General features: G+C 48.7%; 1 protein-coding gene across 1 annotated transcript; it reads left to right on the top strand.

Moving 5' to 3' along the window:
* Nucleotides 1-40,229: 40,229 nt before the first annotated feature.
* Nucleotides 40,230-102,614, top strand: P3H2 (prolyl 3-hydroxylase 2). Its single transcript, XM_066556815.1, has 15 exons — nt 40,230-40,685; nt 87,984-88,130; nt 89,039-89,228; nt 92,340-92,471; nt 93,583-93,725; nt 95,178-95,267; nt 95,619-95,659; nt 96,098-96,192; nt 98,868-98,995; nt 99,512-99,607; nt 99,700-99,850; nt 100,347-100,464; nt 100,625-100,700; nt 101,648-101,788; nt 102,397-102,614. Exons 1-15 carry the CDS (start codon nt 40,230-40,232, stop codon nt 102,487-102,489), a joined length of 2,097 nt encoding a protein of 698 aa, XP_066412912.1. The 3' UTR covers nt 102,490-102,614.
* The last annotated feature ends 9,328 nt before the right edge of the window (nt 102,615-111,942 follow it).

The raw sequence follows: 111,942 nt of genomic DNA on the forward strand, positions 1-111,942 counted from the left end.
GTCAATTAGTCAAGGATTTCCATTGAGATTAATTTTTTCCCATGTTTTCATGTTCTCTCCCTCTCCAAGGACTCTTGCAACTTCTACTCTGAGGTTTCCTGGGCAGAAGAAAACAGGAAAGCAAATCCACCTCTAAAATGGTCACTAGGACTTCTCAGCAGCACTGCAGGAGATGCAGCTCTGTGTGTGAGGCTGGCACAGAGGCAGGAGCCAGAGGCTACCTTGTTTGTTTGTTTGCTATATTTTAACTGGACAAAATTCAAAGTCAAACTTTCATTTCCTCTCTCTTTTTGCCATGATCATGCAATTCTACTTGGCCATGTTTCCTACAACCCTTTGGCCATCTCTGCTGTAGTTTGCATAGGAAAGGAGTTGCATGGGTTGAAAGTTGGGGGAGTTTCTCACTGGATTTCAGTCTTTGCACATGACTGACATTCCTGCTGCTAAAGCCATCTTGCAATGAAATGATGGCATTTGTGTCTGCAGACAATGGGAACTTTGACTGCTTTTTGGCCCTTCTTCCATATCATATTTATTATTCACATAGTGCCAGAATTCTGTACACTATGCAGAGAACTTCACTGTCAGTAGGAATTACATGCTCATTTATATTGCTTAGATATTTTGAAGGAGTAAGAGACCTCAAGATGTTTTTGGAATAGCATCAGCCTGTTGGATTTCTTGGCTTCTCCAACTGAATAATTTTAAGAAATCATCCATGCCCAATGCCTTTTTCAGATTCAGTTTCTGATTTGCACATGAGCTTCTTGTAATAAATTTGGCTTTGTTTTCTGTATTGCTCTGAACACATAGCTGAAGAGTATTAAAGCACTGAAAACTGACAATTAAGATCACAGAAATAGCAATGTGACCTAGTGACAGCTGTTGACAGCTGTTTGTGAAACACTTATACAAGCTCAGAATCTTTTTAATGTAAGGCATAAGCAGAAATTATGGCATTACTGAGGGAAAGAAGTTAATGAAGGACTTCTTCTCGAAAGAAAAGCCCAGAAATGTCACTAACCTTCTGAAGCTGCTCAAAAGCAGATTTACAATCTAGATGAGTAACCAGACTGACAGAGCCTGAGCCTTTGTCCTGAGCATGGAGACATTTGGAGTAACTTTGGGGCAGCCAGTGAAGTGACAGTGATGTGAAATTGTCTCAGTCTTTTCACAAAGGACAGCTAAAAGCTGCCAATGGTAGCAGCATCTTCCAGGGTCTTACACCTAAGTCTACTTGCAAAGTTACTTTGAGCTCAGCTCTTTGCACAGTGTCAGTGCTGCAGTCAAATCCCAGAACAGGGAATGGAAGGGACCTTTCCTTGTCACCTTGTTCATGCCCCTGCAATGGGTGGGGACATTTCAATAAATCCTGCAATGTCACACCTCACAAGTGGCCAAAGCCTGGCAGCTAGTGTGTATCCCATCAGGATTACTCACCCACAATGTTGTTTGCCCATCACCTTAGCAGCCACCAGCTGGCAAAGGAGATGGCTGGTGTCACACAGAGCAGAGGAGCCACAGGCTCACATCAGCCACGTGTTTCAGCCAGGGCTTTGCATCCAGCTGAGCTGAGCTTTCCAAACTGGCCTTTGGATTGCAACACAAACAGTATTGCAAGGGTGTCCTCCCTGTCCCCCTTCATTATGCTCTTCATTCCTCCACTCCCACTGCTTCTTCAATTTGCCTTGTAGCTGTTTCCCTACTTCTAGAAGTCCAGCCTGTGACAAGGAGCTTGTTCTTCTATAGCATATTGCTTTTGACCCTTTCTGCAGCTCCTGAAGTCCTGTGCTCAGGCATCTGCATCACTGAGCAGAAAGGGAAAAACACTCCTTTGTTGAGCCTCATGTGCTTGATTGGAAAACATCCCAACTCCTACAGCTTTTCCAGAAAAGCCCTGCCTGGATTCCTAGCATACTGCATCAGGGACTTGGTGTTCCTAGGGTCTACATTTCCTGTAGGGACCTGCTGTGGATACCAGGAGCCCCTTGAGTTATGGAGCCTGTGGGTGCTCCTGCTGTGCTGCCACAGGGGCCAAAAGGAGCCTTCAACTGGTGGGTCCTGCCTGGGCTGGGGGCCAAGCCCTGGGCAACCCACCTGGATAACACATCTGCTGGGTTTGCCTTCAGGCACAGAAACTGCCCTCAACTCTAATCTGGTTCATCACCCAGTCCCAGGAGCAGGTTTCATGTCAGAAACATGAATTTTGATGTCAAGTTTCCCATATTTTTGCCTTGCTCTAGAATGGCTCCGCTTCCATTGTGTCCTGATTCACTGTAGTTGTACAGGTTTTCCCTCCTGCTAGGAGAAGGACTGTTTGGAAAAGTGTTTTCATCACCAGGCAGGTCCATCTGACCATCCCAGGCTGTTCCTGGCGGGTACAGCCAGGCTGGGTGGCACATTCTGGGACATTGCACAAGCTTGCATTCTTACCATCGTGTTTTTGTACTTCACCTACCCCATCATAAAATTCCACACCTGCCTTTTGTCCAGGAAGGTAAAGGACGTGACTGACATAAAAAACTTCATTTTCACATCAGGGCAGAGGATCTTCAAGACTGAGGGGTACAAAGACAGCTTTTGCCAATGTCCTATAGCTTGCAGGTGGGTTTTAATGGAAAAGTAAAAGAAAGTGAGGGAAGAACAACATGAACTAGCTAGTGCCAAGCTTTCTTACTTCCTAAGCTCCTAGAAAAGTCCCAGCTATGTGAAAGCTGCTCAGTGCTGCACCAGTTTTCTCCCCTGCCAGGGATTCACCTCCCACTGCAGCCAAGGGCTTTGACTTTCAGTTTCAAACCACCCAGCAAGGTTCAGCAGGTGGGAGGCACGGGATGCTGCTGTTCCCAGCCCAGCACTCCTGGCTGCCCTCGGAGCCAGCTGCCCCAGCAGGACAGCAGCCGGGGAGACTGAAAACAAGCTCAGCCAAGGGAAAAAAAAAAGGCAAGAAATAGCATTCTTATTACAAGGTAAACAATATTAACTCCGTCTTGGGGGAGTAGGAACATCACGGCGGTGATCGGCTTTTCTGCCCACAGCCGGGGAAGGGCGGTGGAACGCGCTCCACCCTCCCCTTGTGCAACGCTCCTCAGCAGCAGCTGTAAATAATCATTTACCTGTGTCTGCTCCTCTTTCGCGGCTTTTGTCGTTCAGTGCAGCTCCCTGTGGAGGGGTGGCTGCCCTGAGGTGTGCATGGCACAGCCTGAGCCCGGGGCTGGCAGAGCTGTGTCCCACCAGCCCGAGCTGGGAGCCCCGGGCCAGCGCTGCGAGCAAGGCTGCCAGCTGCACTAAGGGGGATGGGAGAGTGTGGGCTGCATTTGTTGTTTTTTCAGGGAAAAGAGCTCAACGGTTCCTTTTAATTATTGTTTTCCCAGACCCACAATAACATTTCTCCACACTGTGTTCTCTAGAAAAGGTCTGGTAAAAACACATTGGCCAAAACACATCTGTCAGAGAGCCAGGTCTGCTTGTTTACCTGACTCCAGGATTTCAACAGAGGTGCTCTGAATTCTTCTCTGAACCTTTCCTGACTTCAGGTTCTCAGAAATTCGGGGCAGAAAGGGGAAGCCAATCCCTTCCCATGTGCTTTTCCCCCCACAATGAGTAAAAATGAAAAATGCCTCAGAACTGACCCAGACCTGCGGGTAGTCACTTTTGTTGAGATTTACTGGTCACTGTCATATTGTAGCATGACAAGAGCATCCTTTGGCAAGTATGCGTGGGATGGATGCTCTGGGAGCATGAGCAGCCATGTGACCATGCCCAGGCAGCCCTGTGCACAGAGCAGGGGACATGAGGAGTAATGAAACCCTTGGCTGCTGCCTTCCTTCAGGGAGGGATGTGGCCTTGGCCCAGCGAGCAGAGTCTGCACAAGAGGGAGTCTAATTTACAGTGCCCTGTAATTTGCTGATGCTGTAATATGTTTAGCTTGGGGAGAAGGCTGTGTTGATGTTACCGTGTTCACTCACACTGGAGCTGTGGTGTGTTCCATCCACATGGAAAACAATTCCACACAAGGCTGGGGCTGGGCCATCCCCGTGAAAATAACAGGCAGTAGCTCAGCTGGGGCGGAGCTGTTGGGGCTTTCCTGGGTGGGAGCAGCCCCCTGAACCCTCCTGTCACCCAGGATGTGACAGCCCAGCACCTGCTGCAGTGACACTCACTCTTCCTTAAGAACTACTGCCAAGGTTAATTACACTTCAGGTGTCAGCACAGGACCAGGCAGGATCTCCCTAATGCTTTTGAACTGGCCCCAAATCACTGGCTGCAGAGTCAGAAAACATAGCTCCATCCCCCTATCTATGACTTTTCCTCTAGCTGGTGCTTTTTTTGAGTCCAGGAAATGAAGGTGAGAATATTGTTGCCAGTACCAACAGTGATAGCAGAAACAATAAAAATTATCTCAACACACAGACTGGGATGCCAGGGTGATACTAGACAGACAGATAGCAAATAATTACTGCTCTGATCAGGTCCTGCTTTGGGATACAACATTGTCATGGCTCAAACACGCCTCTCTCTTTGCCTGGTAGATTTGTTAGCAGTAATTGCTTATACCTGTGCAGTGCTTGAGCTCATGGGACTGCTCCAGGCTGTCTGCTGCATCTTTCAGGGTAACACTGCAAGACTGAGCCCTGCAGATATAGGAAACACTTGTTTGAAATTCAAGCTAACTCCAGAGCAAGTATTTCTCTCCACAAGGCTTACATGGCTCTTTACACCTAAATTCTTCATCATCCTCAGAGCACCCAAGTGACTTAGGGCAGTGTCTTCACTCTGCTTACAGATGGGCAGCAGGCAAACCATAGCCCTGAACCCTTAAATGCTTGGAACCAAGTGAAGTGCCTACAGATCCTTTGGACTTGGGTTGAACTTGGACTACTCAGTCCTCAAGCTGCCCTGGAAAGGGAGAAGTCTCTCTTGCTCCATCCTTGCCAGCCATGTGTTCTTGAGTCTTTCTTTTTGCCATCTCTGGACTCTCTTCACTCACACTGAGCTGAGTGCAGAGCTCTCTGCTGGGTTTGCCAGTGGGTGCTCTGGCCAGCAGAAGGCAGGGACTGGGCTGAGACCCTGCAGCTCAGAGGCAAGGGAGAAAAGCAGAGTGTTGGGGTAGGACCACACTTCTGGCACCAGTGACTCCTTGGGCAAGACAGGTCAGAAAACCTCCCAGGCTTTCCATGGAATTCCTCAGAAACTGGAACATTAAGTAAGAGTCTGCCTGGAGTCCTGTGTTGCAGAGGAATGATGAAATTTTCCTTGCACACACCTATTTCTACTGAAAGCAAGAATTAGTCCTGATTCAGAGCAGCTCTTATCACTGCAAGACAATGTTTTAATAGGAATTTCCTTACAATTTGTTCCCAGAGCCAGGCTCAGGCCAGCTTTGAAAGATGATGATGTCAAGACCAAAGTTCAGAGCAGATGAAAATTGCTCTTACAGAATTGCACTCAGCATGAACCTTTTCCCAAAGAAGACATATCAGGTGTTTTGAAATAAGGTAAAAACATTAATTACAGCCATAGCAGTAGTTCAAAATGTGACAGGCCTTTTAGAACTTGTTGCCATAGATCACAATGTCAATATTGCAAAAGAGTAGTTTGTTTCCATCATAATCAAGTTGTCTAGCACTGAATAATGGACTACTGGAGGCTGCCTCTTTATCTTGGCATACACAGAGCTCAGCAGTGTGTGTCAACACCAAGAACACTTGAAGGATTGCATTGCTTTATCTGCTTGGATCCAAAAATACAAGAGCTTTGGAGGAGATTCAAAGTTTTGTAAAGTACCTATTCTAAGCCAGCTTACCCTCTTCTAATATGGACAAACTTGCTTATCTATGTCCTGGTGTTCAGAACTTAGCCCTCCCTTTCCTCCTATTATTCACCTGGGTAATGAAATCTGTGCTGTGCAAAAGGGGCTCACGAACTTGCAGAGGTTTCCATTGGTGCACTTCTACCCAAATTATTTCAGTGTTACATAAATGGTGTCAGCCCTCAGCCCCTCTGAGCAGTGGTGTCAGCTAAGCTGTGCCAGGTGCCATACAAACAGCTCAGAGCTTGGAAAAATACATAACATATTAAGGGTGGGACAGAACCAAATATATACACTTAAATCAACTTGTTCATGCATGACTGGAGTGCAGTAACAGCTCCAGTGAAGGAGCCAGGGTTGAGCTCAGTGTCCCTGAGCCTGCAGCACCTGGACTCCCTTCTGAGCCATAACTTGGCTGTTTCTACTAATTTTAGAGAAGGCACACCTATGGAAATGATAAGACAAGTACAGCACAGAGGGTCCCAGAACTCACCATAGTCTTGTCCCTGTTTAGTTCACTTAAGTATTTCTTACAGAACAGATGGCACATTAAATTCAGGGCAAGCTCTGCTCCCTTCCTGCTACAGCAGAGATGTGCAAGTAAAGCAGTGGATCTGCTAATCTCTTCCATGATGAGATTTAGATAAAGGCTTGTTTGGGACTCCCCTGTGACATGGGTAATTTTGATTCACATCTATTGGACAAATGGGAGCTAAAAGAGTGATTACAACATCCATGACTTCCCACAAGAGATTCTTTCAGGACATTTGAGGTTTTATCTTTTTGCAGAACTAATAGAAGTTCAGGAAAAAAAAATGCTGATAAAACCTAAACACTCACTCTTCCTTCTTTCCATGGAATTCAACTGCAAAACAACTTACCGTGCAGCTAATAAAAAATGGAAAATTTCCTCAGAGTCATAGCTTTCCTCTCAGGAGCAATTGAGGCGATTTCCTATGAAAGCCTGTTTCTGCCCAGTGCCAGTAGCAGTGTTTTTCTTCCCAGGAGATGTGGCTGCACATATTTCTGGAGACCACCAGTGCACTTGCTGCTGGATGTGCCATAACACCCAGCCTAGGATGGCAGAAGATGTCCCTCCCCACAAGCATGGGTCTGCTCCTAACACCAGTAACTCTGCATCCCCGTGATCCTTGGGGCTCCCGTTGGCAGTGAAATCTCTTCCATGTCAGAGATTTATTTTTTCCTGATGGATGTTTCTCATGTGGCTTTAATTCTGTTTGTGGAGGCAGCTGCATGCACAGATCAGAGGAACGGGCTGGGCGCAGAGTCAGCTTCCCACAACTTATCTCTGGTTGACTGGGGCAGGTGGGGAAGGGAGGATGTGGGCTCCATCCGTCCCAAAACCTGTGGGATGGCTCAGGATTGTTACTGTAGTGATGATATCTTCTTGCAGAGAAGACCAGAAGAATGTGGTGGGTGCAACCTGGGACACATTCCCACACCCGCCTCTGTATATTTACCCTCATTCAGCTCCAACATCCCATTAGGCTTGATGGAAGCAATTAAAAAAAGCAGCAGTAGCTGTTCTTGTTCATTTGTGAAAACCAACTAGTGAGATTCTGTTACAGATGAGCAGTCAAATTTTAAGCTGACTGGTGAAGTTAGGCTCCCAGGGTAATTCTGTCTTTTGGAAAAGTTGTGTGTGTGTGTGTGTGTCAGTGTAACATAGCCCAGCCCAGCACAGGGAGCCTTCCAGCAGGGCCAAGTTTAACTGCTCAGTAGAGTGGAGAATGGGGATCTGTTCTGACTAGGACCAGCAGGAGAAAAAGTGTGTTTATGCAAGCATGCATGTGTGTAGGTGGCACACACACACACACACACACACTGGACTGTTTGCAAAGGCCAGTGCCAGAACCTTAGACATGATTCCAGCATCTGCTTGGAAAAGACTTCTAGTGGTATCATAAAAGTAATGAAAGCTTGGAACTGCTGCCATTTGTGGGGCAATTTCTGTTATTTTTGTGTGGGGATCCCACTGGGAAAACGTTAAGTCCATTTGTTTGTTTTAACAACACAGGAAGGGAAGAGGTTTTCCTTTTATCCTGCTAGAACAGCTACCTTTGGCATCATATCCCTTTTCTCATCTGGTTGAGATCCATATTCAAACCAACAGAGCTTGTCCATAGCTACCATTCAGTAAACAGTAACGAGCTACAGCCAGCTTTTATCTAGATTGAATTAAGCAGGCAGCAGATTGAAGATGTAACATGTTCACCTTTCCTTTTGCTGGAGCAGGAAGGGATGGATTGGATCCCACTGGGAAAGGGCCTCCCTTGATTCTGATCACAGAAGCTTGTGACTGCAGCTGATTGAATAGGAAAACCTTGAGTTACAATAAAACATCCTAAAGCCTCTGACAAAACCAGTGGTGAACCCCTGCTTCAACTGGGTGCTCACATCAGTTCTAATCCAGAAATGATCACAATCTCTGCAGACTTGTACTGTTTGAAAATGCCATCAGATTTTCCGATCTGGAAGTGCCCTGAGGCAATCCTCGGCTATTGACTCTGGACTTCCAGCAGCCACCGAAACTTAAACTGAGTCCTTTCTTCTTTTGGATAAACAATCCACCCTTTGCCTCCCTGTTCCCATCCAACAGAACACTCACTCTTGTAAATGAAAGCAAGCTAATTTACTGATCTCAACCGCTCTTTTCCCAACATGATATCCAATGCTGTGAGTCACCAAAAAAGGCTCTCCCCTTTTCCATTAAAGTCAGCAGAAGCTTTAGCAGGGAGTAGGTGCCTGGTCATAGCTCCAGGCTGAGCTGGGAGCACCAGCAGCAGTGTCCAGGTGGAGAAGGATTTCCTGCATCTGCCTCTGCCACAGATACAGCACCATAATGTCAGAGGAGGTCAGATAAGCAAGATAAGTTGCATTGCCCGAGACTTCTTTTTTAACAACTCTTTTCGGATGCAAATAATTCTGTTTAATACAGGTAGGTGCTGCCCCAGGTCTAAACATAATTTGGGTGACAAATGAGGAATGGCTTAGGGGCAGGGAGCAGTCACCTAACTTTAGAAACAGTTTAATCTCTCTCTTAGAGCTGCAACAATGAGGACTTTTCTTTGTGTTTCTGTCCCCAAACAAACTTGCTTTGTTCTGGTGCAGTTTCTCCTCCCTTGGAATTTGCTGTCCCAACTGCCTCACTCCAGTCATGCTCAGGCTTGCTCCAATGCCAGCAGTGTCTCAGAATGAAACCTGAATGATCCCTTCTCCCCCTCTCTGCCTGTGTCCAGCCATACAAATGGAAGCCAGGAAGCCATTCCCTGCAGCAGTGTTGGCCCAACAGCAGTGCATGAAGAGCAGGAATGGAGGGGTGGCACCCGCTGGAGCCCAGCCTTTGGGTTCAGATACTGAGTCACTCAGATGTCCAGAGTGGTGGTTGACTCACCAGGAGCATGTGAGGTTGTCCTGAATCCCTGATGAGTGTTTTCACACCCAGACACTCCTCAGCTGGAGTGGAGGACAGGAGCCACTCAGAGAAGCCACCACCTCAAGGTTAGGGCACTGCCTTGGGGGGACAGGTGCAGCCTCCAAACTGACCAGAGCAGGAACATGAATTAAATCTTCCCTCTTTTACATGGATGTGCAAAAGGTCAGCACCAGCAAGGCTGCCTTTGTTCAAGGTGCCCCTGGTTTTGGCTTTGAGCCTGTCTAGGGCAGAGGATGGGGAAATGCACCTCAGCTCTTCAGGGAGTCCAGCCTGAGCTGCTCCCTTTAAGGAGCTCAGCTCTTGGACACCTTGGCACAGCTTGGTGAGAGCTTGGGATCCTGATGGGTACAAGGACACTCCTGAGTGAGGAACTACAGGCAAGGAGCCCATCCCATTCCCAGCTGAGACCAGTGGATCAGCAGTCTTGGTGCCTGACTCAGCCCAGCTCTCCCATTCGACCTTACTGAGGAGCAGCTTCTAAATCATGGTGTAACTTCAGAGTCAGGTGAATCAGACACTTGATCAAGAGTCACTCTAGGATTTATGGATTTGAGTGCAAGCTTAACTGTGGCCATATGCCGAGGTCATTTTCTAAAGGGCAATGTCAAAATGCAGTCAGTGACATGCCTGCTGCAAGAACCCCCCTCCATTTCCTTGCTGCTCATGGAGCTGTGCAGCCATTTCTTCACACAGAATCAGAGCAGTCTGACATCTCCTGTGTCATTCTTAACCATTATCAGGTTCCTCTACACATAATTGCAACAGGTAGGATCAAGGCTAGAGTGAAAAAGCAGCCCATGTTCAGTGAGGGATTCTCACTGGTAGTGTCGAAGCCAGTGTGAAGTTGGGACCTGGAATCATTGGAGAGAGCAAAGTTTCACCTGGAGAGGCTGTTTCCACCTGCATCTGCCTGTGTGATACCCACCCTGAAGCTGTAAGTGGGGGAGCAGGAAGGGACCCATCTGTCCCTAATGGAGTCTGTATTTACACCCTCACCTTAGCTTCTTGCTGCATCCTGGTTTGCGTTTTGTCCTGTGCCTTGTGGGAGCAAAACTCAGGTTTCAGGAAGCGCCTCATTAGATTTTCCCTATTTTGAAATGGAGTGAGTCACTCTCACAAAACCAGCCACTGTTTTGTCCTTGCTTTGGGCACTGAGACAAGCACAGGACTCACCCCTGCCCCATGACTGGCCCCAGGATTCTGGGGAGTCGGGGGTCCAGGCAGCAGCAAACACTCACCACCTTCCCTCTCAAAAAATGTCCCTCTGTGGCTTTTAGACACAAACATGAACATACATGAAAGGGCAGTGGGTGGGGGCTTGTGCTGAATAATAAGCAGCAGCCAAACAAGTCGAGCAGGTCTGTGGAAGCAATTCAGGCAAGCCAAAAAGATCGGTAAGGTGAGATGTAATTATAATCCCTCTGAGCTGGGACACAGGAGGAGCTGAAGCACCTGGGACACAAACATCAGCCATGCAGCCCTGCTGCACCAGGGTGAACTGGGCCTGAGTAACAGCTTGTTTACAACTTCTTATTGTCCTGGCTCAGCCAGCCCCACACTGATGTAACTCTGAGCACCTTATACCGTGGCCCGGCCAAAATTATTTGGGGTGTAAGAGCAGATAGGGAAGAGGCACACAGGTACTTAGGTCAAATGTTCTTTTTTCCTTTCATGTGTCCTATCCTAAAAATATTTAATTGAAGAACAATTTATTCAGGATTTTCCCCATGTTTTCTATTGTGTGCCATGTGTTTTGCTGGTGTGTCAATGATGGAGGAACTGCCGAGCAATAGCTCACATCCAACAACAGTAAAATGAAAGTTCATAGCCCAAGCAAATGCTCTCCAAACCTCTGTTACCCTGTTAGATAATAAAGAAACCAAGAGGTACCTTGGTTATCACCAGAAAATAGCCTGTGGGAACATCCTGCTCATTCAGCTATCCCTAACTTGTTTTCTTTCTTTAGCTGTATGAGGTTTCTAGTCTCAGTTGTCCAATGGCACAACATGAAAGGGTGAAAGGGTGGCCCTTGGGAGCCACGTGCCCAACCAGAAGCTGAAAGAAACCAGTTACAGCCAAAGACAAAGCTTAACCTAATGAGCATCATCAACAGAGAAAAATATGAAAGCAGGAGAGTTTCAAATTGTCCTGTCACTTCAGATAAGATCTGACTTTCTACACGTAAAAATGGAAGTAAAATTAAAGGGAGTGGGGGCGAGAAAGAAGCTGGGGAAGTGCTGAAAGCTTTCAGTCTTTGTTCTTTCATCACAAAAAAGAAAAAGAGGGGCACGTTTTCCCCTTTGTAAGTTGTATTTAAGAGCTAGACCCTTCTTCATTTCGAGCCAAGGGAATTTTTGCTTTTGAGTTTGAAAAAAGCAGAATCAGGGTCATGATTTTTAAAAAGCTGAAATCCCAGGCGTGTTTTAGAAACAGATTCAAAAGCACATGCTCACTGCAATTATCTACGCCTGCAGTGTTTTCAGACATGTGGACTTCAGGAAAACAATAGCCAGCCCTGTTATCAGCACAAAGGAGGATCAGTTTGGAATTACCATACCTGTAACGTAGGCAGCCCTCAGATCTGAGGGCTTCTATTCCCACTGTTGTTCAGCTGTGATTATACTTACAACATTCCTGGAAAAAAAAAAGGGTAAAAAACATAGAAGAAAGAAAGAAGGGCATTCCTGACTGAAGTGTGGAGCAATTGAGAGCTGGCACCCTCTAAGAAATAGCTCTCAGCACAGGTCTTGCCTAAAAGCAGGGGGATATTCTGCCACTGGAAACTGATGGTTTTTGAGGCAGGAAAAAAAATCAGAGAGACGGGATGTCTGAACACAGGGATGCTCCTCTCCAGTGCAGGCACTGCACAAGGGTAAAGAGGTGAAGGATGGAACACTCCCCCTTGCCATGACTCCTTCCATCCATTTAAAACAAAGGACCATGATGAACCATTGCAGCTCCAGAAAATGGTTTAATAGAAAGGTTTGGTGCTGATGGCGAATACCCAGATGCTACCCGGTGTGATCACCCAGAGGCACACACACCTTGGGCAGCTGGGCTGGGCTGGTGAAAGGCTGTCTCTTGGAAACCCTAAGCTTGTTATTTAGGTTGTGACATGTGACTTTTTAATGTATTTGAGTTTCAAACTCCCAGGGATAATATTGTTGAATCTCAGAAGGCTGGTTGGGAATCGGGCATGGGCGGTCAAGCCTTAAGGACTTGAGCTAGGGGGAAAAAAACGTGATGGTGAGTTTTAGCAGGTCCTGGCTCCTCTGAGCAGCCCCAGAGGAAGTGGTCCCTGTGTGGTTGTTTGCATTGCAAACTATGCTGAGCAGGCAGTGACGCTGCCTAACCAAAGTACCAGAAACATCTTAAAAACATCTCAGAAATCCTGGTCTCTGTGTCAGGGGCTACAAATCCTCAGTGGCCTGGGTCTCAGTGCAGCCGAGGGACAGGGGGACAGGACCCACACCCCGGTATCTGTAGCAGCCATCTCGGCTCCTTCCATAATCGATGGGGAGAAACTGGGAGGAAGGCGTGATTCACCGCACCTGCCGGCGCTCCGCCCGCTCGCAGCCCTCCTGCCCGGGGTGTGCTGTGTCCCGCTGCGCTGGCACTGCCCTCCCTGCCACCTGTGCCCTGCTGCTGTCCCCGCTGCGCTGGCACTGCCCTCCCTGCCACCTCACCGCCACCTGAACCCTGCTGCTGCCCGGGCACAGCGCTGCCACCGCCCGCCCTGCCGGCAGCTTGTGCCCAGAGCCGCGGTGCCGAGCAGTGCTGTAAATCAAAGGCGACTCCGACGAGGGGAGGAGGGAGAATGATGGGTCTGACTCCATCGTCAGAAGGCTAATTAATTACTTTATTATACTACACTGTGTACATTGTATCTAAACGGAATCTGCCCTGCACTCACTCTTGCTCCCAACTGCTCACACTGCACCCATCTCTGATTCTCCCGTGACTGTCCCGTGACAGTCCAACACACACACACACACAGACACACAGACACACACACAGACACACACACACAGACACACACACACTCTTCTTGGCCCTTATAGGCCAAGGGAACAAAACATCCTCACTTGGGGTAAAGAGTCTCCATATTGCGTTCTACTTTAGCACAACACAGCAAGTGAGATAAGAATTGTGTTTTCTTTCTTCTCTGCTTGTCTCACAGCTTCTCTCTGTTCAGAGGACATGTGAATACCACAGAGCAGCACCCCCAAAAGCAGCACCCTGCCTCCTGCACGGGTGATCCCTTGCTGGCACTTGGGAACAGGAGCAAGTTTGTGTCGCCCTTATCTGCGAGATCTCAGCTGTGCATTTCATTTCTCTGTGTGCTGAAACCTGCTCCAGATGTGATTCATGTGCCATTACCATGGGTAAGCCCCGTGGTGGCGATTAACAATCACTTATATAAACTGCGTTTCCAGGGTACCGAGCACCTGTGAACGATGTTAAATCGTAGGCAGAGGCTCGGGAAGCTTCTGGACCTTTCTGGGCTTTGGCAGGGGCACCCGTGGGCTCTCCCCTGCCCCGGCTAGCCAAAATTGTGATGCTGCGTGGCAGGGAGCCAAGGCAACAGCCCTGCCAGAGGGCTTTCCCCAGCGTGGGGAACAGATACCCAAAGCTCCCTGACAGGCTTAGATGGAGGGAGAAAAAGCCAGCAAGAGACAGGCTGGGCTGGGGAGGAGGTAGAGCGGGGTGATCCTGGAAGGGAGGGCTGGTTTGGAGAGGGGGAAGTGCTTGGAGGCTTGGCTGGGAAGGAGAGGCTGGTGGAGGTGTGGGGTGAAGGAGGTGAGAGTGGAATGTGGGGACTCTGAGAGCAGCCTTGCTGGAGTGATGGGATGGAGCTGGGACAAAACCAGTGGAGGAAGGGCAATGAGGCAGATTGGTTTCCAGCTTTCTGTTGCAAATGAACAGAGGTGGGGGAGGCTCTGAGGATAGATAGGGAGATTCAGCTAATCTCTATCAAATCAACCATTCTTTCAAGACTTGCTGAGCAGGCAGTGCATCCGTGGGGGATACTGGTGCCAGTCCTGATCCTTATCCCCCTGTGCCCATGGAAATGCACTGCTCACCACTAATGCAGCATGTGCAGTGCCTGAGTGGGCTCTGACAGGGCCACACTGAGCCTTTGATGAAGCTGGATAAAGGATCTGAGAGAACTGGTCCTGCAGGGAGCCCGGCAAAGCCCCCCTGACATCTTGTGCCCAGCTCTGCCATGCACTGGTTAAAGTCAGCTCCATTCTCAGCCAGAAAACCCCTCTGATCAGTAGTAAGCCAGCCAGCTGCATATTTACCTTCCAAGGCTGGCCAGCACTGACATGCTTTGCAGAGCCAGGCCCAGCTCCAGTGAGAGGGGGAGTGCCCGGGAATGCTGTGTGGGGAAGTGGGAGGATTTACAGTGTTTGCCATGGGGGTCGGGGGGGTCACCTGAGCCGAGGGGGCCTCCCAGGTCCTTCTCCCTTGCCAAGAAAGACTTTCCTTGCTTGGCCTCCCAGAGAGTTGGATCGAGCAGCCCCTTCCCGGAGTCACTTGGGAGCAGCTGAGCCTGGGAAATGGAGCCGTGGGTAGGGCTGCATCCCACCAGGAGCAGCATCCTGCTGCTGGCACCAGGAGATGGCTCTGAGGACCCTGGGGAGCTCGGCAGAGACATGAACTGGGCTGCAGACATTGTTCTGTGTTGCTGAGCATTTTTCTCCCCCTTTTGCTGGCTGACCATGTCTTTGTACACCTCCACCCTCCGGGCTGCCCTGACACCAAATTACAGCAAAAAATAGATATTTCCCGGGTAAAATGGGGTCAGTGCCTGACCAAGGAGGGGTGCATAGGGATGGACTTTCTTTTCAAAGTGCAATGGCTTAGAGAGACTGCTTTACCAGCCAGCAGAGCGTTCCACAGGGGCTGTAGCACCCCAATGCTCCCCCCTCAGCATGGACTAACACAAACAAACTACAGCTGAACTCCCCCACTGCTCACTTGCTGCGTTGTTGGGGTTTTTTTTTCCTCTGTTACCAAGAATGCAGGAACCTGCTGCTCCTGGATGGCTCCGAGCTGAGTTTCCCTTCCAGCACTGCCGCTTCCCAAGCAGGGCAGAGAGTGCAGCCAGCCGAGCTGCCGGAGAACTGCAGCGGCCAGGGAGGCACCTGGCCCTGAGAGCCCTGCAGGGCCCCGAGCAGCTGCCCTGCACAGGGAACGGCCCTGGGGCACCAAAGGGAGATGGGCAGGGAGCCCCGTGTCCCCCCTGGGCAAGATACAGCCGGGGAACAATGTTCTGGTCACTGCTCCAGGGCAGGCTGTGTGCGAGGAGGGCTCATAGGAACAGTTTTCCACAAAACGGGATGAAGTCACAGAGTGGTTTGAGTGACAATAGGTGACATGGAGGCTTTTCCTCTGAGAGGAGTTCTTGCAGGAAAAGGCAGAAATCTGAGTAAGGTCTAGCAGGATTTCCTATAGGCAGGCCCTGGGGACAGGGTCAGTCTTGCTGGGTCAGTGAATATTGAATATTTATGCTAATTGAAAAGCCTGGCAAGGTGAAGGCTGGCTCTGCAGATTCATGGTATGGTAGCCCCACTCCTTGTCTTAAACTCTGCTGAACACCATTTTCAACTTATTCTCCCAGCAAATGCCCTGACAAGGTTTAGGTGCTTCTGCTGTTGGCAGGGCACTTTTGTCCAATCCCCATCTCTGAGATTTCTCACCCTAGTTAGGAAATCAGTTGCAGAGCACCAGAGATTCCTCTCAACACGACTATTTCTCAGCCTGGTGAGCCTCCACCTTCCTGAGACAACATCTGTGGCCAGGTGAGAGTCTCTGTGTCCCTCTCCAGCCCTGCCTGGCTGCCTGCCTCACCCACCACGCAGGGCTTTGCAGGCAGGGGATGCTGCTGCTGCTGCTGCTGCTGCTCGGGACCTGCTCTTGCAGCTCCATCTGCAGGTGCTCACCCAGGCTGTGCCTGCACTGAGCCGCTCCCCAGAGCCTGGATTTCCAACCAGACTGCTTTGCTCACGCTGGCCTTGCACAGTCTGTTGCTGTCTGTCCCTTTCCGTCGGGTTCCTGCCCTTGGTTGCGACACCGGGGTGCCGCTCCTGCTGGCCGCCCCACTGTCTGCCTCTCCACGTGCTGTGTTCTCATGCCTTGCCTCCAAACTCTTTGAACCAGTCTGTAAGATCCTTCTTATCCTCCTCCAGATCTTCCCTGAGATGATTTCTCCAGGACAATGATGGGAAATTCATTGTCTAGCTATGAGGAGAGGAAGGGTGTGGGGAGGAATCTTTATCTCCCATCACTGCTGGGACATTGGCTCCCCATGTGATGGGACCCATTTGCTGAAAACCACATTTTCAAACTGTCCAGCAGTTGTTCTGCTCGCTGCTGGGTGAGAGCAGTCTCTGGAGAACAGGATCACAAAGCCACAGGCAGCAAGTCCTGGGAAGATGGTCCAGGCAGTGTGCAAGGCTCCTGTTCCCATCTGCCCACGTCCCCTGTGTCACAGGCAGCTGTCCCTGGGCAAGGCAGGAAGGGGTGCTTGGCCTCAGTGCAAAGTCCAGCAGCAGTTAAAGCAGAGCCTGTGACACCATTTCATCATCCCAGTGTCCCTCTTCACTCAGGGCTCCCCAGGGCACACAGGGGACAGGGGCAGCCTGTCCCAGCTTTGGGCAGCCTCTTGCTGCTCCTTTGGCTGCAGCAGTTGTGATGGGGGCTCTGGCACAGCTTTGAAACCACAGTCACAGGGTTCTGCATCAATCCAGGTGGTGGACAGTCAGGTTAGGATCTACAAGGAGAAGATATGAGGGCTGAGAAAGCCTTAAACACAAAAATCATCTCTGGATCAAACTGATACCTCAGGAGCAGTCCTGACTGAGGAGGGGCCTTTGGTCTCACATTACTAATAACATAAATCCTACAAAAACTAGTGTGGGGTTTACACAGGAAATTCATGTCCTGTTGGCTGTGCTTTGTGAAAGACCTGCTCTGAGATATCTGTGGGCAGAGTTTGGCAAACCCTGCATAAGTGGGAATGTTGAGATATTGGAGCAGACTCTGGGTTTACTTTCCAGGAAGAAAAAGGATCCTCTGCCCAGGCTGACTCACTGTCAAGGATTTCAGGAGGCTGTTGTACAAGATTATAAAATAAAGAGGAACACCAGCCTACAAGGCTTTTAACTTGACAATTTTCCTTGATACATGAAAACAAAATCAGCTGGAGGTGGTCAGTCCCTCAGATTTACAACTCTGTTTGAGGCAAAGTGTTCAGCCTGGGCTGCTCACGGGATGTGTGTTGTTCCTTTCATCTCAGAAATCATGAACACAGTCCCTTCTGTCAGCCAGATGAGTAGTTTGCACCCTGTCTCTTGTGCCTACATGCATATTCCTTGCTCATCCACCTGTCTGGAGAAGATGGCAGCAAGGGCAGTTAGGCTGACCACCAGCCTAGAGTCTGGCAACTGCTGGCTCTGAATTTTGGGCTTGGAGAAATTCTGCTACTTGTGATAAATAAAATGGGGGGTAATGATGCCTCAGCAAAAGTTGCTTAGAGTGGCTGTGGGGGTTAACTAGTTAATCCTGCAAAATGCTGTAGGTATCTGAAGTGTGATGGTTATATTAGTGCCTTTCACACAGGCAAACAGTGTTCACTTCACCTGAGAACTTAAAGCAGACTGCTCTCATTAAGACTCCCAGAAGAGTTTTTGCAACCTCTGGTGTATGTGACCTTGTCAGGACTGACATGCCCAGTCTGTGTGAAATAAGCTGTTGTGATCCCATTCATTTTTCTAGCAGGCAAGAGCAGTTCTTTCATCAGCTCACTTGTCTGACGCAGAGATCAATGCCTGGGATTGCAGGTCCCTGGACCTGGTGCCCTTTTTTGGCACAGTTGGGCTGGTGTTGGACTGGCTTCACCTGCAGGTCTGCAAGCTCTCCATCCTGAGTAAGCTGGCAGGAAGCACATAAAGAGCATCACTCACACATTCCCACGTGGTAAATCCTGGCAGCCCTGTCTGGAGCAGAGCCTGCCTCGAGCATTTCAGAGCTAGGAGGGATGCCTTGTGAAGCTGCCTAGAACAGAGGCTAGGCAGAGTTAAAGGAATAAAATAGGTATTTATGAAAAGGCCTTCAAAGAATACACCTTGGGCAGTACCAGAGCCTGGCTATGGCTCCACCCAAAATGAACTCCAAGTCATGAGTTTTTGCTCTTTTATAAGTTTTGGTCCATTTACATATTGGGGTTAATTGCCCAACCACAGCTTCAGGTTATGAAGTCCCATCCTCCCAGTTTGCTCTCCTCAGCTTGCTATTGTTTGTACTTTTTGAGCCTGAAGCTGCAATGGTGTCCTTGGTTCTCAGGCTGGAAAAGGATTGTTTTGTGTAACTAAACTGTGAGGAGATACGTATATGTACATACATGTGTTTTTACATATACACATATACATATATGTATATTTATACATATATTTATACATATATGTCACTACAGGACATGAAACAACATGAGCGCACACACCGCTGCTCTCAAGGTGAAGAAAAAGGAAGTTTATTTTTTGACTCCAACATTTATAGTTTTCCAAAAGTGACAGTGGATTGGAAGGTGAAAGTGCCACCTCTCCAATGACACTGGACAAACCAACAGTCCATCAAATTTCTCCTCCTCCATAAAAGAATGCAAAACAATAATTTATTTACAGAAAGTGTGTGAGAAAGTTTGCTACAATAATGTAAGCATCTGAAGGCTTAGAAAATCTTAAAAAATCAGGGTGACACATATATGCTTTATATGTATAAAAACATTTATGTGTCTCCCTGATTTTTTAGCATATAAAGTGCTAACACTTTATATGAAGTTCAAAGTCATATAGTAATGCAGTATAGAACACATAAACACATATTTACTGCATATAGAATGCAGTATAGAACGCCTGTACCTTTATTCTTCTGCCCTTTCTTTTCTGTGACCCTATAGGTGCCCAACTGTAAGTGCTGCTGTCTGCAGTACAACTCCTTGGTCTTCTGAAGCATCTCTGAATTTGAGGCACCGACCTATATTCCTTCTGTAGGCTTCCTTGACCTGCTGTGGCTGTTCTGCCACTTGAGCTGCTGTATTTGAATCTGATGATCATAAGTAGCATTTGGAAGAGCATCTCTGAGTTTTGAGACTCCTTCCTGAGGAACATAGGCTCCATGTAATACCCCTTTCATGGAAAGGTTTCATGAGATACTGATCTGGCAGTAGCTCACACATTGCTCAGCCGGCTGAATGACTGGCTGCCAGCAGAAGAAAGAAATTTCTCTTCCCACTCCTGTCAGAGCCGTCCTACCCAGTGGGCTGTGCAAGTCCCAAAAGAAAAGCAGCAGAAATTCACCCGAGAGATTGTGGTAAATTTTGAGGGTAGATGGATACATAAAATTCAAGCACTTTGTTTAAAAATAATAGATAAAAGCAAGTGTCAGTTAACAAGCAAATTTGTTGATGTACAAGGGTATCAGTAGTATACAGAATCCAATAATAATGTAATACAGGATCTGGAAAACATGAAAGCTAAAACCTAAGGCCTCAGGAGAGGGCAGTGAGGAAGCGGCTGTGGCAGAGAGCCGGGAAAGGCGGCGAAGCGAGGGGGATCCGATCCCTGCGGATCTGCCCCGCACCTCCGGGGTCCCGCGGAGCCGGGCGGCAGTGGCGGGGAGCGGCCGGCAGGCGGCGCTGCGGGCCCGGCGCGCTGCGGGCGGCGGGAGCGGAGCGGGTGCCGGGATCCCATCACGAGATCCCGGGATTTCCCCCCAAATCCTGCCCTCCAGGGCACCGTGCCTGCGGCTACAGGGAGCCCAGCACCCCGAAACCGCACCGCATCGCACCCAGCCCCCCCTGTGCTGCTCATTTATGCGGCTGGATAGCGGCCTTTGTCAGCCGGGCTCGGCCGAGGGACCGCGCGGAGGATGGAGGAGGGAGCTCGCCGAGGATGGAGGCAGGAATTCGCCCAGGATGGAGGCAGGAATTCGCCAAGGATGGAGGCAGGAACTCACCAAGGATGGAGGCAGGAACTCACCAAGGATGGAGGCAGGAATTCGCCAAGGGTGGAGGCAGGAGTTCTCCCAGGATGGAGGCAGGAGTGCACTCAGGATGGAGGCAGGAGTTCGCCCAGGATGGAGGCAGGAATTTGCTCAGGATGGAGGCAGGAATTCGCCCAGGATGGAGGCAGGAATTTGCTCAGAATGGAGGCAGGAATTCGCCCAGGAGCCGCCTGGTTCTCACCTTCCTTCCATTGCCCCTTTCTTCCCCGCTGGAATGCAGGGGTGGCTGCTCGCCCGCCTCGCAGGGAAGGAAGGGCTGAGGGGTGGATCAGAAGGAAGGCGTTGTGCCCTTGTGCCCACACTTGTCACTAAAATGTGTGACTTGGTTCCCAAAGCATGCATTTTGCCTTCCCAGTACAGCCAGGTGACTTTGTCCCTGAAACGCTGAGTGTCCCTTTCAAGAGGCTGCCAGCTATAACTTCAGACATCCAAATGGGATGGCAGAACTGCTCTGTGCCTCACCTGTGCTGTCACTTCTCTTTTCTTTGCCTTGCACATCTTCACTCTCTTAGCAATCCTTATACTTCTGCCAAATGAAATTTCCTATTTACCTTTCCCTGAGTCCCTTTTCAGGTGGCAAGGACTCACTCCTCCAAGAGGGGATGAACTGAGGCCTGAGGCACTGCTGTGTTTTGGTGGGAGTGGTTGGGACACCATGGAGCAGCATCTCACCTGGACAGGTTATCAGCCCTCTGGAGGGACAGGGCAGTGCATGGGAAGGGAAACAGAGGGACCTTCCACCATGGGCTGATATTTTCCCATCTTACATTTTAGAGCATAAATTCTCCCAGAATGGGAGCCTGGGCAAGCATCTCCACACTGAGGAGCAGGGAGGACTCCCTCGTGGTCATCTCCTGCAGGTTCTCTGTCTCCTCAGGCTTGTCTGCACCCAGCATGGCCCTCAGACCTTCCTCTTGGCCATCTTTGTCCCTCCTCTGCTCTTGCTTCAGTTTTCAGCCATCCTCCCTGCATTCACAAAGGAAGAGCTGGGAGAGGGCAGCAGAACAAGACAAGGAGCTGGGAGAGAAGTTAAAGACCAGGGTGGCCATAACTTCTTTCCAGTGGTTCATTCTCCTCACATGCTCCTCACAATCTCACTGCATCTCACTGCATCCCAAACATCTTCTGCAATACAAACCCCTTGCTTGTTTGCTACCCCCAGCTCCCAAAACACAGCCTGTACAGTCCTGTACTTTAGCACTCCCATACTCTCCTTTTTGCCCTGCCTCCCATTCCAAGGAGAAAGGGAAGCCACTCTCACTGTTTACAGGGCACTGCATCCTCACTCTCCCCCCTGCACTCATCCTGGCCAAGCAGATGAGGACAAGGGGCTGTGGACAAACACCCAAACTCCTGGGGCAGCCATAGAAACCATAACATTGGATAAAACCCTGCCATGAAGCCCAAGCCAAGGGCTGCTCCTTGCACATGCAGCATGCTGGAGCTGGCCTTGATTTCCAGCACACTTGTGAGGCCAAATCCTGATTTATTTATGGCAGTTTTCCAATCAATTGGAGTAGACCTTAGACTGAGACACACATTCTCACTAATGTTTCAGAGAGCTGTACTTTTTCTTCCAACACGATGGTCTTGTTAGTAGCTGGAAGGCTTCAGAAATGTGCAGAACAGATGCAGGTAATTTGGGATTTCCAGTCTTAGGAATACTTTGTGCACACTGAAGTCAGTGGGAAAGCTACCACCACTTGCAGTGGGTGCTGGAATGCCTCTGAGCTATTTGGCAGAATAAATTCGATTGCCTTAATGAGTAAAGGAGGGCTTAGGTTTTCCACAGGATAAAACATTCAGCAGCAGTGAGCTCTGGAAATGGCTGTGTTATCACTCAGGTCTCTCATAAAAACAGATCAAACCCAACAACAGCAGCAAAATCCTGGATGAGGGAAAAAGGAAACAATTTTTTTCTTGAAAGCTCTGGGAATTTGGAGCACTGGGAACCATCTCAGTGAAGGGATCAGTTTGAAAATGAAGATGTTTCCTAACCCCAGCTCGTTGTGGGAATATGCAGCCTGGTATTTCTGTTCTGAGCAAAGATCTTATCTGGCAAATGAGCCAAATTACCCAAAAGGCCTGTGTGTATCCCATTTCCATGGCACAACAAGGCCCAAGGCCCACTCCCCAGACTCACACAGCTGTGTGTGCAGCAGAGCTCATTTCAGGAGTCCCTTTGAGATGGAGATTCCCAGGAGTTCCACAGTGTCCATGGGCTGCTTTTTTCCCACATCATGGGTGTTCCATGCACTCAGCTCACAAAGGCTGTGTCCCCTCAACCACCCAGGGAAGGCTGCAAGGTTGGAGTGAAAGGCTGAGATTCAAACCTTTGGTGCACCTCTCCTGGTCTATTATGCCCTGATTTCCCTTCCTCCAGCAAGGAGGTTACTCTTTTCTCTCTGAAAAGAGGTCCAGCAGAGGCAAAAGGGGCTCTCCATGCAAGAGCCAAATCTCCTGCATGGTGCAATGACAATTCACAGCCTCTGTTACACTGATAGGTAACAAGAGTATCACCTGTGTAGTGGGGAGAATATTCCCAGGAGAGCTGAGGAATCTTGGACAAGACACAAAAGAATCTCACTGTGGAAATTTTACATCATGAGGCGTCAGAGGCTGTTTAAAGAAATCATGAAAGCCACAGCCCTCTGAGCTTGTTGCTCAGGGAACTGCACATTTTCCTAATGTGGGAACAGGTGATGGAAAAGCCCCCTTCCATTGTCAAATGCTCATGACTGACCCCAGCCAGGAGAGTGTTTTCCCTATGGTGTATTTTCCCTTCACATTGTGTTATTTCATCAGTTTAATATCCCCTGCTTGTATTTCTTCAGTTCCCAGCTACAGAAAGCAGCTTCAGCTGTGGCTGTGCTGCAGCCAAAGTGATGTGCTGCACGTAGGAGACCCTGAGGTGACCCTGCAATGACTTCACTGGGTGCCTCACAGTAACCTATAGATCCTGGTGCTGTAAAAATGCTTTTGTGAGAGGCATAAATACAAACACTGTGAGATCACATATTCCAGGCTGTAACTGAACGCAGACTCTTGGAAGGAAAACAACTCAAAGCCCTCCTGGAAAAAGCTGTCGAGTACAAGCACACTCCATAAATTTTTCCACAGCCCCAAATGTACCACGCAACAAACAGGCTACTCTTGGAAAGTGGGGCTGTGAACCCCACAGTGGCTGGGCATTGCTTGTATTGTTTGTAATCTAGGAGGAAGGGTTATCTCAAGCCCTTGTTGTGGTGATGTCCTTAGGATCTCCATGGGAACCAAGAGCATCAGGAAGGAGTTGTGCTTGCTCTGCAAAGAGAGCCTGGTGCCTTTGGTCTGGGGCCACACAGCAGCTGCCCCTGCCCAGGGAGTGCCCAGCCTGGCTGCTTCAGGCAGTCCCAGCAGAAAAACCAACCAGGGACTCAGGAGATCAGCACTGACAGCCCAGCCGTGACACTGGGCAAGGAGGGGACAGACTGTGCAGGAAACTGATGAACTCAAGTGCCTTGCTGCACTCAAGTGCCACCAAAGGACCTGAGAGTCAAACACAGGCCTGCCCAATACTTTAATTTTTGCTGTCTTTTCTCCCTATTTCTAGGCAGAGCAGGACAGTCCAAGCAGGATTCCCATCAGCTTGCTCTGGGGGCATCACCCTTCAGATTTCCTTGGAGAAGGTTAACCATCCTGGCAGATGCACCTGCTTGCAGCCAGAGTAGCAAACATCTGCTGTGCAGGTGATTTAGTGACAGCTTACCTGGCTGTGCAAGGTGCCCCAACAATGACAATTACAGCATGGCCATAGGGAGCACAGAGCTCCCCACATTCCATCTCACACTTGTCTATTGGTGTCTGGTGATGTTGCACAAATGCCAGGAGCAGGCAATCAAAAAGAATTATGAGCTTAATTAAAACCCACCATGACCATTTAACTAGGCATAATGAAGCTCTCCATGCTGGAATTTGCCCAGCACTCAAACACTTGCTATTTCAAATGAGTGAGAGTGGCCAGAAGTGGTTTTGCAGTTCGGGGGAAAACAGCTTGTCCAGTCCTACAGTCCCTCTACGTCCGTGCCAAGGCCTCGGAGCAGCGCAGTTGTTTGTGCATCTCCCATCGAGTCCTGTCTGGGCACAGAGCCACCCTCACACAGCCCCTGCCAGGAGCTTGGCCCAGCTCAGTGTGCTGCACAGCACCTTCTGCCACTCTGCATGGTTTTCTCCCTGTTTCCAGCAGTTACTCTCTAATTACTCACTGGAGCAGGGGCTGGATGCTGGCACAACAAAGCTTGTGCCACAACCCTGCAGAGTCCCTCCCAGAGCAGTAAACAGTTGTTGATATTTAAAATAATCTATCTGGGCTTCTGTTCAGCCTCAGAGGAGGAGAATGCAGAGGCTGCACCCAGCCTCCACTGCCATCTCCTGCTCATGCTGCTTTTAATGAGCCTTAGCCCTGCTCCTCAAGGCTCTGTCCCAGCAGCACAGGCACATCTGGCTTGGGAGATGTGCCAGGGCTTGACCATGATGCAGGGCCCTGTCCATCAGCAGGGTCAGCCCTGGTGGCTGCTGCAGAGCTGTCCCTGCAGGCACTGAGCATGGGCTGGGGGCCCACCTGCACTTCTGGCTCCCAGACCTTCTCCTGTGTCTCTGTGAGCACCCTGAGCTAAAGGTGTCCCTGTGCTCACAGAGCACCCTGAGCTAAAGGTGTCCCTGTGATCCTGGTGAGCACCCTGAGCTAAAGGTGTCCCTGTGTCTCTGTGAGCACCCTGAGCTAAAGGTGTCCCTGTGACTGTGTGAGCACCCTGAGCTAAAGGTGTCCCTGTGCTCACAGAGCACCCTGAGCTAAAGGTGTCCCTGTGTCTCTGTGAGCACCCTGAGCTAAAGGTGTCCCTGTGATCCTGGTGAGCACCCTGAGCTAAAGGTGTCCCTGTGTCTCTGTGAGCACCCTGAGCTAAAGGTGTCCCTGTGACTGTGTGAGCACCCTGAGCTAAAGGTGTCCCTGTGCTCACAGAGCACCCTGAGCTAAAGGTGTCCCTGTGACTGTGTGAGCACCCTGAGCTAAAGGTGTCCCTGTGATCCTGGTGAGCACCCTGAGCTAAAGCTGTCCCTGTGCTCACAGAGCACCCTGAGCTAAAGGTGTCCCTGTGACTGTGTGAGCACCCTGAGCTAAAGGTGTCCCTGTGCTCACAGAGCACCCTGAGCTAAAGGTGTCCCTGTGCTCACAGAGCACCCTGAGCTAAAGGTGTCCCTGTGTCTCTGTGAGCACCCTGAGCTAAAGGTGTCCCTGTGTCTCTGTGAGCACCCTGAGCTAAAGGTGTCCCTGTGCTCTGTCCACCCCAGGCATTTCCCTGGGTTTGGAATGTCCCAGCTGTAATAGTTCTGTTCTCTGTGGCCAAGATTTGGGGCAGATATGCAGCTCTGTTTAGAGACAGCACAAAACACTCAGAGAAAAGCTGAAAGTGATGTCCTCAGAGCAGTATTTAAACACTTGCACTGAAGCGACAAGCTGAAGAGGAGAAAACAAAGGATGAAATTGTTTCATATGACATGAACATCTACTCTGTGGTGTGAGCAAACCCCAATGCTGAGGAGGAAGGAAGAAGGAAGAGGGAATAATGGACAATATGCCCTGGAGATCTGAAGAGAACTCAGCTCACAGGAAGAGCAGGAAATAAAATAAACCACCCTTAGCTCTGACACCCTCTGATTTCAGAGAGCTTCACCTTATCCTTCATTTTCCTTGGCCAGTTTAGGAACTGAGAACTTCCTTGCATGACCTGATAAAGCCATTTATTTGTGGTTTGCCTTCAGTGCCCCTGGCTCCTCAGCCTCTCCTGGGCTTGCATCACTCCTGTGCATCTCTGGGGTCCTCTGCCTCTTTCAGAAACCTGGCCAGGCTCAATGTGGGTGTCTTTTCATCTTCCTGGACTACTGGATGAATGTCAAACCCACCTAATCCTGTAACTCACAGTGGGGATGCATTTCTTCTGCTTTCTGCAAGGTGCCAGGCTGGGCCTGAGGGCAGGGAAGGCAGCAGGACCAGAACTGAGGGCTGGATGGGATGAGGGAAGGGGGAGCTTCCCTAGGGTAGTCATGAACTTAGGCCTCATCAATTTCTATTTATTAATTTTTCTTGGTGTCTACCTGCTTTCTGGCTTTATATCGCGAGATCCTGAGAGAGGGCGACTGAAGTTTTATTATTCCGGATTTTTACAGCCCTGTGCCCAAATCCTGAGTGCTGTCATAACAGATAAATGATGTAAAAATTCCTGTCTATATAATAGGTTATGTTGTTTCCTGGCCTCATGATGAGGTCCCTAATTAACCTTGCATCTTGTGCTTGGACCAGCTCCATAACTGGTGCAAACCAACACAGTTCCCTGTTTCTTGCCCTGTGGTAGCAGAGCTTAACCTGACAGCCACTGAACTACTCCATGTGTGGAGGGACTTCTGTGTGATTTTCTCACATGCACATGTCACTGGGAGGATCATTTTGGTGCAGGGCACTGTTAGTTACCTCAGCCCTTCAGAGGGAAATAGTTGCCCCAGGGGGCTGATCCTGGACCTGTGTTTTGCTGACCTTACAGGCTGTGCTGGAAATCAGCAGAACCTTTTTGAAATAAATGGGTAGCACTGATACATGACAAAAATACAGCTCAGGATATGTTTAAGGGAGGGATAGCTTGGTCTTTTCTGTCCAAGCTGTTTGGATAAAGGAGTGAAAATATAGCTAAGACAAAAATAATACAACCAGGATGGTTGGAGGCCTGGGGGAGAAGAGGCTGGGCTGCATTCATGGGTGCCTGCCTGGCACTTTCCCCCTGACATGCTGAGAGGAGCTCACAAATGCAAGAGTTTATTGCCTGGGTGTCCCATTGCTGAATGTCACTGAAATGTCTCAGACTTCAGGTTTTCTGTGCTAGGTGCAGAAGAAATCTCCATGGCCAAGCCACTGCAGAGATGAAGCACTGCTGGCATCAGCTGGCAGCTGCTTTCTCTTGTATTTGGGGCTAACTCTGGCCACTTCTGTGTTGACCCTGCTCATTGTTCAGGGCAGAAGAAACCCAGCCTTGACATAGCTTTTGGGCTGGACACAGGAAAACCTCAAGTATTGCTTTTTTGAGCACAGAAGCTCATTCTATTCACACAGGAATGTTTGTGTGCTTGCAAAGCTGGGGGTGCAGCATGGGAAAGAATGAGTTCCTGTGATGTTTTGTGATGAAAAAGTGGACACACAGTTAAAGAAAAAAGGTCCCATTTTATCCCAGCCAAGCCTCATTGGGGAAACTCCAACAAAATCAGTGATGTTTGGCCCAGAGATTGAGCATGTTGGCATAAGCATAAAATGAAGCATCCAAATGGTCACAGATGATTTATGAGAATTCCTCCTGCCTTTACTGCCATTTCCTCCAGCTGTCTGAGCTCCTTCCACACCATTCTCCCATTGGAGAGCAGGAATTAACCTCCTTTTTCCTAAATGCTACATTTGGGGAAGACATCTGACTGAGCAGGCCCTCTGTGCACATGGGAATGGCTTCAGATATTCAGGGGTTTCCCTTAACATAAACATGCTGGCTCCAGCTCCCTGGAAAACCAAACACCTCCCTGGAAAACCAAACACCTCCCTTGGGCTCCAGATCCCTGGAAAACCCAAACACCTCCCCTGGGCTCCCTGGAAAACCAAACACCTCCCTTGGCTCCTTTCAGGCATTGTTTCCCCTGTGGAGAGTCGGTGTGGGATGGATACAGCATCAATTAGGGAACACTCAGCACCAGCTGAGGGGCAGTTTGGTACCTCCCCAGTTGTTTTACTTTGGTTGTCTACTTGCTTGTTATTTCTTCCTGTCACGTTTGTCCCAGAGCTGGAGAATGCTTTTACATGTGTCCTTCTCCAGTCTTCACCTACATCTTCAGGTGTTAGGGCAGGGTCCTCTGGGGCCTCTGGGTTGTTTAATGTCCTGCAGAGACCTGCCATGGCTGCTGAGGGAGGGGGAAGGCCACAGGCTTTTGGTGTTCCTGTCAACCTGACCACCATGAGCTTGAAAAATCTCACTTCCACTGGAGCACAGTGCTCCTAACAGGTCTTGCTGTTCCCTCATGCCTGGGGAGCAATGCTCAAAGCTGCTCCTTTGCTCCCAGGTGACCTCTGGCTGAGCTGTGCCATGCTGAGGATAGGAGCCAAAAGGAATGACAGTGTTAAAGCAGCTGGGGCTTGAGGCTGGGGCACCAAAACCACAGCCCTGGGAGGTGCCCTGGGTCGCTGCTCCCTGGTGCTGACCCTGATGTCAATATTAACCCATAGCACTGCCATCACAGCTGGATTTTGCTGTCTCCTCTCCTCAGGGTCTGTCTCTGGCTGTGTTGCCATGAGCCATCCCCTGGCCTAGGGCTGTCCCCTCCATCTCCACCAGGATGCTGCTCTTTGGGGAGGGAGGAGTTGAAGGAAAAAGCTGTGGGCAGAGCCACTCCAGGTGCCACTGAGATACCACAGGATCCTGATGGCAAGCTGCTTTCATGGAGCTGGGGAAAATCCCCTGAAGTCCTAGCAGGTAGGGAAGCTCTGGCCAGTGCAGACAGTGAATTATTCTGCTCGGTGCAGAGGGAGAAAGGTTTCCCAGGGATGACTCACAAATTCCTGAGTGTGCTGAGGTTTTTCTGAGATGAGGTCAGCTCTCACAGAAGCAGGACTGCTGCAGAAGGGGGTGAGCTGATGGCTTGGTCTCCATCCTGTGTGTGTTCAAAGAGACACCACAACAGCCCTGGTGCAGAGTCCAGTTCTGGCACATCCCTCTCCAGCTGCTGAGCCAATACAAGGATCTCTGCCAGCCTCCCCTTTGCCACCTCTCCCTGCTGAATTAATATCTCCAAACTCATCTGGAAGCAGAATATCAGCAGTTCCTTGGGATTTGCTCAGTGCTTATAACCAGCAGTGTAGCAGGCTTAGAGGCAGACACAGAAGCAGAAAGAAACACAAGGAAACAGTGCTGACATCAGACATGCTTTTATTTCAGTTTTCAAGGTGGTTTTCCAGATCTAATTGTGTTCAGTAGTTAAAAAGCACATTCATTTCTTTGTTACCTGCAGCATATTGGGTGTCCCTGTTCTTATGTTGTTTAGATTTCCAGGTATTTGAGGGTTTAATAAGGTCTTGTGTTTGTTTAAGGAATTATTGCCCACCCAATTGAAAGATAATGGCATGCTGTGGCCTTGCCAAGTGTTTTTATGCTTCAATAAAACAACAAGCAATTTACACAAGGCAATAAAACAGTACCCTGCCTCCTCAATGAAGAAACACAAAGCCAGGTTTGAAACCATGTCTAGCTCAGAAAATAAATCCACCCTTACTCAATGCACTCCATAAAATTAACTGGGTACAGAATCCCCCACCCACTCTCCTTTTCCCAGAAGTTTGGAAAATCAGCACAAGATGTGTTTGAAAATCCTGTAATGTAGCAGCAGAATTTGTCCAGGTTGCTGTCTGTGAAACAACAGACTGATTACTCATTGAGGCTTCCAAAGGGCCATAGGTGTGATCACATACCCCACCAATCCCTTATTTCTTTCCTCCCTGGGCTCTGTCACTCTTTGAGCCCAGCCTGGTTGTGTAGAATGCTGAAGAACCCCCTCTGATGTAAGGAATTGTCCCTTTACACACTCTGCTGCAGGGCTCAGGCATTTGAGGGCATTTTCCACACTGGCATTCAGAGAATTCTGAAGGCTGTGCTGACCTTTTGCCCTCTGAACAGCTCTGGCATCTCTGTTCAAGGGCTGAGAGCATCCTTGAGCCCTCAGGGTGGGCTCTTGTTGCTTGCCTGCTTCTTCTGTGGTGGCAAAGGAGAATTTAGGAGTCCCATGGAGACTGAAGCAGGGAAGAGCCCTGTTCCCTCAGAAGTGTCTTGCCATGTGTCTTACCTCAGTTTGAGTCTTGAGCTTCAAAGACCTCCTGGCCACAAGGATGCTCTGGCCTCCCTGTTCAGGGACTGCCACAGAGGAGAGATTTCAACCACTATTGTGACTAAAGTGGCAAGAAGAGGTCTGAGCCCAAAGTGGAGTAGAACCCCCCTCTTGTTCTCACACAGCACTTTTCTCTTCAGCAGAAAAGGATTTCTGCTGGCTCTTCCAGTGGGAAATGCCACAGCAAAACTGAGCTTTGGGTTTTGCTCTATGCAGCCCTTTGTGCTGTGAGTGTTGCTGTTGGTAGTGCAGCAGGGGCACCACCTATAAATAAAGGCTCAATTTTGCCTTTGGAGATGCCAACTAAACTGAGGCCCTGAAGCACAGGATGGCAAAAAGGATGGTGGACACTCACTCTGGGGCCGGAATACTGCTCCAGATTGTAGCTGGAGCCAGCAAGGAACACCCTCCCCACACTCCCCAGTGCATCCCCTGCTCTACACCCATCGGCCCAGCAAATCCAAGCATGTGCTGGTTAAAAGCTGGGAGTCAATCACAACAGCATTATCCCTGCTGTCTCCCCCAGAGTGCCCCTCAGCTGTGGCCAGGGACCTTCTGAGATGATTTTTAGGCCTGCATCTCCACCCAGCCGGGTGCTAATCCTCTGCAAGGTGACCTTTGCTTTGGGGTGCCCGCCAGCCCCTGCCGCAGCTGCTGCTCCGAGTGACCTTCCTGGCTTACAACAATGGAGGCTGCTTGAAGGAATAAATACTCAATCTGGCCCACTGCAAAGCCAGGTTCACAGCAATCTCTCCTGACAAGAAAAGGTCAGAATCTCCTTAAATAGAAACACACCCTGGTACTAAGATGAAAGCTTTCCCATATCTCTTCTGCCATTAAAATCCCACTTCTCATGAGAAACATCTTTTCTCCTTCCCTAAAGGATGCAGCTCATTTGAGCCATCAGCTTGTCAAAGTATGATGGATTAATGCAGCAAAGGTTGCTGAGGCTTTTAGCTATCCTCCTCTGGACATATACTTCAAAAACCACTCTTGACCTGGCATGCAGAGCAAATTTCACTCCTAGTCCTGAAGGCTTGGCCAGGGGATGCTTGTGAGACCAGATCACTGCTTTCTGCAGAAATGACAGGGGTCAAAGAAATAACCACAGTCTAATTTCTAACAGCTGAGACCTTCGATGCAAGGAGCTGATACAAAAGCAGCACTGTCTGTGCCTTACTTCTTTTCCATTAAAAGCTGGAACAGAAACCAGAAAATTAAGGAAAACTGAGTCCTTGCTACTGTGTTTAGAGATCATCTCCTCTTGGCTACCCTCCAGAATCTTTTTTTGGACAAGTCCCAGAGGTAATGCAATGTAGGAGAGAGGGAGCAAATGCACACTAGGGTCTATTTTTAGTGATTACAGTAAGGCTGAAATCCGTTCCCTCCGCCCAGTCCATCCTCAGCCAAAAAAAAAAGGCCCCAGAGAAACTGCTGAGGCTGTACTGAACAGGCTGTGCTCTTTGCTGGGGTGCTCACCTTCCATGCCTGAGCCAGCAATGGGTGTCCCCTGCAACGAGCAGGAGAGCTGGTTCCTCTGTCCTGGGTGATTTGAGGCTGCTTGCTCCCTGCCTGGGTGCCCAGCATGTGGTGTGCTGGGAATCTGCTCCCTCCACAGCCTTCTGCTGCTCCCCTCAGAGAAGCAGCCTCTAACCAGAGAAACATCAGCTTTCACACAGTGCTACACCAAAGGGAGCACAGAGGCCATTTCCCTTCCCGTTCTCCAAGAGTGCTTCTACTCTGCAACTCCTATAATTACAGGGAACACTCCAGTGAGACAGGGTGTTTGCTCCTCTCCATTATCACCATCTGGATCTGCTGCTCCTGCCATGTGTCCCACGGCTGCTGTTGCAGTCACCCTCTGTGCCTCCACTGCTGCCTGCTGGGCAGTTGTTTGCCCTGGAGCCTGGCATCCCTTGGAAGGGCAGGAGAGGGTGGCACAGGGGAGCCTGAGGCAGATCTGATCTCACAGTGTTGCTCTGGAGCAAACTGGAGTCACTCCATATCCTTACACTGCTGCTCCACCACATCCCATGGTTTCCATACCCAGTCTTTCTGCCCTGTGAAACCAGAGTAAGTTTGCTGCTGCAGGGGAGTTTGTCCAGCTTTAATGAAGCCTAAATGTTATCCATGGGGGAAGAGAAGGAAAGAGAGAGAATGAGGGAACTGTCATCGCTTGGATTGGCGGAATCTTTTCCAAAATGAATGTTTTCCACTGGCCTGCAGTAGTTCAACAAATAATGACATTAATCCACTCCTTCCAAGTCTCCTTCCTCCATTCACCCCTTCCAGCCCTTTCCCCAGCAGCAATGGCCCTACAGAGCATCTGTGCAGCATCCAGCTCTCCCCAGTTACTGACACAGGTACAGGGGATGGGATGAGAGGAAGAATGGTGCTGCAATCTCCTGCACACCTTAGCTGGCCACAGAACCTCAGCTGCCTCATTCCTTTCAGCTGCAGCTCACTGTTAGGAGGTTTCTCATGGATTGGAGGGGGGCAGGAGGCACCTCTGCTGCTCCGTGCTCCCAGGCTGGTGCCAAGCATGGCAGTGCAGGTGTTATGGACCCACTGCCAGGGGGATCTGGGCATGGTCCATTGCAGGATCTGAAACCTCTGTGTTTGCTCTCATTTGCCCCAGGGCCACACGTTGGCTCCAGCACTCTGACTCCAGCATTACATTTGTAAAGACTGACCAAGACCCCCCAGAGCACTCTGCATTACACAAAATGTTAAGAATTCCAGTTCTGCTTCCTTTCCCAGGAGTAATTTCCCTTAAGACAGGATTTTGCTGAGATGTCCTGGGTTGGTTGTTCCCTTCCCACATCTGGGTGGGAAGCAGTGTGCCAGCAATCTGTCTGCCTAGCAGCTGTAGTGAAGTGAGTTTTATGTGTATAGCATTAGCAGAACGTTTTGGGATTCTCTAGGATGAAAACTATGGCCATATAAACCTAACACCTTGCATTAAAAATGATTCAGCCAAATGTGCTCTGGAGTATAATCACCTCTGGGCCTCTCTCTCTGCATGCAGTGTGCTTGTGATTTGCCCCAACAGCACTTCACCCTCATGAAGGTCTTTGATTTTTAACCAGGGCAGGTCTTTAAGGAGATCAAAAGCTATTCAAATTTATACTTAAATGTACATAGTTTCTTCTGTTTTCCCTTGTGCTGCAGCTGACAGGGTTGTAGATGTTATTTGTACCTCTTGGTCAGCTCAGTCAGAACTGCATTAATGTACAGGAAAGGTGGACTGTGGAAAGTGAGCCACAGGGAACCCAGTGCTTGTGAAAGAAGTCAGTTTAATGTCTTTCATGGTCTCTCAGCCCCCCACTTTTACACTGAATCATAAAATTAAAATTGGGAAAGGCTGACAACGCAGAAGTCCCCTCTAGACCTCTGCCACGCCACTGCTGGTGAGAGCCTCTGGTGTTTGCTGTGGTCCTGGTGGGGGATGGATCACAGTTATCCCTGCTGGTGATAACCAGGGAGCTCCTCCCTGCTGAGTGTGTCCTGCCATTGCCAGGCTGTTTTATTGTTTGTTCATTTCCTCAGTGGACTTTGCCTTTTGGGCTTCCACTGCTGCTCTCTTCCCCCCTCAGGTTTCACAGGCAGGACGTTGGGTTCCCCCTGTGACAGCTCTCCATTCTCTCCTGTTGGGCTGCCCTCCTTGTGGGCCTCTTCCCCCTGCCTGACATTTCCTTCTTCCTTCCCTAAGTTGGGGTCTGGCTCATGTGGAGGGCTCTGTGGGGAAGACAAATATTTACTTTTGGAGTCACAGTCTCTCACTGCTGGGCAATGCAGGGAGAAAGCTCTCTGGATAAAACCTTGCTGTTTGCAAATTATATTTTGAATGGGATGCAGCGTCTACCTGAGCTGGCTCAGCTGCCCCATGGCTTCTGCATAATCTTATTTTAAAATGTCTTCTGAGTCCTGAATGATATTTTGAAACCAGAAAAGAGCTGATAAGAGGAATGACAAAACCAAACCAAACCAAACCAAACCGAAAAACAAAAGCCAAAACCCAAGAAGATAAAACAAAACAAAACAAAACAAACAAACAAACAAAAAACCACAAAAAAACCCCAAAAAACCCCCCAAAACAAACAAAAAACCCAAAAAAACAACAACAACAAAAAAGAAAAGCATCAAGGTGCTGATATTATAAATTATTACATACAAAAAATAGCATGAGGTCATACAGAAGAAATATATGGCCATACTGGATTAAGGGTAGTTATATTGATTTTAATGAGGGTTTATTTACCATTTCCACTAAAAAACCACAGACTGCTTCAGATAGTTGTTGAGAGGCCCTTGAGTATTTCCCTGTTGTCCCATTTCAATGCCCACATCTGACTTTCACAAACTCTGATTCCTCCATGTCACTCAAGTCCTCACTCAGCTGAGGTGAGGCAGCTCAGGCCAGCCCCATTGCAGCCAGCACAAGGAAACCTGGGGATCAAATCCACCTCATGTTACCCCAAAGGCTTTCAAGGGCAGGATTTTCATGGGAAGCTGGTGGTGAGTCTGCAAATGCCCCCACCAGCTGCAGGTGAGCCTGGGCCTCTCCATCTGCACACACACATCTCCATCCACCTCATCTGGGGCGCAAGAGGAGGTTTGCTCTCTGTGGCCTCTCTGCCATCCCATCTTTCTTCTCCACTCACACACCACCACAGAGGGCTGCAGTTGATCAGCCAGAAGTGTCACCTGTGGCCCTACATGAATCCTGTGTCCCTCAAACCCACCTCAGGCAGGCTGTGTCACCCCCAGGCACTGATGCATGTGAGCTCCCGGGGCTCAGCCAGGCTCCGGCTGTGCGAGCGCACGCTCTGCACTTGACCCATCCTTTTGGCAATGTCACCCACTTCGGTCCCATTACAGCAGCCATGAATTGGACCCTGTTCACGCTCTGAAACTGCCACAGCTCCCAGCTAAAGTTCAGACAGTCACACAATGGAGCCATTCACACGTCTCATTAACTCCGGACTATGCATTGAAAATAACTGTGTCATATGAGTCTCCGATTCAATTCTCCCAGTTTATATCATTTATAGGTACCTTCCTGTTCATAACAGCAACTCCAGTTATGTAAAACTTTTTGTCTGTCAGTGGAGGAAAAGTGGTATGTAGAGCACAATAGAATAATTCTTTAGTGTTATTAATTGTTGTCATCCCAAATAACATAGGCCATAGAAGTATTTTAAATCCAAGCTCAAATGTGACAGGCATGGAGCCAACTCCTTCAAGACACCAGTGTGCCTTTGGTTCTGTATTTTAAACTTCTTGAACTTGTTTTTATCCTTTTTTAATTTACAACAGCAGTCAAGTTCAAGTTTCCAAGTAAGAGAAGTGTGAAGGCACTTGGAATTCAATAAGGCTCATACCATTGCCTACACATGGGAAGACACAAGGATCTTCTGCTTATGTGATTTATAGGATTGTATTTCTCGGCCGAGTGCCAACAGCAAGCCCTATGTTGTATCTGTCTGTGCTCTTGTATTAAGGTTTTTATAACAGATGCAGCACAGGGGTTTCTGTGTATCACATAGCACTTGCAAACTAAAGCACACATGTCCAAAGCTTCAGGAGGCACAATGGAGGGGTGATTGCAGAGATGGCTTTGGGGAGTTAGCTTTGGTTTGTGCTGCAGTGGAGAAGCCATGGCAAATTCTAGAACACAAAACCCTGTCCAAAACAGGCAGAGGTACAGTAAATCCCAGAAAATGAAGCAGAGAGATGGGACAGATAAGGACAAAGAAAAGAACGAGCTGTCAAGGCTGGTATTAATAATGATGTGCAGCAGAGAGAGAAGTGGACAAGCCTGTGCCAAGGCAACTTTGCTGGATGCTGCAAAGGAAGTTATGAGATGACCTTGACAGTCTGTGTGAGGATACAAGAGCAGGTCAGGCACTTAGAGCAACACTGCAAGCAAAGCTTTGCTGGCAATCATCTTGTGCTTCTGCAGAGGTAATGTCAAGAGGAAGTCATTAAGGAAAACGAGGCTGTCATCAGCAAGATATGAGGTGGACATGCATTGGAGAAATGTCAGGACAGAGGGCTGCTAAGACAGAGAACATTCCAGGTTCTTCAGGAAGTAGCTCATGAAATAACAACAGCTGGCATTTGATCACAGGTCAGATGTCCGGGAGAAAGTGATAGCTGCTCCCAGGTCCTGAGCCAACAGAAATATTGCTAGAAGGAAGTAAGAGTTAAAATGCTTTGGAATAAAAATTAAAGACCTGTTCACCTGTGCTGACCTCAAGTTATCAGCAACCCATGCAGAGCAATGCATCAGAGACAGGCCCAAACATACAGGGGGACAGCTGTGGGGAAGCAGATTTGTAAGCCACCAGCAAAGAAACAACAGGAAGAACCTGGAGCAGATGCAGAGGCATCCCTAGCAGGCACCTTGTGTTCTCTCACCCATGTTCTACACTGCTGCATTGTGCTATATCTTGCTATACCAAGATTAAAAATTTACAGAGAAAATTCCTCCTTGGTCACTCATCCTTTCACTCTGCCCAAACCCAGACTAGTTTTATACAACTCTGATGATGGATTTTTCCTGGAAGGAGAGTCTCAAAATATGGTGCACGGTTAATATTGCAGGACATCTTTTCATTTAGTATAAATTTCCTGACATTTACTGACATTCACAACCACTCTCACATCTTCTTGAATAAAAAAAGTGTTGGGTAGATGGAGGCATTCTATGGAATTCCAGTATGGATTTGGGTCTAAATCATGAAGTACTTAACTAATGGATGTGATATATTCAATTAACTTGCACTTTTGTACATGAGGCAAAACCCAATGCTCTTTAATAAAGGTATGTTGTACTTTTCCATCTGATTCAAAGCTCTCTATCTCACTTAGGTACATGGCTGAAGGGGTCACCTGTGTTTGATTTGGAATTATAAAGTTTGTCCATGATTAAATATGAAAGCAAGTCTACAAATGAAACAGAGAGGGCTTGAAACCTAGGTCTGCTTGTACAGTGCACGTTGGAAAACCATTTCAAAAGGCATTTTAAGTTTTGCTCTTATCTTCTTGCCAAATCATCAGTGGTTTGACTCACATATCAGAGTTTTCAAGCAAAAAAAAAAAGCTTCAGCTCAACCTATTTACGTAGGAAAAAATTTTTCAAAACAACTGCACAAGGGCCAGGATCAACATCTGAACACGGGCTGAGTTGTTACATTTTTAGAATTATGCCTTTCATTAAAGGCATGAGGGATATCTCATGCATCTTGGGGCCTAATTCAGAGTTGTAACATCCTAAACCAGTAATTGCTGTGCTGGGTGAAACTCTCTCTTTGTATTTGTTTTGGAAGCAAAGCTTCCAAAGCCAGTTCCTTTCCAGCTCCATGGAGGAGAGCCTGCCTTGCCTGTGATGCTGGTGGCTGCAGCAGCACTGCTGGATGTTATGGTGCAGATCTTCTGCAAGAACAAGACAGTAAAGGGACCAGCAAACTTCTTTCCATCTGCTTGCTGCTCTGGCAGTGAGCAGGCTCATAAAACTGAAAGTGGTTGTTCAAGCAACTGCACTGAGTGTCGGGGAGATACACTGGATTAAGAGCATTGTATGTGCCAACTGTTGTTGAGCTCTTTGCTGCAATTAGCTAACAACAGACCACCAAAGTGAGGGAAAGCCAAATGTCTGTGAACAAAGGCAGTGTGACTCCAGGCAGGGAGACTGCCAAGTGGGGTGGTGGCAGTGGTCCTAAAGTGAGTGGCTGCCTACAGAGAAAACCCTGCAAGAAGGGCAGCAGATTGGTCAGAACAAATAACTTTTTCTTCACTGTTTTAAAAATGACTTTTAATGAAAATAAAGATATGGACTAGAACATGCAGCAGTGTGAAATAAAACATTTTGTTTGACTTCTTTCTCCCTCCAGTCACTCATGTACTTTCTGCATTCCTTCCTATGCAGGGCCTCAGTTATCACTGCAAGTGCAGAGATGTTGCTGACTTGGAAGCAACATGGAATTTGGTACAGCACTTCTGCAAACAGATAATCTGAGATGTACCCTTCAGAACATTCACCCAGAACATTCCCAAGCATTTTATCCCTGTGATTTGTAGCAGAGCTCTCCCCAGCTCTGAACTTCTGCAGTCACCAGTGGCACCTCTGGAGGCCTTGAGAAGGTTTAAGTAGCTCTCTTATAATGTCAACTCTGCCCCCAGAGGAGTGCTGATAAACTTTTCTTTGCAAAAGGCTTTATCTGGACCTGAGACCTTTGTTTTGCACAGGCAAATGGTCACAGCACGTACCCCTCCCACTGCAGATACCCTTTCAGGGTTGGGTTCTCCTGTTGTGATACCCTCCCCAGCATGCCAGCCTGGCAGGAAGAAGGGTGGAGGGACACCCAAATCTTTAAAACATGTGCTGATTTGCAAGAAAGCAACAAGGACAATTGTTATGAAATCTTTGCCAGATGGGAAAGATCTTCACCAAGAACTCTAGTAATGTCTAGTCATGTGGGAAAAAACTTCCTTTATGAGAAACTGTGGTAAACTGACTCCATAATCTGATCACTTGCCCGATGAGAGGCTATTTAGCCCTGTTTTTGATCTGGGACACAGCAGTATAAACAAGGCATGATTTGATCAAAGTCGCTGGAGCAGCAGAGGGGGATGCACAGCATGACCGTGAAGGACATCTGGCTTATTGCAGTAACAGAGTCTGGACCAAGTGGATTTCAAGCATCTCCCATTTCCAGCTGTTTTATTCTATGAGAAGATAGGCAATATCTGTAGAGATATTCCTGAAATGTCTGAAAGAAATAAGGCCACAATGCCTTGTGAAAAACCCTACTGAGAACTGTGCTGTATGCACAGCCTTTGGAGCAGCAGAGCCCAGAACATCTTACAGTACAGCACCTAGCCAAATCCAGGGTTTGGTCACTCCCCCTCACTCAGGAACAGCTGATTTCAGCCAAATTAACTGTGTTAATATGAAAAACTTCTTGGTGACAGGTGTTCAACGCTGAGATTATTTAAAATGCCAGCTATGATATTTTTTTCATATGTCACCAGTTTGCATTGCCAAGCGTCTCGTCACAAGAAAGCATTAAAATTCTTGCAAAAAAAAAGAAAAAAAAAGTAACATTTTTGGCAGGGCACAGCATTGCAGCATTGGAAGAGAGAAATCTTGGAGGAATCGAGACAAACACACAGCTGGGAGCTGAAAAAGCTTTGCCAGCCACTCACTGTGCCCATCCCAGATTATTTATTTGCAGAATTCCCGAAGGCAGGAGGGTGCCGGGGTAAGAAAAGGCGAGTGGGGTGGAGAACCCAGCGAAAAACGGCTCCAAGCAGCAGCGTCGCAGGGAGACAACACCAAGCATCCTTTGAATAATGCCGCCAGCGCGGGGATGCGGGGCGGCAGGAGGAGGTGCGGAGCACGGCAGGGAGAAGCGGGAGCCAAGTCCGCTGCCGCCTCTGACATCACCGCGGGACGATTTACATTTCCCGACGTCACTCACGAGCCCCGGCGGCCGCGGTGGACGGGGATGCTCGGAGCAGCCCCGGCTGCCGCCGCGCCCCCTGCGCGCCCTCGGCTCGCTGCGGGGGGAGCGGGGCCGGGCCGGGGCCGGGCGGGGCGGGCCGGGCCGGCGGCGCGGGGCCCTTTAAGAGGTGCCGGCGGCGCGGGAGGCGGCACAGGCCGGGCGTGCAAGGAGCCGCGGCCCCGCCGCCACCGCAGCCGAGCCCCGCGCGCGGCCCCCGGAGCCCGCCGCACCGAGCCCCGCGTCCCATTATAGCGACATCCATCGCACGGATCCCCGGAGCCCGCCGGGCGGACTGCACGCCGCGGAGCCCGCATCCCACGGCGCCGGGATCCGCTGCACGGACCGCACTGCACGGAGCTGCCCTGCGCGGCGCGGAGCCCCGCACCCTCCGCATCCCGAGCCCCATCGCCCCGAGCGCGCTGCCCTCGGCGCGGCGGGCATGGCCCCCGGCAGCCGGCGCGGGGGGGCCCGGCTGCTGCCGCTGCTGCTGCCGCTGCTGCTGCTGCCGGCGGCGGGCGGCGGGTGCGCGGCGGAGGGCGGCCCGCTGGAGCCCTTCGACGCGCTCTACGCCAGCGGGGTGGAGGCGTACTACGGCGGGGACTTCGCGGGCGCGGCGCGGTGCCTGGAGCGGGCGCTGCGCAGCCGGCGGGAGCTGCGGGCGGCGCGGCTGCGGTGCCGGCGGCTGTGCCGAGCGCAGGTGCGGCTGGAGGAGCCGGGCCCGGGCACCGGAGGGGACCTGCGCTTCTTCGGCTCGGTGCTGCGGCGCGCAGAGTGCGTGCGGCGCTGCGAGGAGCCGCGGCTGGGCGCCGTGTCCCGGCACCGCGCCGCCGAGGAGGTGCGCGCCGACTTCCAGCGCAGGGTGCCCTACAGCTACCTGCAGCGCGCTTACATCCAGGTAGGCACCGCCCGGCCCTCCGAACCGCCCTCTCCGAAGGGTTCCCCGCGCTTCCACACTCCCGAGCATCCCAGGTGTGTCCCCTCTGCCAGCTCTCCCGAGCCGTACGGGTGTGGTCCGCACGACTTTCTCTGTGGTGTATGCGGACAGTGGTCCTGGCCAGTTCCCGAGACAGGGAATCCTGGATGGCAACGTAGATTCCCTCCAGCTTTGGTTCACCTGTGCTTTTTCTGTCTTGTTTTGGGTGGTTTTCCTATTTGCTTTTGGGAAAGGATGTTTTTGTTTTAATGTAACACAGTATAATTCTGAAAATTGTCTGCCTTCAGTTTGCAGAGAAAAAAACCCCAGAAACCCCCCAGTAACCCCCCAACGCCCTCTGCCAGAGGTGTTTCCCTTTCAGACAACCTGAACTGATTCCATGTTTCTGGAGCTGGGGCTGTGGGTGAAGCTGGAAAGCTGGAAGGTGCATAACCTGTGCTCCAGGGACCTGATGGTCATTGTCCTGATGTGATGTGAAATACTTACCAGTATTTCTGCAAAGTAACAGTGTGCAGTCAGTATTTAGCAGCTGCTGACATCCTGAGTATCATCCTCTTATCCCAGTAACTTCTGCCTTATAACTGGTGCCTTCCCTGAGAAAAATGGTGTTACTCTTTGAACTTCCTTGCCAAAAAGAAGAAAAAAAACCCAGAGGAAAAAAACCCAACCCCCTTCCACCAACCCATACAATGATAATGGTATTTTTCTTATTCATCCAAGACTTCTGCTCTGTCAAGCCAGCTACCTGTAGTAAGTCTTCCTGTTCATGACTAGTAAGGACAAAAACTCTGGGAATTTTGTTTCATGCCAAGCAGAATGTTTAAAGCATTTCTGGAACATCTCCCTGTGGATTTCTGCTTTATTTGAGCACATTCATAACCTTTTAGTTGCTATAGGCAACTTAATATGTGAAGACCTGCCTAGTGGTGCACAGGGAGGGTGGTTCTGCTGAAGCCCATTTCTAGGTGGAGAAACAAACATCTTTCCTAGGCAGTGCTGGTGGTGTAGCTCTTATGCAGCAACATCAAGGAGGCAAACAGTCAGCACTCAAACCTAGTGGAAAATCATGGCTACATTGCTTTTCCTGTGCTTCCTTTTCTGTCATTGCCTTAATGTCAGTTTTACAAGTCAGGGACTAGAACTACATTGGCTTAAACTCTAGTGGCCATGTGATGCACAGAGTTCCTGAAAGAAATCCTGGGGATGAACTGGAGCTGTAATTTGGCTTGTGTGCAGTGCCAGTGCAGCTGATGGTCCTTCCTATAAAAGATACTCTATGTAGTGTCAGCATCTGTGGAAAGTGACACAAAATTTGTCATGCTAAAAAATTAGGTGATTTCTTAATCTGATTTCAAAGCCTTTTTCAGACTCACTGATGTCAATCTCACTGAAGAACTTTGCTCTAAATTAAATAATAGGGTTTTTATCTCCCACTTCAGTAAAATTGATATATAAAACCCCAGAAAATCTTGGGTTGTGGGCTGTTCTTGCATGTATGCTTCTACTGAGACTGGGGTTATTTTCCTCATTTAAAATGGCATTCTGAGCTTATCAAAGCAATGTGTTGAAAACAGTCCTTTTAAAATTTATTTTATGTGTGACTCATCTTAATTTGCTTTTGCAACATCTGGGGATTTTATGTTCATGCTAACACTGATTTCACTGCTCTCAAATGGAGTAGTGGATGTTCTTGTTATCTGCATGGCTGTCCAGGTGTCAGGCACTGGAGCCCAGGGAAGCTACTCTCTGATTAGACTTGTTTGTGTTTTTAATACCACTTTCTTTAACTCTTTCTGATTCTCTTGGGTTTTGTAAGCAGCACTCTGACCAGCCATGTCCCTCACAGCACCCTGCAGTGATTTGTCCACGTCCTCAGCTGGCTGCTGCCTGTACCTGAGCTCTGCTCCCAGGATTGCCCTTTTGCTCTGGCTCAACAAGTCTGTGCACAGGAGAGAATGCCCCACATGGGATTTGCCTGCACTTGCACCAAACACGAGCTCTGCTGTCGTGCACTTGGAGGTGAACCATCCCCTCATGCCAAGGCTGAGTGCCAAGGCTTTGGCATGTTCCCTGGGGGTTGGGATGCATCAGCTCCACATCCTCTGCGTTGACTTTGGCTGCAGCAGCTGCTCAGCATTTCGTCTAAAAAAGGGAGCTTCAAAGTGGGGCTTGTGCAGAGCCCCCCTGCCTTGCTGTGACAAGCTGCACAGCTCTGGGGGTGGCCACTTCACCCTTGTGTTTTGCTTCTTGAAACCAAAGAGGAAACGAGATGAGGTGCAACACCCTGCCGTGTACCCTGTCCAGCTCCTCCCTGGGCTGCAGCACCAGGCCAGGATGCTGAGCACTGGGAGGATGGCAGGGTTTGGTGCCATTCGTGGTTTGAGAGAAGAGGAGCAGCCTGGAATGTGCTTCCCACCTCCCACTCTTGCTGACCTCGTGCTTGTTTGTTTCTCAGGAGGGGAGAAACACATCCCGTCAGGAGGGAGTGACAGAGCAAGGAACAGATGAAAAAAAGGGAAGGGTTTGGCTCTTGTGCAGCACTTTGAAAAACGGTGCTGAATATACATGAACTAATCCTTGCAACACTCCTGTGGGGTAGGAAAAGCAAAGGCTTTCAGTCCTGCTGGACAGATGCACAGCCTAATGCTGACCAGCACTGTGTGTGCCTCTGCTGTTTTGGGAGCAGCAGAGCCACCCAGATGCCCTGGGAGCAGGCAGGGCTCCCCACTGCTTTTGGTGCCACGGGAACAGGTTGGGGTCTCCCACTGTCTCTGGTCTCACTGCAGAGCAAGCACCAGCACAGCCTGGCCCAGTCGTGATGTTGTCAATGAGACTCTGCAGTAAATTGCTGGAAAACTGGTGCTAGATTTAGAAGTTTTGAGCTTTTTTTGCTCCTTTTTTTTTTTTCTTTTTTGGGACTTTTTAATCTGGATTGTAGCAGCAGCTGCACTGGGCTGCATTGCTCCTGCTTCTGAGCAGATGCTGAAGATATTCGTGCACAGAGCACTGTAAAGGGGCAGGGAGGTGATGCTGTGTGTAGGTGAAATACCAGTGCTATCCCTCTACAGAAACATGTTCTATCAGCCTTTGATGTGATCATCCCCATCATCCTATCAATTATTTCCTCATTTATCCATTTTTCTGAAACAGAAACAAGTGTTCTTCTGAAGAGCACTTTTCTATTTCAGAGACATGATCTGAGTGTTTCTGGTGACTCTGGCATGCTGTGGGGAGAGGCTGTGGTGCACTGCAGGAATGGGGCAGCTTGTGGGTTCAGCTAAGGGTTTCTGTCAGCTTTGGGCTCAGGATCAGGCTCCTGAAGTTGACTGCAGACTCTACAGACTGTAGACAGATTGCATTGCACAAGCAGCCCAAGTCCACGTGTGTTTGCAAGACTACTTTGTGGCTTCTCAATATGTATTTAAGTAGAAGACTCCTCGTTTTCCTAGGATAGCTGCTGTTTTCAGGTAATTTGAAAATAGAGTGGGTGCATCTGCTTGAGGCAGTTAGGGTGGGGTGGGTTTGAGAAGGTGTGGAATCAGAGAAGGAGATGAAAACATGCAATGCATGTAGTGGGCTCTCCAGCCGCAGTGAAAAGGTTCTTCAGTGGGTTTCTGCTGCCATGTCCCATGGGCTGGACAGTTTGCCAAATGCTGGTGAGTCTCAGCTCTGTGCTGGCTGCTTGGTCTTTGTCAAAGCAATAACCTCTGGGTTTGGCAGGTGGGTGTGGCAGGATCACTTTGCCCTCTCAAATATTTTATTAGTCATGTCCTCCTTGCTTTGCTGCTGTAGTCGTCTTGTTTCTGTAAAAACCTAGCCTGCAGGCCATGATGTTCCTAATCCTGCTTTTTGGAGCTTTTCTAGCTCTGAGGGTGAGTGGAGGAGGAAATGTACACAATGTATATTGTGGCAGAGTTTGCTGCTGCGAGCTGCTGACTCAGGAGCCGTGTTGGAGCTTGCCCTGGGTGATCTGCCATGAACCCTGTGACAGAACACTACTTCCAGTCCCCAGTCTAACTTCTACAAGTCAGCTTGGTCCAAAAACAACGAGTAACCTGGAAAAGTTGATCAGTGTGTCAATTGCAAAACCAAATCTTGTTTTTCTTCTACCTTACTGACCCTCCCCTTGAGGTCTCTTTCCTTTGTCTCATCCTGTTGCCAGCCACAGCATTCCCTGGCCTGCTTGCTGGGTTGATGCTATAGCCTATTTCAGTTTTCTGTGGATATTGGTGTGCTGTTGCTGAGCACTTCCTCCCACTTAGTAAATCTGAGTTGCAGTGGTCTTGTCTCCCCACTTTGCTGGATGCCTCGTTGCACATCAGTGAAGCATGGCAGGAATTGTGTGTATGTAGTCTGTAACCACCAGCCTTGGATCTAGATGATGAAAAAGCCTTTTAGCCTGTGCTTGGGTTTAAAACAATAAATAAAACAAGTCCCCAGCATGTTGGACATTGCTTCTCTCTTAGTAATGCCAAATTGTAGGTGGAACAAAAGGGGCAAAAGTCTCACTATGTCTGGCTTATCCTGTCTTTGGCTTGAGCTCCCGCTTGCATGTCTGAGATGTTTTTCAGTTCTGTTACCATCATGACTTCATGTTTGCAAGCATAAAACAATAATGTTTAGGTTTTCTGTGTGTAGGAGAGACTGTTTATTTGTTCTTTAAAGCTGTTTCTTTTTTTTTAAAACAAGGTCTTGTTTGGGGAGAGCTTCCACTTTTATCTTCAATGCTGGGTTTTCCACAGTGCAGCAGATGGGGCAGTGCTGGAGGCACCACTGGGAATGTGTCCTTGGGTCACACTGGGCTGTCCTGCCCAGCCACACCACCAAGATGTCTGAAATGCAGCAGGCGCAATAATCACTTGATAAAAGACCACAGGAGAGAAACAGAAGAGACAAGTGTGAGGCCAAACTTCAGAAACACTTGTGATACAGATTATTGCCTGACTCCAGTTCTGCCTTTGAAAACTCTGTATTTATGACAATCCAGACCCAAGGGAGGAGAGTTGTGTATGTAAACCTTGGCCTTTAAGCTCTCCAGTCTGGTTGTTCTGTCCTCTGCCAGTGTGATCTCTCCACCAGCCACTTTTGGGTGTCTGAGTGTACCAACCCTCAGGGTAGTGGTTATTGAGACACTTCAAATCCTTTCCACCTCCAGTAACTGCTCGCTGCCCACCTCTGTGTGTTTCACAGGGCCAGGCATTTCTGTCTCTATGACAGGTATGTGGATCACCTACCTAGGGGCCGTGGAGTAATTCTGGATTCACACCAATGCAATTGCTTAGGGAGTCTGGTTTGTTTCACTCAAGGACTGCTGTTTTCCATGAAGGTTTTGCTCAGTTTTCCTTCATGCCACAATGCTGCATGGACCTAAGCAGGTAATGGGGTCCTGTCCTGGGATAAGCCACAGCCTTTGGGAAAATGTGGTTTCACATGCAGCATCTCATGGGCATTGACACAGAATAATGTGTAAAACTTCTTACTTTAAAGTCTTTGGGGGAGCAGCTGTTTTTCACCACAGGCACCGCCTGTCCTGCAAAGTCTGCCTGTGCAGTTGGTCTTGTTTTTGCAGGATTTATGTGACATCTCAGTTGAAGACCTATAGTAAAACTGTCAGATAATCATTACTATTTGGATTTTTACTATTAGTGGTGTTTATTTATCTTCAATCTTGAGAATTGGTATTACTCAGATACTGGATAAATAAACAGATCTGAGACTTAATCTCTTGGAACGTCTCTTTATTTAGATTTTCTGAGAAAGCATTCCTACTCCTCAGCAGAGGGTAAATGTTAGTGCTCAGAAAGTTAAAATTATTTAGGACAAAAATAAACTCAGTTTATGGGGATGGAAAACTTTGAGTCTTGATGGTTGGGTCAGTGTCCTGGGTTTAGAGCGGGATATTTAGTCCTGCCTTAAGCTCGGGACACTGACCCAACTGCCCCTGCTCCTGTTCTTGCTGACCATTTCAAATGAAATGCTTCTAAAATGTTTAGAGTTGAAAGTGTTGTCAAAGAGGGAAAGACGTGAGCCAGTGGTTCAATTCTGCTGCCAGCAAATGCAGGCTAGTTACATCTTTGTCACAAAGGTGTCTCAGTGTCCTCACAGGAGTCAGTCTTGACTTTCTGGACTTGAGTATGGGCTTGTGATGTACTAAAAATTAGACTAGTTGGTTGTAGTGATTTTCTGCTGGTTTCTTTTGTTTTTCGAGTGTTTGGGTTAGGTTGTTTTCTTTTTTTTTTTTTTAAATAGACTAAATCCAAAAGCAAAACTAAGGTGTTAGCAGTTTGCCACATCATTTCCACTGGTAGTAAATTAGCACAGCACTGCCCAGCAAATCAGGACACAACCAGTAAACACCTACTGGTCTTAGGCCCACTAAGCTCATTTCATACAGCCTAGTAATCATCCATTTGATAGCCAGGGCTGCCCTTTTTGTCTTGCCAAATTCCTCTTTCCCACTTCATGGCTATGCAGTTGTGCCAGGGCTTCAAATTATACTAAATACTAAATAGAATAATATAGAAAAACATACTAATTACAGACCCAGTGCAGTGGGTCCCAGCCTGCAATATTTTGCAGTCTTTTGGAGAAAACAAGGTAACCCTGAATTCCTCATTTTTTGGCAATCTCTGGTGATGTGGCTTGGATGATGGATGAGACAGGTGTGACCCACATGGTTTGAGTGGATTTTTTGAGACCTTGATCTAAAGGCCTCCCAGTGCAGGTTAATATCCCAAGTGGAACAAAACTGGGCACCAACAGTGCAGGAGAGCCCAGGCTCCTGCTGCTGGGATGGGACCCAGGAACCTGCTCCTTCCCTGCTCTTGCATCTCCTTAGTTTCTCGTGGATATTGCATTTTCCCCTGCTGGCTGCTCCTTGGCAGAGCCCTGCTGCTCAGCTGCCCTGTCAATGCGTCGTGGTGTGCTGGGATTTGTTAAGTGGCTTTTTGAGCTGCCTGTTAAATCTCATCCATACGTCTGAGAGCTCTGCTCTGGCTTCTGCAGAGCCTTTTTGTTGTCCTTGGCCACAGCAATAACAAACGGCAGCTGATGATGAACTGCATGTGAATGAGCAATGCAACTTAGCCTGCTAAGCAAACTTGTGCCCAGTACTCTTGAGTTGTGGCTGAGGTTTCAGTAGGGTTTATTCCAATTTCTTGTACAACTGGTGATTTCATTGTGGATGGCACCGGCAGTGGTGAGAAACCATCCTGTCAGTAGCTGCTGCCTTACTGCCAACCTCCTGAGCACTGCTGGAGCCTTGCTAGCAGGATTCTGGGCTCAAAGCACTGCTGGACGTCTGGAGCAAGGAATTGAGGGGTTATTTATCTTAGTTTTTTCCTTTGGAGGTGGTATGAATTAGTCATTGTGATTGGGTTTGTTCCCAAGGAGTAGGAACCCCTCTGCACAGGGCACATTTCCATGTGTGTAGTCTGGAGTGAGGCCAGGCTGAGTTGGGATAAATGGATGTGAACCCAGAGTGACCCAGCTGAGGGCCCTGGAGTTACTGGGGAAGCTGAGATCAGGACTTGGCCGGTGTGTTTCTGCAGTAAGGGATGGCAGGAAGGAGGGTATGAACTTCCCTGCACGCTTTTGTTTCCAGCCAATGTATCAGCAAGAAGGTATTGACATTTTTATTTCTTGGCCATGAGCTGGTGGTGACTAATGAAGGCAGGGGGTCTGCCTGTGGGTGGGTTCAGGCAGCAAAGAGCTGTTCCTCATCATCCTGTACCTCCCAACCATCCTCCTCCTTTCCATGACAACTGGTCACTTAAACAGACCCTCCAGGGCTGACGTCAAGGGTCAGGGATTTGGCCACCAAATAATTACAGCAACCAAAATAGCATCACTTCCCCACCCCTTCCTTCCCACACGATCCTGCTGAATCCCAACTCATAAATGTCCTTTTTTTTCTTTCTTGGATGAGAAGCAAAGCCCACATGTATTAGCTGGAACATATGGCAGGGTTTGGCTGCAGCCCATAAGTTGTGAAGGCCAAATATTCACTTGTAGCTTCTTGTTCACTTAAAAAAAAAAAAAAAAAAAGGGAAAAACACGTTCTTTCAGGATTGGATGAAAGGCTGAGTCTGTGCTGGTGCTGGGATGGGAAGCAGATAGGGTGTGGGACAGCAGGCTGACCATGCTGTTGTGACAGGGAATGTGTCCCCTCGCAGCCATTGAGAGGTGACCTGGTGGCAGTGTCTGTCTGTCCCCTGCTCCCTGCCCTAATGCTGTTTCTCATGTCAGGCAGAGTTGCAAACAGGCAGCTCAGGAGAATGTCACCAACACCAAGGGTGCAGAACAGTCACTAGGTTTTACATGTGGGTTAGTCACAGACAGGAGAAAATTCTGTCTTTGCAGCACTAAAGGTTTTATTAAGGGTCATGGGAACATCTGGGAGGGTGCAGAAAATTTGTGAAAGAGAGGAAAATGAAGGAACATTGTCAGAAATTGACTGTCTGTACCACCAGAATGTACCTGGTGTACCCGAATGAAAAAAATCAGAAACATCATAAAAATGCTTGTTAGGCACCAACATGCTGCTTTTCACCATGGATTTTCCAAAGCAGCTGTAATGGTGGCCTTGATCTCACACCATATCCCTGCAGAAGGATGAGCCTGAGACTGTGCGGTGTCCTGTCAAAGTCAGAGGTGGGAGCACATGAATCCACAGAGCTTTCTGCCTGAAAAAAAAGGGTGAATCCTGCCCCAGAGTATTGCAAGTAGGGCACTGCCTCCAGCCACAGCTCTTTGAGGTCAGGGCTGGGCTCCCGAGGGTGCAGTGGGGAGATGTCCTGAAGTTCATTGCCCAGGGCTATGAGTGCAGCTTCTTTTGAAGATGGAGCCAGCCATATTCCTTCTCAGGAAAGATCAGTGGTGTAGAAAGAGCTTGGAAAATGTCCTTCAGAATATTTGCTGAAGGTGTTGCTGTGACTGCCCAGGGACTGAAGCACAGTCTGTTGGTTCCCTTGCTTAGAAAGCTGCTTTTAAAGTGGTTTTTGCTAAGGCACTGCTTGTTCTAAGGTTTATATATATTCTGGGGCATCTGTGACCTGAGTTACTCTTTGGAAGCAGATGAGAAACTGCAAAGTTTCATTGAAATAGTCTGAAAGGAAGATTTCAGTGAAATATTTTAGTGAAAGAGAGGAAAATACTGTGTCTTATCTGCATTTTTCCTATATAGAGCTGCTGGTCTCTGTTGCAGGAGCTGAGAATGGACAGCAGTTTTCTTACCTGTGGGCAGCACTGATCCTGGGGATGTGTTTGCAGGCTGTTAACCAAGAGTTGTGAGATGGATGCACTGAGCTCCAGAGGTGGCTGAGGAAAGGCTGTTTATGGAGAGGGAACTAGGCTGCTTCGGGAGAGGCTTTATTGCATGGTGATGCTGAGGGCAGGTGCTTGGGGCAGGGTTTGCTGAGTGAGTGGTGCTGGTGCATCTTGTGCTCTTAATTACCCTGGTGCACTCAGCACACTGTGTAGGCACTGCAGGGTGCTGCTCTAACTGCAGATCCCATTGTGGGCTGCTGGGGAGGCTGGTCACCACTGCTCCCTTTGCTTTAAGTATCTTTTAAAATCTTTTAAATGTATTTTGGCAGATGGTTGTTCCTTGGTTGGCAGCCCTACTCCATTTTCTTTAACACAAGTGTTGCACCCTGGCACGCAGGTGGCTCTGCTGCTTCTCTGGAGTTGTCACTGCAGGGTCAGGCACAGGCTCCTGCAGCCAGCTACCTTGGCTCACTGGGGTGCTGCTGTAAAACTTGGGTTCAGCTTGGATCCTGCTACAAGGCAGGCAAGTACCAAATAAAACAGTGATGGGCCACTTTAGGAAGCAGCTTGTCCACTCAGCTGAAAACCACGTGTCCCTTCTGTGCAGCCCAGGCTGGGCTGCAGGACTGTGGCAGCTCACTGCAGGCATGTGCTGGATGCAGAGGACTCCTCAGGCTCCCCCAGAGCTGTTTCCCCAGGTGATGTCCATGTCTGGGCTGTAGAATCCAGCTGAGTTCCAGCTGCAGCCAGGCTCAGACTGGCTTCATGCAGCACTTTTGCCTGCGTGGGGGAGCAGAAGCCATTGCAGCCCTGTGTGCCATCAGCATGACCTTTGTGTGCTCTCCCAGCCACCCTTCCTGCTGCTGGAGTTTGCTCTCCACCACCCAAGCTGCAGAATCTTCCTCAGTGTACCCTGAGCACTCCTTGCCCAGGCTCACCACCCTCTAAAGGGGCAGATCCTACCCACACTCAGTGCTTTAATGATGGATTCAGGTCTCATTCCTGTAGCCTCAGTGACGTGGGTGTAACAAAAGCACAACTTGGGACATCAGTGCCTGGTTGTGCAAGCACTGTGAGAGGAGGCAGCTCTGCAAGGCACTGCTTTGTAGAGGACAAGGCTTGTAGCTCCCTGATGGCCTGGGATGTGCAGGACAGTTTCAGTTTTGGCAGCTGGACTCTTGCATGTGATAGCTGAAGCTCTGGGAGTTGGAGAAGGCTATGATTCTTTGAATGTTGCCAAACTCAGATCTGGGCTTAACAAAAGAGATTTTCCCATCTTGGGAGACTCATTCCAACCTGATTACTGTTTGGGTTGTTCAGCAAAACAGTTCCTAGAAAATGACTTTTGCACTGTAGCTCAAGGCTCCCACGGTGGCATTTTTAACTCCAAATCACTGTTTCTTTAATCACTGTGCTTCTGTTTTCCAAATATATTTTTGGATCCTTGCTGGGAAATCTGGCTAGATGACAGACTCGTAAATAAACCATTTTTAGCTTCTAATCCTTTTTGAATCAAACCAAACCAGGTAGAGACCTGAATAGTCATTCATCTGGACTTTCTCTTTGAAAGTTACAGCTCTTAAAGTTGTCACTGAGTTGCCAGCAATCAATACACTCAGCTATACTGAAAAGCACAGTGTAGAAGCCATAGTGTCCTTCATGCTTTTGAGAAGTATTAGATAGTGAAGGTTTGCATGTTTCAGGCTTATTGTTTACATTCCTGTCCCTCTGCTGCTGTTTTACATGGTGGCTGTTACAGCTCAGCTCCTCAGTGGTGGAGCCCTGCTCAGGAAGGGTTCCAGGTCCTTTGGGATCTTCTGTGCTGCTCTTTGGGGTTGCTTTGGTATTGCAGCCAACCTGTGCTGAATAACAAAGTCCTGCTAAGGAGGATTGCCAGCTGAGCTCTTGCATGCTCTGGGTGTGTGCACATGTGTGCATGAAGCTGGGGAGATGGACAGCAAAACCCTCCTGGTGTTTGCCTACCTGAGATGGGAGGGAATGCTCAGGTGTAAGAGCTGGCAGTGCTTAGCCCCTGAGTCAGGGATTATTTTATCAGGCTAAGAATGTACTCAAGCCCAGAAAGGCCTGTGTTTGGGAAGTGATCAGGATTGCTGTGCCCAGTGAATGCTGCTGTTTAAGTGCCAGTTGGTCAATGGCACAGCTGGGTCAATAGTGCTTTATGTCAACCACTTTACTCTCCATCTTATTTAAGCCACTTAATAACTTCCAAAGCTGCCATTTTCTGCTATTGAGGGAGGAGAGCTAAGCCCAGACAGATGAGAGTTCAACTGTTTTAATTTTGCTGTTTGCTCTTGAGTCCTAGGGCTGGAAAGGTAAAAATTGTAGGAAGACAAGGAAGGGAGAATTTTCTTTTCTTGTCATAGTGTTTCCTCTGTGTCAGGAGGATCATCAGGCATTTTGGAGGTTATCCTTGTAGATTCCCCTGTTGCAAAACTGCAGTAGAATTTTGGCTGTGCTGTATTCTCCCTTTTATGTGCCAGCAAGCTTGGCTCTCTGCTCTTATCTACACTTAGTGCTTTAGCAGTCCTGAGCATGGAAAACTAGATCTGCTTTTGCTTAGCATTATAAGCCAAAAAGCAGCACTCAGCTATCTCTTGTTTCAGAGCCAGGGTGCTGCTGAGTGCAATCAGAGACTTTGTCCAACCAGTGACGGGTGACAACAGAAGGATGTCAGTGCTGGGGAATTTCAGACAGAGATATGTACCAAAGGCTGCTGAAAATAGCCGGGTTTGAAGCCTTCTGAGCTGCACACTTTGATCTTGGTCCATTCTGAGGACAACTGCTCTGACTGATGGACTGCACTGTAAGTTGGTGATGGATTTAGCAGAGTCCTCACAGGTGTCTGGATTTGAGATTTGCTGATATTAGCAGTAAAGTTGTGTAAAATGTCTAATGGTGTATGTGTCCTTTAATCTGAAAACACTGAGATGGAGGTTGTTAGGATAAATGGAAGGGAGTGTGACACAGCTTATTCAGAAAGAAAAAGAGCTGAAGTGGTGCCTGTATTTGCTGTGGGCTCACATCTGTTCTAATGACTCAGGTTGATGCCTGATGACTTACTAAAGCACAGCTGTGCATTGAAGTGTGTGTGTTGGATGCAGCCTGTTGGGTTTTTGTTCTGCACAGAGCTCAGATGAGATCTGGCAGAGCTCGGGCTCAGGCACAGCAGCCCCTGAACGTCCCAACTGTGCTTGATTTGGGAGCCTGTGAGCCAGACACCAGCACAGTCCAGGAGGCAGGACAGCAGTGGCTGGGTTTGCTCCAGCCCAGCACTCCCAGCCCTGATTTGCCCCTCTGTGGGATGAGTTTGATGTGCAGTAATTGCACACCAGGCACTCTGTGTGTGTGACAGGGCTGACATCGCGTATTTGGGCAATGTCAGATGCGCTGCGTGGTGTCCGTGCTCCGCGAGGGAGTTCCAGCAGGAGCAGCACACACAAACAGTAGCAGATTAATTAAAGATGTCCTGCTCTGCAAAAGGCCAATTATGGAGCAGCTTGCTCAGAGTCAGTGGTGCTGCCTGGCCTGTTAGCAGGGTGTGAGCTAACTGTCCCCTCAGGGGAGAGCAGTCATCCAGCTGTGGCAATTCACTGTCACAACTGTCCTGCCTGTCAAAGAGGGGACGTGGCTGTCAGCCATGCAGGTCCAGGGCAGGTCAGCTTCCAGCCTCTGTTAAAGCTGCTCCACAGGCAGCAGAGCAGGGTCTGTGTTCCATACAGCAGACATGTGCAGCCAGGTGTTCCTTACTACCTTCGCAGAGACTTCAGTACCTTTGGTATGTTTATTCCAGATGTTTCTCCTTGAGCTGCTGCTGCTGCTGTTTAAAGGGCCCTCAAAACCTGATAATATTCCTGGGACATGGAGAAATTGAGCATTTCAGATGAGTGGGAGTCCAAAATCATCATCAGGCTGCAGAATAATGGTTGTCCTTGTTTTAGGCCTTCAAAGCCTGATAGGATCATGGTAAAAAATGTGACTCAAGGGTTTTCTTTGGAGTGGTTCCTGAGTTACAAACATTTTCTGGTTGGGACCTGGACTGAATGTGGAAAGCCAGCTGCTTTGTCCAGGGGCAGCAGCTTTCATTTCATGGGACCCATCTGGCTGAGGATGAAGGCTGAGTTGTCTTAAATGTCCTAATGTCCTAAACCCAATGCCATCCCTCTGTCCCACCACTTTATGGCCCAATGCCATAAATCCCATTCTGTAGCTCTCCATAAATTACCCTGTGAATCTTTTCTACACATATCCCTGCTTCTTCCTGGTGAACCTCACCAGCAAGACCCCTACAATCAGCATGAGCTGCTGCAAGGAGAGTCAGACCCATCAGCCATGGGGCTGAGCAGGGCTGACAGCTCATCCTGTCTCAGCTGCACTGCTTGAGGAGAGTTGCTGAGAGGGATTCTCTCTTTCCAGCAAGGCTTTATCTATTTTTCATATTGCTTTACTTTAAACAAACAAACAAAAAAAATTGCTGGAAAAATAATTATTTCAATATCCACTGAGATTTGTTTTGGAAAGCTGATACTCTGCTTGATTTCAAATTCACGAGGTGAACTGAAATTTCAGCTCTGGAGCATATTTCACTTTGTCTTCCACCCATGGGAGAGCTGAAAGAGAAGTGTAAGCAAGAAAGAGGGGCAGGGAATAGAAGTGGCAAAGGAATCAGAGAAAGGAGTCACAGCATCAAATGTGTCTGGCAGACTCCTGTGCCAAACTGGAGGAGGAGGTCATGGGGATGCTGTTGTATTGAGGGGCACTTGCCTGTACCAGGGTTTGAGGAGGATGAGCAGTGATGGGTTTGTTTGTTTTGAAAGGAGGAACTTGCCAAAAGGTTGGATTTGAACTTCCTCCTGTGGAAACCTGGAGCAAGAGTTCCTGCTGGGGCTGAAGCAGCCAGGCAGGCTCACTGTGGCTGGGAGAGAGGGAGCTGGGGTCATAGCTCACAGGCTCTCAACCCTGCACAAAGCACACAGCTGCTGCCCATGTCTCTCAGCTTGTCACTTTGGAAGGTTTTGAAGGCCATGTAGCTCTGCTTTCACCTCTAAAGCCTGTGTGCCAGGGGTATGGAAGAGCCAGCACTGTCTCACAGGGGATTTGATCCTTCCTGGGGAGGGACTCATCCTCCAGGCCAGGTAGGCAGAGAGGTTTAACCAGGGTTATTCTCAGGTAGTGTGCATTGGGTTTTCACATCACTGAAACATGTCCAAAAATTGTTATTACTTTTTCTCCTGGTTCATAGTAGATTTAACATTTACAATAGGACGTTGGTCTTCAGCAGCAAGCATAGACACATTTCTGAACTACAGAGACGTGGATTGCTGCAAAAGAAAATTCACAATGATTGGTGTTTTGATGGGCCCCAGGTTAGCAATTGGGAGTGTCACAGCCTGTCCATAAACACCTTTTCTACTATAAAGTGAGGCTTTCCAAGAGCTTTTGGCCTTTGCCTTAGCAAAGAGGATACACTTCCCTGGCATGGGATGCAGTACCCCAAACCCAGCTTTACCCCAGACACACATCTTTGTATCCAATTGCACAAGTGTTAGTGTGTTAAACAGCTGTGTGATGTCTTCCACAGAGCTGGGCAGGCAGGTTTGTAAATTTGGGAGATCTGGGAGCTTGCTTGTGCATACACACTCATGTGCACTCCTAAGTGCAGAGCCTTAGGAAGGAGTAGAACAGCTGTATTCTTTGGATCTTTCCTAGTTCCTCAGTAGAAGAAAACTTGCCAAAAATATGGCACCCTGAATTTGTAACTGCTCTCTTTGTTCTCATTTGCTCATATCTCCAGAGGAATGAAGTCATTTATTTGATTTGCCCTGCTGCTTCACACTCCTGCTTATGAATGGCTGGGACAAGCCTGGCTGCGTGTGGTTTGGAAAGATGTGTTCACTTGCACGTTGGTGTCCAAACAGAGTAGCTGGCTCTGAAATCCTATCAGTAAGGCTTTTGAGTAACTTGAAACCCTTCTCGTAGATGCTTTGAATTTCTTCCACTCTGACATTGTGTAAGCCCCTGTTGAAGTTTCATTACCTCAGTAACCACGGAAAAGCAGCCAGCCTTTTCACTGAAACCTTCCCCACAAAGGTCTGGATTCATTCCCTCACCCCCCTTTTTCCTTGAATGCAGAGCACAGCTTATTGTAGTTTAAATAACAGGGGAGAAGGCCAAGTCTGCATATGGATCTGGGTGGCATCCTGCTAAAGAAGTAAGAATGTGTCCTGTCCCCTGGCTGTCTCTGTGCCAAATACGGAATATATGTATAATTTTCAACATAATTAGGATATTCAGTACTTTATTTAGAGTAACTTATAACAGACCAGTCCCAAGCAGCTGCTGTTTCATGGGCCATTCTTGGTATTTTCTGTGCTTTAAATAACTCCAGAGTTTTGTGATGTGCTCTGGTGAGACTTTTCCCTACTTTGTCTCTAAAATTTGTTCCAGAGCCTTGTCTATTGAGTCATTGATTCCCCATTGGTTTGGCAGGGCATTGTGGTGTGAGCAGTCAGAAGATTTCTCTATTGCTCCTTCTCTTAGGAGCAGTATTCCTGGCAGAGGAACTTCAGCCCTGCCCAGAATGGTACAAATCCTCCTCAGCACAAATATCCCCTTCCCACATTCACTACTGAGCCCCATCCAGGTTGCTTCTAGCCTGACTCCTCCTGCTACTTGTAACATAGATCAGAAGAGTTACCCAGGAATAAAAAAATGTATTTTTTTGCCAATTTTTCATCTCATCTGGTTTCACCCAAGGAGACAACCACAGTGTATGCCACTACTATGTAAAGAAGCTAAAATATCCTGTTAAAAAATTGAGACAAACATCTGCCAGCAGCCACTACATGGAGCTGCTGAGGACATTTCCTTGCTGTGGAGCACTGCTAGGATTTGGGAGAGATTTTAATTTTTGCCTTTTTCTTTTCTTTTTTTTTTTCTTTTTTTTTTTTTTTTTTTTTTTTTGAGTGGCCTAAGCCCAAACAACTGAAATTGATGGCAAATTGAACATCAAGTGAAAAGGTTTCTTATTTGAACCCCACACTTACCAGTTTAAATCAAGTCAAGTTCCACTTGCTGATGCTTGGAGAGGAAAAGGAAAGACCTTTTTAGACACCAGGCAATGCATTATATGTGCCTCCCCAGACACTCTAATTTTCAGCCTTTTTTATATTCAGACACCTATAAAATTAAGGGATTATTTTGTTTGGCACAAGAGCCTGTCTATTTTCAGAAGCACCCAGAGCTGCTCCAAATGCTGCAGTTACTGCTGCTGGGGGAATTGGTGCCAGGCAGCTGCTTCTCATTTCTAGGGAATTTAAGAAAAGTTCACAGCGCTTAGCTGATGTTTTGTGTTTAGTAAAGCCTTTGTTTTCTCCCCCAAAATTTCATTAATCGCATTATTAGTTCCTTAAGCAGCAAGGTAGCAATCAGGCAGAAATGATTGATGTTATTTGCTCATATGCAATCCAAAGTTGTTGAAGCAAGGAAAGAAGATGAGAAGACTTCTCGGTCCTGAGCAAGAAAAGCTGTTGCTTCTGGCTGTGCTGTGGGAGATCCAAGGCAAGAAGTTTACCTTAGCTGAGTGAATAAGCACAAAAACCCCATCTAACAGCTTTCCTCATTCGTGGTGGTTTTTTTTCCCCCCTCTAAGTAATGATTTTTTGATGTGCAATCTGCACAGAGCCAGTGTGTGATTCTGCTCTATGCTCAGAGCCTGTAACAGGTGTATAAACTTTTGGAGTTCTTTCATCTCATAGTGCCTGGAGTGCTTGCACTGGTATGGTAAATAAATTCCTGAGAGTGTCCATGTTCAGCAAGGTGAAAGCAGGAGGAGTTCCTGCTCTTGGTTTGTGCCCTGGTCAGAACCTGCTGTGCATCAGGCACCCACCACCCTGGTAAGATCAAAAGGTATGAAGGCACTAAAGTGTGATCATGTGCTTTGCCACAGATCACAGCATGTCTTGTTAGAATTATTCCATTTAGAAGAGTAAAAGAGCCCAGTAAGTTGCCTTGCATAGAAAAGGTTTAGAAAAAGAAACCAAAAAACCAATGCCAGAAGGGTGGTAGGGGGGAAACGGTCCAACAGAGTCTGCCCTGCTCTGGAGAGCATGAGCCTCCCCAGAAATCCATCCTTTTCTTGATTTCTTAATTAATTTCAGAGGTGTAGCTATTGAAACTCCTGTGCAGGTGGGAGGATTTGGTCTGCACATTTTCATTGCAAGTAACTGCAGAAGGAAAGAGGCTTCACCAGACCACAAGGGGGGCTGAGCTCTGTGTGTTGGCAGCAGGACAAGAATCATCTCTTCATTAGCAAGCTGTGAATGTTTGCTCTAAACTGTTGTTGTGAATTGACTCCTGCAATTCATGGCCTTCCCATGCCAGATGCTGTCAGGCTCATCAGTAAAGCCACTCTAGGCCACCCTGTAATTCTGGTTAGACCTAACCAAACCCACAAGTGGGGTGTGAGGGGAAACAGCTCTTGGTGCTTACACACTTGCGAATGGGTGAGATCAAGAGACACGCTCTTGGTCTTTTCTTAATGTTTCCAAGACAGAGCTTTGCCGTGTCTTTGGGTGGATGCTGGCATTGCCCCTGGGCCCCTCTCTGGCTGATATGCAGGAAACCATTTTACCATGAAAGCTGTGGTTCTAGAGCTGCTTCCCTGAGACAGCTGACATTTCACCTTCCTTGCTGAGAAAGTCTTGCTGTAATCTGCTAGATAAGGAAAGTATTTTTATGTCACCTCCAAATACTCTGCTTGCTCAGAGTCTGGCTGTGCCACAATTTTTGCAAGGAGAGAGGGAGGCTCTTGTTTAGCACAGATGCTGATCTTACCCCCTCAGAGCTTGCTGAGTCACACAGATGCAGCCCAGACATGATGTAGGCTGCATCTCAGACTCCCCAGGCTTTCCCACCCTTGCAGACCTCCCATTGTGGTTTCAGCTAAAAATAGAATTGAGGGACTTGGTTCATCCTTTGGGGGAAGAGCAGGGGAATGACCTGGATTTTCATGTCTTTTTCATGCAGGAGTTGCAGTTCCAAAGGCAAATATTGGTGTTGGCTCCTGGAGAGATGATTGGCTTCCTGCTTCATTCCTGGGGACTCGGGACACTTTCTGACTGTCACGTTTTAGGCTGGGTGCTGGCTCCTGTGGCACTTAGAGATGGGAAACCTTGCTGGGCTGGGAGTTTGCTGTGCTGCTGATTCAGGAAGGCAGATGGGGAAGATGCTGGAAGATGCCTGTGTTGTGACATGTGACCAGTCTGCTTCCAGGAAGAGAGCTGCTGTGCTTCTTTCACAACTTCAGTGATAAGCAGCCAGCCTGGAGCAGAGCCTGGAAAATGTACAGAGTCATGGGCTTTTTCATTCTTGGTTGTGCACAGCTTCTTCATCTTGGCCCTTGAGAAAGAACAGAGCTCTGGTTTATTATTTTCCAGCTCACAGCCAAGGCAGAGTAGTCTCATGGAAACTGGATCCTTGGGGGAGGAAAGTCTAGAGGGTGTTGGTTTGTTTCCTTTGCCATTTATCTTGCTTGAGGGGATGAAGGACTGGGAATGAGACAGGTATATCACCATCTGAATAATGTGGATTGTCTAGTGTGTTTTGGGATGAATCCCAGTTTTCTTTGGCTGTTTTTATCCTAAAAGGTGTCAAGTGCTTATGTGCATTTCATCAAGTGACTTGTTGATGTTTCTGAAGCAGTAGATGCCTCAGCTGAACTGAGGCCTGTTTCCCAGCAGGAGGAAACAATCTGAGTGCCCTGGCTGGGAGCAGTGGATCAGGCTGGAGGCACCAGCTCAGGAGAAGGCTGATGGAGACAGTGGTGCACCGGTGGCTGCCTGCCTGCCCCTTACACACTCATCTTGCTCTACACATTGATTTTCTTCTCTGTTTTCAAAGATGTCCATGATATCAGTCCCCCAGCTCCTTTTCATCTCTTTTCCCATGTCTATACCACTGGGTTCAATTGGGTGCCAAGGGGCAGCACAAAATCAGAGGTGCCTGGCCAGCACCAGGGCTCCTTTGACTTCTGGTGTCAGGAGGAGGCAGAGTTGGATGAGAAACAGTTTCCTACCTGGAATTTCCTGTTTGGGTGCTGGGAAAGTTGTTAGGGATTCCAATCTTAATTACAAATTTTCAGTTTCAATTAAGATCCCTCCCAGATAAACTTGAGCCCAATACCAGATGTGTCACAAACTATTGCCTGCCATTCTGCTCCCTTGAAGCTCCTTGCAATAAGAGACTATGGACATGGAATGCAGTGCAGAAACTACATTTGGATTTTCTAGTGAGAAAACCTGTTTGTCCCAGGCTTTTTGCTGTTGCTGTTGTTACTCTTAGTAACGTTTGTGTGCACTAGAAAATACATGATTAATGGTATTGGGGGAGGAGGAGGTTTGATTTTGGTTTTTGTTTTTATGCAACTGACAGAGAGAGCAGCTGTATCCAGTTACAATAAAGGTCCCCAAGAGTGGCCAGCACTGGGCACTCAAGGAAGGATAGAAAAACATGTTCAGAGCACAAACAGGATGCTTGTTTTCAATATACAAGGCAGTTAGCAATTGCAGTGGTTCATTAAGAACTGGGGCAAATGATCTGGCCTGGCAAATTTTCTGAATTAATAGTGCTCAAGGTCTTTCAGAAATTGTAATTAATTCTCAGAGATCATAGATTCATGTGAATGCTGCATTGAGAGATACTAAAAAAACTTCTGTAGTCCAGCCATCTGCTTGAGATGGGTACATGCCAGGTTATTATATGTGTTTTTAAAATCCTCCTGAGGAGAATCCTGAATTCCCAAAGGAAAATGATCTTGAAGTTGGATATTCTTTTTCCTGATACCTAGATAAACATTTTTACGTGGTACAAACTAAATCAGTGCCTATACTCTGGTTCACCACCTTTCTTTTTATATGTCAGCCTGCATCTGAAGTGTGTTTTCAGCTCCCCTCTGTGTTTTTGATTCTAGCTTGAGAAAGCCAACTGCTTTCAGACCTTCCCAGAGTAATTTTCTCTTGCCTCCTGCTCCTGCCCCACCTCTGCTGGATGTGTGTTTAACTTGGTTCCACTTTCCCCAAAGCACAGACTTGGCATTTCTGGCTGCTGGTGTCCTGCAGTGGGAATGCCAGGACTGATGTTCCTGTGAGATAGGCTCTTTGCAAGGGCAGCCCACATTCCTCAGGTTATTCTAGCCCTTGCATTTCTGCAGAAATCAGATCACTGGCAGGGCAGGTGTGGCCTTGGTGTTGGTAGGTCCAAGGCTGAGTCAAGGCTGAGTCAAAGGGAAGAGTGCTTGTGAAAAGGCTCTTGCCTGGCCCAGGCACAGGCCAGGGGGATGTGCCCACCCCAGAGCACTGACAGCATGTGCAGCTGTTTTGGAGACAATGGGATGGACAAAGGCAGCAAAAACAGTGGTTTCCTGTCAGAGAAGGCTCATTTGCTGAGGAAGGTGGTTCCAGGGCCAAAAGAGCAAGAGCAGAAGAGTCCCGTGGGTGGTTTCTTGCAGTGTTTTTCCAGAGGAGATGCTGATTTAATACTTCCTGTTGTTCAGTGGGATTCTGCAGCTCCCAGGGCAGGAGAGTTCATGGTGCTGAGCCCTTGTGTAGTGGTGTGCAGTGCAATGGCCACACGTGCTCCCCACACCAGCAGCTGTGGGAGATGCTGGGTGCTGTCAGGCTGGAAAACACTGCCAGGTTCACGAGGAGGGTCTGGAGGGCAGGGGCAGGACTGCAGGATGTTGCTCTGGAAGCAGCTGGCATTCAGGGATCCTCCTGCCCTGCTGGGAGCTGGTGAACAGGGTAAGGCCATAGCAGAGGGTCAGAGCCAGCTCCACAGCAGCTCCATAGCTCCTGAAGCTGCAACTGCTGGTGAAGACAACAGTTCCTAGGTGTTTGACTTACAAGCAAATTGCCCTGCACTGGATTATGAATTATCAGATCCAGACAGAGGAAGTCTCTCATAATTCTCTTCCTCTGAGGTAACTCAGATTCTTTGTGAATTAACTTGTTTTACAAACTAGAAGCACAGGATACAAAAACAGTGGTTAAGAATCTCCTCCAAGTAGTACTCCAGTGGATGGAAAGTTAATGTAGGTCAGACAGCTGTGCCAAATCCCAGCTATCCAAACTGGGTAGCAGACTTTCTGCTTTCCTATTTCCCTTCACATCCTCTGTGATGTAAGCACCAGTAAGCAGCTTGAGACGTGTGTCTGTCCCAGTCACGTCAGTGGATAAAGCCACACAGAATGTGTGCTCCTTGGGCTGAAGTTGTCTTTGGAGAGCTGCAGATGTGTTTTCCACCCGTCCCCCTCACTCTGTTATCTCCAAAGAGAGCTGATAACCTGTCTTCCCTTCCTCCTGGCTTTTTACTTGCCTTAAACTGCTGACAATTGCAGACCAGTCTGTGGTGAGCTGTCACAGAGCAGGGTTATCATCCCATACCACTGCAAAAGTGACAAGTGTTTGATACCATTTGTTTTTTCCTTTTTCCCTTTTCCATTTTCCATCCTATAGTGAAGTTAAAGTTCACTTGTTTATGGCTGATCACATTTTGTCAGCCTTCCCAGCAGCAAGCAGAGCTTGGCAGGGTAATGCTGAGAGTGCATGGACCAAATATTATAAATACCTTGAAATTTAGGTTGCACGCTCCAAATTTCAGTTTTTATAGGGGAAAAAGTATTGCTTCATGTTACAGAAAGGAAGTGGAAGAAGTGGAGAAAATCAAATGCTTCAAGCAAGGTCTTGTCCAGGAATGGAATCCCAACAAATGCTCTCAGCTTGTGGCCTGTGCAGCCAGAGGCAGTTTGGGAAGGGGACATGAGCTCAGCACTGTGCTCCTGTGTCCAGGGAGGACAGGAGCTCTGCTGCTGCTGCAGGGTGGGGAGGGGGGCCAGGGGGAGCTGGAAGATGCTGTTCCCTAAATGAGGAAGCCTCCTTAAAAGCAGGAATCAGGTGACAAGGGCCCTCCCCACTGATCAGGTGGAGGAGGAGATGGATGGGTGTGGGTGTCCTCCTTAGGTGACCCCTGTGAGTGGTGATGAGTTATGGAAAGGAGGGTGTGTGCTGGGGGTCCCATCTGGAAAGAGTTTTTCCTGTAAATTCTGGATTGCAGTGAAACCCTAGGTGGGAGGGGAGGTGTGTGTGAGTGACATTTATCCTGCAGAGTTTTGGGACGCTCCAGGGTTATTCTGGATTGTTGGCTACCTGGATTTGTTACTGCAGTGTAACCACCAAAGCTCTCACCACGTGCACACCTCTGAAATGAGGCTTGTAGCCATGGATAAATTCATTATATTTGAAAATTTTCATCATACTTACATAATAAAACAAGGCCAGATACAAACCTGCATTAAATTCTGGGTGAGAACTGTTAGAAAGAAATTTTAGTAGGAAATGAGCAGTGACTTAGGGGAGAGATGATAGTGGGGATTATGGAAGAGTTAAACTGATATGTTTCTGCTTTGTTAATTGAAAAAATATCCTGGGGAGAAAAAAAAACAACACAGTAAATTTCTTTCAGGAGCTGGACACCAGTGTTTAAATACCCACTTTGGTTTTGCCCTGTGGTGTGAGAGAGTAACCCCATTCAGCAATATATTCTGATTAATGTGTCAGTTCCCTTCTCTGGAACACAGAGATCAAAGATTTTATTCCTAGTATTATTTTTGGAACTGGGGTTACCAGAAATTTTCCAGGAAGAAAATTGCAAATCTCAGTGCTCTGTGGGCCATCTGCTTAATTTTTTTTTTTTCTTTTTTTTTTCCTTACACATGAGACATTTTGGAGCCTGTACGTAAGCAGACAGTTGTGTTGACTGATTCTGGCGTGTCACAGAACGAGCACCTTGTAGCCTGAACCAGATGTGGGGAGGCTAATGAGGTGTCTGTAACCTGAGTGTGAAAACCTGAAGCTGCAACAGAAATTTGGAATTTGATACCTCTTGAGGTAATGGAAATTAGTGCTTTAGGCAGAAGAGAAAGTGCAGATTTGGAGTAAAGTGCTATTAAAGGCAATGAAGCAGTACATTAATTAGAAATTAGGGATATTACTTTGAGAGTTGAATGCTGGCTAGAAAGTGAGATCCCTGGAAAAGCTTTCATGATACTTCTTTATATTTGGTTATTTTTAACTGCTGAGGAAGCCTGCAAACATGGAGTTTAAATCCATAGTCATGTTAACCTGGAGTATGATTTCCTCTCGTGCACTGAGAGCCAGAGCAGTGCTGGTGGGAGTTGTGATCCCAGTCCCTGCACAGGGTCTGGAGCTCAGGAGTGGGCCATGAGTGGTGACACAGCCACTTCTTCCCACCAGTCACATGTAGATGGAGATGGGGACATTAGGGAAAGAAACTATTTTGGAAGCCACCTTGGGATGCTGGATTTTCTTCTGCCTTGGCAGGAGTGAGAAAACTCAGACTTCCAGCTGTGTGCAGTCCCTTCAGACCACTGTCAGTCATTTTGACATGCTTGGACCTCCAGCCCTATAGCTCAGAACTGTTAATGACAGTATTTTTCTCTTCACCTGACCTTTTGACAGCTCCCTTGAATGGTGAGAGCCTGTGGGGCAGCACAAGTAGCAGGGGCAGAGCCAGCCACTCTCATTAGCTGGAGATGTGGCTTTGCCTTTGCTTTTCTGGTTCTGGATCCTTGGCATGCAGATTGTGGGGCACATCCCACCATCCCTGGATAGCTGGGAGTGTGCAAGCCATCTTCTCAGAGCTAAGGCAGGTCCCCCATAATCCCAGTGCCCATTGCCTCCTTGGGAGCTGAACCCAAGGAGTGGTACCAGATGGGGCGACCCATGGAGCCCAGGACATGCAGTGCACCCTGCTGCCCATATTGGTGAAATCAGGGCTAGCCTGTGTGGTGGCTTTGAATATGGAACTTGCAATTTGGTGTTCCCAGGGGGTTCAGGCTATAAGGATCTCCCTGTTCTCTGGGGTGGGATTCCTGCCTACTTGCAGCATAGCACAGGAGCTGTGAGCTGAAGCAGGGACAAACTGCTTGTGCCCGACCTAGGGCTGCTAAACTCCCCTCAGATATGTGAAACTGCACTTAAATTTGAATGCAGAATTCTTGTGGTGTAAAGTAGCAAGGAGTGTTTTTATCATCTCCTGGAAATAGAAGAAAACCCCACATAGCTTGGGGTGCAACCCCAGGCATTGCATGTGGTACAACTATCTAGACAGATAGAAATAACTACTTTAATCATCCTTCTTAGGGCTTTTGCTTTCCTTTGGGAGAGGGCTCTTCACTCTCTCACTCATATTCCTTTGAGAAACTTCATATGTTTGTTTTTGTCTTGTCTGTTTGGCATGTTGAAGCAAAATGATGTGATTGACCTTTAGGGTTGCAGATGAAGCCTGGTTTCCGATCCTTGTTAATTTAGGATAACTGCAGGAAAATCTCAGATGCACTGAGATAGATATTTCAGATGAAAGAAGAAGCTGAATGGCTTGAAGAGGTTTAGCACTTGGGAAATTTGTAAATATTCAGCTGAGAGGAGCAGAGCATGTGTGTGATTTACTGGGTGTCCTTGGCAGCCTTCGCCTGTTTATTGGAGCAGAGCAGAAATAGCCATTATTTTAGCCATAATGGCTAAAAAATGTAGCCTTTTTTTTAATTAAAAAAAAACCAACAAGCTAACAAAAAAAAACCCAAAACCCCAGGAAATCTTTTTAAATTTTGCTTGAGGCTTGCCTGAGCACACAGATTTGGTGCTCTTAAGTCCCAGGGAATGCCAAGGGCATGGAGAGGAGGCAGAGAGCAGAGTGGTGCTGTTCCCATGGTGCTTGCCAGTGCATCCCAGCCTTAGTCCTGGCTCCCCAGCACTGCTCACTCTGCTGCTGCTCAGCTTTTTTCTCAGGGATCTTGGAAGATGTTGGCAGCACCACGTGGATCACATGAAGCCAGGTCCAGTTCCCTGTCCGTGGGATGGAAACCTGCCCATCCCTGTTATCTGCTACAGAGAGAGGAGGGAGCAGCAATATGTGAATTCAGCTCCAAGGGGCTGTGGAAAACCAGCCTCTCTCCTATGCAGTCTGCTGGAATAAACATCAGCCCAGAGCCCCTGGGACAGATGGATAAATCCTCCAGGACTGTGCTGAGAGGGACCACTCCAGGTCACCATGTACAACATTGAATATTCAGCGAGGTTGTTCCTGTCAAGTGTCCTGGGCTTTGGTTTAAGCATCAGATTGAGCCCTTTAAGCATCAGATTAACCCCTGCTTGGTGCAGCACCCTGTGTGCTGACTCAGCCCCCGAGGAAGCCGGGGCTCTAATGGGGTGAATCAATTCACTGGAAGGCATTGGGGTAATTACTGACAAGGCTGTTTACATATCAGGTTCCCTCGTTGTGATGCACTGATTTGGCTCTTTGTACACAGCTGCCGGTTTAATGCTGAAGCCAGCCCTTTCCCAAGCTGGGCTGTGAGAGAACCGCTTAAAAATGTGTTGCCTAATTGCTGTTGCTTAATTAACGGTAGGAGCATGCCAGCTCAGTGTCTTGGCTGTGCCAGGGAAGGGAGGCAAGCAGAACTGGGAGGGGGAAGCTCAGAGGAAGCCTGGAGCGCAGTAAGTTTGTGCAGGTCTTAATGATCTGCCAAACACTGCTGAATTTTTTCTCTGGCCTGCAAAAAACTGTTACAAATTTTTCATTCTCTTGTCCTTTCTTCCCACAAGGAGCCAAGTCTGAGAGGCAGCAGCTTGGTATGGTATAGGTTGGAAGGGAAGGTGTTAGGCTTAACAACTCCCAGAATCACAGAATATTCTGAGTTGGAAGGGGCCCACAGGGATCATTGAGTCCAACTCTAATGTGAATGGCCTGTCCTGGAGGTTTGTTTCTGCTACCCCCATGCTTGCTTTCAGTGTGTGGAGCGTGGGTGTCCCGTGGTTGCTGGCATCTGGGGTGGGCAGTGCAGTCAGTGTGGAGCAGTGCAGCCCAGCAGAGTTTCCAGAAGGGGCTGGGAGCACAGGGTTTGTATTTCTGCTGTGCACTCAGGGCTCTCTGCACCCAAGCCTGGTGCTTCACCTATCTCACTCTTCAGCTCTCATGTCACGTGTTTGTTTTTTTTTTTTTTTTAATTTTTAGTATTTTACTGTCTTGCACTACTGGACGTGGGCTTACAGAGGTAGGAAAGGCTTGCATAGTCTCTTCCTCTTCCCTGCCTGTGCAGGGGTCCTCTCCTGGTGAGCTGGAGGCTGAGCAGCATTGTCCTGGCTGCCCTTCCTGGTGGGAAGTGCCAACAGGAAGGTGCTGATGTTCAGACTCAGTCACCAGCTCCCAGCTGTTTTTAGCATTAACTGTCTGCTGCAGTGGAAGGGCCACACTCCAGCAGAATATCCCTCTGTGGGTGTTGGATGTCTGTGGCATGGGTGAAGGTATGAATGAGTGGGTGTTCTGCTGCTGCCTGCAGATGAGTATGTGCAGCTCCTGCCCTTGGAGTTCAGAGAGGGGTTTAGATCCATCTGCAGATGTGCACTGAGCCTCTGCCGTGGTGAAATGGTTGTTCAGACTTGGAAGGAGGGAGTGGAACGTAAGATCAAAGGTGGATGGATGAGGCTGTAGGTCTCAGACATCTGCTAAGTGCATTGCAACTGGCTGTGCTGCAACATTAAATTCCCAGTGCCTCTTGCAGAGGAGAATTCCTGCTGCCTGCGTTACATGGCAGCCCAAAAACACAGCCTGTGCTGCAGTAGAGTTTAATTTTTTCCCCAGACCAGTTTTAAATCCACTTACTTTTCAATAGGCCTATTTGAACATAAATGAATGTAATTAAATGTATGTTTCCCAGTTGGATGAAGGCAAGGTAGAGGAAGGCAGATGGCCTGGAAGGGAACACAAAGACTTTGGAACAAGCTACTGTGAGGTGCTCTTATGTGGTTTTTGGAGTTCATGAGCATCCAGTGAGGGAGATGCCAGGGAAAACGTGGCTGACACCCATGTGAATTGCCTTGATCAGAATCCTCCTGTTTGTTGCACAAGTGCGTGGGACTCGTCAGGGGAAGTGGTGAGGAAATGATGTCTTTGGGATCTCGGTTATTGCTCTGTAGGAGTGTGAACATGCTGTGCTGCTGCTGTAGATCTGTTGCAGCTGTGTCATCTGATGAGGTGCTGAGCAAAGAACTCTTCAGGCCAAGGGGTACTGGTGCCTTTCAGTGTTTCACAGGGTTTGCTGCACCAGAGTAACTTGGGAGAGACCTCAGAGTGTGTGTCTATGTGAAAAGGAGCATGTGGCTATGAGCACAGGTCAGATTTAATTCTCACACTGCCATGAAGGCAATTCTTCATTTCTTGTTCAAGTGTGGAGTCAATTGACCTGGACCAGTGGAAATTACCTTTGACTGGTGGGACAGCAGAGTGCCTGTGATCAGATAAAACCTGAAGCTTGCTACCTGGACTGAGGAAAAGGAGTCCCACAAATTTGTCCATGAGTTGGAGTTGCTTAAAAGGACCTCCTGGAACTGAATCTTTGGTTTGTTTGCCCATTATTCTGGGAGGTGAAGTGAGATGTAGTTTCAGTGCCTGAATTCAGTACTTTCAGAACTAGACTGTGACGATTTTTTGATTAAATTTCTCTGCAAGCATTTAAGGGAAAAACCCACAGTTTGCCATCAAATCTTCTCCCCAGGACAAGGTTCCTCCCAGTAGTGCTCTCAGAATGCTCCCTCTCATGCTGGCACCAGATCAGTTTGACACTGGAGAGGGCTCAGGGCACTGCTGGGAGCCGATCAGTGGCCAGCCTGTGCCTGGGGAAGGTGGCATTGGCTCAGGCTCAGCTGCTGGAAGGGAAGGGAGCCTGAAGGTTAAGGAATAGTTAAACTGTTGGTACCCTAGAGCTGTTGGCCACTGCTGGCTGGTGCAAGATGATGCATGTGCCTGAAGCTCTGGATTTCTTTCTGTTTTCATGCAGGCAATGCTAAGACATTCATGCACACTGAGGAAACAGTGCAAAGATCTCTCAGGCTGAAGAGGACCAGTTTTGTTTCAGCTGCAAGGTGCTGAGGTGTGTAGCATCTCCCATCAGTGGAACTGGGAGTAGGGGCAATGGTTTTGGGGTTTTGGTGGTGTGGGCTGTGGCTGGCCTGCTCCTTCCCTCCCCGTGGCAGCTGAGTGGGGACAGGAGCTGTGCTCCCCTCATGGTGACAGTGACAGCACAGCAGCAGTGCTGGCTGTGTGTGGAGATGGAGCACAGCTGCTTGGGGTGGGTGGCAGAGGACAGAGCTCCTGCCAGGGCCTCCTCAGGCCCCAGAGCTGCTGCGCCAAAGCTGCTGGGGGGGGACGAGGTCAGGGAGGGCTGCAGGGAAGCCAAGGGCCCATGAGGTGGGGCAGGGTGACCTCTGAGCTGTCCTGTTCCCTCAGTCAGGGCAGCAGGGCAGGGAGAGGAGGTCAGTGTTTCCAGTCTTGGCTTCTATGCTTTATTGCTGCTGCTTTCAGCAAACTGGTTTGGCCGGAGGAGTTGTGGGGGCTTGCAGACAATGGCTGCTCACATTTTCCAGCTGTCAGATAACTAATGACATTAACTCCCCAGTCTCTTTATTTTTTTTACTGATTTAATTTATTTTTTTCTCTCTGGCACAGCCAGCTGAAGTGTTTCCAGCAGCCAGATAGCCCCAAATCCTGGCCCCCATCAGTGCCCTCCCACTCTCAGGGACCCTGCTCTGCCAGGCTGCCCTCCAGCAGCAAAGGGGCTTCTTGCTTATTGGAAGCAAAGTGCTGAGCATCTGAGGTGCAGTGGGGACCCCTGGCCTTTCCCTCCCCTGGAGGAGCTGTAAATGTGCATTAACCTGATGGATGTGTAGGAGGGAAGCGTCTCCCCCTCGAGAGCAAGGAAATAACTCATTTTGTGTGTGGAAAAGGCATCTGTTCTCTGCACAGAATACTGAAAGCAGCAAAAGCCACAGGGTCAGAGAAGGGGAGGGCACAGGGGTTTGCCAGTTCCATGGCCCTGTTCACACCAGTGAGCCAGCAGTGTCCCTGCCTTGGACCCTTGTGCCCTTCCTGCAGAGGCTGGCAGGTTCCCTTGGCCCTGCTCAGTGCTGGGCTGCAGGCTGAGCTGGAGCCTCACACCCTGGTGACTGCAGGCATTCTCCAGAGCTCTGCTGGGCCACTTCTGGGTCCAAGGACAGCTGAGCTGGGAGGTGTGCTAGGCCCTGCTGCTGCCCGGTTTGTTCAGTTATTTTTGTCAATTAACAGACAATTTGTATTCAGCTTTTCCTGAAGGAAGGGTGGCTGGGGAGAAGACACTCAGCACACAGAAACAAAAGGAAAAATACCTTTGAACTCTGTCCAGCTGCTTGAATTCTGGAGCTGAGGTGTATCACACCACTTGTAAACTGATAACTGATCCTTTCCACCTAGCTTTGATTTCAGACATACAGTTTGCCCTCGTTATAATATATAATATATAATATATAATATATAATATATAATATATAATATATAATATGTAATATATAATATATAATATATCATATTTAATATATTAGATATAATATATTAGATATAATATATAATATATAATATATGATATATGATATATAATATATAATATATAATATATGATATATAATATAATAAATATATAATATATAATAATAGTGCATGCAGGTGTGCAGACAGTTGGCATGCTGTCACAACCTACTGCTGCTCTGTGTGAGCACGCCTGTGTGTTTAGATGATAAGAGCTGTAATGCTTGAGGACACTTTAGCTTGGGAACATCCTAAAGACTCACAGTGCCTTTATGCTCCACTTGGGGTGTACCTGTAGCTATGTGCTCTGGATTTTGCACAGGGTCTGCACAAAACAAAGTTAAAAAAAAAAAAAAGCTCATTAGATATTTAGGAACACTCTAGAAAGTTTCAGTAAGTTGCTTCAATTGCTCTTTGGTACTCCTGCTTTTTATCTTTCTTTGTTTATGTTGCTACAGCAGTAGGTAGTCACAGAAAGTCAGTGCTTTAGTTGATTAATCAGTGTACAGGTGTGCTAGCAAACCCTCTCTGCCCCAGAGAGCCCAGACTCTGTCTGGGCTGTGGGGTGGTGGAGTGTGAGGGACCCAGCACAGGAGAGCCACAGCACCAGAGTCTGACAAGGTCTAAGCTGTCATTCTGTGTAGCAGCAAGGAGATTTCCTCTGCAGTCTTTGATTTAAGAGCTGAGAGCCTGTGGGTCAGACCTGTGAACCAAAATTCGTTATTAGAGTGAGATGCCAGCAAAAGCATCTTTGCTCCCCTTTGCACTGAAGAAAGTGAACTTCAGTTGTTCTCAGAGGCAGCAAGTGAGGATGTTCTTCCCCCAGGCTCAGAGTGGGCAGTGGGACCATCTGGCTCATGTCTCCCAGGGGCTTGCTTTGGCCTGCAGACACTTGACAATTTAGCAGCTGTGCAAAGGCAGGAGTGTGGGAGGGTTCCCAGGGGTGGTGAGTAGGAGTTGATAGCTTGTACCTCACAGACCTCCCGATGTGCAAGAGAAAAACTCAGCTATAAAGGGCACTTGAGGGCTGTTGTTGCTCCAGACCTGACATTATTCCAGTCCACTTCACCTGAGGCTTCTCCTTTTTGCACCATTTCATTTTCTGCTTCGCTGCCAATGAAAGCAATATTCTGTTTTGATATTATTAGTGCTAGAAAGCCTAATCAGCCCTTTTCTCTCCTTGACAATATCTGCCCTGCCTGCCTGAGAGCTGATCCACCCTGCCCAGCCAGTCATGCAGCAGGATTTCCCAAGGGCTGTGGCACAGCATCCTCCTCCCTTTCTTGGTGTTTTTCCTATTTACCAGGCACAGAAGGCTGTGGGAAAGAGTCAGGCTGACTGTGTCATCCTTCTCCCTCTGAACTGACACATATTGAAGTCATTAACTTGACTATCAAATCTCAGCCATGGGCTGAAACTTGGCAAAGAAGATTTTGGGGCAAAGTGTGTGTGTGGAACAGGATATAGTGGATTTTCCTGTAGGAAGCCACCTGGGTCAGGGACATAAGCAAGAGGGGTCATCATGACCATGCCTCCAGATTTCTTCACAGCAATGTGATTTATGGGCAGGGCACTCATCCTGGTTCAGATTTCTTTCACTGGTATTTGTGGGCTGTGGTTCATGCTGATCTGCTGTGCCTGACCCCTTCTTGCCAGCTGAACACATAATTGAGTCTTGTTAGGGTCATTCATTACAGCGGTCAAAGTACAGTCATAGAAATATGGATTTCTCCCTGGGAGTCTTCACAAGTGCCCCTCTCCCTATCTGCAGATTGGATATTACCATCCAAGAAAGCTGTCAGTTAAGTTGTTCAGAAGCAGGCAAAGCTGGAGCATCTGTTTTTGGGCCACTTTACCTAGGGTTGTATTTTGGACTCCCCTTAGCAGGAGATTTGCATAGGAGATTTGCAAATACAACTTAGGAGATTTGCCATTGTCTGGCATGGCTCTAAGTTTTGGTGTTTTCCTGTACCTGCGTGTGAGCTCAGAACCACCCAGCATGATGTGCAATAGTTGGGGGAATCCTTGGGGCATGTGTTACTTCTTCTGATGTTCTACAGCAGAGGGTAGGCAGGGAAACCCACCCAGCACCAGTGTGGTTGGCAGCACTCTGTGAAATATGATGCTCACCTGTGCAGGGCACTGGCTTGCCTGCTGTGTGCCAAACACCTGGACATGGCCATCACTCCACTAGAGCAGGTGGTGGAGTGATGGAAAGGGCATTTCCCTCTGGTAGAAGAAGGAACAGAGCCCATCTGTGTGTCAGTGTGTCACCACTGTGCCCTGACACCTCTCCTGCTTTGCACACCTTGTTTCCCTGCTGGATGCAAGCAAGGAGAGCTGAGGAGGATTTTCTTTCATTTTGTTTCACCACTTTCTGGTTTGAGTCTGCCTGTCACTTCCTTGCTCCAAACTACTTATTTGGCAGGTCAGGAGTGTGAGTCACAGCCATGGCCCAGGATCCTGCCTCCTGCTTTGGCCAGCAGCACTGCTGCTGGGGCAGAGCAGAGCTGCTGCTGATGCTGCAGTGCCTGCTTGCTGCAGAGCATGGAGGCACTCACCTGGAGCAGGAGAGAGGGTAAATTCATAGGTTAATGAGCAAAAGCACTTACTCTGATCTGAGCCCAGACTGTTTTCTAATGTGTTGCTTTCCAAGGAGAGGGTTGTGTACACTTACTTGGTAACTTCAGCAAACTTCTCCTAAAGGCAGGATCACTCTCAAAAGAAAAAGTCAGTGGGAGATGCATCTACACTCAGGGTGTCTCTAATATCATGGGCTGGGAAATGAAACTGGATTCTAAAAGGAGATATTGCCTAGAGATTGAATGGGCTTTGCAGAATTTGTGTTAAATAGGGATAACCTTTCCATAAGGATTGCAGGGAACATGGGTTTTGTTCTCTCCTCTGGTATCTGACTGTGTGACTTGTGCTGGACCCGCTGCTGGAAAAGGAAAAGCAGTTCCAGTTGGCAGCACAGTGAAATACAGAGTTTCCTGGAGCTATCCCTCCTGGTGTCCTTAATGGCAGGATCATGTGGGCCAGTCCTCAAGGATTCATCTCTTGCACCCCACTGCTAAAAAAAGCAGGGAAAGTAAATATGCAGACCCTCAGAAAAACTGCCTGGCAATCTTGTTGGTGAAAATGCCAGTGCCTGCTTCTAATAAGAAAGACAGGGAGGGAGGGAGCAATATTTTGTTTCTGATGTATAATGTTAAAGCAAACAAAAGCCCTCTTAGGGATAAAGGAGGCTCTCAGAAGTGCTGTAGCCTGCTTGAGACGTGCAGAACTTTGTCCACAGCCTTGAGGACTTGCAGGCCAGCTTCAAGCATCGTGTGTGTTGGCCAGACAACAATGAACCCTTTGAACACACTTTGGGTCAGGGTACTGTTTTCTTGGAGGGGGAAAGGGAAGGGAGGCTGGTGCTTTGGTCTTGTATCAGCAGCCGTCTGTGGTGAGCCGCAGATGGTTTCAGTGGATGGCAGGGCTGGCTGTGGCTTCTCTGTGCAGGGCTGGCTCTTGAGGCACTGAATCTGCAGCAGCAGGTCTGCTGCAGAGCCACTGCTGTCTGTGCAAGACTTGAAGTGCCTCTGCCCCAGCTCTGTGGTTTCAAAGAGAGCTTTTAAACTAACGTGGGAGTCTGTGAAATTACCCTGCTGCGACGTGTCAGCTGTTGACACAGCAACATGACAGTATGTCATCACTTATTTCCTGCTTGAGGGATCATAAAGCCTTTTTGCATGGTTTGGTGCCATCTGTTTTCTAAAAGAGAAACTTTATTGTATTTCTCTTGCTCTCATTGTCCTCCTCCTCCTCCAGACTTGGCCTCTGGTGCCTTTCCTGAACGTCACTTATGAGCTCTCTGGGGTGAGGTGAGAGAAGGAGTTACCCACCTTTCATACACGTTTGGGGCTGCACTGGCCCTGCTCTGAGCCATCTCTTTGGACTGCTCTCATCTGCTGACAAAGAGGACTATTCTGTGCAGTTCATGGGTACCTAAGTCTGACCTCTTTGCCTGAACAGCCTGGGATCAAAAATGCCAGCAGGCCAGCTGACCTATTGAGCATGAGACAAAAAAGTGTAGTATGGTACTTGGTGAGCAGCAGTTGCTTTGCAGCCCTGATTTGAGCATCTGGGCATGCTGGGAAGCCCTCATCCCGTACCTGAATGTGAGTTTGAATCTCTAGCTGCAGTGGGAAGCCCACCCTGTCCTGGGCAAACCAAGGGGTGCAGCTCCTGAGGCTTTGGTCCTCCTGGTGCTTCACTCAGAGCAACACTTTTTTTTGCATCAGTCAAAAGCTTCTACTGTTGTTGGTCTGGTGTGAAATCCAGCTCAGAACTGATGGAAAATTGGAGGTAGTTGTCTCTCCTGCCCCATCACAAGACAGAGCTTTTGCTGCTGCTGTCTTGCACAGCAGAACCTTTCCCCTCACCAGGGCAGGGGCAGTTCTGTGCAGCTGCAGTCGGACGGACGGGCGGTCTCACGGCAAATCCTTCCCAGAGCTGCTGAAGGAGCTTGGCTCAGGTCTCGTGTCAAGCAGGATGAGGGAGGAAAACGCCTCCAGCTTGTTTGTGGTCTGGCAGGCAGAGACCTTTCTGCTGCTGTCACTGGGAACCAGCGTTCCTTTTCACATGTACGTTGTTCCTGGATTGTTTCTGCTGCATTGAATGGGCTTTGCCACAGCCCGGCCCCGTGAGCTCCAGGGAAGCACTCCCAGGGAGCCAGAGGAGAGGGATGCTGCTGTCATGGACAGCATCTGTGAGTAATAACCCAGAGAGCTGCATGCAGCACTGACTCTGCAAGTCTGCCCATGCCTCTGTTTGCCAAGTCACCATTTAGGTCAGGCAGATTTTATTCTGTGCCCCAGATTTATTTTGGATGGAAAGCCACGTGTTTCCAATGAAGTTACACCTGCAGGGATTTGTGTTTTGAATTAGCTTCAGAAATGACCAAAACACATTTTTCAAAAGTTCTTCATATTTGCACTTTTTAAAGTACATTTTTTTTTGGTAGTGTTAGAAGGATGCTCTGCATTTTTAATGGTAGTCTGATCTGGGAGCAGATGAATGTTTCTCCAAGAGCTTCTTGAAATGAACAGCTGTTGCTCACTAAGTCAAACAGAAGAGTTTTGTGGAAACTAAGTCCAAAGTGATCCTCTTAAAAAACAAAACCAAAATTAGATGCGGTATTATGGTTAGGTGCACGTGCCAGAGGCTGAGTAAATTTAACAACAGACTTGTGACTTAGTCTTCACCCTATTTAATCCATCAATAGTTGGCTGTAAATCTCTGTTTAGAATAGAAATGTTGGAAAGTGCTGCAGCTCCTGCACTCTCCCTGGGATGCTCTGAGCTGTTGTTAGAGGTGTGTGGTGGCAGATCCTTCTCACTGGCTGTGATGGGATTTCTCAGCTTTTGTAGTTTCCCCTCAGGGGTTTGGGGTGAGTCCCATATGATGTCATTACCTCCTGCCTGCCTCGCTGCCCTCTGTGACTTTCTGTCTCTGCCTGCCTGTGTTGCCACCCTGGATTGTGTTTGACCAAGTTAAAGGATCTTTGTGAGCCAGATGATGATTAGCATCCTTACCAGAAGTTTTGTTAAAATACTTACCTGTATTTTCTTTTAAAAATCCCTGCACTGACATATCTGTTTCTTTCAGCTTTATCTTTTCTGTGCCAAGGAAAGCCAGACTTGGTGCCAGTGAGAGACTGGTTCCTCTGCCTTCATCCATGTCATGTGCTGCCATGAAGGTGCTTGAAGGTTTTGTTTTCTAAATAAATAATTTTTAAGGGTTCCCGAGTTTGCTGATCGGGTTTTCAACAAAATGGAAACATTTGCAGAAAGCAAAAGGGTGAATCAACATCTGGCAACTTCCTCAGCCACTATATTTTTTGTTCTTTCTTGTAGATAAATGCAAAAAAGAATTCAAGTGAAGTCTTTGTGCACATAAAACCCTCAGTGTCCAAGCATGATTGATTAGGGACGCTTGCTGTTTCCCTAATTCTCTTTCTTAATCTTGGCATCACCCACATTTTCCGTCTTAGCTGTTTCCAGTGGAGATGAAATGTTTGTGGAGGGGCAGGAGCCACCCACCCACCCACGTTGGAGGCTCCTCAGACAAATGGGTCAGTGTTCCCTGCAATCACGGTGGGAGCAGGAAGCAGCCCCTGGCCACAGCTCAGGGCAGCAAAGCCATGGAGAGCCTGACCCTATTTGACTTCTCTTTTCTAGATCTCAGTCTCTATAAACAGCTTTTTATGGTATTTGCCTTTCAAAGAGGAACCAGGGTGTGGATGGGAACAGTGACAAAGAGCCACTCATAAGGACTGAGTGAGCTCTTACAGGAGTCCACTGCATAATTTTCAGATCAACAGAAAAATCTTGCAATGTCTTAAGCCCTGACGTGTCATCTGAGGTTTTTAAATGCTGTCATTCTGCCTCCCAGCAGTCAGGGCCAGAAGGTTTGTGCTCCTGTTTTACAGGGAAACTGAGTCATGGGGATGCTTAGTGCCTGCAGAAGAATTCCCAGTAAATCAGAACACAGCCAGCAACTGAAAGCAGAACCCCAGTGCTTGGAAAACACTGGCTTCTCACAGGAACATGACTTCATGTGTCCTCAGCAAGGGCAGACAGCTCCTCATTTTCTGCACAGTGGAGCACAGCTCTGCCCCAGACAGCAGGTACTGTCTCTCAGGGTGACATCAGTGCTGGGGCTGCAGCAGGGGCACAGAGCTGCAGTGCAGTGAGCCCCTGTGCTCAGGGGGGTCCCCACAGCATCCCTGTGGGACACAGCACTCCCTGGGTCTCCTGCTGCATTCCTGTGCAGTCCCCACGGGCTGTGGATCATCCTGCAGCAGCTGGCAGGGCTCCCTGTGCAGAGGGAGCCATCCTTCCCTGGAGCTGCACCAAGCAGCTGCTTTCTCCATCTCAGGCAGGCAGAGCAGTGCAAGCAGTGATGGAATAAACACCTGTGTCCTGCCCCAAGTGACACGTGCATCCTTCAGGATGTTGCTTCCCAGTGCCAGTTGAGAATTGAGCTGGTGATTGGGTAGGAGCCCAGTGAAGGTCATCCATCACCATGGATGCTTTTCAGCCCTTGATGTGAAGGAGGTTGTGGAGGGGTGTGTCTGTACAGGGTTTCCAGCAAGCAGGATCACAAGGGTGTGAGAAGATGGAGCTTAACATCCATCTGTGTGTGATTAACTTCATGTGTGATTAACTTCATCCAGGCTGTGGCTGGTATCCTGCCTGGCTCTATCCACATCTGCCCCCAGTACAGGAATGTGAGCAGTCCAAGTGCCCAGCCTGTGCACTGCTCTTGCCCAGGGTAGTGCTCTCTGTCTTATTTCCAGCTTGTGAGGAAGAAGGGTGAAGGTACACACCTGTAGGAGAGCACCCAGAGTCAGACATGTGGGATGTGCCACTGATCAGCCCTTGGCAGAGGACACATCTCTTGGCTGCCCTCAAGGACAGACATGTGCCCACTTCCCCTTGGGTCACTCACTCCTTTGGCCACGTGTGAACTGGTCAAACTGGGAGCTGACACATCCCATCCATGTCATTCTACCAATTCTTGTGAAGGGAAAACTGCACCACTGGGAGGACACACTTGGCATTTCTGTAGGTTCTTTACCAAGCTGGGAGAATAGAATCAATGAGGATGCCTGGAAGCCTCAGTCAGGGGAAGCACAACCCCTTAGCTCAGGTCTCCTTGCCTTTGTTCTCCAAGCAGGTTTGCCACAGGTCTGTCCCATTGGATGTGGATGTTTGGCAGCCCTCCAGGATGGGCAGCAGCTCCTGGGCATCTCACAGGGTAAAAGTGACGCTGCTGCAGCAGCTGATCTTGTGATTTGGTGCTAATGGCTCTATAACTCCATTACTGTGCATTTGTAGGGGGATTTTTTATACACTAATTAACCAACAGTTTGATTTGGAGGTGATATTCTGGGCTCTATTACAAGTGGGCAATTGTAACTCAACGTCCCAGTGGGGCCCCGCGGCACAAAGGAGGGGTTTGAAAGCGCTGCTTTTGGCAAAGGCTCCTTCATCCCACCAGGATGGAATGTCCTGATAAGGGGATGGAGCTGCAGCGCTTGTTTCACTCCTTCGAGGAACGGCATTAGGAGGCAGCCCCGAGGTCTGGTTCTGATTTGCTGTGAGACATCAGACTCCTTACCTGCAATTGAGGGAAAATGATACCTCTGTGCAGGGGCCTCGCAGGGTTCAGCTAAGATTAATAGGGGAGGGAGGGGAGATGAAATATCTGTGGCATTTTGTTGTTACTATTAATGATGTAGAGTGAAGCCAGGGCATTTCTGTGAAGGATCACTGCATTTGCCTCTTGAGATCTGGCTGTGTTTCTGCCCTCCCCTACCCTCTACTAATCAGAACAAAGTTAAACTTTGTAGTAGAAGGGCTCAGAAAGCAGCATTTTTCAGTGTCTGAAGGAAAAGCAGCACGTTTCCTGGTGTAATTAGGTCCAGGCTCTCAGGAAATGAAGGCTGTCTAGCTGATAAGTGTTTAGTAATGATTACCAAGCCAAGGCTGGGGAAAGCAAGCAAAGTGTTCTCATTTCAGAAGCAGCAAATCCAGCTGAGATTGTGGTGTGTCATGTATGGAGACAATTGTCCCAGTGGTATGTGGCCTCACTCGCTGGAGCACGAGCCAAATCTGTCCTGGTGTAAGTCCACAGGAACCTCTGGAGCTACACCAAGAGCCTGAGCAGCAGAGCACACATCTCCAAACAGTGTCCCTGGGCTGTCAGAGGTGCCATTCACCCAGACTGGTGTCACTCTGCTCTCAAAGCCAGCAATTCCTCTCTCAAATTGGTAACAGTGCTCATCAAAGCTGGGGGAGCTGGAGGAGGGTAAGAAGCACGTTTGCAAGGGTAGAGTTACATCCTCTCCAAATGAAATACACATTTCTTCAGTGGTGCTGGGTAAACTGAATGTGGCAATGCACAAAGGTGGGTTCTTCAGCGTGCTGTGTGTCAGCCCTTATGAAAGGGAACCTCTCCCCTGAAATTTCAGGGTCAGATTTTGCAGGGACCATGTCTGGAGGTTGCTCTGCTTGAAGTCAACACAGTCCATCACATGCCAGCATCCTATTCTATCAACAACCCTTGAGACCTGATGTGCTCTCAGTGTTCTGGGTGAGAAGGTGCCTTGTGGACCCCTTCCCCTGCCCTGTTTCGTGTTTCTTCATTTCAGAAGATGCCTTTTGGTGTGAAACCCTATCCCTGTTGTATTCAGATGGGTTTGAGTTTTATGAACATTGAGCATTGGAGGAACTGAGGAGTTTTGCAGCACTGCTGCATTTCCTCTTGCCTTGCAGATGAGTACAGAGCTGTACTTTGCAGCTCCACGTTTTCTGAAAACTCTACCATAGCCTAGTGGTAGGTCATTCTCTCCCCCACGTGTACTCTGGTGAAAATAATATACTGATGTCTTAAAATCTCCCAAATCCCTTATTTATTGCAGCCTGTATAAATGAGTTCCAGAAGGGATTACACAACTCCCAGGAGGACAGGGCCATCAGTGGCTTTTAAGCACAGTGCTCCAGAGGCAAATCCTGGTTCAGGAAGCCTGTAAGCTGCTGGACATTGCTGACAATGCCCTGTGTGTGAGGGCCACTGTGTACCCACCATGTATTTATGGCTTGCCCACAAGTGTCCACCCCTGACCACTGCTGGGGGAAGATCCCTGGGATAATCAAACCTTTGGACTGAACTTGGCAGCCCATGCAGGCAGTGTTCCTGGCAGGACCTCTCCTTTGCTTTTCAGACCAACCAAGATTAAATTGCAGAACTATGGATATATTTTCTCATCCCCTTTGTCTGCAGACTTTGTTTCCAGTGCCGTGCCTTTGTGCTGGCCCAGTAGTGGAGAATCAGCACAGAAATCTCTTTTCAAATATGGCACTTTTCTTCAAACCCACCTAAGGCATAAGCTGAGTTTGCTTTCCCTTGGTGTCAGTCAGTTCCCCTCATGGTGAGCACAGACCACCCCCAGCCTGGAGATCTTCTACAGACTTTGCAAAATGGTTGAATTGGAATTTGATGGGTTTATTTAATCAGATCTGCAGTGCCCTAATGTCCATCGCCATCATGATGGATTCCATGAATTCAGCAGTTGTCAGTCATTATTTGCTCATTTATGACTTGAGCCCTGGAAAAGGTACCCAAGAAATATTGTGTCTGGAAAAAATATGAATTAAAGCCATTTCCTTGAAGACTTTCAAGGGTTTTGGGTGAGGAAACAATGCACAGATATGCTGTGAGTCTGCTTTCTTGTTGAAATTTATTGTTTGTTTGCTTTTCTCTTTGCTGCCCCATCACAGATCAGGGCAGGGAGAGATAACCTCTTCCTCAGATAGCACAGTCCTGTTTGCAGCCCACCCTCAGGGCTCTGCACTCTGCTTTTCAAACGAAAGCTCTGGTACTAATACCATAAACTGACCATGAGTCAGTCAGCTCCTTCTCCAGGAGAAGACCTTTCTGTGGCTCAAGGGAAAGGTAGGGAGGCAGTCCTCAGGCTGGCACAGGCCTTAAGCCTGTTGACAAAATTCCATTTACAGCATGAAAGGGCTGCAAAAAACAAGTATCATTTATCACCAGGTTGCTGTGGCTTCCTGGCTCTGGGATGGAGGTGGAAAGCCATGTGTGTTCTGAGAAGGGCGTGTTCTGGGGACACAGGAGCTGTTTGGATGTTGTTAGGTAGCAGCAGACAAGCATATACATCTGCACAGGAAACTTTGGCTCCCAAAGGGCATTCAACAGCTCATCATGTCTGACTCTTCTAAGAGGTGCTGAGCCATTGCTAAACTGTAGAAAGGGAGGAAAGTTTCTGCTGTAGGAATTTTTCTGCTTGTGTCAGATTTTTCTGTTGTGTTTTTCTTAAGTGTTTTAGTAATTACTGCCATAGAGATACCAGTGTGGAGACAGCTGGGTTAGGAGTGTGACCCAGTTATCAGTCAGTGCAGCTTGATTAGCTGCAGTGTGGCTGCTGGAGAAAATTCACATCTAAACTGCAAAGCTGCTTTTAACTGCCTGCCAAGTTTGTTTTGTTCTGATTTTCCCCTAAAAGCATGAGGCCCTCCTCCTTTGATAGCAAAGGCTTCCCTCACTCCTCCCCAGTGTGTTCAGTAAGATTCACCTTCCTTCTCCCAGGTATTTCCATGACTCTGGGGACCACCTGCCTCTCAGTTATCATTCATAATATCAGATGAAAGCTCATTATTTGTCTATCAGGGGGTGGCCTACAGGAGTGCTGGGAGGGGATAGTCACATCCTGCTTGTCCCAGCTGCTTGATTTCATTAGATTAAAATGCCTGGGCTAATCTTTGATACTTTCCCAGGTAAGCAACAGCTCAGGCTGCCACAGGGATGTTATAACAACAGGAGGAAGGGCATGCAAGAAGAAATTCTGCTGTGGAAAGCCTGGCTGGTTTTATGCTGTCCACTTTTTAGTACCAAGCACTGCTTGTTGCCATTAGTGTGTGAGTGTATTGCTTCTCCCATGCTACTCATCTCTAAAGGAACTGGTTAATTATCTGGCCAAGGAAAACTCTGGGGTGCAGGAACTTCATGGGTAACCATCTGCACAGATTCCTGAGGGCTGAATACACCCCACCTTTTCCTCATTGAAAATACTGTTTCACACACAACGGAGCTGCTCTCAGGGTTTGTTGGGCAGTGCTGAGTGTCTACACAGGACAAAATGTGGCTCAGAGTGTATTTCACAGTCAGTCAGATCGAAGGTTCAGTAAACACAAACACATTTCCCACTGCTTGCTCTGCAGATGAATCTGCAATGCTTCAGTGTGTTGGAGATTTATATGGGAAGGGTCCTTCCCACTGGGAAGTGGTTTTGCTGTGAGTAAATGCCCTTCTCCTTGTGCAGGATTTGTTACACAAGTGTGCACTGGAGCATATAATGCACAGCCAGAAACGTGTGGAAATCTTCATTCTTACATGCCTGGGAACAGTTCAAGAAGAGCATGTCAGAGAGGGAAGGAAGGGAGAATGTGAGGGTCAATCTAATTTGGTTTTTTTTAATGCCAAATGGCCCTTTCAGACAAGGTTATCCAGTCATTCTGCTCAGCATGGACTCATGCACATATAAAATAATGCCAGCATGGTTCAAGTGAGAGATTCATTAAGAAATATAATTTCCGTCTTCATTAATTTAAAGAATTTTTTTCCATAAAGAATAATGAAGTGGTGTTTGTTTTTAGATTTCCAAGTATCTCCCACTTTCTGAAGACTAAATTCATCATCTAGTTAGCTCATTTGACCATGCAGCTACCAATCTACATATATCCATGTCCTGAAAATTGCTTGTTGGAATACCAAAAAACCCCCAAGCCATTTCTAAATTTCCTTTCTCATGAGAGATTTTCCCTGTGCCAGTTCTGCAAATTTGTTCTGTTTTGGATTTGGAGATACCAGAGTGATTGGTAGGCAGCAGCACACAAGCTGGGGTGATCTAAGAGGAAGTGTCCAAAGCAGGCTGGAGGTTGTCTTCATTTTGAAAATGAAAAAAACTCTGAAAATGTACATGGGGAGCCTCCATCACAGCAGTAGCAATGTAGGATGTAGGAGGCAGCCCTGTTTATCTCGAGTTGGAAGACAAGAAACTGGTAGAAGGTGTGGAGAGCAGGGGATGGTGTGGTACTGAACTTAGAGATGGCCTCACACCTTTGGCTCCGGGTACCTCTTCCTGCACTTGATTAAGGCCCTTTCCTGCTGTGTGCTTGCCTTGCTCTCTGATTTTGGTGGTTCTGTGGGACCAGTTGGTGCCATAGTGGGCTGCAAACACTTCAGCAAATGTGTGACCCATCAGCAGAAGGAAAATTTCCTGATTAATTTCTCTGAAGAATTTCATCCTTCTTATTTGCAATAATAAAATAGTTGAGATAAGGTCAGATGCTATTTATAACCATCTCACTGCTCCTTGCTCCTTCTCTCCTGGGCAGTAAGCTCTGCACAGACACAACAGGATTAATCCTTCATGGCACTGAACCTTTTATTTCCCTTGTTGTGCTTGCAGGCTCCAGAGCCTCCTTCCTCTGCAGAGCCCAGTGCACTAAGCCTTCAATACAACACAGCAGCAGTGGAGCTGTGGAAGAGTTTAGAAAAACATTATCTGTTCAGCAAACCAGGGATTGTCTGCAAGGTTGGAATCTTTGGTTTCTAGGTCAGCTGAATGGTTTGAAATTTTTCATCACAGGCTCCATGCCAGGTTCATACACTCTGCAATTAACTGAGGTTATGTGCAGGTAGGTCCAGTTCTGGCATGGTGAGGAATGCTGAGGGATCTGCCATGTTTTCCAATAAATAAACCTTACTTCTTTTCCCCTAAAAAAAGTTTTAATTGAAACTATATTTTACATGATGAAGAAACATTGATACAGAAGCAGATTGGGTTAGGGCACTTGGACACAGAATGCATGACAGCTGCCAATATCTGATATTAAGTTCAATGCAATGGGTACTCTATGAAAAATAGTCTGAGGTCTTGGTTATATCATACCTGTGAGCTCTTTTCTCAGGCAATCAGGATCTGTATTGCTTTGGCTACCTTCTCTCTAAAATCCTCTGACTTTCGCCCCTCTTTCATCCTTGCTTTTTGCCCTGAAAGCTCAGGATGAGCTGGGAGCAGCTGAATACCTGTAGCTGCTGTGGTTACAGCTGCAGAGTGTCAGTGTTCAGCACAAGCAGGTGGTGGTGGGAGAGCAGCCCTGGCTGCATGAGCTGACTGTAAAGCTGTGCAGTGCTTGTCTCACAGGCCTGGCACCCTGCCTGTTCCGCTTCCTTATCCCCACTGCCAAGCTCCAGAGAGCAAACCTAAAGGACTGTGAGTTTTGGGTCACTGTAGCTGAGGCCATGGTGCTGCTGTGAGGCCTTTTCCCTGGGGAAGGGCACAGGAGTTTGTGCCAGCCTGCTGAGCATCTGGCACGAGAGGGGCTTTGCTCAGAATTCATTTGTCAGCAAGGGGTGAAGGCAAGTGTGAATTCAGAACATGTGCCTGCACGTGGAGCTGAGCCAGTCTGAGGTGTCTGGGGCAGCTCTCAGTGATGAGGTGAATCCTCTGGGTTTCTCTTTAGGCACCCAGCAGCTGAAGTGGGGGTAAAATCAAGCAGCAAGTTAGACATGTTCCAGTGAGACAGCTTGTTTCTTAAGCCGAGCAGGTTGGTGACTGTGGCATCACAGGTACAAATCAGGCTGCTCAGCATGGAGTTTGCTGTCTTAAACATACCCTGACAGGTACCAGAATGGCAATGAATAGTAAGGGTCTGTTAGAATTGTGTTGTGTGTCACCATGCAGCCCATGGAAGCTCCATAAAGGATTTTCTCAATGGTTATCAGTGAGAATTGGGTTCAGTTGTCTAGTGATGATGAAGATGCTCACTCCAGGTCCTTTCTCCAGCCTGTGTTTGTTCCTGCACAATGCTCCAGTTACAGCAGCCTTCCTAGTCCAAGCCACCTCTGCAGGCTGGAAGCCACAATCCCACTGAAGCCCAGGCCAGCACTGTCCCAGCTGGGAGTGAAACTGAGCATTGCAGTTTGCTGAAATTCTTTCATCTGAGGTTCTGCTGCTTAAAATATTTTTTTTATGAACCACTCCTAAATCTCATTGAGGAAAATAAACATCTTCCAGCATCAGAACCCAGCAGCACTTACATATTGTGTTTTCTCCTTCTCAGCTCCAGGTGTTGGTATGTTAAGATCAAAATGGACAGGACAGGGTGTTCCCAGGGCTCTCTCAGTGCTGATGCTCTGATTTCTTGTGTGTTCTCTGGCTGAAATACACAGGGTCTGGTGCAAAGCTGCAGCAAGAGTCCAGCAATCTCATTCCAGTGGGGTGAGCAAGCAGGGCTTAGAGCACATACTGAGGTTGTGAGTCCACATTTGTCATTTTTTCCTTGCTCGTTTTCATTCAGCAGTTGTTGTGCAAACATCAAAATTTCCTTGTGTTACGTGCTTGCACATGCTTATGGCCCCCAAGTTGCTTGCCATCCAAATAAACAAAATTACTACTCTGTGGGAGAAATGCTATTATTTTTTATTGTTATTAGTTAAAAACCATGGAAAATCAGGCACAAAGAAAACAAAATTATTTTTTTCCAATGACTGCACAGTGAGATTGTGACAGGGCCAGGAACTGAGTCCAGGTGTCCTGAGTCCCAGACCAGACCTTTAAGCACCAAAATATCCTGCTCCTTGTGAATTCAAAGTGTTTTGGCAAAAGTTTCCCCAGAGTGTTTCATAACTAATGTCAGAGCTAGACACTGAATGTGTCTTACCAGTTAGGAATTTTGCTTTTATACACACTCACTGACTTAAAAACTCTCCCTAACCTTAGCAGCTGTTGGCTTCTTCATGTTACTTCAATGTTTCTAAGGCAAATATGGAACGTGATAAATTGAAAAGCATTGAGTTAAAATGTTCTGCTCCGAGTCCACTTAGCAAACTCCAAAGGTCATCTCTGCTGTGTAGAGCCAGCAGGACTAGACATAGAGTGAGCCTTGTTTGAAAGGGATTTTCTGTTGTCTAGAAATCAGACTCGTCCTATTTCACAGGGATGGATGTTATCCAGAACTAATCCCATCCTGGGATCTCTGACAGTTTTTGACAGTTTGCTGAAAAGGATCTAGAGCTAAGGGGAAAAAGAACATCCCACAGCAGAGTATTGCAGGTTGTGTCTCGAGGGACCACTTCCCCTTCTGAGAGGTCTTTAGTCCCTTTTAAATCTGCACAGGCTGATTTGTGAATAGAAATCTGTGGTGTGGAAGAATAAAATTCCCCCGGGCAGCTCAAATAGTGGCTTCTTAGCAGTCCTCTGGATCAGGTCAGCAGCTCACAACTTCCAACAAACCTTTTGTTCCATCTTGACTGTCTCTAATTACCAACTGCAGTGACATTCCCACAGACACTCAGCAGGACCTGAGAATTCCCTTTGTGAGATGCTCTGGTGAGTCCTTTATCCCACATCCGATGGTGTCCAGCTGCAATGAACTTTTCCAGAGTGGGATTATGTTGAAATGATCTATTTCAAAATGGAACCAATGTTTCTGAATAGGAATGTCTCTTTAAAAAAAAAAAAAACAACCCAAACTTCTATTCTGGAGGGGTTTTGGTTTTGTATGTGCTGTCCCGGTTAAAAATTTCTTATAGTCATTTTTCGTGCCTGCTGGAAAGCCAAGGGATTATTATGGAGAGTGGTGTCCTTTGGAAAACTCCAAATGAAAGACTGGAATAGATGTTGTTTTTGCAGTAAAATCTGGCTCCCCTGCACATGTTGTCAGTACTTAAAAACTTCTGAAGTTTATACAAGGCAAATTTTTTGCGTTTCTGTGGGCACTGCAGCACAGCTGTGCTTTGGTGTGCAGGGGGGTGGGCTGAGATGCTGTGGCTCTCACCTTCCTTTTGGGGGCATTCCTGTGTGCTTCCTGGGCTGGCTCTGCCCTGGAGCCGCTCTGCCCTGCTGCAGGGGCACAGGATGTGAAGCTCATGCTCCCCTGCAGGGCTCTGTTCCCATCCTGCTGGTGGGGTTTGTCTGCTGGGTGCCTGTGCAGGTGAGCTGCTGTTCCATGTCCCATGGATGTGCCAGGGCTTGCTGTGGGTTTTGCTGCCAAGGAGAACACTTGGACTCAGCCTAGCCTGGGCTAGCATTAGCCTGGCCCTGGCTGACAGGTTTGGGTTGAACTGCTGATGTATCCCAGGGACCTGACTGCAGCTTGCTGGTACCCAGTGGTGTTGGCTTTCTTTCAGAAGCAAGTGTTTTAGAGACTTGTCTCATGCTAGGTCGTGCAGAGGTTTCACCTGAACATCTGTTCTGCTCCTGATACTCCCAGCAGCTGCCATGGATGTGTTTAGCACTAGCAGTTCTGTTTGTTTATGAGGCTTTCTCCAGGGTGAAACTGATGTCTGGTCCTCAGTTCTGAATCTCTAAAGCCAAAATAATATGAAATATCAAAATAAACCTCTCTTTATACCTCTGCCACCATCAGCAGAGTCTGGTCTTTTGCAGCTATACACAGCTGAGCTTAATAAATGGTCCTCAGTCCCTGTCTCCAAACAGAATCCCTCAGCCTGGGCAAAGCTCAGCCTCCAAGGCTTGTAGAGAGAGGAGTCTTTGCAGCTGCTCCCCTCCTCTCTCCATCTCATATCTCATGAGAGCATCTTTCCACCTGGGACTGTGCAGGGGGTTGGAGTAGCTGAGTTGAGAGGATGTGCTGCTGGAACACAGGCTGGATCCCATCATCAGCAGACCCTGTTGCAGTGACTTGTCTGGCTCTCAGGAGCTCCAGCTCTTTCCATTTCACGGATATGGGGCTTTCCTCTCAATTCAGCTTTTTTCTTTAGCCTCTGCATTCAGGTTTTCCTTGGTTATCCCATCATTTCCCAATCCAGTGGTGTCAAAAGGATGTCAGAGGATGCAGCATAAACTGCTGTGTTCACCTTCTACATCACCAGTGTCACTTGGTGTTTCTCACCTTGTTACAGCTGAACAAGCTGGAGGAGGCAGCAAATGCAGCTCACACCTTCTTCATGGCAAACCCTGAGCACATGGAGATACAGCAGGACCTGGAGAACTACAAGACCACGTCAGGGAAGGCCACCTTGATTGACCAGGAGGCCAGGCAGCACATGGTGAGTCTGAGGCTGAAGAGGTGCCCAGCTTAAGTATCAGGAAGTCTGGAGAGGAGAGACTAGGAGGCCAAAAGAAATTAATCTATGAATGGGGGAATTCTTACCAATACAGCAAAACAAACTCTCCCTTTCTGCATTTTCCCTTAAGGCAAGCCTGCTCCTGCCTTCTCTAGGCACTCTGCTCTTTGTTTGGTTGCTACATCCCCAGCCTGATCCTTCTGTTCAGAGAGCTCTGGGGTTCACATGGCTGTGAACACACACCAGCAGACAGCTTTGATGGAAGCCTCCATGACATCTCAGCTCCTGTGTGTTTCTTTTGACCTGAGTTCTCCTACCTGGGCAGGGTACATGCACATGGGTGGCTGTGGTGGTGAGGATGCAGAGTGGCAAGCAGGAGAGTGTCAGCTGCTTCCAGCTCCACAAAGCAAAAGCCCAAGTCAATGCCAGGGCCAGCCCCAACTTCCCAGTTCCAATTTCACAAGACTCAGGGGAGCAGGAGTGGCTGTTGGGTGTAATTAATGGAGGTGCTTATTAGGGGCCATTCTAAAAAATGAGCAATCTGTTCTCTTGGCATTCAGTGTTGTTGTTTGGTGGGAGGGTAAAAACAAAAAACAAAAAAAGATTTTTTTAAAAATATAATGCATAATGTAAGAGTGGCACTGAGGATTCCCTAAGTATGGAGGATTCAGAAGAGCATTTAGGAAGGTTTATTAGGTTCCACTGGTCTAAAGTCCATCAGTGGCTTAAACATGGTTTGGTACAAGTGGTTATATCTGATAGGTGTCTGGGGAGATTGTCCTGTCCCTGTCCCAGTCCCCTTGTCCCTTCCTTTGAGAAGCACTGCAGGATGCTGTGCTCCAGGCAGCGTGGCCTGCTCATGGTTTGTGTTCTGGCTGCCTGCTTTGCAGGAGGACTACAGTGCTGGGGTGAGGCACTATGACAGGGAGGAGTATGAGCTGGCCATTGAGCTCCTGGAGCGAGCCCTGCAAGGATACTACTCTGAGGATGAGGATTGCCAGCTCATGTGCGAGGGACCGCAGAGGTTTGAGGAGCACGAGCACCTGGATTACAAGGCTGGTCTCTATGAAGCTATTGCAGGTGAGATTTTTTGCATTTTTAGAGTTCTCACCCTTGGCCCTGAATTGTTTTTAGTTATTGAGTTTGGGCCTTTGGCTGGATTTGTGGAAGTGTCTTCCCTCCCATCTCCGCTGCTGGTGAGTAATGCTGCAGGAGGCACCTGGAAGCCCAGAAAGTGCAGACTCAGAGCACAGTGAGCTAGAACATCTCATTTTGGTCCTGAACAGAAGCTGGGCTAGAAGAATTGCATTTCCAGATGTGTGGAGCATTTGCAGCTTTCTGTTAGAGCTGGAAGTTGAGATGCTTTATCTGAACTGCTTCCATTTCCCCTGTACACAGTCTCACACACCTCACTGGAATCCAGACATTGCTGGCCTTTGTTTATGTTTTCTGTTTCTGAGAGCATATGAAGAGAGCAGCAGAGTTCTCTTGGCCATGCTCCAGGTGGCCAGGAAGGTTGCCAAAAAGGCTCGTAACATGGATTTTCTCCCCATCCAAAAGGATGGATTTGTCATTAGTGGAGGCCCACCTAATTATGATCTTGACTGAAATCTCTGGAGAGAATGGAACGTTGCTGTGTAATCTTCAGATTTGCATGTGTGGCTCTGAGCCAGAGAGGATTAAAACAGTTCATTCTCAGTGGAAATGAGATTACATTTAATTAGTTGTAAGGGAAGGAAGAGCAATAAATTAAGGTTTGTTTGGTGACAGAAATCTTATTTATCTGCTTATGGTCTTGGAGTTGCATCAAGCCCTGAAATCTTGCTTCTTATGTGGAAAATACTTCACTCAGATGCAGAATGTTTTTTGGGTTTGCATAATTCTGTTTGTGTCGAGACAGGAAATCTAATTGAAACAACCAAGAGGAGAAACCACCAGCATACCGGATGGGAAGCTGCCCTGGTGGGGTTTGTTTACCATGCAAAAAATAGAAGTGTTGGAAAGGCTGACTTGGTACCAGTGTGGCTGTCAGCTGATCAGGCCTGCTTTTAGAGCCTTGAGCAGGACACCCATCAAGAGAGCAGCCTTCAGTGGCCAAGCAAGCCCAGCATCCTTCTCGCTGGAAGCTGCTGCTCTTCAAACAGGACAAACTGTTCCTGTGCTGTGCAAGTCCAGTGCAGCCCCAGTGAGCTGAGGAGGTGTTTCTGTGCTGGCCCTTCCTGAGCACAGGCAGGCTCATGGTGTTGCTCAGAGCAGGACATCACCTGGGGGGGGACAACAGCCAGAGGGTCCCTGCAAGTGCAGAGGCTTGGCCATGTGTGCCTGGCCATAACTACCCCAAACCCCAGGACCATCCAGGCACGCAAAGGAACATGGAGCTGAGGGAGGGAAATAAGATCCTTGGTGCAGCTGCTCTTCTGTAGGAAACTAGGTGGCTCCTTCCAGGACAGCAAAATCCAAAGTTCACCCCTGGTCCAAGGCACTCAAGGCCCAGACATTTCAGTAGGGAGTGGGAACATGTAATATACCAAGAAAAGAGAGTTTAGGTTTCTTTAAACTCATTTATTTTTAACCCAAACTGATTTGCTCTGCTGCTGCTTGGGGTTGAAACACTCTCACCTTTTCCCCCCAAGGACAGATACATTTCAGTGAATTGATTACAGTACCAAGAAAAAGCAGTACTTCTCATTGATGGATTGATTATTTCAGATCTAGGATGCTTAAAACAGGTTTAAATTACAACAATATGATTTATGTCCTTTCCTTTCTTGCTTTTCCTAAAGTAATACCCTGGATATGCATGGTAAGTCAGACAACTACTCAGACTACCTGTCAAGAGCCAAGAGCACATAGGCACTGTTCTGAGTTTCCACTTGGTTTCATTGCAAATTCCTCAGGTGGTTTTTATGGCAGCTCTATGAAATGCTTTGGTAGCTGAGCACATGATTATTTTTCAAGATTGTGTTTGTTTCTTAAGGTTTTTAATGGTGTGCAGAGACAGAGCAAGCAAAGTAGATTCGTAAGTACATTGCAGCAAAAGCTCCAAAATGGAATCAGATGTCAGTGTTGGCTTTGAAACTGTACAGCTGGTACAATGCCTATACTATGGAGTCCCACTAATTAAGAAACTTTGTTAATGGCAAATATTTACCATGTGCTTGTGATTCTCTGGGGGGTGCCTCATCTTTGAGAAGCAGCAAACAGGGATTTCTGCTGCCCAGATTTGCACCTCAGACCTTTCAGACTGGCCTTGCTTGGCTGTGCTGAGAACCTGCACCAGCCCCTCTTAGCTAAACCTCCCCGTGCCCTCCGGAGCTTTCTTGCTGCAGGAAAGGAGAGGATTAAAATGAGCTGAAGGAAGGGAATCTGGAGCTGGATTTCATGTGGCAGCACATGTGGCCACCTTGTCTTCACCCCTCTGCTTGCTTTGTGGGTTTGTCTCTTGGGGCTGAAGTGCTACCTGCCACCTGCAGTCCCTGCACGCCGCAGCAGCTCCTGTCACACCAAAGAGATGCTCAAGCTCCCTCTACAGTTGAGAGAAGGAGGAAGGCGTTTCCTAAAGGGGGCAAAAATGTAACTACAGCTCTGTCAAATTGGCTCTGGGGAGGAGCCTGAGCTGTCGCCACATTTCTCTTCACAGGGAAGAGCAAGGCACAATTCTTCCCAAGGATTTCTGAGATTCATATTCTCTGAACCTCAAAGAAAGGGAAAACACAATTCTTATCACTTGCTGTGCCTGCGTTGTGCCAAAGTAGAATGCAATATGGAGATTGTTTATCCAAAGTGAGGATGTTTTGTGTCCTTGTCCTATCAGGGCCAGCTGTGTGTGTGTGTGTGCTGGGACTGTCGGCTGACAGTCAGGAGATTCTGTGCAGTGTGAGCAGTTGTGTGCAGAGTGAGTGCTTGGCAGATTCAATTTAGATGAAATGTATATAGTATAGTATAATAAAGTAATTAATTAGCCTTCTGATATCCATGGAGTCAGATGCATCATTCTTTCTCCCTCACCAACGTTGGAGTTGCCTTTGAGTCACAATATGAGCTCTTTCCCTCGGTGCACACTCACCTGCCAGGCCAAAGCAGTGTGAGTTGCACATCTTTCAGCTGAGGAGTCTGAACCTCTGTCTGTCCTTGTCTGGGCACCATTGCCATCCCCTCAGCTCAGAGCAGCTCTCCCTCTTTTCCTGGCAGATCACTACATGCAGGTCCTGGCCTGCAAGCATGACTGTGTCCGGGAGCTGGCCACGCGCTCGGGCCGCATCTCGCCCATCGAGAACTTCCTGCCCCTCCACTACGACTACCTGCAGTTTGCCTATTACAGAGGTAAAGTCCTGGTCCACACAGCACTGCTGAGTTCTATCCATTTTGTGCAAGTTCTTCCATATGGGAATAAGGCTATTTCTCCCAGTGCCCACACTACAGTGATGCAGAGGCACGGTCTGAAAGAGAAGCAAAGGACAAGCAAATTGGAAATGGTGTCTTCAAAAGTCAGGTTGACTGAAATACAATGAAGTAGTTTTATGAAGGTGTTTTAGATGATCAGTCAGGTTTTAAAAGCCCAACCTTTAGCTTAAAGATTACTTTTCTTTAAATAAATCATGCTTTTTTAGGGTCCTTTCATTTGCCTTTTAATAGTAAAATCTTTGGGATTCATATGTTTCACATTTTCTGAAATGAACTGATGCATTTTCTAAATTAATATATAAAAGACATATGACTTGGGTCAAGCTTATCCCAAGATGCCAATTTTTGTCAATTAACCAAATAGTTTAGGATTCGCAGCAAAGTTGCAGGAGTTGGCAGCATGGCAAAATGTCAGGGGCTGGCAGTGCTAAAAAATCATGCCAGTTGTGTGGTTCTGTGTGCTATTTTATTATGTTTTGTTACATAAAAGAAAATAGACATCTGCTCTCTCAGGCTTTTGCTAATAACTTTTTACTGAAAAGGGCAGACTGTGCAAGGGTCAAAATTTCTACTAAAACATAAAGATTCATCATCACAATGGGAAGAAAGCAGGAGGAGTCAGTTCATGTGTGGTGTACAGGCTTCTTTATTCCTCTGCCCAGTTAGAGGTTTGCTGTGGTGGGTGAAAACCCCTGGGCCGTGAGAGATGCTGCACAGATGGGAAGCAGTTTGATGCCAGACAGTATCCACTGTCTTGCAGTCCTGCCCATCCATCTGGATGCAATTTGGATACCATCTGATCTGTGCATGATGGCAGAAAAGTCTTGTTTCTGTGCCTCAGTTTCCTTGCTGGGCAAGTGGAGTGGTTAAGACAAAGAGGCATCAAGAGAGCCCCGTGAAGTTTTGGGCTGCTGCTTCAGCTGATGGGGAGCTCAGGCTGTGCTTCCCTCCCTGCAGAGTCCCCTCCTGGGCTCTGTGTGAGCCCCCTGTGCCCTCCTGTGCCCCCCTGACCACTGTTGTGTCCCCCCAGTTGGTGACTATGTGAAAGCCCTGGAGTGTGCCAAGTCCTACCTGCTGTTCCACCCGGACGATGAAGATGTCCTGGAGAATGCAGGTTATTACGAGGGTCTCTTGGAAGGTACAGTGGATCCAGCCACCATCAAACCCAGAAAGGTGAGACTGAGTGACACCTCAGAGCTCTTGATGGGACACTTTAATAAAAAAACCTGGTGGAAATAAAAGCAGCCTGGCAGCTTTCCCCCAGTGGGACCACTTTAAAAAAAGAAGCAGAAGTGCTGGGCTTGCTGATGATGCTGAGCTGGTGATTTTCAGGGTGCAAGTTCAGAGTCACTGGTGTGGGGGAGACACTGGTGGACAGAATTTGCTTTAAGTGGGTACTTCAGCCTAGTACAGCCCGAGCAAGAACAGGGAGGGCAGTGACCAACAGTGTAAACCCTCCTCTTGCCCAGTGCTCCGGCAGACACACGGAAGAAGAATGCAATGAAACACCAAGCAAAGGGCAGCATCTCTTCAGACAGGGCTGAGAAATATTTCCCAGGGGAGGCTGAGATCTCAGCATTACTCTCAAATCTCTTAGCTTGGAGTTCAGAGCTCAGCCTGTTCTGCAGGCAGTAGCTCTGCTATCGCAGGGTTAGGCTGGGGTCAAATAACCAAACTGTGTGTGTTCCATCACCCAGCAGGACAGGCTTTCTCTCCAGTCTGGGCAGCCCTTATCTCTGGCCCTGGGGCTGCCTTCCTCACCATACAGAAGTTCATCCCATCCCATCCCATCCCATCCCATCCCATCCCATCCCATCCCATCCCATCCCATCCCATCCCATCCCATCCCAGGTCATTCCCCTCGCACCATAAATAAAGTGTTGGCAGGAACTGGTTTTTCCATTCCTTTGGGAATTCCTTGACTTCCAGGCAAATCAAGGTGAACTTGGTAAAGTACTAAAAAATAAAAGCAAAATTATAAAAAGGAAAACAAGAAAAACAGTTGTTTTCCCTCACACAATGAATTTAGGAAAAGAAACCTGAAGTTGACAAAAACATTTAATTGTTTACAGTGTTTTGACGTTTTCTGTTAAAAAATGAATTTATCTTTACTCTGTACAATAGTTTTCTAGGAGAAATACCAGTGTTTGCAGATTTTTCGTTCAAAATAAAGCTGCCTGATGGACAATTTCCAGCTGGCTATGCTTTGTGGCCCCCATCCAAGCACTCTGAGTGCATCCCAGGGCCAGGCCATAGGCTCCATGGGGGGAACTGAGGCACAGCCCAGCCAGGGTCCCTGCCCCACCAGCCTGAACTTGCCCTCATTCTGCAGCTGGGGTTTCTCTAGCCAGCTTTTGCCCAGATATTTTGAGGCTCATCAAGGTGTTCAGGAATTTCTGCCAGCTTTGGACACATGTTTTGGGGATTCAGGCTTCCTAAATGAGTTGCTGAACACCCTCTGTTGTGTATTGAGTGTCTCAGCCTTGTGCCTGGGGTTGCTCCAAGCATCCTTCAACCTAAAGAAACCAGCAGCATTGCATGAAGCACCTCTGAAGCAGAGGTGCATTGCCACCGTCTTGCAGAAGCTGGCCATGTGCAACTGCTCGTGTTCTCCTTCTCTTGCAGGAAGCCAGAGCGCTGCTGCGGCGGCACAAGCTGGAGTCCCACCTCCTGCGGGTGGCTGCGGCCGGCCTGGGATTCGCCTACACGGAGCCGGTAACGCCTGCCTGTGCTGGGCCAGCAGCTCACAGCTCTAGGACCAGCTCCCCCTGCCCCTCTCCTGTAAATCCAGCCCTCTGTAGCTGACTCGGGAGCTGGGTCTTGGCCTGGTTTGTTCCCTGTAGGAAAACAGGGATGGCAAAGCAAAGGAGGCATTCCTGGGGTGAAGGGGAGGCGCATACAGCCCCATTGACATTTTCAATGTGGTGAACTCAGGCCATTCCCCAAAGTTAGGTGGGATGGAGCCAGAGAGGCTGGCTGATGTCCCTGGGAGTCAGGCAGAGCAGGTAATGCCCTGGCTTTGGCTGGAGCATTAAATTAAGAAGTTTGTCCTCTCTTTTCCCACAGAATTACTGGAACAGGTACGGCGCCCGCCAGGACGAGCACAGGTGAGCCACAGCTGAGCTGCAGCTTCACCATTCCCCATGGTTGGATCATGGTGGGTTACCAGCCTGTCACTCAGGTGTGTCCACCCACCTAGCACACCATCCTGGTTGAATTAGTGCCCTTTGCCCTTGCCATTGCAAACATTCCCACAAGAACCTTATTTTAGTTGAGTACCTCAAAACCAGCAATGGTCTAGAGGGCACTTGATAGCTGTAGCAAGTGGTGCTGGTCAGATTTGTTGGTGGAAGCTCTCATTACCAGAAAAGCAGTGTTTGCTACAGGATGGGGTGGGTGAGGGCTTCAGCTTGTATGGCTGTTACATTGTACAAAGTACTGATTTGCTTGGGGTTTTTGTGTGTTAGTTTCCAAAGGGAGCAAAAGTGCAAGCTGAAGAACTTGTGGCCAAAGTCATGATGTTCCTCTTCTCTTTTGCTCCTCAGTGTCCCATCAAGCATCAGCAGTGAACCCGAGGATGGGCCCCGGCTGTCCCTGACAAAGAAACCCATGCCAAAGCCAGATCGAGAGCTGAAGGAGGGTAAGGCTGATGAATATGTCTCAACAAAACTGGGATCTTTTTTCCTGTTGCTAGAGACCTCAGACTGCAAAGGCTGGCCACTGGGCAGTGAGGGCCACTCCTATTTGAGGGAGTTCAAGTTTTGTTTAAGAGACAGACAAGTCTTCAGTGCTGCCACAGAATTTCTGGGTCTGTGGATCCCAGGGCTCTGCTGTGCTCTTGGACTTGTTTTTCCACCTGCTGGGCTACTCAGTACAGAGCCCTGAGCCCTGAGATGTGGAGCTGGGTCTTCCTTACCATGGGGAAAGCAAACCTGCAAACAGTAGTTTTCTGTCCAGGTGCTTTTAAGATCAGTGTGTTCCCTGTTGTCCAGGCTGCAGAAGGATGGGTGCTGGAAGCAGCCTGTCCTGATGCTTTGCTAAATGTGCTGGATCTCACCATACTAGCAACCACTTCTCTTTGCAGACTAAGCTTATGATTTCATGTCTTAGCTCACATGAAATCACTTTGTTTATAAGCCTGTCAGCAGACATTTCATCTGATTTCAGCACATTTTCGGCAGCCACAGAAAATACCATAACATCTACTAAAGATAGGATTTTTCCCCTTAACAATTTTGAAAAACAATATTGTAGCCAAGCACCAAAGCAGAATCCTTGCTGCAAAACAAAGGGGTCTCAAGCCAGGAGGTGTCTTGTGTCTCTAGTGAGCCAGCTCCACAGCAGCAGGCAATTAAACCTCCCTGTAATGCAATGGGTGGTAGCTCTTTTTGGGGAATTTCACAGCTTTCCCCAGCCCAAGTTGTGTCCAGCTGCTCAGTGTTGTGTTCAGAGTGTTGTTATCCCTTCTCTAGCTGTACATAAAATAGACAAATACCACAGGAAGATACCAAAGATCTTGCTTAAGCCAAGAGCTGGTTGAATTATATTTGTTGGCCTGTTTGCTGTTTATAACCCAGTAATTTCAGAGTCCTTCTTTCTGTTTTTATTTCTTTCTATGCTCTTATTCTGGTTTACTTGCAGAATGTTTTTGTTTACAAAGAAAACTGAATCCATCATAAAGGAACTGGGATTTTTGTCCATCCAGCTTCTGCCTTTTTCTGTTGTCTTTTTTTTCTTTCTCTCTTTTTACTTGGAAAAAGAAAAGGCCGAAAGAGAAAAGGAATTTTAATTTTGTACTCTTCTGTACTTCTACCCTTCCCCCCCTCCTCCTTTCTGCCAATTCCTTCTCTCCCAAAAGTCCAAAGAATTCCTCAGTTTCTCTGGGGTGTTTTTCACAGAGCACAGACACAGGAAACAGGTCTGTCTGTGCTGGTACTCAGAGCAGGCAGAGGCAAGGTGGGAGCACACTGTCAGTGTGGGACAAGGGTTCAGTGTCCATGGCACAGAGCTGCCCCATTTGTTCCCTGGGAGGAACCAGGAGAAATGTTGGAAGTGTTGAGCAATGCCTTCTGTGTTCATCCCTCATGTGCTTATGGCTGGGGAAGAGCAGCTGAGCTGGAGAACTCAGCCCTGTATTGGAGCATGCCAGGAGTTTGGATTTGAGAATTCTCATTCTGATCCAGCTGCATTTGCAATAAGTGTGGTTATCAAGCAACAAAATCAGCACAGTGAACACCAGAAACATCCCATATTTTCCATTTCCAAGAAACCGAACTCTTCAGAAATAAAGCTGTGAGCTAATGACAGGGCTTGTGGGGTTTACGTGTCCTCCATAGGCCAAGGAGACCTGCCAAGAACACAGTTTTGACTCAGTAGACAGGAAAAGTAGAAGTTAGAAAAGCATTGTCACAGAGAAGTTTCCTTGTGCCACATGGTGGGGGGAACTCTGCAGCTCTGTTTCCTCTATTTTATTGCTTGTCTGTGACAAGAAGTAATTTTCTTTACAGTTCAGATGTATTTCAGTTTTTTCCTGGAGAGACATCTGGTTTAGGCTTTTATTGTTACCATTTCTTTCCTTTTCTTTCTTTGAGGAGATGCGTGGAAGAGGCTTCAAAAGATGGTGGTTTAGGGGCCTTGCTCTGGTTTTTGGATCAGCCAGATTTGACGGGGGTTGGATTGAAACCTCTCATAAAAAGCTTGCAGGTAGAGGGAGGCAGTTCAGAGGCAGGATGTGAGGGATGGCAGGGACAGCCATGGAAACTCCTTTGCCTCAGTGGAGGAGGATTATCCCGAGAGTTCTCTGGCTCACCCACTCCCTGCCCTCCTTCTTAGAGGAAAGCAGTGCTTGCTGCAAGCTCAGCACCATGTGAGGCTTTCTCTGTGTATGGCAGACAAAAAACACTGATGACAGTTGCAGGGGGTGGCTTTGCATGCCAAGCCAGCAGCATCCACACAGCACAAATGCAATGGGAACCTACACTGGTGTTGACAGCTGGGCTGGAGAGCCAAGTTAGCCACTGTCCCTATTTTCCCTATGTCCCACTGGGGTTTGGTGTTTCCAGGCTGTGGTCCCTGCATTTGCAAGGCAGCTGTTGAGAAGGTAGAAAAATGCTGATGCTCCTGCAGCAAATTGATCTCATCTCCCTGTGTTCCCATTGCTTCTGTTTCTTTTGTGACTGAAGGGAGGCCACACTCTGCTGTGGAGCTCTTTGCCTGCCAGCACACCTGGGTGGCTTCAGCTGGCCTCCAGCCTCTGTACAAGATGTCAGCAAGGCCAGGGCACGTTCAGCAGGATGGTTTTGTGTCTCTCCTCAGGGGGCCCTCTTCTCTACAGCGATGTGAAGTTTGTCTACAACTCTCAGCAGCTGAATGGCACCCAGCGAGTGCTGCTGGATAATGTCATCTCGGAGGAGCAGTGCCGGGAGCTGCACAGGGTGGCCAGTGTGAGTGGGCAATGTTCCTGGGCTGAGTGTGACACCTGGATGTGGGATCAGCCCCTGGAGACCATGGGCTCATGCCTTGCTGAGTGTTGCAGCTGAGGGCAGGATGCCTGTGGAGAGCAGGTGGATGCTTGTCCCCAGTGCACACCCATAACTGCAGCACGGGAGCTGCTGCTCCATCCTGGGCTGCAGGACAGAGCCTGTGCAGAAAGAGCTCTTTCCCCATGTTATAACAACCCAAAGGATGCTCATCCACAAGTCTGGGTGAGCCTTCTCATTCACCATTAACTGAGCTTGGCAAGGCACTGAGGGTGGGCTGAACATACCCAGGTAGGAGGTGGGTGGTTGATATCCTGCATCTGTGCTCACAGAGAGCTGCAGCCCCTTTCCACCCCAACTGACCTGGCCCAGCGAATGCAGCCCTGGGGGATTTGGGGAAGAGGGTGCCATGTACTTCCATTGCAGATCCCTCTCTCCTGACACACCAGTTCACCCCTCATCTATATTCCTGTTCTCCAGGGGATCATGTTGGCTGGAGATGGTTACAGGGGTAAAACCTCCCCCCACACTCCGAATGAGAGATTTGAAGGAGCCACTGTCCTCAAAGCCCTCAAGGTACAGCTCCCTCCTCCTTTTCCTCCTCTCCTGTGCCCTCCCTCCCAGTGTGCACATGACACTGACCTCCCTTTGCCCCTCTCCTTGCCCAGTATGGCTACGAGGGCCGTGTCCCCCTGAAGAGTGCCCGGCTGTTCTATGACATCAGTGAGAAGGCTCGCAGGATTGTCCAGTCCTACTTCCAGCTCAACTCCACGCTCTACTTCTCCTACACGCACCTGGTGTGCCGCACCGCCCTCTCCGGTGAGGAGCAGGGAGCTTGGGAGGGCTTCAGCCCTCCATGGGGGGCTTTATGAGCTCAGAGCAGCTCTGTTGTGCTTAATGCTTAAATTGGTGGCCAAGGGCTGGGCAAAGTCAGCATCCCACAGCAGCAAAAAGTGGGACTGCTGTTCCCCAAAAAAGTAATTTCTGGGATGTCTCTTGGTTTTCATATCTGCAACTCTTCCTATTTTCTCCTCCCTTTTCTCTTGCCTTCTCTTGTCTGTCCCTTCTCCTTTCCACCCCAGCCCCAGCTCTCCATTTCACTTCCCTGCAGCCAGGAACAGGCAGAGCTGTGCAGATCTGAGTCCTCAGATGTTGCCTTTTCTCCCCAGCCATTCCTTTCCTCCTCTCACCTGTGAACACCACCTGCAGTGGGGCCAGGGTAGGCTCCCACCCCATGATGGGACCCCATAGAGCATGGCATTCCCATCTCATCCATCCCTTCTCCTTCCCCCTTCCTCCACATGGCCCTGCCTAGGCCAGCAGGAGCGCAGGAATGATTTGAGCCATCCCATCCATGCTGACAATTGCCTCTTGGACCCCGAAGCCAACGAGTGCTGGAAGGAGCCTCCTGCCTACACCTTTCGGGATTACAGGTAGGAAGGAAGGGAAGGAATCTCCCCAGGGACCTCTCTCCCTCTGGCTGTCCCCCACCCATGTCTTCATGGAGCAATGTGGGATCTGTCCAGGAGGTGGGGGGTCAGCCTTGACCTCCCCAGTGCTCCCCTAACTGGGATTTCCCACTTGCTTCCCCAGTGCCCTCCTGTACATGAACGCAGATTTTGAAGGTGGCGAGTTCATTTTCACCGAGATGGACGCCAAAACTGTGACAGTGAGTTGGTGCTGTGGGCCAAAAGCTGTTCCTCAGCACTCCATGCTCAGGGCTCTAGGCTTCCCTGGGCAGCCTGTGGCTCCTTGCAAAGAGCCAATACAAAATCCTGCTGCAGAGGTGCACAGACCATCTGCTCCCTTCCTAGAGGCCGTGCCAAGCAGTAAACCTGTGGATTAGGGATTCTCCCCTAATTCTCTCCCTAATTCTCCCCCAGTGCAGGCAGAGGGATGGCTGGTAGTTGTCCCTGGCCTGGAGGACTGCTGAGCTGCCACCCCATCTCATGGTCAAACATGAGCTGGTGTTTCCACACAGATGCAATGCCTGATCCAGGTCTCTTGTTCGAGAGTGGGTCACGGTGGTGGACATCAGACGCTGGAAGGGATGTGGCTCAGGCATGAGCCCTCACCTCTGTTTGGGGCCATTAAGGAATCTGGGCACCCACTCTGTGGTTGGACAGAGGTCTGGGCACCATGCTGGGGTCTCTGGAGAAGCTGGAGGGTAGATTGTGTCTACTTAAGTGCCTGAGGGTTGGTTTGGTTGGCAATTCTGCTCCCGAGGTCCTGCAGGACTCTTGGGGACTCTGCCAAGAGAAGAAAGAAAGCAAGAGGTATTTGATAGCCATGCCAGGCTTATCCTGGACCTCCCTGGAGTTATGCCATGGCCCCATTGTGCTCTAGATGGTCACCTGTAGGCTTTGCAGAGACTCCATGCCATCATGTCCTTTCTGCACAATGTCTGCACAGCAGGAGCAAGCTTCACACCCCCCTATTTACCCCACACATTTTGCCAGCCATGCCCAGAGCTCTACATGTCCCCCCGAGCAGCTCACCAGGTCCTGGGGTGATGCAGAGGGATGCCCAGTGAGGTCCCAAGCCCCAGAGCGTGGTGAGCCCAGCCAGGCCAGCGTGTGCAGCCCCTTGCCAGCCTGTTGTGCTGTTTCCCTGCAGGCCTCCATCAAGCCCAAGTGTGGGAGGATGATCAGCTTCTCGTCGGGTGGCGAGAACCCCCACGGGGTGAAGGCGGTCACCAAGGGCCAGCGCTGCGCTGTGGCTCTCTGGTTCACCTTGGACCCTCTCTACAGAGAGCTGGTGAGTCCCTCCATCGTGTGTGAGGGGAGTTGGGGCATACCCAGCATCCCACAGGAGCCAGGACCATCTTATTTTCTCTATTCCCAGTCGATCTGTTTTTCTCCCATTAAGCCCTCACCGCAGCACTCCCATGATAGGAGCTGGCCCCAGGGCAGGTTTTTCCTGCCATTCCTGGTCCTGGGCACGCATTGCCCTTGGCCCGTGGGGTGCAGTGCTGGGCTGCGGTGCTGAGTGGGGCGTGGAAGGGCTCCGTGCAGGGCTGGGCTGGCCATTTCTGACACCTAGTGGCAGCAGCGTGATGGATGGGGAACTCCTGCAGAGCCATCCACAGCTCAGAGTGCTCTGTGAGTCCCGCTGCTACAGAACATCAGCTCTGCCCCAACCACTGCAGCCCTGCAGGGAGGAGGGAATCAGGCATTGAGGTGGAAAGGGATTTGATTAATTTTGCCCAGCAAATCCCCAGGCTCTCCCCCATCCTCTCACCTACACTGCTGGTTCTGGGGTAAAATCCTTGCTGTGTGTCCTCCCAGCAGCCTGAGCCTCACTGAATTAGCTGGAGCAGGCACTGAAGCTCTGCTGTTACCATTTCTTCCCTTCCCCTCTTGCAGGAACGAATCCAGGCAGATGAAGTGATTGCAATGTTGGACCAGGAGCATCTAGGACCCAGTGAAATGAACATCAACCCAAAGGATGAGCTATGAACTAGGCCAAAGACTTTTTCTATTAAATATTTATTTAATATTGTTAATCTTATTAGAACCCTTCTATTTTTGTACAGAGATGCTGTATAAATTAACAGGTTAATATGATTGTGGAGTTTCAGGAATGCCTCTTCTGTGTTTAGCACAGCTTTTGCTGGAGCCCTCATCCCTGTGCCAGCATCTCCTGGTGGGGCTGCCTCTGCTTCCAGCATTCCCTGTTTTTCTCTAGCACTTCTCAGGACTCATTCAGGCCCACTCTACCCCCTTGTACCCCCTTGGAGAACCCTTTTTTTTTTTCTCAACCAAAAGTAGCTGCTTCTCTTTTAGCATCTGCTGGAGAAAATTCTCAGGTGTCCTAATGCACCAGTCTTCCTGCTCCTGCTTCCTGCTGGGGGAAACTAGACTACAAAAACTGGAGTTATGACTGTCTCTCACCATTTGAAATATGCCTTTTACGGGAAAAAACAAAGGAAAACCCAAGTCCTAGAAAAATGGAGATCTCTCTGTAGCCATGTGAAGCTGGTGTTTGGGCATTAATTCTGAGCAGAGTTTCTGGAAATCAGCTGCTGAGCAGGGCCATGAGCTGTGCAGAGGGTGAAGGGATGTGATTTGCAGCTGACTCTGGTGAAATAGGGTCTGTCACTCATGTTCAGTCCCTTCTCTTGCTGATGGCCTGGGACTGAAGGATGCTGCTTCACACTGCATTATTTGAGCTTCCAGCCCAGTCTGCTGCTGGTAGAACCCAGAGTTTGTAGTCATAATTTCTGGGACCCTGTTGGAAAGCAGCTTAGGAAGTTACAGTGCCATGGTGTTGGATGGTGATGGTGTAGCTCTGCCCTCTGGATGTCCTGGCTGCATCCTCCCATCCTGGCAGTGCAGAAGCAGCAGATGTTCATGGTGTGGTAGTATCTGTTTGCTCAGAGGAGTTCTGACCAGCCTGAGGATGTTGCAGTGAAAGCAAGTAGTCAAGTAACTGCTGCTAAGCCAGTAAATAATTCCTCCCCAACCATTAAATTTAGTCCTGTGTGTGGGATCAGAGCAGCCCCTATCTCAGTCAGAACAGGCACTGAATCACAAGATTTCTGCCCCAGACATAAGGGCAGCTTTTATTTTGACCCAAGAGCTGCTTCTGTTGCTGGAACACAGTTCCTACAAGGCAGGTTTCAGCAATCTTCACTTGAAATTACTGCAAGGCTGCAATCTATCCAGAAAACACTACAGGGACCTTTGCTGCAGTTCACATCCTTGAGCTGCTTTGCTCAGCTCCCTGCTGCATTGGCACTTTCATCAGTCCTTTTCTACTCCCCTCTGCCAGTTTTGGCATTCCCAGGACTTAAAATCTGCCACAGAGATTTGTCTTTTCTCTTTACTCCTGTAGCTTGTGCCTGTTCAAACTTCCCAGGCTCAGAAGCCTCCTCTTCCCATCCAGTCACTGGCTGCAAAGGTTGTAGACAAGGATTTCTGTAGAGACCTCAAAAGTTGCTCCTGGGCAAGGTAGAGGGAAACTCTGTATCTGGAAAAATAAATGTCCAGACTGGGAAGAGGGAACTATTACCACCCAGAAAATGTTGGAAGAGTTACTTGCTGCATCTCCTCCAATGCTGCATCTGCAGAGAAAAAGGCTCTGGCCATTCTAAAGCTACCAGCATTGCTTATTCCTTTGTTGTTATCTCCCTTCCCTCATCGATTGTTCAAAAGATTCATCCCCAAAGAACTGCCCACAGGTTCCTGCCTTTGAAGAGCCTTCCCTGGTTAAGTGCCTCTTCTGTAAATGCTTAACTCCATCCCCCTTTTCAAAACAGCAGAGGAAAAGCTGGGGAGAAGAAGGGGAGGGCAGCTGTTCACTTTGGAGAGCTGACCCCCATTTCATGGTCCCTCCATGTGCACCACACTGCTGCATCCAAGGCTTGACTCTGAATGCTGCACCTTCCATGTGGGCCTGTGCTGCCATCCCCCAACCACCACTGCCCAAGTGCATCCTGTAGAGCTGCCCCTGTGCAGCCCCAGCCCTCCCAGGGGTGCCACCAGCTGCTTCTGCTGCAAGGAGAGGTGCAGGGGCTGGCACAGGTCATGCTTGGTTTGTTCCTGTGGTGGTTAGCCAGAGCTGTGTCTAAATCCAGGGAAAATAAACTAAACACATCTGGGCCTGTCTTTGTCTTTCTTCAGTCAAATATTAGATGGAGAGACTGGGGAGTTTGGAGTCTGTCTCATGATGGTACCTGTGCCTTTGGGGTTTCCTGCCTTAGATCTGAGAGCACAGCCCCCTCTCCCTGCTGGAGCAGTGTGGACAGTGTGTGTGTGTGTGTGTGTGTGCTTTTGGCTGCCTGTCCCTGTGCCTTGCTGTGCATCCAGCTGTGCAGTAGCTCCCATAGCATGGACCTGCTCCAGGCAGTTTGGTGAGCAGGAGGGACAATCCCTGTGCCCTGCTGGGTGTCCAGGGCCATGGCCACCCTGGTGAATCAGCTCTGCTGCACGGCCAAGGAGCAGCCTCAGGGGATGCAGCATTGCAGGACTCACTGCAAACGTGCCCCAAGAAGGGAGAGGACTCTGGGCTGCCTGGGCCATGCTGCTCTGCCAGTGAGACCTGCTGGCAGCCTGGGCCACGCTGAAGCCAGGAAACGGGAATGCAGTGAGTCAAAGGCACTTTTCCTGTTTGTTTGTTTTTCCAGCTCTGGCCTGGCAAAATCTAGCTCAGAAGTGGATTTGTGTTTCTGCTGCAACAGCAGAGGTGGGTGCCAAGTTTGTTGGCACTCTGTAGCCTCACAGGAGCAAGCTGCAGAACTCTTTAGGGTATGCACCAAAATGCAGCATAGGTTTTTGCATCTGTGGTATCCAAGTGGGATGGGTTGCCACCAAGGTGGCTTGGACTGAGAAGTGATTTTAACTCTTGGATTTGAGGTAGGGCCTGGTATCTGCCAGAGCTGTCAGGGTCACATCCAGAGTGCCTGCAGGGCACCTGCATCCCTGCTAAAAGAAAGCTGACAACAATACTAAATGTATATACTCCTCCTTGGTCAAATATGCCCCAGGGACAACCTAGTGCACTTATATTTTTGTTTCCTTCTACTTGGGTTCATGCTGTTACTCCTCTCCCAACCTGCCAGTCTGGTAATTGCTGTTTCCTAAAGCCCCATCATGAAGCAGCTCCCCAGGGAGGCAGTGCTTGCAGCCACAGCACTGAGCTCAAAACTGATGTGCATTTCAGAGCACACCTCATGGCTCCCAGGCCAGCTCCAAGGCTTGCCCACCAAAGGGAAGCACAACCCATTTAGATGTTGGCCGTGTGTTGTTCATTCCCCAGTTCTATCACCAGCAACAGGAGCCTTTTGGACATGGAGGTGGTTGAAGCATGCCTTAGTTCCTTGTTCACTCACCTGTACCCTCCCTAGTAATAATAATAATAATATATGTAGAATGGGATTAGCAGGGTTGATTTATGACAGTCCTTGAGGGAAAAAACAACCTACCCATAAAGGAAACATAATGGAATTTAAAAGTATTTAAAACAACAACTGAGGTGGTTCTGTGTGTGTGTGTGTGTGTTTGGGTGTGGATGTGGTTTTGAAAGTGAAGCCTGCATGCTGTTAATCCATGCCAGGGGACCTTTACTCCCAAGGAGATTTGTTTTTCTTTCATGTCCAAGTGGGCCCAAGCCAAGTTCACTCAGCCCTTGCACAAGGCTGCTGCAAGTTGTGGGGGCACTGGGGGAGCCTGCTCTGTGCCACAGGCATGTCTCAGCAAAGGGGAGCCCATCATATTTCAGGACAATACAGATGAAATGATGCCTTCATTAGGGACAAGATGGCACTTTGCAGTCAGGGATGCAGCTACAGAATGTGAAGAGCCAGTGACAGCAAAAGCACCAAGGCTTGGGGAGCAGTGGCTGACAGGAGTCATGACAGCTCAGCAAGACACCTGATGGCTCATGCAGAGGGTAGGAGCATGGGAAACACCTTGTGTAAGTAAAGAACCTCCAAGAAAGGCCAGCAGAAAGTCTAAGGCTGAGCCCCCTTGGGCTGTAAATGCCTTATTCCAAGTGGCTGCTGAAAGCTTCTCTCCAGCCAAAAGCTCACCCCTGAAACCTCACCTGAAAATAAGACTTGGGGCTACTTTCAAATTTCTGCATCTATAATCAAGGCTGAAATACCTAAAGCTCTTTATGTCCAGTGGCTACGGTCTAAAGGAACCTGGACATTCCATAGGCATTAGCCTGAGAGACTTTCTGAGGCATTAATTTAAAGCAACTGAACCTTGCCAATGTTCTTGTGGACAGTCAGTCTTCAGCAGCTTCACTGGATGATGACTAATCCCCATTATTTCCAAGCCTATAAAATATGGTGTGTTTGGTCTTTTTGTATGTTCTCTTTATTTCCCAGGCTCTAGACTGATACCCCCAAAATATAGCAGCTCTGATCACCCTGTGAGCCCCTCTGACAAGCTCTGCCAGCAGCCAGCCTGGCTGAAACCCTCTGCTGCTGCCACTCCATCCCACCCCACAGCTGCATCCATCCCTCCTGCTGTGTCCCCACCCTGCTGCTGGCTCTCTGACCTGGTGATGGACATTTTGGGTGGCACCATCCCCACCGTGGGGTTGGCAGTCCCTGTGCAAGGGTGCCCCCACCTCAGAGCTGCTGGGGCCGTGGGTGGGAGCAGAGCCTGCCCTGGTTTGTCAGCTTTGCATTGCAGCTCAGCCACAGAAAAGAGTGGCAAAGCAAGGAGATGGAGTTTGCACTGAGCCCTGCTCATCCTTCCTGCTTACACCTGGGCAGAGCCTGGGCACTCACAGGCAGTTGAACATCTTCCCATGAAAAACTGTCATTAAAAAAAAAAATGTCCACGCCCTTGCCCAGCCTGGGGGAAAAAAGAACAAAACAGCTGGCAGTGACATAAAAATGGGCTAGTCCTGCTTTGGGAAGAATTATATAAAAAGAGGAAAGAAGTATGTATGTATTTTGTTTCCACAACTGCTCCTTATGTCTACACCCCACTGTAAGAGCCACCTTTTCCTGGGAGAAGTGTTCCTGCTTGTTTTGTGGGTCAAAATGTCTGTGCATTGGGGTTTGACCCAGGCTAGGTTCCAAGACACTGTGCTCTTCCCCACATGTGGATGGCCCCACATATGTGTGCTTCCCCTCCCACCACTCCATTTCCAAACCAGCACCCAGATGGATGAACTGCCTTGGTGTCAGTGAGAGGACCAGAACCAACGCAGTGCAGCCTTGCACAGTGAGATCCTGCACTGCTGTTTGACCCAAGAACAGCCCTGCCTTCCCTTGGGCCTGGGGCTCCTCGTGGACAGGTCCAACTGAGATGGACCTGATGTCACTGAGAGCAGCAGAGCTCCCCAGTACCCTCTGGGAGCCCAGCATGTGTGGGCCACCTGACCATCCCCCCTGTGGAAACTGCTGTCTCCACAGCTCTAGAGGATACCACAGCCAGCCCAGAATTGCTTTTATCTTGTTTTAAACACATGGTGAAAGCTGGGACTGAGTTTGTTTCCTTCTCATTTAGCAAAACTTTTGTTATGCAGAAAAAGAAACATCATAAATGTCAGCAGGTCCCAACCACCTGGCCAGTGTCCAACCCCATCAAAAATAACTGCAGCACACTAGAGGAACTTGAGCAAGCTAAACAGGTGACTCAGAGAGCTGCCTGGCTACCCTCACCTTGATTCTGGTTGAAAGCACCCTGAATTTCAGGGGAGAGGGTCCAGCTGTGGTCTGGCCGAGCAGCAGCGTGTGGGGCTGTGATGGTGCAGCACGAGTGCAGGAGCCTGCAGTGTGTGCCCTGGTGGGAGAGGCACTCTGGGGGCCCTGTGGGCAAACAGAGCAGGCTGGTGAGCAGACACACTTGGCAAAGGGACAAGTCAGCTAATGATTGTTTCCAGGGATGGTTTGGATAACGAGAATGGCAATTCTAGTAGGTATTTCCTGAAGCTGAGCAGGGCAGGGCAGGGGGAATTTATATGGGCTCAGTTTAGCTTCTACTCCTCCTTTATTTGTAATGAGATTAGCAGCAGAGATGGCAGGGCACCCTCGCCCACTGCCCTGATAGGGTGAGCTGATAAGCACCTCCTGGCCTGGCCTTCCATGCCAGCCCAGCAGCTGAGCCATGGGGGAAAACACCAGAGAAAACCATCCTTCCATCACACAGGGCCTTCTTGCAAGTGTCCTAAGCTTAGGGGTAAAATGCTGCAGGGGACTGGCCAGCCTGATCCTGGCAGTGCCAGGAGTGGTGCTGGTATCCCAGGGCAGGACATCCCAGTGTCACATCCCCTCCTTGCAGTGCTTCTGCACCCGATGTCAGCTGGCAGCATCAGGTTAAACGCTTGTCCCTGCCTTACTGCTGAGATATGAGGCTACTACCTGGCCACCAATGTGCCTTGGGCAGCCCCAGTGCAAGAAATGAGTGTTTAATTTGACTGCATTGTGGCAGAAGCTGTGAAGAAGTGTGACTGCCCTGCAGAGCATCTCCCAGCTGCTCACAATGCTGTAACTGGACTGTAGCAGAGGTGGAGAAGAAGCTGTCTTGTCATTCCCACCCCCAGAGAGGAGAATGTGGATCCCCTGCCCAATTCTGAAAAAATCTTCATAGCGCCCATGACATGGTCTGTTCATGGCAAACCCAGAGCCACCTCTGAGTGAACATAGCCCTAAGCAGGGGAATTTTGTCTGTAAAACCACTGAAACCCCCTCACCTGTATTTTAAAGACTCGTATTAGTTATAGCAACCAAACAGGCGTGAGCCAAGTGTATCCATCTGGGGCAGAAGCTCCAGCTCCTGTGGAGCACCTTGGCACCTGGCTTATCCTTGCAGGGCTCCCTGCCACCACTGAGCAGATCTGAGGTGATGGCTGAGCCTGATGTCCCCTTCACCATGTTGTCACTGGCTGCATTGCCCCAAGCCAGGATATTCATGGAAGCCATATGTGGTGACATGCATTCCTCACTCAGCCTTTTTCATTGAGCCAAATCAACGTGTGCCCATAGCCCAGGGGTGACCAAGTTGCTACAGGGGGCAGTTTCCCAGTCATGTGGTGATTGTTGGGAGCTGCTCCCACCACCACACAGGAAAAAACAACCCACCAGCATCTTAAAACCAGTTTGCAGCCCCCAGGCACCTGGGAGTTGTTTGTTCATCTCCTTTCATTTCAACACCTCATGTGAGAGGCTGGGAGCTGGCATTCACTGCTCCTGTGGTGCCAACTTTGAGATTGTTTTATTTGATTTGCCAACCAAAATGGGTGGAAGGGTGGAGACTGTATTTTCCCCTTTATTTTTGTTTTCAAAAAACCCTTCTGGCCCTGGGTGAGGCAGAAGAAGCTGAGTAGTTTCACGTCTATCTACTCTGTGACAGTTACCTGCCTACAGCACAGCCTGGCTCCTCCAAGCAGAAGAACTGGGTGTGGGTGGATGGCCTCCCTGTCTAGGTGGGGAGAGCTCTCAGCCACCTCCCACAGCATTTTTCTCCCCACCAAGCACACTGGAAAAGGCTGTTGTGTGAGCTCCTCCTTCCTTCCTCTGGCCAGCAGATCAAAGGAAAAATGAATTCAGCCCATGGCCCTGGGAGAGGATGGGGCAGGCTGTGAACTCCTCAGCAGCAGTGGGGTGATCACTGCTCTCATTTTGCACAGCTGCAGGGAAGGGTTTGTCCCTGAAGTGCCCAGGGAAAGCCCTGGGCCATGTGTGGTTGACACCCTGAGGTGTTGTGAGCAAACACAGAATGCCCATCCCCACACCAAACTGTGTCCCAGACAGTGACTCTCAGGGATGGGATGAAGTGCATCTGGACTTTCTCTGGGGCCTGGCTGCACCCCGGGCTTCCCCAAGTGACTCACAGAGCCTTCACAGCATCTCTGCAAGCAGAGCAGCCCAGGAGGGTTTTTCCATCTCCCTCATGGCTGTGAAGAGACAGATGTTCATGAGCATCTTCCAAAAGTTCAGCCACAAGCAAATGATGCGCTGTGCTCTTCTGTGCCCAGCAACCTGCCAGGTCCACCCTGCCAGCCACAAGCCCGCAAGATGCTGCCACAAGGCTTTCCTGGCATCTCGGGCTTGCCCACCCTTCTGGAGCCTCCTGAGAGGCTGTGGGGAAAGTAAACATTCCTGCACCAAAGCCAGGCGCTGCAGGGAGTGAGAAATCCTGGCTGATGAGCACACACCCTGCCCCGCTCAGCTGGCACTGTGCACGTCCCTCCCTGTTTGCCGTGGTGCTGCCCCTGCAGCCACGACCCACACCCTGCTAATGAGCCTTTAGTTCCCCTTGAGGTGGAAGGTGCCACATCCTTTCTCCCTTTTCACACTAATTACACTGAAATAAAAGGGGAGATGCACCACACCGGGAATGCTCGCGAGCCTGTGAGTCCCCGACCCAGCGGGATGAGGTGGGAGCTCCTGATGGCACGGATACAGGAACTAGCAGCCAGCCTCCCACTCCTCTTGCTCAACTGCTGGCGCCACCAGGCAAAAGATAACAAACATCTCTCCTGCTCTTGTGATGGGCCTAGCAGCAAAAGGAAATTTCCAGGTCAGAAGCTCCTGCTGGGTAGCCCATGCTCCAGGCTATGGGGAAGAGCTGCAATCCCATTTTGCTCCCACTGTAAGCACTGCATAGGACTGGGGAGACCCATGTGCTGCACACCCCAGGCACTGCCTTGGGTTCTCCCCTGCGGCCTTCAAACTTCATCTCACTTCCAGCACTTCCACCCTTCCCAAGAAATGACATGGCTGCTGCTAATTCCTTCTAAATACCTGCAGCTTCTGGAGAAAACCCAACAGGACTTTTTGTTTTCTCCTCCTTCAGTAACTCTGCAAGCCCATAGTCTCCGTGTGCCAGGCCATGGTAGTCTGAAGGCAGCTCTGCCTTGCAGGCACACTTGGTATGAACAGGGATAAATGCACCAAAGGGATCATCCTGTTCTACTCTAGAAGGGGGAAAAGGGCAGAGTGCTGCCTGGGAACACAGGCCAGCTCTGGGAGCATCACCTTGACCTTTTGTCTCCCTGTCATTCCTGGGCCCTCCTAGCCAGCACTGCTCTTCTCTCACTTGCAGGGGGGATGCTCACTGCCAGCTACAGCAGCATGAATGGGAAGAAAATCAGGCTTAAGAAATTGGCCTGAATTAGTACAGATGTCTGTCTTGGGCATCCTTTTCTGCAGCCTCTCTGGGTTTGATTTGTGTGTCCCAACTGTCAAAGCTATTCCAGATGCCCTGGCCTAAGCAGGCATGCAAGGATTAATCTGTGCTCTCCTTGGGCCCAGCACTGCCTCACTTCAAATGGAGATGTGAGACTCCAGAGCTAGAGTTTCTTTCCAGCTAGATTCTCTCCATAGGCTTCATCTCCTGTGAAACATCTCTATTCTGCTTCCTGGCCACGGGGGCACTACTGCAAAAACAACAGCAAACAAACAAACTCTGATTTCATTCAGCTCTCTGGTTCCTGGGGCCTCCTCA

The sequence above is a fragment of the Molothrus aeneus genome, chromosome 10 (genome assembly GCF_037042795.1).
Source record: "Molothrus aeneus isolate 106 chromosome 10, BPBGC_Maene_1.0, whole genome shotgun sequence".
Lineage (NCBI taxonomy): Eukaryota > Metazoa > Chordata > Aves > Passeriformes > Icteridae > Molothrus > Molothrus aeneus.

Excerpts from the sequence above, each read along its gene's own strand:
- P3H2 (XM_066556815.1), top strand. The coding sequence starts at position 40,230 with ATGGCCCCCGGCAGCCGGCGCGGGGGGGCCCGGCTGCTGCCGCTGCTG. Across the intron at positions 89,229-92,339 it reads TCTCTATGAAGCTATTGCAG|ATCACTACATGCAGGTCCTG; the intron begins GTGAGATTTTTT and ends TTTTCCTGGCAG. Across the intron at positions 99,851-100,346 it reads GTGCCGCACCGCCCTCTCCG|GCCAGCAGGAGCGCAGGAAT; the intron begins GTGAGGAGCAGG and ends GGCCCTGCCTAG.